At 46.0% G+C, this 110415-nt stretch overlaps 1 protein-coding gene across 6 annotated transcripts; it reads right to left on the bottom strand.

Annotated features, from left to right (window-relative positions):
- Positions 1-5481: 5481 nt before the first annotated feature.
- Positions 5482-97372, bottom strand: SGSM1 (small G protein signaling modulator 1). 6 transcript variants are annotated; one of them, XM_047760514.1, is made up of 26 exons: positions 97279-97372; positions 97137-97180; positions 68571-68646; positions 65612-65774; positions 63378-63530; positions 59888-59955; positions 59463-59617; positions 59217-59348; positions 55811-55935; positions 50636-50703; positions 49107-49270; positions 48791-48923; positions 43102-43266; positions 41079-41217; positions 40383-40447; positions 37858-38003; positions 33961-34089; positions 29417-29599; positions 28257-28325; positions 26108-26698; positions 21355-21479; positions 19245-19327; positions 14681-14790; positions 12824-12920; positions 10121-10288; positions 5482-6765 (listed from the first exon to the last, which is right to left on the bottom strand). In XM_047760514.1, the coding sequence occupies exons 1-26, from the start codon at positions 97295-97297 to the stop codon at positions 6677-6679; spliced, it is 3459 nt and encodes a 1152-aa protein (XP_047616470.1). In that variant the 5' UTR covers positions 97298-97372; the 3' UTR covers positions 5482-6676. The 6 variants fall into 6 exon arrangements, with proteins under 6 accessions (XP_047616470.1, XP_047616471.1, XP_047616472.1 ...); XM_047760515.1 differs by having other exon boundaries at positions 59472-59617; XM_047760516.1 differs by having other exon boundaries at positions 59217-59342; positions 59472-59617.
- Positions 97373-110415: the final 13043 nt, after the last annotated feature.

Genomic DNA, 110415 nt, shown 5'->3' with positions numbered 1-110415 from the left:
ACCATCACTGGACTGACTAACGCTGGCCTTGACAATTCTGAAATGATCTATGGATAAAAAATAGCACAGACACCTTAATCAATAACTCTGTCTTCTGAGCTAAACCTATAAAACCCTTTGCTACTGCCTCTCAGGATAGGACATAGTTTTGAGGCATTAGCCTGCTGTGTCCTCCTTTGCCTGGCAAAAACAATAAAACTGTTCATTCTCTTCCTCAAAATTCTGTCTCCAAGATTTAATTGGTGCCAGTGTACAAAGGCCACATTTTTGGCTACACACCCCAGGCTGGACAAATGAGTCCATCTAGCCAATCAAGCCTGGTCAGAATGATTGGTTCAGAGATGGGCATGGGACCTGTAGGAGCCAGCATGGAGGAGAGTGGAACTATGAGCTGGACAAAGATGGAGCTCTAAGGACTTCATTTGAATACCTAGATCCAGCCATGCCTGCTCCCCTACCTGCAGGAGACATGGTCACAGACAGCTCCAGGCTGCATCCCTCTAGCTTGGCTGCTGCTGAAGAAAGACTGAACCTCTTTATTCCCAGAGAAGGAATCTGATTGGCCAGAATGGGGTCATGTGCCCTGGGGACAAGGGGCATGTCAAGAATCTTGCTAAACAGCATGGTTAGGTTATAATGTAGGAGATACAGTTCCCCAGAAGATGGGAGAAGTTGCTTATCCTAGAATGGAGCAAGGATGCAGGACAAGCAAAAACATGCCCAACTCTTTCTTTAAGGGATGCTTTACTGTCCCCGTTTCACAAAAGTGAAAACTGAAGCTCAGAGAGAGCTTGCCCAAGGTCACACAGCTGGTCAGTGGCAGAGCTGGGATTTGAATCCAGGTCTGTAAGACTCTGATGGAGGTAAAATAACCCCTGGATTTGCTGTCTCTGTCTTGATTCGGCTCCTCAAACTCTGATGGCTTTAGGTGTTCAACTAAGAATATCTGTAAACAATGATACCATATTATTAGAGTGATTCTATTATTTTGAAAACACAGAGACCGCAGAGAATGTAGCTTGCATTCACCTTTCAGAAAAAAAAAAAAAAAACAATAAGGACAATTTGACAGCTTTTTAAAAAAGTAACAGAATAAAGCAATAGAAAACCTAGGAAGCCTCCACATAGTGTCCAAATGACATGACACCAATATGTTTCTAGTGTCATCTGGAGTGCTTTGATATAAGTCAGGATCATGTGGGAAGATTCCAGGAGCCCCAAGAAGCATCCCTGTGCAAAAGTAGCAAGTTACGCCACCAAGAAGAAGCCCAAACAGCCTCAAGTCACCCACCTGCGTCTGGGATGAGCCGCCTTCTCCGTAATAACCTTATAATAGCCCCCAAGTTCCTTATTTTTCTCCTTCGCCAGTTTTAGCAATGCCAAAGGGAGCAATTCTCCAGCCTACAAAGAAGAAGCACTTAGAGAGACTCTGTATCTGACAAGAGACAGAAGGACCTCTGTCTTATTTTCTCTTCATCATCACAAGAGGTATTCTTTGTTTGCAAGGAGCCCCGCACATACCAAGGCTGGAAATCACTGTGCTCACAGGTCTGAATAAAGAAAGCCAGGAAGATGCTGGAGGATCCAGGCGTAACACCCTGATGTAATGGAAAGTCCCCAGGGAAAGGCACAGTTCTGTGGGTCATCTGCATTCTGCTGGGGTTGCCTTAGCAACGACTGGCAAGGAGGCACTTCCAAAAGGATCAAACTGTGCTCCCTCTAGAGTCTATGCCTGTCCTAGGCTCAAGCTCTCAATGTGCCCAGTGGTTTAAAAGCTAACAACACAGGGACCCCAGAACCCTTTCTGGACTCTGCAGAACCTGATGCAAACTGCTAATTCAGCGCGGGTTTTGTCCCTGCTGGGAAATGATGGCCTCACATGCCTCACTCCAAGCTCTGTCACAGCCCAAGAGGGCTCAGAGCTCGCCTCTTTCCTACTTAGCCTCCAGGAGCCCTATTCGCTCAGGTTTCAAAGACCCACTTGAGAACCTCAGCAAGAGCAGTTGATGGGAACTCAGAAACTGAGGGCTCAACCAGGAAACCATCCCTAATGATGCTAGGGGCAAAGAGTCCAAGTGAATGGGGGGACAGAACAGAATTCAGACCCTAAGGAGGCATTATTATCCCCAGTTCACAGAAATGAAAACCAAGACTCAGAGAGGTAAAGTCATTGACCCAAGGCCACGCAGCCAGGAAGCAGCAGATTTGGGAGCCTTGCTCCCCAAATATGTGAACAAAGAGAGAAAACATGATTTCAGCTGGTGCAGTGAGAAAGTCATTGCCATTTCAACGCTCCTTTAAGTCCTCCAAGAAGAAAGGCTCATCTGCTCTAACATGTTTTTAACTTCTCAGACCCTTAACCACATCTCTCTCTCTCTCTCTTTTTTTTTTTTTGGCCACCCTCATGGCATGTAGCAGTTTCTAGGCCAAGCATTGAACCTGAGCCACAGTAGTGACAATGCTGGATCCTTAACCTAGTGACCCACCAGGGAACCCCCTATACCTCCTCTTAGCAGCGAGAGAACAGGCTTAGGAAAGCCTTTAGGGAGAAATAGTATTTTGGGGAGTTCCAGTGTGGCACAATGGGATGGGTGGCATCTTGGGAGGCCTGCACAGTGGTTTAAGGATTCAGCATTGCTGCAGTTGTGGCTTAGGTTGCGACTGTGACTGGATATGATCCCTGGCCCAGAAATTTCAGGTGCCTTGGGGCCACCAAAAAGAAAATAGTATTTTGATAAAATAATATTTTTACAACTCTCTTCTGTTTATGCAAATGATCCTGGCTTACCATACGTTCGAAGTTTAAAAAGTGAGTTGATATAAGTAAAACTTGTAAAGATATAATAGTACAAGGGGTGCTCAGATATGGTCCAAATCATAAAGGTTGTGCAGGTGACTAGAGTTTGGGAGATGCTGTTATAAAACTTGGGGGGAAGATTCATTGATTGATGGGCCTAATGTCTCTCAAACTAGATTATCTGTTGGAAAGAAATCTAAATCACTTCCTCCCACTGCCCTTGACTACACCCTCACCTCTCTTAGCCCCTGGGATGCTGCACCTCAGGCCTGGGAGAGAAGGAAGGAAGAGGAAGAGAGGAAATGAAACGGGATGGCATACATGGTTGCCGGCTGTTCTGAAATGGAGTGGCCGGGCTTCCCCAACTCTCTGCATGAGAAGTGTTGTGAGAAGTGCTTCTTAATTGTCCCACAGCCTCTCCTACAAGCCAAATGGAAATCTGGAGGTGAAAAGAAAACAGAGCATGGTTTAGAAGAGAGATGATAGTACAGCCAGAGGGTCCTTACACAGCAGTGCTCTTCTGATGGGGACAGCATCACTCAGGCAGAACATGTGGACAGACAGTGTCCAAGTGCTTGTGGCTACAAGGAAAGGAGACGGGAGGAGGAGAGAGGAAGGAGAGGAGGGGAATAGGAGGAGTGGGAGAAGGATAAGATGAAGTGGAAGAAAGGAGGGAGGAGGAGAAAGAGGATGCAGAAAAGGTGGGAAGAGGAGTCCATAGTTAACAACTGTGCGTGCCACACACACAGCAACAAAGACCCCTTTCCCATTCCTGAGTTGAGTCATAAAACGTGCCTAGTGGCCCAAGACTCATCTTCTCACATCTTTGCAAAGTGAAAATGTGTGTGTTTAGGAAAGATTTTACAAAAGCAAAAATATTCTCTTAGGATTTTTTTCCCCAAAAAACGTATTGTCCATTACTATAAATCAATAGCGCATGGAATTGCACATTTGGACACACATAACAGGTGCGCTGGTGGTACCCAGGCCTGGCAGGGCCAGGCAGCTGCAAGAATAGTGGGGCCCTCTTGGAGGAGAGCCGCATGCCCAAGCTATGGCTGGAGTTGGAGAAATGAGATTGATGGCTTCGAAAAATGGCTGGAACACTGGGACCAGTTCTTTGCTTTCAGAAGCTTCCTGCAGGAAGAAGACGATTTTCCTACTACAATAGCCCTGTGTGGGCTGGCGAAAGACAGGACCCTACCTGCCCGATGCTGTGTGGCTTTAGACTTACCTCTGCTTGTAATCTTGCAAAAAAAGTGCTGACCAAGCCCATTCAGGCCACCAATGCCACTTGAAACTCCCACAGAAGCATCACAAGCTAAATAAACGGCTGTTTTGAGCCACTAAGATTTGAGGTGGTTTGTTATGCAGCATTATGTGTGGTAACAGCTGACTTATACAGAGGATGAGACATGATTTACAGCCTTGAGTTTTCATGAGAATCTGTCCCTCTCTGGGTCTGGGTCACTGGGGTGGGTGGGGGATGGGGTGCGAGGACATAATCTTCAGAAACAAACATTTTTTTCTTTCAGATAAAAAAAACCCCAAATGCCACAGAAGCAAAAAGATAACCCAGGTTCATACATTTCTATTTATAGATATTTTCTCTATATATAGACACAACTCTTCAGTAAACAGGTACAAGATATGTTGGCAACACTGAGAAAAGGAGGGCACACCATAGATAGAATGACTCCCACATATTCAATTCTGGGACACAAGGACAAATACAACATACAGAGACCCAAAGAAACACAGTAAGCCGAATAGGAGTTATTCTGAATCACAACCACGACACTCTCTGAAACATCATGAGAGAAGGCAGAGAAGAGCTCTTGTGCTATACTTTCAGATTGGTCTGTCAAAAAATAAATAAGAATCAGAAGGTCTAGGACCTTGGTTTTGCTAAAATAACACCCTCTGTAGTGGACAGCTGAGTGTCAAAATAAACTTTTATCTGGAGGGGACTTTTCTCCCATCTTGGGAAGTTGAAGGGCCAGAAGGTACAACACTCACGCACAGAGCTTTCTTCAGAAGCAAGAGCATCTAGTCTCGTCCACCCACTTGGGTGGAAGTTCAGATGCGGCTGAAAGTGCTGGGTCCAAGGGAAGAGCCTTGGCAAGTTCGCCGGGCAGGGATGCCCCCGACCCCGGTTTGCTCAGGACAGGGGACTAAAGCACTTCCTCTGCAAATGCTTCAGTGTGCTTTCTGGGTCTCTTCCCCTCTCTGAAATCCTACCTGCCATTCTTGGGAAGAGCATCCCTCCCTGATTCTGTTTCTCCAGATTCTGGTACATTCTCAGAAGAGAGGAGCTGGCAGGACTGCTCTCCTGGAAGGATAGGTAGGCAGAGAAAACTAGCTCCCTTAGGGTCTGTTTGGGAATGGGTGTGAAGACACAGGCTGAGCTGTAACCCTGGTGCCGGTTCATCAGCTGCTGTTTCTTTTTTCTTTTTCTTTCCTTTTTTTTTCTTGCTTTTTAGGGCTGCACCTGAAGCATATAGAGGTTTCCAGGCTAGGAGTCGAATTGGAGCTACAGCTGCTGGCCCACACACAGCCATAGCAACGTGGGATCTGAGCCACGTCTGTGACTTACACCACAACTCATGGCAAAGCTGGATCCTTAACCCACTGAGCAAAGCCAGGGATGGAACCTGCATCCTCATGGATACTAGTCAGGTTCCTTAACAGCTGAGCCACAAAGGGAACTCCCCAGCTGATGTTTCTTTCCCAAAGAAAACAGCCACTATATCCTACCCTGGCCGACCTCTGTCCTCCTTTCCCCACTTTGTCCTGAGTGAGCAGGGGCACTTAGGGGAAAGCCAGCCTCCCCGAACAAGAGGCTTGCACGAACACACATCCCTCAATCTTCTGGAACAAGAGACTCAATGTGTGCAAGGAGGGGCGCGACCCTCCCTAGGAAGAGAGGAGGGGGGGATGCAGACTCTGCCCTGCTTGGGCCAGGGGTCGGCTGAGCAGGACCCAGAAGAGGCCCATCTCAGGCCTATAATAGTCACTTTTCACAGGCAGATGCCTTTCCTGAAAAGAAAAAAAGTCTCTCCCAGGGCCAGTTGGAGGAGAAAAAAATGATACACTATGTGATACTGGACCCCAGAAGAGGATCCCTGTGTGCCTTTTCTAAACGGGAGGAAGTCTTAGGACACAGGTGGCTCAGGTACAAAGAAAGCGGTGTGTGTGTGGGGGTATATACACTTGTAGCCCCTCCTCCAAGCCAGTGCTTCCCAAATGGAGATCTCTGGCAATGTCTGGAGATGTTCCAGGTTGTCACAAGGGGGTGGGGTGGAGGGTGCTACTGGTATCTAGCAGGTAGAGGCCAGGGATGCTGCTCAACATCCAGCAGTGCACAGGGCATCGTCCCTCAAAAAAGAATCACCCAGCCCCAAAGTCAGCAGCACTTGGCTCCAAGGCAACCTTCCAGCCATGTTCTGGAACATCTCCAAAGGGCCCTTCCAGAGTACAGAGGTAGCCCCACAGACCTCTCCACACCAGTTCCCCAAAAAACTCCCAAGTCTCATCTGACAAGACAGTTTGGAAGGATGGGTGAGAAGAGAGAGGAGACCACACTGGGGACCCCGAAAGATGCTCCCTCCATCCATCTATAACCCCCAACTCCCACCATGGAGAAATCCCAGACTTGGGCGATCTTTGGTCAAACAGGAAAACGTAAGGCTGAACTGAAGGGGCAACCCCTCTACCCCACCCGCCCAGTGGCCAAAGTTGGGGTACTTTCTCTTTGCAAAGAAGTCCACACTTGTGAAAAGACGCCAGGATCTCACTCCCTGGGCGGCCAGGAAGAGAAGCAGGTGGGACAGGCAGGTAGGTGGTGGCTCTGCTGATGCTGCCTGGGTGATGTGGCCCTCACTTGTTCTCAATCAGAGTCTGCACCTTGTACACGAGGTCCCGGGCCAGCTTCAGGACCTGCTTGGTGTTGTGTCGCTCGGCCATTTCTGAAAGAGTGGAAGGCAAAATCTTATGAGCTTCCTTCTGTGTCCATCCTCAGGACACACTTCCAGCACCCTGAGAGGTTGCTGGGGCATCCTCCACCTTCTCCTCATCTGGTACCACCTCCAGAGTGGCTCTGGAAGATGAGATTCTGGGGAAGACCTTAGCTTCCTTATCTGTAAAATGGGAACCATAACAGTACCCACTTTCCAAGGTTACTGAGATCAAAGGAGATCAAGCTGGCTCACAGTGTGTGATTAAAAAAAAAAAAATGTTAGGTTCTCCCGTTCCCCTCCTACAAACACAATGACAGAGAACTGTTTAAGAAAGCAATGACAAGCATGTGGTAGATGTTTAAAAGTAGAGAAGGATGGAAGCAACAGGACAGGGAGGGGTAGGGAAGGAAGCAAAATAACCATTTTGTCATGAGAGATTCAAAACGATGAGATCTTCAAAGCAGAATAATCCCAAACTCAGATTTTTATCATAAAGAAATCATTTAGGAGTTCCTGTTGTGGCAGAGTCGTTAACAAATTCGACTAGGAACCATGAGGTTGCAGGTTCAATCCCTGGCCTCACTCAGTAGGTTAAGGATCTGGCGTTGCTGTGAGCTGTGGTGTAGGTCACAGACACAGCCCGGATCCCATGATGCTGTGGCTGTGGCGTAGGCCAGCGGCTACAGCTCCGACTGGACCCCTAGCCTGGGAACCTCCATATGCTGTGGGAGCGGCCCTAGAAAAGGCAAAAAAGACCAAAAAGAAAAGAAAAGAAATCATTCAGCAGGGAAAAAGGGGCAAAGATCCTGGTTCCCAAACTGGGTGTCGAGGAACCCTAGAGTACCACTGTGAAAAATCCTTCATATCCACATGGAATACACATAAACCACTAGTGCGAGTGAGTTTGCAAACTGCACTATACTCCCATTGATTGCTTTGTAGATTTGCAAAGTTAGGTTTTCAGGAAGTGGTTGCTTGTGATAAAAGCAAGTGCCATGCAAAAATCACTGTGGAACAGAAAATGAAGAGGGTGGGGTCCAAACTGATGCCAAGGTTTGAGAAGTTGTGCAAAGTCCAACAGGTAAATATATCCATTAGTAACTGTTCTTTTTTTGATATTTTAGGGCTGTACCTGTGGCATATGGAGGTTCCCAAGCTAGGGGTCAAATTGGAGCTGTAGCCACCGGCCTATGCCACAGCCACAGCAACACCAGATCCGAGCTGCATCTGCGATCTATACCACAGCTCACGGCAGCACCGGATCCTTAACCCACTGAGTGAGGCCAGGGATCGAAACTGCATCCTCATGGATCCTAGTCGGGTTTGTTAACCATTGAGCCATGATGGGAACTCCAGTAACTGTTCTTATTTAAATAGAAAATAAAAGTATTATTTTCTTTTCTTTTGACTTATATGTTTTTTTTTTTTTTTTCAAATGGCTACTAAGTTGTTAAGATAGCTGTACTTATTAAGTGGTTTGGACCTAACTAGCTATTGAATGGAATTTTTGGTCTGGAAGGCCATGACAATTTTAGAGACATTAGGGGTACTGTGAACTGAGAAAGTCTGAAACCCTCTATGTTAAGAAAGAAACTGCTTCAGGTTCTCCATCACGTCCTCAAACTGGAAACCTAGATGCCCAAGCAGAAGGGATGGTTCATTAAGTTATGAACAGTCACTTAAGGTATACTCCGTTGTCTTAACAAAATGATTATATAGAAGATAGTTTTAAAAATATTAAGGGGAAAAAAACTGGAATCAACTGGATCCTGTGATGCTAACAACATAAAAATATGCGTTACTCTGGGAAAGACTGGATGGAAAAAAATCTCTTTAAAGATGAACCCACTAAGTGCAACATGGTCTCCTGAGTTGGCCCTGTAGCAGAAAAAGGATATTAGTTAAAAACCAGGGGAAATCAGGAGTTCCCGCTGTGGTGCAATGGGATCAGGATCGGCAACGTCTTGGGAGCACTAGGACACAGGTTTGATCCCTGGCCTGGCAGTAGGTTAAGGATCTGATGTTGCTGCAGCTGGGGCTTAGGTCACAAATGCAGTTTGGATCTGATACCTGGCCTGGGAACTCCATTTGCTGTGGGGTGGCCAAAAAAGAAAAAAAGAAAGGGAAATGAAATAAATCTGTAGTTAGTTTAGAAGACAGTAACATATCAATGTTAATTTCTTTGTTGTGACGAATGTACCAGGGTCAGATAACATATTGCCATTAGGGGCAGCTGGATGAAGGGTATTAGGAACTCTGAACTATCTGCAACTTTTCTGTAAATCTAAAATTATTCCAAAATAGGAGTTCCCGTCATGGCACAGTGGAAACGAATCCAACTAGGAATCATGAGGTTGCGGGTTCGATCCCTGGCCTCGCTCAGGGGGTTAAGGATCTGGCATTGCCTTGAGCTGTGGTATAGGTCGCAGATATGGCTTGGATCTGGCGTGGCTGTGGCTGTGGCATAGGTCAGTGGCTACAGGTCCAATTAGACCCCTAGCCTGGGAACCTCCATATGCCATGGGTGCAGCCCTGAAAAGACAGAAAGACAAAAAGAAAAAAAAATAAAAAAGTAAAAAAATAAAAATAAAATAATTCCAAAATAAAAGATTAAAAAAAAAACCTAAAAATGTTTCCAGGGTAAGGTCATCATAGGTGGCTTTTTTCTTCTTTTACTTTTTCCAAAATCTTCTTAAGAAAAAATTTTAATAGTGATAACAGTAGCAACACTATTGGTTATGAGTGTTGGCTCAACCTTCCAGCTATGAGGCCCCACATATGAGCAAGGTACCACTTGATTGATAGGCTTTATATCCATGTGGTCTCATTTCATCCTCCAGATATCTCTATGAGGGAAGTGTTAGTACCATTTTATCCCCAAGGAATATGAAGCCGAGATGTGAAGTCACGTGTCCAAGGTCACACAGCTCCCAAAGGCAAGGCTGGGAGTAGAATCCACATCTGTTTGTTTTCAAAGGCTATGCCTTTTTCATGCCATTTCAACTGCCTTTTTATACTTGGTTTCCTTATACTTGTCAACTCTCTGAAGCAGACAGTTACCCCATTTCACAGTTGAGGACACATATGTTTAGAGAGAGGAGAAGTGTCCACGGCACAGTTGGTTCCTGGCAGAGGCAGGGTTGGCCCCTGAGCCTGATTTCAACCCTAGCTCCCACTCAGGGATCACTCAACATTACAAGACATCAACTCATCCATTTGGAAATAGCCATGAGAAGTGGGCAGAATCCCCTCCAACCCCTTCATCATGCATCAATCTCAGTGACCCTCCATCCCTCCCGAAACCCTGGGAAGGGGCCCTCCAAAAGCCTGCATCCCTCAGATGAGACCCAGGTCATGTGGGTACCATTAAAAAATTTGATGATATCTGTGAAATCCATGTTGTTCTCCAAGATGATGTCACGGTAGACCTCCACCAGCGCCAGAGCGATGAACAGCACATAGTGGGCGGACGAGACGTGTTTGGCTGCCCAAATGGTCTCCCAGACAGAGAAGACATCATCATAGATGAGTTCTGTCAAGACATCAACACACACACACACACACACACACACACACACACACAGGGAGAAAGTCAGTCACAGAGCTCACGGTGCCGCCTTCCCTTGGGAATAATCCAGGGCCAGCCATGCTCTGCCCTTCTGGGGGAGTGGACAGAGCTCAGGCCAGAGGCTGAGACCTGGACACTGTCATTTGACAGAAGCCTCAGTTTTTCCCTTCTGTAGAACAGGCTACGTAAACAAGGTAGGTTGTAAGTTTCCAGCTCTGACATCCTATAAACGGAGGAATGGGGCAGTGTAGATTTGATTTATGCTGACCTGTCCCTGCTCTGCCCCTTGGCCAGTGTCCCCCTCTCTCCCTGCCCCCTCTGTCCCCTTTCACACCCATGCAGGTATTTCCCTTTCGCCTACACAGAGGCCCAGCGGGCTGCTGCCTCTGAGTCTAATAAAGAGACAGAACAGAGCAATGGTGAAAAGTAAGGCTTCCCACGTCCAATAAACTCACTCTGAATCCTGGCTCCATTGCTTACTAGCAAGGTGACCTTGGGCTAGTTATTTCCCCTCCATAAGCCCTTCTTTTTACTCATCTGTAAGTGGGTGATGACACCGGTAACAAGGGACTGAAGATATAATACACAGCAATGGCTCAGCATGGTACCTAGTCCTTGAGAGATACCTCCATACAGGTTAGATATTATTAGCATTACCCACATTTGCATGATAGCAATGCATTGTGTTAGACCTCACTTCTAAGTCATTTGTGAAAGATGCTCCATAGGCATCAGAGTTCTTGGTCTCTGATAAGCAGCTAAATAGAATGGAAGGCAGACAAAGAGAACAGACTTGTGGTTGGGAAGGGGGAGCGGGGGAGGGATGGATTGGGCGTTTGGGATTAGCAGATGCAAACTATTATATAGGGTGGATAAACAACAAGGTCCCACTGTTTGGCAGAGGGAACTATATTCAGTATCCTGTGATAAACCATAATGGAGGATGTCCTCTGTGGCACAGTGGTTAAGGATCTAGTGTTGCTGCAGCTGTGGCACGGGTCACAACTGTGGAAGGGATTTGATCCCTGGACCAAGAACATGTTTGATTTATGCTGACCTGTCCCTGCCCTGGCCCTTGGCCAGTGAACATGCTGTGGGTGCAGCCAAAAAAAACCCCCCAAAAAACCAAAAAACAAAAAAACATAATAATGGAGTTCCTGTTGTGGCTCAGTGGTTTGCAAATCCGACTAGGAACCATGAGGTTGCGGGTTTGATCCCTGGCCTTGCTCAGTGGGTTAAGGATCTGGCGTTGCTGTGAGCTGTGGTGTAGGTTGCAGACACGGCTCGGATCCTGCATTGCTGTGGCTCTGGCATAGGCCGGTGGCCACAGCTCCGATTAGACCCCTAGCCTGGGAACTTCCATATGCCGTGGGAGCGGCCCAAGAAATGGAAAAAAGATAAACAAACAAACAAACAAACAAAAAACCATAATGGAAAAGAATATTATTGAAAAAGAATATGTATATATATGTATATTATATATATACACACACATTAGTTAACTGAATCACTTTGCAGTACAGCAGAAATTAACAAACCATAAATCAAATATACTTCAATAAAAGGTGATTTCATTTAATATGTTAATGATGTAAATATCCCATAGTAATAAAATATGTAGCAATAAGCATTCAAAATATTAGCTCTTTACCATAGAAGCAACCTATCCAATGACAGATAAGCAGATAAAGAAGGTGTGGTATGTGTGTACACACACATACAATAAAATACTACTCAGCCATAAAAAATTATGAAATTATGCCACTTGCAGCAACATGGATGGACTTAGAGGTTATCATATTAAGTGAGGTAGGTCAGACAGAGAAAGACATATACATGATATCACTTATATGTGCAATCTAAAAATATGATACAAATGAACTTATTTACAAAACAGAAACATACGAGCATAGAAAGCAAACTTATGGTTACCACATGGGAAAGGGAAGGGACGGATAAATTAGGGATCTGGGATTAATAGATACACACTAATACATATATAAAATAGATAAACAACAAGGTCTTAATGTGTAGTACAGGGAACTATGTTCTATATCATATAATAAGCTATAATGGAAAAGAATATGAAAAAGAATTCATATATATAACTGAATCACTTTGCTGTAACCTGGAAAGTAACACAACATAAAGCAACTATCCTTCAATAAAAAAATTAAAAATTTTTTAAAAATAGAAAGGAAGGAAACTGGGCTTAGGCACATGGAGAGGGACCTCAAATCCTGGCTCCATCATTCTTAGCTCTGAATTTAGTTCTTCTCAGCCTTGGTTTCCTCATCTGTAAAATGGAAATTGCAACACCTACCACATAATGTCTCTGCAGGATAAGGTAGGTGAACTAATGGTCAGAACTCAACAATGGGCATTATTCTCTTCCACTGGCTCTGTTCCAACACCCCCAGCCTCACCTTCGTGATATCTTTTTCCCTGAGCTTCTGCTACAAAGAGTCTGGGAACAAGGTCCCAGTTTGAAGTCTGTACCTCGTTTGAAATCCAGCAGGAACCAGCGATAGCAGAAGTAAAAGTGAGTGTAGTCCCCATTCTGATGCATCAACTCAAAGAGCTCTGAGTCCAGGATCTGTCAGAGGAAGGAAATTGGAAAAAGGCTGGACCAGAGGGAACAGCTGAATAAACGATGCTATAAGCCCCATACTGGACACCATACAGTCCTTAACAACCAGGTGGAGTTTAAAAATAATGCAAACAGGAAATCAACCTAGCTTAACCTAACCCAGTCATTTCTCTAAAAAAGATATGCAACTAGCCAATAAGCACATGAAAGATGCTTACCATCATTAGTAATTAGGAAAATGCAGATCAAAACCATGATGAAATACCATTTCACATGCACTAGGATGGCTATAATAAAATGACAGACAACAAAATGTTGACGAGGATGTAGAGAAATTGGAACCCTCCTACACTACTGGTGGGAATGTGAACTGGTGCAGCTGTAATTCCATTCCTGGGCATATCCTCAAGAGAAACAAAAACCTAGGTCCAAAAAAAAAAAAAAAACTCGTGCATGAATGTGCACAACAGCTATTATTCATGATAGCCCCAAAGTGGAAATGACCCAAATGTCCATTGAAGGATGAATGAATAAACAAAATGTGGTCTATACACACAATGGAATATTTGGCAATAAAAAGGAATGATGTAGTGATACATGCTACAACATGGATGGGCCTTGAAAACATTATGCTAAAGTGAAAAAAGCCAGACCCAAAAAGCCACGTATTGTGTGACTCCATTTATATGAAATGTCCAATATAGATACATCTACAGAGACAGAAAGTAGGTTAGTGGTTTCAGGAGGGCTGGGGAGAGGGACTGACAAATGGGTATGGATTTTCTTTTGGGGGTTATAAAAATGTTCTGAAATCAAATGGTGGTGATGGTTTCACCACTGTGAATATTCTAAAATCCAGTGAATTGCACATTTTAAAAGGGTGAATTTTATGGTATGTGAATTATATTTCTGTAACACTGTGTGTGTGAAATATACCAAAACATTACAGGCATATCTTGTTTTATTGCACTTTGAAGATACTCAATTTTTTTACAAATTGAAGGTTTGTGGCAACTCTCCGTCAAGCAAGTCTACTACTGACATTTTCCTAACTGCATTTACTCACTTTGTGCCTATGTCATATTTTGGTAATTTTCTCAATATTTCAAAATTTATTATTATTATACTTATTGTGCTGATCTGTGATCACTGATCTTTGATGTCCCTACTACAATTCACTGAAAGCTCAGACAAGGGTTAACATTTTTAGCAATAAAGTATTTTTTAATTAAGACATAACAGATTGTTTTTTAGACATAATGCTATTGCACACTTAAAAAACTACAATTAATGTAAATATAATTTTATATGCACTGGGAAACCTAAGAAATTCCTTTGACTTCCTTTATTGCAATATTTACTTAATTGCAGTGGTCTAGAACCAAAGCCCACAATACTTCCAAGGTCTGTCTGTACTTTGAGGAAAAGAATCAATACAACTCAAACATCTTTTTAAGGGCAAGGACCCTTGTTCATTGTTCATTGTTGTAGCCACAGAGCCTGGACCAAGTAAACGCTCAGTGGGAATGAGTCCAGTGGAGCTGAAATGACTTGTTAAAGTTGAGCTGAATTGAGTTTTCTGTTCAATTTAGAGGTTGAGTTGAATTGAGTTTTTTAGTTTAACTCAACTGGGTTGAGTTGGGTTGAAATGAATTAAGAAGGACTGAATTACTGAATCAACTTAAACTAGGCATGGCTGGTAAACTGACTTTCGGTCCACTGGGTTGAGCTAGAATAAACTGTATTACTGTGAGACCAGGTCATACCTGGATTAGTGACCTCATGTTGGCAAAGTGAGTGTCCATGGCACCTCCATGGGGGAAGTTCTGGTTCATCCTCTTCATGAGCTCTGTGAAGCAGCTGAAGGCGAGGGCCTCTAGGGAAAGAGTACAGGAAAAACAGTCATCTCTGCCACTGCCCAAAGAACTCGAGGTCTCAAACTGATGGTCCGAGGTCCCAAGCTGTTCACAAAGTACACGGGCAAATGAGAAACATAAGACAAATGTGAAACAGCAGAGTATCCATGTATACCATTCCAAGGAATGCTCTCCAATCTTTATCACACACTTTCTTCCTTAGAGATACTGAGATGTCTTCAGCAAATGCTCTGTTTTAAAGATCCCTACTTGCTATAAATAACAAGTTGACAATGTTTGGTCTGAAACTTTAAAAAAACATTCTTATTAAAATATAGTTGATTTATGGAGTTCCCGTCGTGGCTCAGTGGTTAATGAATCCGACTAGGAACCATGAGGTTGTGGGTTCAATCCCTGGCCTTGCTCAGTGGGTTAAGGATCCGGTGTTTCCATGAGCTGTGGTGTAGGTTACAGATGTGGCTTGGATCCCACGTTGCTGTGGCTCTGGCCTAGGCTGGCAGATACAGCTCTGATTAGATCCCTAGCCTGGGAACCTACATATGCCGCGAGAGCGGCCCTAGGAAAGACAAAAAGACAAAAAAAAAAGTTGATTTACAATGTGCACAAAATGACCTAAAACAGAATTTCTATATATAAAAGACTATATATATTTTTTTCACATTATGTATTCTTATTTTTACATTCTCTTTCATTATAGGTTATTATAAGAGTCCTGGTCCCAAGCTTAAAAAAAAAATCTACAGGGTTCATGAAATTCTCAAGTTTGAGAACCACTGTATTAAAATAACAATTGTTAATATCAGAAGCGTATTTGCAGGCCTTATGCAAAGAATGGTCAGATAACATTGGGAAATGCTGCTTAGTGAGCCACTACATATATTAAGAAAGACAACGCTCTGAGAAGTCCTGTAATTAAAAAATCTGTTTTATATTCTTCAACTCAGTGTTTAAAAATATTTATTTGAAAACAGTACCTCTTTTTCTCTTAACACCTAGTAACTTTGGGGAAAGTTATGGAAAGGTCTCTCAAGGCACAGTAGAATTTCATTCATTTTTTCTTAAAGACTTCATTTTCCAGAACTTCAGACTTACGGAAAAATTGAGAAAGTGTGTAGAGAGTTTCCACATATGCCACACCTAGTTTCCCTATTACTATATCTTCTATTATTATGGTACATTTGTTACAATTAATGGTGATACATAACTAACTCAAGTCCATAGGGTTTTTTTTTTTTTAATATTATGTCTTTTTTTTTTTTCCAAGAACTACAGGACACACAGTTGTCAGCTCTCCTCAGGTTTCTCTTGGCTATGGCAGTGTCTCAGCTCTTGCTTGTTTTTGATGAGCTTGACAGTTATGAAAAGCACTTATCAGGTATTCTATGGGATGCCTCTGTATTGGAATTTGTCTGATGTTTTCCTCATGATAAGACTGGGATTAGGTGGTATTGGGTGTAAGACCACACAGGGAGAGTTCCCATTGTGGCTCAGTGGGTTAAGAGCCTGACTAGTATCCATGAGGATGCAGGTTTGATACCTGGCCTCACTCAGTGGGTTAAGGATCTGGCATTGCCATGAGCTGCAGCATGTTACAGATGCAGCTCAGATCTGGTGTTGCTGTGGCTGTGGCTCAGGCTGGCAGCTGCAGCTCTGATTCGACCCTTAGCTTGGGGAGTTCCATATGCCACAGGCGCAGCCCTTAAAAAAAAAAAAAAAAAGACCACCTAGGGAATGTGCCATTTTAATCACACGCTATCAAGGGTCCATATTATCAATGTGATTTAGGGTGGGTGCTGACCTTGATCACCTGATTGAGGCAGTGTTTTCAGGTTTCTCCATTGTATGGTTCCTCTCACCTCTCACCCCCTTCTACACTGAAATTTTTGGAAAGAAGGCACTATGCTCAGCCCTGAGCAGGGCATTATACTCCTCATTTTTAAACAGCCTTATTGAGGTTTATATACCATAACATTCATGCTTTTAAATGTCTAATTCAGTGGTTTGGTTATATTCATGCTTGTGAGCCATCATCTCTAATTTCAGAACATCTTCATCACCCTTGGAAGGGGCCCTATAGACATCAGCAATCATCACCTCTTTCCCTCTCTGTGCACCACCTTGTACACCACCACCAAACCCTTTTCTGTCTCTAGATTTGCCTCTCTGGCAGCAATCTTTTTTTTTTTTTTTCCTTTTGAGGGCCGTACCCATGGCATATGGAAATTCCCAGGCTAGGGGTCGAATCAGAGCTACAGCTGCTAGCCACAAACACACCTACAGTAACGTGGGATCCAAGCTGTGTCTGCAAATCTACACCATAGCTCACAGCGTTGCCAGATCCCTGACCCGCTGAATGAGGCCAGGGATTGAACCCGTGTCCTCATGGGTATTAGTCAGGTTCGTTTCCCCTGAGCCACAGCAGGAACTCCTTCTGGTAGCAATCTTATCTTAATGTTGCTAAAACATACAGCTTCTCAAATGCTCTTGAAGCCAGTTCTCATATCTTACTGGTTTCCTCATTAACAAGCTGAATAAAACCTTTGTCATGTGTTCATGTTATTTGTATGAAAGAGTCTCATAATCTTCTAAAAATTATATCTGATCTGTTCTGAAGGTCATCCACTGAGATGTTTGAGGGGATTAACCCAACAGAGACAAATTAAATCAACCTGCCTGTACATCTTTTCCTGGTTCTGCATATCTTGAATCCTGGGTAGTCAGAACTTTTAACTTCTCTGAACTTCTAGTTCTTTTCTCTTTTTCTGCTGATATTATGTATTTGTTTTTATTTCTGGCATGTACACCTTCAATAAGATAGTCCAAATTGGCAGCAGCAATGACTGGGGATTTGTTCTTTATGGTCTATTTGGCAATCTCAGCTGGATGTATAATGAAGGCCTATTCACTGTTCAGTGAGAGATGACAGAGAATCCAATTTAGTAGTCTTTTTTTTTTTTTTTTTGGTTGTTCTTTTGTTAAATCTGTTGGTCTATCTGCAACCTCAAATCAATTAAGAGTTACATGCACACTGGAAGAAAAATAACTCTAAGTTTTTGTGTATCTCGTTTACTGCTTTTAGCAATGTTTTATAGTTTTGGTGTACAAATCTTGAACTTCTGTTAAACTTATTCTTAAGTATTTTATTCTTTTGGATTCTATTACAAATGGAATTGCTTTCCTAATTTCATTTTTAGATGGTTCATTGCAATTGTATAGAAATATAATTAACTTTTATGTAGGTCCTATATCTTGCAACCTTGCCAAACTTGTTTATTAGTTCTAATAGTTTTTGATTCCTTAAAATTTTCTATATGAAAAATCATGTCATCTGTGAATATAGATGGTTTTACTTCCTTTCCAATCTGGATGCTTTTATTTCTTTTTCTTCCCTAATTGTCCAGCCTAGGACATTTTGTGGCAAAAGTGGACATCCTTGTCTTACTCTTGACCTTAGGTGGGAAGTATTTAGTATTTCATCATTAAGTATGATGTTTGTTGTAGGTTTTTCCTTTTTTATGATTTTTATTTTTTTTCCATTATAGCTGGTTTACAGTGTTCTATCAATTTTCTACTGTACAGCATGGTGACCCAGTTACACCTACATGTATACACTCTTCTTTCTCACATTATCATGCTCCATCATAAGTGACCAGACATAGTTTCCAGTGCTACACAGCAGGATCTCAAGTTGTAGGTTTTTCACAGATGCTTTTTATCACGTTGAGGAAGTTCTCTTTTATTCCTAGCTTGCTGAATGTTTTTGTCATGAAAAGGCTGTTGAATTTCGTCAAATGACATCTCTTTGTCAACTGAAATGATCATGTAATTTTTGTCCTTTATCCTATGAATGTACTGAATTTCATCAGTTGATTTTCATACATTGAACCAGCCCTGCATTCCTGGGATAAACCCCTTTAGGTCATGATATATAATCCTTTTTGTATCCCGATGGACTCAGTTTGCTAGTGTTTTGTTGAGAATTTTTGCCTTTGATTTCATAAAGGATATTGGTCTGCAGTTTTCTTGTGATGTCTTTGTCTGGTATTGGTATCAGGGTACCAATGGGTCCACATAGGATGAGCTAGGAGGTGTTCGTTCCTCTTCTATATATCTTAGAAGAGTTTATGAAGAATTGGTGTTCATTCTTCTTTAACTTTTTGGTAGAATTCACCAGTGAATCCATCTGGGTCTGAGTTTTTTGTTGTTCTCATTCATGTTTATACAACCAGTAAAGTAAAAACCTAGATGGGTGTTGGGCACTTGGCAATAAATGTTGGTCACCATGGAATAAGAGAACTTTTTATTTCACTAGGAAATAAGGTGTTCACTAGACAAGTTTTCTGAGCATCTGTACTGACCCATTTCATGGAGTCACAAAGTGAGGTTAACCCCTCTTCTCTGTAGTGGGAAAAGAACTGCACCCATAGGCCTGAGGCAAGGAAGACACACTCACCATCATCCAGAATGACCAGCAGTGGAGCCAGAAGATCACACATACCCTGGACATAGCCAATCTCAATGTGCTGCCAGATGTAGCTACAAAAGAAACACAAGATGCCCGGTGATGGCCCTCACCATCTGCCTCTCCAACCCACTCCTCCTTTACCTACACCCCGATTTGGTCCCCCATCTTTCATTTGGACCAGTTTCTCAGCCTCCTGCCTGCATCTTCATCCCCGGTCTCACTCTCTTTCAATATCCTATGCTCAGTCACAAGGACACCCTTCCTAAAACTCAGCTCAAGGAGACCACTGCATGCTCAAAAACCTTCACAGCCTCCCCAGTGGATGACAGGACAATGTTCAAACTCCTTTACTGGGGGCGCGTGCTTCCGCCCAATCTGTCTTTACAGTCTCACACATCACTTCCTGGTACTCATTCCGCTCCAGCCACACTGAGGTATTTACCTTTGTACAAATGAATCATGCATTCACGCCTCTTTGCTTTTGTACTAGCAGTTCCCTCTGTCTGGAATTCCCATCTGCCCCTTAATAACAATAACTAACATTTACTGAGCATTTACTATATGCTCAGTCTACTATACATGTATTGCATCATTTAATTCTCAAAATATCATATGATAAAGTTACTATTATTATCCCATTTCACAGATAAAGAGAATGAGGCACAGAGATTTAAGTGACATGGACCAAGTCATTAATCTAATAATACATGGTAGATATAGGATTTGAACACAGATGTCCTCACTCCAGTGTATGTGCTCTTAACTTCAATGCCAAATGATTTCTTCAGTGTTTTCTCATTTTGCCATAATCCATCTTGAAGGTCACTACCTCTGTGAGGCCTTCCATGATTTCTCCTGGTTGCTATAAGTAGACAAAAGTCAGTCTATCCTTCCTTCTCCCCTAGCAATTTTTAATTTTAAGGTAGCATACTATATTAAAGTTAATGAACTTTCTGCAGAAGAATTCATAAATAATACACAAACAAATGGGGATGGCTGATTTGAAAAAATGTTATTTACAAAAGCAAATGGTGGACCAGATTTGGCCCGTGGGCTGAAGTAGTGGTTTGCAAACCCTGAGTTAGAGTAGCATGGAAGGAAGTCCAGGATGTACTGCCAAGTATAAAAATCAAGCTGTAGAAAAACAGTTTATAGCATAATTATACATAGGTAAATTTTTTTAAAAAATTAAAATGTGTGTATTCATACTATATTGTATAATATATTACATAGTATAACTATATTGTATGATATACTCATATACTATATAATTACATAGCATAATACATTAGGCATTAAATAATATTTAAATAAATATTAATATATTAACACACATGGATTCATATTATACTATATGTTATACAGTATAATATTATATGGTGTAATTATATACTATATATTTATATAATTAGGTAATATATGTTATATAGCATGATATTGTATATAACAGAGTATACCATCCATAAAGCATATGGCCTCAGAGAAGAGTCACTAAACCATTAGCAGCAGTTTCTTCTTCTCAGTGAGTGGCACCGATGACTGGATGTAAAAGGACAAGTTTCTCTTTACACTTTATGAACTTCTGATTTCTTTGGTTGATTTAGATTTTAATAAGCATGGGTTACTTTCATATTTTAAGAAATAAAATATTTAACATTTAATGAAAAGTAATAAGTAGCCCCATATCTTTGCTTAAAGAAATAAAGCACAGATTCCAGAGCCTAAGAGAAATAGGCTATGAGTTTCCATTCAGCCACTGCTCACCAGGGGTACCCTGAGCTAGGGATTACCCCTCTGAGCCTCCATTTCCTCACCGATAAAAGGGGAGGACACTTCCCTCACAGACTTGGTGTAAGGACCAAGTGAAATGATGTTAGTAAAGGGCTCAAGATAGTATCTCATATGCAGGAGGTGCTTAATAAATGTTCTCTACTACTATTGTTACTTGATTATTATATTATTGTCAGCATGGGCTGAAATAGGGTTTGAGGTGGGTATGATGCCAGCTGCAGAGAGTGGGATTATACTGGGCTCCCTATAGCCTGCACCTCTGCCATCCCCCACAATTCCCTACAGACCCACCCCGCGTCCCAGCCACCTGCACATGATGTTCCGTAGCTTCTCCAGGTTGGCAGGAGTGAAGTACCAGTAGTTGCGGTCACACCTCTGCACGTCCTTCTCAATGCGGTGCAGGTTCACTGTGTACAGGTCCAGCAGCTCCGGCTATGGACCCCCAGGAGGGGAGGAAAAGAAAAATTACACCCCAGCTTCTCACAGGGGTTGTCTTCCAGTGACTCCTTCTGCTCCTAGCCTTCTCCTGCCATCACTGAAAAAAACTTCCTTTATCTAGACCAGTCAGGTACTTGCCTTTTTGTTGCTATTTCCTGAGAAAGCCTCTTTCACTCTGTACAATGAAAGTTCTCTTCATTTTTTCCTCTATAAAACAAATAATCCTATGAGGTGTACAGAATTATTATCCCCATTTTATAGATGAAGAAACTAAGGGAGAGTTATAACTGTGGCTGGAAATGCATCCTTCCCCAGTGAAAACTGGATAAGAATAGAAGAATTGAACACAAGTCCAGTTCTGACAATCTGCCTTGACCCGACAATCTTGACGAAATGGTTCAATGATATGGCAAGAAAAATAAGAAACCCTGAAAGGCCAAAAATTCATTCAGAAAGGCAAGAAAATACCAAAGCTGGCTTTTGCCTTGAGGAAAGCTGGCAATCAGGGAAAATTTAGGCTTGGGTTTCATGGTTTTATGGCTTCCCTCAAGGTAAGAGATCCAAGACACCTTCTTGCATTAAGGCAGGACTTCCACAAAGCCACACCCCCAGTAAAAGAAAAGTAGGAGGAGTTCCCGTCATGGTGCAGTGGTTAACGAATCCGACTAGGAACCATGAGGTTGCGGGTTCGGTCCCTGCCCTTGCTCAGTGGGTTAACGATCCGGCGTTGCCGTGAGCTGGGGTGTAGGTTGCAGACGCGGCTCGGATCCCGCATTGCTGTGGCTCTGGTGTAGGCCGGGGGCTACAGCTCCAATTCAACCCCTGGCCTGGGAACCTCCATATGCCGCGGGAGCGGCCCAAGAAATAGCAACAACAACAACAACAACAACAATAACAACAACAACAAAAGGACAAAAAAAAAAAAAAAGAAAAGTAGGAAAAAAATGATGCCAACATCCTGGGGTCTCAAGGACAACTGCCTTTCTTAAACATAGGTGCTAAGTTAAGGTAATAAGATAGCTCCCCTGAATAATTAACAGCCTCAAATCAGGCTTATAACTTACACATAACCCAAATTCTTACTACTTTGCTGGTCTGAGAGAACAGAGAATTTAGTTAAATCAACTCAGGTTCCCTGGGGGTACAAGGAAGAAGAAAAAACATTCTCTTGATGAATCTACCTTTCACCTAGGCCTCAAATATTGCAGCAGATAAAGTTCTAATAAATATAAGCTCATGTTCAAAAATCACAAAACACTCAGAGAAAAAAGGCACTGTGAGTGACAGCCAGTATAAACTCCGGAGAGGAGAACCAGATCTGCAAGGGCTTCAGGTATTAGAATGATCAGGAATAGAATGTAAAATAGGTGTGTTTGACCCTTTTAAAGAAAAATTTTAAAAGAGAGTAAAAATGAGTAGAGGAGTTCCCATCGTGGTACAGTGGAAATGAATCTGACTAGGAACCATGAGGTTGTGGGTTCAATCCCTGGCCTTGCTCAGTGGGATCCGGCATTGCCGAGAGCTGTGGTGTAGTTTGCAGACACAGCTCGGATTTGGCATTGCTGTGGCTGTGGTGTAGGCTGGCAGCTGTAGCCCCGATTTGACCCCTAGCCTGGGAACCTCCATATGCTGTGGGTGCGGCCCTAAAAAAGACAAAATAAATAAATAAATAAATAAAATAAAAATGAGTAGAGAGTAAAAGGACTATAAAAATAATCAAGTAAGTCATTTTATGGCAGGTTTGAAAACAAGCTAAATAAAACTAAAAAGCATATTGAAAAGTCACTAGAGACATGTGACAGAAAATTAGACACTACTGAAGAAAGTATTGGTGAGTTGAAAATAGTTCTAAAGAAACTATCCAGGATTCAGCAGAGAAGGATGAAGAGGTAACAAAATGAAAGAGAAGTAATACATATGAAGAACAATATGAGAATGCTGAACAAACATTTAATCAGACCTACAGAAGGAGATGAAATATTGGGAAGTAGCAACAGTCAAATGAACAACAGATGAGAATTTTGCAGTACTAAATACATTAATTTTCAGATGCATAAATCCCCACAAACCGCTAACCTGAAAATAGAAAAAGAAGCACACACCTAGGGAGTTCCCGTTGTGGCTCCGTTGTTAATGAACCCGACTAGTATCCATGGGGATGTGGGTTCGATCCCTAGGCCTTGCTCAACCGGTTAAGGATCCAGCATTGCCATGAGCTGTGGTGCAGGTCACAGACGTGGCTCGGATCCCGTGCTGCTGTGGCTGTTGCTGGCAGCTATAACTCCAATTTGACCTCTAGCCTGGGAATCTCCATATGCCACAAGTGCAGCCCTAAAAAGACAAAACACACACATACACACACACACACACACACACACACACACACACACACACACACACACAAGAAAGGCACTCCTAGACACCTATGACGCATAATACCAAAAAGAGAAACTTAGAATCAGCCAAAGAGAAAAGCAGATTATCTTTAAAGAAATGACAATGAGATAGATGCCTGATTTCTCAACAGCAGCAATGGGATGCAGAAAACAGTAGAATCATATCTTCAAAATACAGTGAGAAAGTAACTGCAATCTAGGGTTGCTTATTTGGTGAAAATATCTTTCAAGAATGAGGGCAAAATGAAGGCCTTTCAAGACAGACACAGAATAGAGGGTCCCTTCATGGCTCAGTGGTTAACGAACCTGACTAGGATCCATGAGGATGTGGGTTCAATCTCTGGCCCCGCTCAGTGGGTCAAGGATCCAGCAATGTCGTCAGCTGTGGTGTAGGTTGAAGAGGTGGCTTGGATCTGGCGTTGCTGTGGCACAGGCTGGCAGCTACAGCTCCAATTCGACCCCTAGCCTGAGAACTTCCATATGCTGTGGGTATTGCCTAAAAAGCAAAAAAAAAAAAAAAAAAAAAAAAATCCCCCCCCCCCCCCGCCGCCAAAAAAAAGACACAAAGCAAGAGAGACATTGCTAAAGGGAACTCTAAAGAATGCAGTTCATACAAAACGACAGCTACCTCAGACTAAAGGCTTGAGATATAGGAAGGAATGAAAAACAAAAAGAGTGAAATCTAATTTAGTATGTGCTCCCCCCCAACAAATGTAAACTAAGAAAGAGAAAGACATGAGATACAGGAAATAGAAGAGAAGCAAATGTAACCTTGAGACAATGATGAAGAAAGACCTAGAATGACAGCTATCCATCAGGTACCATGGACTGGGGAAGGCCAGAGGCTTTTGAAGAGAATTCTTTAGACATACAAAATGAATAGAAAACCTCACGTGTCTGATTGCTTCAGAAAAGATTCAGAAAACTGGCAGAGTTGTGGAGGGCTGAATTAACAATATATATATGTAACAACGTATATGAATAAAAAGAAAACAGACAGAAATGAAAACACATCTGGAAAAACAATTTTTTTTACAGGAAAGAACAAACATATACAGGTTGCTGCATGCCTTATTTTGCTATAATAATGCAAACACCAAACAGTCATTTAACTACAATTATTATAACTATGGTGGATAGTTGGGGATTGGAATGGTTTCACTTGTGTGGTGAGGGTGTGGAGGTGGGGAAAGAATAGGACTAAATCCTCATCCTCCATGTGGGGAGGCAAAAGAGAATGTCTATAACTGGGAAAAAAAAAAAAGCCAAGAAAAGATCAAGAAGTAGCAATATAAGTAGGTTATTTACCGACATGGGAGTAAACATCAAATAATTTGGGCAGAATAGGTAACTACGACTGCTTCTAGGGGAAGCTGTTTAGGAAGAGGTGGGGCAGACAGTTTCTGGTTTTTGGATCCAGCCTTGTCTGTTTGACTCTTTGTGATAGAAATAATAAGTTCTTTAAACGAAAATGGATGTACGGGGCCTGGCTCAGAAAGTCTCCCTTTCAGTTGATGTCCTCTGCTCTGGGCTTTTTGGCAAGAAGGTAAATGCCAATGTTTGAAGGATACTGTACAACAATGGGAGGAAAAAGTATGTATACATGTATGTGTAACTTGGTCCCCGTGCTGTACAGTGGGAAATAACTAAATAAATAATTAAAAAAAAATAAAGATACTGGACCTGAGTTTAAACAAGATGTCACCATCAGGGTTGCTATTGATCACTTTGGGCCAAGCTCAGAGGACTTGACTCGCTAGTTCTGAAAACAACTCAAGGAGGAAACTAAATAGATGGAGAAACTGAGGCTCGAAAAGATAAAGGGATGTGCCTCAGCTGGGATTTGAACCCTGTACTGTTTGACTACAAAGCTTTGGTTTTTTTTCTTTTGTTTGTTTGTCTTGGGTTTTTGTGGCTGTGCCCCCAGCATATGATAGTTCCTTAGCCAGTGATCAAACCAGTGCCAGAGCAGTGACCTTGAGCCACAGCAATGATAACACCAGATCCTTAACCTAATGCACCAAATTCTTATCCAGGGAACTCCAAACCTGTGTTCTTAAGTATTATATTATCTTCTCTCCCAAAAGGGTTTCTACAGTGAACCCTCTGTGATGAGGAACAGGCAATGAACCAGAGGTCCTTCTGGATAACTGAGGCTTGTGGGACACTCCCACCCTCTCCCCGCCACAGCAGAAAATGGAGTGGAGGAGAACTCTGGTGACTTACAGAGTAGGTGACACCACTGGAAGACACAGGGGACGCCTCGTTGTTGGCAGAAGTGGTCACAGCCAGGGAAGCCAGGGCAGGGAAGAGACTTTCCATCTCAGGCTCCTCTGAGAGGTTGTCCTCACTGTCCACCTGGTTATGTTTTTCCACCTCGCTGCCCCTCCAGCCCTCCATCACAGTGCCCTCCTTTTCGGGCAGAGCCACGTCCATGCTGCCAGTGACAGACATGAACTCGTCCATGCTCTCATTGGTCATGAGGTCACTCTCCAGGCTGTCCTGCACGGCCAGCTCCTCACGGGGGACCTCATCCCGGGAAGTGGTGGCCTCACTGCTCTGCCCATCATCCATACTGCTGTCCCTGGGTCGAAGCACCAGGGGGGCATTGCGCTGGGCGTCCATAACACTGTCTTCTGTGCTCAGGCTGGGTTCCGAATGCTCTGAGAGACCCGAGGAGAAGTTGTGGGAGGAAGGATGGCCAGAGTCTGGGGAACAGGTGCCATTCACCACATTCCCATTGGGGATCTTGGGCTGTTTCTCTTCCAACCTGCCTTCTGCCTCTACCTGCTCAACTTCGTCCACAGACTCAAAGACCTGCAGACAAGGTGTACAAAGACAAATGGACCAGGGTGTCTGTTGTGTCTATTTCCAGCAGTAACCTAAATATCCGCCTATAGGGGATGGGCTCAAATATGGAATATGCATGCAGTGGAATACTACACAGTTGGTAAAAAGAGTGAGGCAGAACAAGGTGTAATACATGTCTCCCATTTGCAAAAAATTAAAAAGTGCTCACCAACTATACTTCAATAAAATTTAAAAAATAAAAACATTTTAAATTAAGAAAATTTAAAAGTGTTCTATATGCACACATAGGCACAGAATAATTCAGAAAGAAACAAGAGAGCATTGCAGTTGACCCTGAGGATGGAGTATTAGCGAACTGAAGTGAGAGAAGACTATCTTTCACCATACAAAATTATGTGCATATAATTTTTTAAAGTAAAAAATTAGTTAACAACACAAGAAACAGGCTAAAAAGGCCTCCAAGTGGTTGACTATTATGGACAGACTTTCAAAATTACTTAGATGTGTATGAAATATTATGGAAAAGTCTCCAGGGTACATATACAACATTTATTTGTGGTTCTTTGCGTCTGCAGTCGTATCCTATCAAAGACAGACTGTATGAGATCACATCCCAAGGTCACTTGAAATATTTCTTCTCTGTGGCTATGTCACCAACTAGCTTTACTGTTAATTTCATGTGTTTCAGGCTTTAAAAAATTTATTTTTGATTGAATTGCTTTCAATAATGCAAAAAACTTACCTAACTCTGAAGTCAAAACTAGAAAATGAAATATATTCAGGGAAATGTATTTTCTTTCCTTGTGCCCTTCTCCCCCCACTTAGGTAACCATTTCCCCATTAGTTTATGGGTTATCCTTCCATCATTTTGGAAAATAGATGCAGATATATGCATATTACTGTTTCCTCTGTTTATGCAAAAGGTGCCATGCTATGAACATTTTTCCACTTGGTTTTCTTTAATATTGAGTGAGAATGAGTTAATTTTTTTCATTGAGTGAAATGGAAGATTGGTGAACACCCCCTCTGAGAGCATTTATTTAGAAAATTTAAAAGACTACTAAATATTGCAACATACTATTTACATACCGTCTACATATTCCTATGTACGTAAAGGCATACAGAAGGGTCTGGAAGGATGCACAGGAAACTGATGATAGCAATGTTATTTCTAGCCAGGGCATATGAGGGTTAGTGATGGTCAAAGCCAGATTTAGTTTTCTCTGTCATATTTTATTTTTTAATAGGTAAAAGAGATTCACGTATTATTTATGTAATACATGTAAACATCAACTTTTTTTGGCTACACCCATAGCACATGGAAGTTCCCAGGCCACGGGTGGAACCTGTACAACAGCAGCAACCCAAGCTGCTGCAGTGACAACGGCAGATCTTTAACCCGTTGCACCACAAGAAAACTCCTAAAACTTCAATTTTTAATGCTAGTATAAAAAACTAAAACAAATAAACCACAAGTGACCTGTAGATGAGGGACTTCCAATCCCATTACTCCAGGTTGGAGGGAAGAGGGTTGGGGGAAGGGGTGGGGCCTCCAGAAGGTCACCTGTGTGCTGCTGCTGGAGTCGCTTTGCAGGCGGATGTTCTGGCGGCCTGAACTGCAGCTCTGGGAGGACTGAGAGAAAAAGAGGCAGGAGAGAGTGTGGGTGAGGCTGCAGCCAGGCTCAGAGTACCCGAGCTGAGCTCAGGAGGGACTGCTGGGCTGGGAGTCCTCTCTCAGGGCCTCAGCTTCCTATCTGCTAAATAAAAGTGGTGTCATGGGGCTCAATCCTTGCTCCCTGAAGCCTCCTCAAGGCTATACCAGCCACTGGGCCTCCACATCCCATCCCTGCAACCAGAGAACCCTGTCTTTAACTGCTCTGCACTTGAGGCTTTCAGCTAATATTTTAGTTCAACTCAAAGGACTGGTTGTATGAATGCCTATTTTCTGCTCCCTCCCTGTATACAAGTTTTTTGCCCTATAATTTCTAATTGCTGTCTCACCTACTTTAGCCAATAGGATTTTAGTGAACTCAAAAAGGCAGACACTTAAAAAAATTCCTGTGCATTTCTGCTTTCTTTCTTTAGAAGCTGCTTTCACTACAAGGACATGGCCAGGCTAGCCTGCTGGAGGATGAGGCATGAGGAGCAGGGCTGAGCCACCCCAGACATGAGAGAGACCAACAAAGATCAACAAACCTTTTAGCTGAGGTTTTGGGAATTGATGACATCACTGGTGAAGGGAAATGACTTTTCTCGATTCCTGATTTGGGCTGCTAAACTAGAGATTCTATGAGGACAGTACGTCTGACCTGGTCACTGAACATTCCTGACATTCTGGGACATTCCGGACAGTACCTGGCACAAAGCAGTACTCAACAAGGATGTGTTGAATAAATGAAAGTCTAACACCATGCTAGGCGTTTCACACACCCTATCTCATTGCAGTTGCATACAAATCTTGCCTATACATATGATCATTCCCATTTCATAGATGAAGAAACTGAAGCCCAGAAGTGAAGGTGGCTTGTCTGAGCCCCAGAGCTAAGAAATGAAGGGGCTGGAGTTTGGAGTCAGATCTGACACCAAAGTCACTTTCCTCCCAAAAGCCAGGGCTGAGACTGTCTCAAAGCCCCAGATGCCCAGCCCTCACCACTTCTACAACAGTCCGACGGAGCAGATCCTGGCCTTTGTGGCTCCAGCTCCCCAAGTGGGGCCGCCCATCACCTCATTGCTGATGGTGGAGTCCCGGTGCATCATCCGGTGCAGGTGGCTGTCCAGGCTGGCCCCCGATGAGCATTTGGCCAGGGCAGCCGCGTGGGACTCCCGCTCCCGCTGCCGCACGATTGCCTCGCAGCCCAGCCACTCGGACATGGTCTGTGCATAGCAGGCATGAATCTGCTCATCCACCTGCCAGGGCAGATGCAAGGTCACCTGGAGTTCTGGGGCCCCAGGGGAGAACCAACCCAACCTGTAAAAGGATGGCTCCAACCTGGGACCCTGAGCACTGGGAATGCCCACCCAACATTTATCCACTAGCCTGAGCACCTACCATGTGACTACTAAAACACTTAAGATTCCATGTGTGCTATGGAAGACATTATAGTACTAGCTGAAGGTTAGTAATTATAGTGTAGCATTAGATCAGTGGAACAGAATAAAACATCTAGAAATAGACACCACACTAATATGCCCCACTGATATTTTTCCTTCTTCACTTTTTTTTTTTTTTTTAACAGCTGCACCTATGGCATATGGAAGTTCCCAGGCCAGGGGTCGAATTGGAGCTGCAGCCACGGCAACACCAGATCCAAGCTACATCTGTGACTAATGCCACAGCTTGTGGCAATGCCAGATCCTTAACCCACTGAGCAAAGCAGGGATCAAACCCGAATCCTTGAGTATACTATGTCAGGTTGCTAACCCGCTAAGCCACAACAGGAACTCCTTCTTCACTTTTTTTTTGAGGTAGAGTTGATTCACAAAACTATATAAGTTTCAGGTGTACAACACAGTGGTTCACAATTTTTAAAGGTTATACTCCACTTACAGTTATTATAAAACATTGGCTATATTCTCTGTGCTGTACAATATATCCTTGCAGCTCATTTATTTTACACATAGTAGTTTGTACCTCTTAATCTCCTACCTCTATCTTCCCTCCCCCTTCCCTCTCCCCACTGGTAACTGCCAGTTTGATTTCTGTATCTGTGAGTGTGCTTCTTTTTTGTTATACTCACTAGTTTCTTTTCATTTTTTTTCTTTCTTTTGTTTTTTTTAATGGCCACACCTGCAACATATGGAAGTTCCCAGTTCAGGGGTTCAATCGGAGCTGCAGCTGCAGCTTATGCCACAGCCATGGCAACACTGGATTTGAGCCACATCCAACCTATGCCGCAGCTTGGGGCAATGCCAGATCCTTAATCCACTGAGCAAGGCCAGGAATCAAACCTGCATCCTCACAGAAACAACGCCAGGTCCTTAACCTGCTAAGCCACTGAGGGAACTCCTGCTTTGTTTTAGATTCCACATATAAGTAATATTATACAGTACTGGTCTTTTTCTATCTGACTTATTTCACTAAACATAATACCCTCCAAGTCCAAGTTGCTGCAAATGTGTGCCCAAATGACTTTTGACAAACATGCAGAAGCAATTCAATGGAGGAAGGACAGCCTTTCAACAAATGGAACTGGAACAACTGGACATCTACAGGGAAAAAAACCCCAAACAAACCTTGACTTAAATGACACACCATATCCAAAAATGAACTCAAAATGGATCATGGACATTTTAGGGGATAAAACAGGAGAAAGTCTTCAGGATTTAGGGCTAGGCAAAAAGTTATTAGACTTGACACTAGAAGTACAAACCATCAAAGGCAAAAGTGATACACTGAACCTTGTTTAAAAATTTATTCTGAAAAAAGACCCTGTTAAAAAGACAAAAAGACAAGGTACAGACTGGCAGAAAATATTTACAAATGACATACCTGACAAAGAATATTTAGAGCACAAAAATAACTCCCAAACTCAATAGTCAAACAAATGAAACAATTCAATGAGAAAATGAACAGAAGCCATGATCTGACACTGCTCCAAAGATACACAGATGGCAAGTGAGCACATGAAAAGATGTTCAATATCACTAGTCATTTGGGAAATGTAAATTAAAACAACAGAGAGGTACCATATACACACCCATCTGACTGGCTAACATAAAAAATAGTGACAGGGAGTTCCCGTCGTGGCGCAGTGGTTAACGAATCCGACTAGGAACCATGAGGTTGCGGGTTCGGTCCCTGCCCTTGCTCACTGGGTTAACGATCCGGCGTTGCCGTGAGCTGTGGTGTAGGTTGCAGACGCAGCTCGGATCCCGCGTTGCTGTGGCTCTGGCGTAGGCCGGTGGCTACAGCTCTGATTGGACCCCTAGCCTGGGAACCTCCATATGCCGAGGGAGCGGCCCAAGAAATAGCAAAAATACCAAAAAAAAAAAAAATAGTGACAACACTAAACCCTGGTGAGGATGCAGGTGTGGGTTACTCCTATGATAAAACGGTACAGCCACTAAAGAAGTTTGGTGTTTTCTTATAAAACAGTGTGAATCACCATGGGACCCAGCAACTGCACTTGCACATTTATCCCAGAGAAATGATGTTATGCTCACATGGAAACATATATATGAAAGTTTACTGCAGTTTTATTTGTAATCACCAAAAACCTGGAAACAACCTGCCTATCCATTAATAGGGGGAGAGTTAACTGTGGCGCACCCACACCAAGGAACGTGATTCAGTCATAAAAAGAATCAACTACTGTTAAACACAGCAACTTGGATGAATTGCTAGAGATTTACACTGAGTGGAAAAAGTCAATCCCCCAAAGTTATATATTTTATGATTCCATTTCTACAACATTCTTTTTCATTTTCTTTTTAGGGTCACACCCGCGGCATAAGGAAATGGCTAGGCTAGGGGTCAAGTCAGAGCTGCATCTTCTGGCCTACACCACAGCCACAGCAACACTGGATCTGAGCTGCATCTGTGACCTAGGCCGCAGCTTGTGGCAACTCCAGATTTTTAACCACTGAGCAAGGCCAGGGATCAAATCCACATCTTCATGGACAAAGTTGGGTTCTTAACCCAATGAGCCACAAGGGTAACTCCTCATTTCTACAACATTCTTGAAATGACAAAATTACAGAAATGGAGAAGAGATCAGTGGTTGCCAGGGGTTAGGGATGGGAGTAAGTGGGAAAGAGGTGGGTGTGGCTATAAAAGGACTTGAGGACCTTCATTGCACTGGAAATAGTCACAGTGTTCACTGTGGTGGTGATACACAAACCCACATCTGATAAAATTATGGAGAACTGGCGTTCCTGTCATGGTTCAGTGGTAACAAACCTGACTAGTATCCATGAGAACATGGGTTTGATCCCTGGCCTTGCTCAGTGGGTTAAAGTATCCAGAATTGCCATGAGCTGCGGTGTAGGTCACAGATGTGGCTCAGATCCCACATTGCTGCAGGTGTGGCGTAGGCCAGCAGCTACAGCTCTGACTTGACCCCTAGCCTGGGAACATCCATTTGTTATGAGTATGGCCCTAAAAAGGCAAAAAAAAAAATTTGTGGAGAACTAAACAGGCACATAGGTTAGTACAAATAAAATGGGAAGTCTGATTGATATGTAAGTATTTGTGTGTGTGTACATATATATGAATATATTGTAGAGTACTCAGAATATACTCAATATTTTATAATAACTACAAATGGAAAGTCTATAAAAACTTGAAATCACTATGCTGTACACCTGAAACTAATATAATACTGTAAGTCAACTTTATTTCAATTAAAAATACACACATATTTACTATAAACAAAAAGAAAAAAGAAAGGGAATAAAATATGGACTTTAAAAATAAAGATTGAGGAGTTCCTATTGTGGCTCAGTGGGTTAAGAACCCAACACAGTGTCTATGAGGATGAGGGTTTGATTGCTGGCCTCGCTCTGTGGGTTAAGGATCCAGCACTGCTACAAGCTGTGGTTTAGGTCACAGATGCGGTGGGTTATCTGGCATTGCTGCGGCTGTGACATAGGTCAACGGCTACAGCTCTGATTAGACCCCAAGCCTGGAAACTTCCATATGCTGTGGGTACAGCCATAAAAAAATTTAAAAATAAAAATAAAGATCAATATATTACCAGTATATCCATGTCAATGTCAATACCCTGGTTGTGATGTTATATTACAGTTTTGCATAAGTTACCATTGGGGGAAACTGGGTAAAGGATACATGAGATGTCTCTGCATTATTTCTGAAAAGTACATGGGAATCTATCATTAGCTCAAAATAAAAAGTTCATTAAAAATGACATCTAGGGAGTTCCCGTCATGGCTCAGCAGAAGCAAATCTGACTAGCATCCATGAGGACACAGGTTCTATCCCTGGCCTTGCTCAGTGGGTTAAGGATCCAGCGTTACCATGAGCTGTGGTGTAGGTCGCAGACACGGCTTGGATATAGGCAGTGGCTACAGCTCCGATGCCACCCCTAGCCTGGGAACTTCCATATGCCGAAGGTGCGACCCTAAAAAAGAAAAAAAAAATGACATCTGGCTTGTGTTGTATTGGACAGTGCTTCCCTCGAGCTTTCTGGCTCCTCCATATTTCTCTGACCCTCACCTTGGTCCACCAAGGGATCCGAACACCCCCAGCCCTACAGTACCTGGCTCCTTTTTGTTTCCACAGACCCCACCGCCCATCAGGGGTAACCAACCTCCTTCCTTTCTGTTTCTGTCATCCCAAACTGGTAGTGGCCCAGGAGAAAGGGCCACACGGCTTTGCGGATCTCCGGCTGGATGCCCCCATAGTAGATGAGACGCAGCAGCTCCTGCTCCTCATAACTCTGTGGTTGGTGGAGGAAGCAAAGGGTTTGATCAACAGAAAACCAGGAGATGGGCTCTGTGACCCAGCAAATCCTGCTTCTCAGACCAAGCCCTCAGGGATCACGCTGTAAACAAGCAAGGCCATGGGGACCCGGATATCCACTGTGGCATTGTCTGAAAAAGCAAAACCCCAGGACCCCCCACCTGCTCACCAATGGGGGAGCTCTGTATCCCTACATGGGGATACCACCTGCAGTGTAAAAAGGGTGGGAGGTGCATTTATGAGAAGCTACACAAAAAGATCAATCTGAATTGTTAAGTGGAAAAAAGTAAGATCCAGAATAGGTTGAGGGTGAACCCACCTTTGAAAAAAAAAAAATAAATTCAAAAGGCCAGAATATAATGAATTAACATTTCTACTTAATTTTCTTTTGGCTAGGCCTGCAGCATATAAAAATTTCTGTCCTGGGATTGAACCCAAGCTATAGCAGTGACAATGCCAAGTCCTTGACTACTAGGTCACCAGGGAACTTCCACTTCTACTTAATTTTTAGTCAGTTTTGTATACTGGACTTTTTTGGGAAATATTATCTCAGAGTTATTGATCTTGATGCAGCACTAAGAAAATTGTTATAGGGGAAATTAAACCCAAAAGGAATCATTTTCAGCTGGTACTTCATACACTAATAACTTTGATACATACTAGGATGTCTTCAGCACCTGTATTGTGGAATAGATTTTTTCTCTTTCTTTTTTGAAATTCATTTTTAGGCAAAGGCTTTTCAGACACAATTTGTCAAGCAGTTGAGCTGGGAGACCAGCAGGTCATGTGTGTGTGTGTGTGTGTGTGTGTGTGTGTGTATGCATAGAGTACTCATGACTGCAGGAAGGGTGCTCTGAAGGTCACTAGGGTCCTATTTCCCCTGCCTCTTTACTTCGCATTTGAAAATTAAAAGCATATTTTATATCCTAACACTAGTCTTAAATATACCCAACCACAATGGCAAAACCAGCCATTTTGTTCCTCTTGGGAATTTTAATTTATATGGTATAGAAGGTCTTGTCAACACTGTTTAAAAATCAGAGCACTAGGTATTCCCTTGTAGCACAGTGGGTTAAGGACCCAGAGTGGGCACTGTAGTATCCTGGATCATGGCTGTGGTGTAGGTTTCACCCCTGGCCTGGGAACTCCCACATGCTGCAGGCATAGCCAAGAAAAAAATTAGAGAACTACTTGGTGCTGAGGCTGCGAGCACTTTATCAAAAGTCCATGTCCTTTTCTCCTGGAGTCCACTGCTGGACTCTATCTCCCAGCTTCCCTGGCACATAGGTGTGGCCACATGACTGGGTTCTAGCCAATGGGATGTGAGAGGAAGTGACACAATCCATTTTCAGGCCAGGGCTTTGAAGATGCTGGTGTACTCCCTTCACATTCTCCATTTCCCCTCTGCTGGCTGGAAGCAGATGACCTTGAGGTTCAGGAGGATGGTGGGGCCACAAGACTGAAAGACCCCTGAACCTCTAGAGGGAGGAGAGATGCCCACTCACCAGGAATGCATACCCAGGACTGTTAAGTGAGCAATACACCTCTATGGTGTCCAGCAAGTAAAACAGCAGGGACTATGTGTTACTGCAGCTCAGTGCACCCTGACACAATGATGCAACCAAGCAGGTTGTGAAAGGGTTGCAGGAGCATTAGATGAAAAAGATTCACTTTTGACTATTTCTTGTTTCAACCAATTTGTCCTTGGAGTAGTGCCTCCCAAATCAGAGAGATCACTAGGGGCATTTGGGGAACTTACAGAAATACAAATTCTTGGGCCTCACTCTTAGAGATGCTCAATCAGTAAAGCTGGAGTGAAGTCTGAAAGTCTATAAATCTCCTGATTTCCTCAGGAAATGTGCACTTTTGCAAACTGCTATGGATTATGAACAGTCTAACCTTTTGAGAAAGTAAGCTGGTATATCTATTCAAGTTTAAAATGGACATCAATCAGTTTTATTTCTAGGAATCTACCCTCAAAAGAGAACTAGTACCAAAAGGTATATGCTTATAAAGATATTGACTGTAGTATTGTTTGAGATAATAAAAAAGAAAAAGAGAAAGGAAGAGCCCAGATGTCCATCATTAGGGAAAGATTTGAATAAACTACGATCTACCACCCATGAGGTGCTAAGGTTCTAAAATGTAATATTTTACCTAGAGAGTCAAAAGGCAGCCATGATATAAAAGTAAGTTGGTTACTTAAAATGAAAATATAATGTCACCTCATTAAAAAAAATAATTGTTTCACCTATATCTACATAGATATAACTATAGATTTTTATGAACAGGAAATGTATGGCAGGGTCTACAACAAACTGATAATATTCATTAATTCAGGGGACCAGAACTAAGTGAGGTATAGCAGAGAGAGAAATTATATTAAAAAAAAAACTTTTAAAAAATTCTGGGAGTTCCCGTTGTGGCTCAGCGGTTAATGGACCCAACTAGTATTCATGAGGACCTGGGTTCAACCCCTGGCATTGCTCAGTGGGTAAGGATCCAGCATTGCTATGGCTATGGTGTAGGCCAGCAGCTGCAGCTCCCATTTGACCCCTAGCCTTGGAACTTCCATATGCCCTGGGTATGGCCCTAAAAAGACAAAAAACAAAAAGTAAATAAAAATAAAAATAAAAAAATAAATTCTGTACACCTGCATTCTTTATTCTTTGAATTGTTATAGGAAGTAGACATTCCTCAGGTTGTTTTTGAAGAACAACTCTTTTAGCAAAAAAGTAAAACCACCTTTCTGCTCGGAACCAGTCTGAGTCCTCCGGTGTTCTCAGATTAATTCACAGAATAGCACCTTTTCTCAAAGTGGGGAAGCCAGGCCAACCCAGGGGCTCACCAGCTTGGTCCTCCCTAGGGCCCAGGTGGAAATGCAACTACCTGACTTAGTCACGAGATTCACCCAGCCTGGAGGAAATGGGTATCTCCTCCAAATGCCTGATCTTGGCAGCAAACTAGTATTTCTCAAAGTAGATTTTGTACCCCACCACCTACGGGAGGTGCTTTTCTAACAAAGGTCCTGGTGGTCGCATACACTGGTAGGAATGTTCCATATTCTCTCCCACACTCCCCCAATTTCCTGAGCGTGACAAGCATATCGGCATAGCCAAGGCTCTGACAAGTCCTCCAGGATACAGAACAGCTGTGTGGTCTTGTTTCCCAAATTATTTCACCATGCAACTTTTTTTCACACACAAATATTTTCCTTCCAGGGACATTGTATTCTAAAAAGAAAATCTTAGAAATCTATCTCCAGGTGAAATACTTAATAGTAGCATTCTCAGGTCCTAAGACAAAGATGAGAGAAAAAGAATTTTGAATATAGTGGGGGTTTCTTGGTCCCGTCCAGCTGCCTCCCTCTAACTTACCTACTCTCATCATTCTAAGTAGCCAACTGGACTGTAAATTCTTCCTGGCTAGGGACTTAATAGCACTTCATACAGGACTGAGCATTCAGCTGATGCTTAATAAATGCTTACGGATCAACTCACTCTTTACTCCTTCCAGAGAACATACGTATTTTCCACCCTCCTTGATCCTCATCTCTGGGGGCAGGAGTAGGTGATGGGTGTCAGAACTCTCAAGGAGAGAAGGGGGCCTTCCATTTGTACATGTAGAACCCAAGGATGTCAAAGCATTCATGAATCCCCATAGCAGGTGGGTCTATTCCTCGGATGATAAGACAGCTCCCCCACAGTCTCTGCCCCACTGCAAGCCGAGCCAGACCAAGCCTTACTGTGCTGTCCTGAAGGTACTGCTCCCAGATCCCAGCTGTCAAGCCGTGTCCAGCATCGCAGGGCAAGTCCGGAGACACTATCATGTGATTGACGAGGGCTGACAGGTGGGTCCTCACGGTGGACAGGTGTCTGCAGTAGGCAAGCCCTGCCAGGGGAGGGAGGGAAAGTGTCACAGTTCACCACCCTCACCTTGTCTCAGAAAGTCTCCAAAGTGCTGTCCTACTCACAGTCTTACTGAACCCTCGTGACCAGCAATTGTCATCATCCCCCTTTTCCAGATAAGAAAGGTGAGCCTTCGAGGGGGCAAAGTCACTTGCTGGCTTAACTACTTAATAGCCCTAGGATCCTGGGGAAGTCATGTCACCTTTCTCAGCCTCAGTCAGGATGATACCACCTCCTCTACTGGAAACCAAGGCATTTAACTCACAGGTAGGAAAGGGCCAGTGACTCTGTGCCTTGGGATGCCTCCAATCCACACCAAGAGAAAGGGATGGGAGAGAAGTGCAACTCTTGTTCAAACTGCAGCTGGATAAAGAAGGCCCTGGCAAGTCAGGAGCTGGGGATATGCTGAGGGCACCTGCTTTGTTTTCAAAGATGGCCCTGCCACCCTTTACCTGCTCCACCTTGGGCACCTGGACGGTACAATCCTGGCACTTAGAAAGCACTCAGCAATACTGGCCTGTATTTGTGCTTACCCAGCTGCTTCCATCTGGCTCCCTGATTCCACCTTCTCATCCTCAAGTCCCAGAGAAGACCCTGGACCTCTGGAGCCCAATCACTCACCTCAATCAACAACACGGATAATCGTGACAATTATGATGATGATGATAAAATAGCTGACACCTATATAGCACATATGCTGCTCCCAAGGAGCTGTTTCCAGCGCTTACACACTCTTAGACAACTTAGCTGGTTCTCACTACAACCCTATGAAGCAGGTACTTTTTTTTTTTTTTTTTTTGCTTTTTAGGGACACACCTGTGGCATATGAAAGTTCCCAGGCTAGGGGTCGAATTGGAGCTAAAGCTGCCAGCCTATACCACAGCCTGAGCAACACCAGATCCTTAACCCACTGAGTGAGAACAGGGATCGAACCTGCATTCTTATGGATACCAGTTGGGTTCATAACATGCTGAGCCACAAAAAGAACTCCATGAAGCAGGCACCCTTACCAGGCCCATTTTATACGTGGGAAAACCAAGGCATAGTCCATGTGCATCAGTTGCCCAGGTCATGTTGCTAGGTGTGGAGTTGGGATCTAAATGCAGGCTGTCTGGCTCTAGAACCTAGGCTCTCAACCACCAGCAGGGAGGGGCCGCGTCTGACAACATCAAGCCCATCTCGACCCTCATCCTTTCTTCCTGGAAGCTCTTCCATTGTGGTTTCATAAATACTCGCCCAGTGCCTCCTCCGTGCCAAGCCCTGCATTAGGCGCTGGGGATGGGTAATAACAGAACAGACAAAACCTCCATACTGGGGAGTTCACACTTTCCCTGTCTCTCCACGCAGATACAACCTGCACTATTATTTTGCAGGCCTAGGCAGGATGAAGCAACACTTTTCTAGAATTCCTGAAAATATACACGTTTTATCTTCTCCATCTAACTTGTGAGGTGGGAGAAATAAAACCTGCTAAGAATCAACATTGCAGAGGGGAAAAACAGTCTTTGCCATCAGGCAGGGCTGGGTTTGAGTCTCAGCTCTACTGCTTATTAGCTGTGTGACCTAGGGCAATTCACTTTGCCTTTCTGTGCCTCAGTTTCCTCATCTGTTAATTGGAAATAATCACAGTACCTGTATTATGAATTTAGTTTTTGAATTCTTGGGAAGGGATCGGGCCACCTTACTTACTCTTCTACTTCTGCCTATAGGAGAAAGGAACTAATATTTACTGAGCATTGACTGCATGCAATGCTAGGTGTTAGGGTTTTACACGCGCCTCCCTTCCAATCCTGAAAACAAACCTTCTAAAGTGGGTACTGGAGGAGTTCCTGTTGTGGCACAGTGGTTAACAAATCCGACTAGGAACCAGGAGGTTGCGGGTTCGATCCCTGCCCTTGCTCATTGAGTTAAGGATCCAGCGTTGCCGTGAGCTGTGGGGTAGGTCGCAAAAGTGTCTCGGATCCGGTGTTGCTGTGGCTGGGGCGAAGGCCAGCAGCAACAGCTCCAATTAGACTCCTAGCCTGGGAATCTCCATATGCCACGGGAGCAGCCCTAGAAAAGGCAAAAAAACAAAAAAGAAAAAAAAAAAGGGTACTGGAGATGCAATGTTGATGAAACCAAACACCTTCCAGCAAGGAGACCCATTGTTTACTGCTCTCTTTTAGGACCAAGGGAGAAAATTTACCTCCAATCTGTAAATGAGGTAATTGAAGCTCAGAAAGGTTAACCTAGCTTCACCAAAACTAGATATCTAGGAAACAGAGATGCAGAGCCAGGCTCCTTCCCCTGATATTGCTGGCATGCAGTAGGCACTGAATAAATGCTCCCTGGAAAGCACATGGCAAATAAGGCCAATACGCACATCCATAGAAGGCTCTGGAAAGTATCTGGTACTTCATATTGTCACAGAGAAGCTTCAAGGGAGCCCTGAAAGTAAAGAAAAAGAAAGATACAGTATAGAGCCACACACAACCCAGGTTTTCTGGAGAGGAGCATAACTTGTTATCTCTAGGGAGCAGATTAAAACCAGCCAGTCAGGTGGACTATGGGGTTACTACTGTTTCTACCTACATAGCATTTCTGTCCCTTCTTCTGTTTTTCACTTGGGAGTTACTTCCTCTGCAGCTCTGTCCCTATGGTCTTGGTGGAGGTGATTCCACCAGTACACAGCCAGAGCTATCTTTCCCATGGTGACTATGATTTGTAATATTCAAGACAGTGGTGGCTCCATCTGCCAGGCTCTTTAATGGGGAGAAAGCAGAGCCCCCAGCTGACCTATGATAGACACAAAGATGCAGGATACACAATCCCTTGTTGTAATAAACCACTTAGATTTTAGGATTGTTTGTTACAGTGACATAACCTTGTTTATTCTGACCGATACACAAAAGGAAGTTCCAACAGCTAGGACTTTACAAGGCTAGGATTTAACCTAGACATGGATAATTCCATAGCCTATGTTCACCCCTCTGAATTCAGTGCAGGGAAAGAAATGGGCATCTGCAAATCTCTGGTAAATCCTTCCATTCCCTTCCTCTACAGCTCAAGCCCCTCCTACCTCTCATGGTTGCAGCTATTTGTCGAGCCACCATCAGCAGAGCCACTCTGTGAGCAGGATGAGCAGGAGGATTTCCGGGGGCTGGGTTGCCATAGGGATGGCAGGTTGCTCACAGAGACATCCATCAGGTCCTGGGGGACTGTGGTGGGTACAAGGGACAGAGGAAGAGCCGTGGTTAAGCCTATGCGGGTCATGGAAACTTCATCCCAAAGCAAGCAGCTCACCCCCAGACCAGCACAAGGATAGGGAAAGACCCTGAATGTCACAGAAGGAAACAGCGACCCCAATCAGTCTCTGACCCAGGTCCTTGCGCCCATCCAAGCCAATAAAAGCCACCACCAAGATTTTGGACCCCCAGCAGATGGACAGAGCTGATGACAGCTGAAGAGACAGGAAGAGATCAGAGAGTAAGAGACCAGAGCCAAGTAAACAAGCCCAATCCCAGAGCAGGAGGCCAAGCCTCACCATGTTGTCATTCAGCTGTCCTCAAAGGAGGCTGGCAGGAAGGAAGGGGGGCCTGCTGGGGACTTCTGGGCAAGGCTGATGGCCTCAAGTCCCCAGAGGCAGGTCTCATTGGGAGCTCCTGGTGGTGAGATGGAAGGGAGCCTGACTCAACAGGTGAGGCAGGGCACCCAGCGGCCGGGGACCCAGTGGAGTCTCCATTGACAAGCGAGCCTGCGCTGTCCATGGTCCTGAGCCTATAGCTGCTCCAGCAAGAGGCTCAAATACGTTGGCGACCCCACAGAATCATGTGAGGGGCTTGTTAAAAAGCACTATGCCTATACCCCACCCTGACCTACTGGATTACAGCCTCCTGGAGATATAGCCCTTGACCATGAGTTTCAAAAACAGTTTTGAGGGAGCAGACACATTTAAGAACCAAAAAGACACAAATGATCTCCTAACTCTTGGGCACTGGTGGTTCTTGATCAATTGCTCCCAAGAATATAGCACTTATAGTTTCTCTTACTGTTTTCTTTCCCAGCTCCATGAAAATCACAGTATCTGCAAGGCTTCAGAACAAATATACTGGTGACCCAGGCATTAAAATTTCTACAGGTAATTTCCTGGATTCTTGGTGCAAAAAAAGATTTTTTTTTTTTCTCTAGGACAGTGTTCATAAATATTTTCTGTAAAGGGCCAAGTAGAAAAATGTTTTAGAGTTTGCAAGCCATCTGGTTGCTATCATAACCATTCAACTCTGCTGTCCTAGTTCAAAAGTAGCCATAAGAGAAATGCAAGCAAATGAGCATGGGTATGTTCTAATAAAACTCCATTTATGGACACCATAATGTGAATTTCAAATTGTATTCATGTGTCACAAAGTATTACCCTTTTGATTTTTTACAATTATCTAAACATGTAAACACCATTCTCAGTTCATGGGCTGTACAGAATGAGGGTGGATCTGGCTTGCGGACCATAGTTTGCCAAGCCCCGTTTTAGGAAATTAAGGCAGGTACACATTTGTCCCATGAGCCATGCCACCTCAAGGATTACTGGCAACACCTGGCCTGTTCCTTTGGGCACTAAGGGAGGGAGAGCTACGGACCTGGCCCTACTAGTCGTCACAGCTCCATAGCTGACAACAATCAATAAGAGAATAAAAAGCTGCTTACAGAATGAGGTTCCTGAGGTCACCAAAAATGGCTTGTTAACCTCATCCTCACGTAGACTCACCAATGAGCTGGTCAAGAAAGACCAGTAAGCCCCTGTAAAATGTTCTAGGAAAACATCCCAGTTCTCAGCCAATCACAGGGAAAGTACTGATCAGTTTCACCCAGGTATGGCAAGCATACCTCTCACCTCCAGCCCCTCACATCCTTGCAGGCATCACCCATGGGTCCCTCTGCTACTGAACACACAACACTTTAACCTGTGTCCTGCAGTGTGGAGGCAGGACAGCGTGGAGAAATCAATTTTTCTCCTGCCTCCATCTCCTCCAGGACTAAGACTCAAATGACAACATGGCAGAGGTGGCCAGCACCCAGCCCCAGGGATTTGGGGTTAGCCCAGACATTACTGGGGGGCTGCTGTTTCAGGATCGATGTGGGGAGGGTGGTGTCCCATCTGGTTTGTGCCCACCGACTCCCCCTGGCCACCACTAACACGGACCGGCCCACAGGAACCACCATCCAAGCAGTGCCCACGGAGACAGGGGAAGTGCTGCCCAAGGGGTCAGAAGCAACTTAAGAGACAAAATAAAAAGCAATGGTGAATGGAAGGTCTGTGATGGGTGGAACATTGAAAAAGAGGGAAGAACCAACTCCCTAGGGCTTGAACCTTTCCCCTACCCTGTTCCACACAGTTCCCATGGATTGTGCTTGATTAGAGGAAGAAAGAATGCTGACATTTATAAAGTGCCTATTATGTGCCAAGTGCCATGCTCTGCAAGGACTGCCTTATCCCTAATGACCCTGCAAAGAATGCATTTCTTTTCATATTTTTGCAGAAGAGAAAACTGAGGCTCAGAATGATGACACACTTACCCAAAGCCTCATAAGGTAGTCACTGGCATAGGTGGTCTTTTTTTTTTTTTTTTCTTTTGTCCTTTTTTTAGGGCCGCACTTGAGGCATATAGAGGTTCCCAGGCTAGGGGTCTAATCGGAGCCGCATGCCACAGCCACAGCAACGCCAGATCTGAGCCTTGTCTGCAACCTACACTACAGCTCATGGCAATGCTGGATCCTTAACCCACTGAGCAAGGCCAGGGATTGAATCCGCAACCTCATGGTTCCTAGTCGGATTCGTTAACCACTGCGCCACGATGGGAACTCCCATAGCTGATCTTTTTGACTAAAGTCCTCCCTTCTCTTCCCACCAACAATAGCTGTCACTTACTGAGCTCAAGTCCTATCACTATCCCCTTTTACAGACTGGAAGACTGAGGCACAGAGATTTCAAGCAGCATGTCCAAGACCATCCAACTAATAAGTGGTAGAGTGGGGCTTCCAGCCCAGAGGATCAGACCCTGTGATCCTGTTCATACTCTCCAGCTGTTTTCCCATTGGCTGTTGTCTTCCCAAACCATCTTCGCCCTAGATCAGCGATTCTTAACTGGGGTAATTTTAGCCTCCCAAGGGACTCTTGGTGATGTCTGGAGATGTTTTTGGTTGTCAAAACTTGAGAATTAACTCTATTTGTAACTAACATCTACTGTTAGAAGGCAGGGATGCTGCTCAACATCTTACATTGTACAAGACCCTGTCCCCTTCCACACACAAACAATGAATTATTCAGCCCCAAATGTGAACAGTGCCGAGTCTCAGAAACCCTGCACTGGCCAGTACAAATCCAATGTGAGCCAAATGCATAATTTAAAATTTCCTAGTAGTCACACTAAAAGGGTAAGAAGAAACAGGTGAAATCAATCTCAACACTATACCCCAAATGTTATCATTCTAATATCAAATCGATGTAAAATTATTAATGAGATATTCTGCATTCTTTCTCTTGGTACAAAGTCTTCAAAATCCAGTGTGCATCATATGCTTACAACACATCTTTTTTTCTGTGTGTGTGTGTGCTTTTTTAGGGCCGCATCCATGGCATATGGAGGTTCCCAGACTAGGGGTCTAACCGGAGCTACAGCTGCCAGCCACAGCAACATGGGATCCAAGCCGCATCTGTAACCTACACCACAGCTCTCAGCAATGCCAGATTCTAAATTGAGGCCAGGGATCGAACCTTCAACCTCACGGTTCCTAGTCTGATTCATTTCTGTTGCGCCATGACAAGAACTCCAAAGACTTGGATTTTTTTTTTTTTTTGTCTTTTTAGGGCCACACCCATAGCATATGGAGGTTCCCAGGCTAGGGGTCTAATTGGAGCTACAGCTGCCAGCCTACACCACAGCCACAGCAACGCCAGATCTGAGCCACCTCTGCAACCTACACCACAGCTCACGGCAATGCCAGATCCTTAACCCACTGAGTGAGGCCTGGGATCAAACCTTCAAACTCATAGGTACTAGTCAGATTTGTTTCCACTGAGCCATGACAAGAACTCCTACCACACACCTCAATTTGGATGAACCCCATTTCAAGTGCTCGGGATCAGATGTGGCTCTTGCCTCCCATACCAGATGGTGCAGAGACAGTTTTTGAGACAGAAGGGTCTGGATACGCCCTTCTGGAAATGTCAGTTTATGAGCCTGCCTAAATGCTTTAGAACTTGTCTTTGCCTCCGCTGTGTACAAGGTGCAGGCACAGAAACAGGTGGTGGAGACAGGGATGAGAAGACACAGAAAGGGGTTTTGAAATATCTGTGGCCACATCTTCCCTCCCACAGGGAGAAACTCTTCTCTCTTATTATTTAAGGCAGGCATCTACAAACTTTTTCTGCAAAAGGCCAGACAATAAATGTTTTTGGCCTTGTGGGCCATGCAGTCTCCCTCCCAGCTATTCAACTCTGCAGTGATGGCTGAAAAGCAACCAGTGGATGGACTGGGTCATGTTCTAATAAAACTTTACTTACAAAAACAACCAGAGGGCAGAATTTGGCCCATAGGAAGGGGTTTTGCTGATTTCTGATTTAGGTACTTCTTCAGAAAGGACTTTATAGGCCTCACAGATGAAAACTATAATGTGATTGTTTTATTAACTGTGTAGGGCCCAGAGTCCTAAGAAAATCAACCAAATATGGGGGTCACCATTTCCACCAGTCTGAGTCTGCCCCTGAGGATGAAAGGAGTGAAACCACAATGCCCTACCCAACCTCCCAACAAAATAATCTGCATGGACTGGTTGTAAGAGGCACAAACTCTGGAGTTAGACCACCTGGGTTCAAATGCCAGCCACGTCAAGCATTAGCTGTGCAACCCTTGACCAGTTTCTTAACCTTTCTGAGCCTCCGTTTTCCTCCTCTGAAGAATGAGGGGTGGTAATGACAATGGTACCTGCCTGGGAGGGCTGTGCTGAGGATTAAGTGAATCAAGACATGGAGAGAGGCCAGAAGTGGGCTTGGCATACAGTGGCACTTAGTACGTGAGACCTACCACTGCTCCCTGGGCATTTGTAAAGTGTGAGATTAGGCATCCGATGTTTCATTGAACTCACTTCTAAGAATATGATCCTGGGTGGGTCATGCTATTATCCCTATTTTCTAGACAAGGAAATGAGGCCCAGAGAAGGCCAGACACTTGGCCACCCTGCAGTGGCAGACTTGAAAGCAGTGAGGTGCTCTTTTCCCCAGAGGACACTTGGCAATGTATGGAGACATTTCTGTTTGTCACAACTTGGCGTTGGTGGCGGGGGCAGATTTGCTTCTTGGCAGCTAGTGAGTGGATACCAGGGATGCTGCTTAACATCCCACAGTGACCAGGACTGCCCTTAACCATAAAGAAGTAGTCCGTCTGGGAGTTCCCACAGTGCCTCAGCGGAAATGAACCTGACTAGGATCCATGAGGACAAAGGTTCCATCCTTGGCCTCGTTCAGTGGATTAAGGATCCGGCGTTGCCATGAGCTGTGGTGTAGGTCACAGATGCGGCTCGGATCTGATGTTGGTGTGGCTGTGGTGTAGGCCGGCAGCTGTAGCTCTGATTCAACTCCTAGCCTGGGAACTTCCATATGCTGCAGGGGTGGCCCTAAAATGACAAAAAAAAAAAAAAAAAAGAAAGAAAGAAAGAAAAAGAGAAAAGAAAAGAGAGAGACCCTGTTCTAACACTAAGTTAGTTGGGGTTTCCTCAAAGGCAGATAAGGATTCCAGTGCAAGTTGGGAGATGCTCCCAAGAAGCACAGGTAGGGTAGAGGTGAAGGGAGTAACAGACTGGTTGCCATGTAGGCTACCACTACGGGCAACTAGTGCTTGATCTCGTGGGGGGACCTTTAGGACATGTGCAAGACACACATTTCACTGTGTTTTCACCCAGGGGTGAAGGAGTTGAGGTGTTTATACCCAACTCCTGCTGGTCACTGGCTAAGGGCTGCTCCAGGTAGGCACCGATTATAACCCATCCCGCCTGCGTGCAGAAGGGAGCTTGGTGGCTGGAGACACCCTCAGACAAAAGGGCAGGAAGGCTGGCAGCTGGCTGCGTACACTGAGGGTATGGGCGGGTGCAGTTAGCATCAGCTCTGCAGACACAGGCAGGGCCACGGCAGGCTAACATGGGTGATCCCCAAATAAGTAAGACATTCACCAGCCTGGATCCCAGCAAGAGCTTACAATTACTTGTTGGATCAGGCCCCATGGAGCAAGCTGCCTGGGAAGGCAGCCACAAGGCATCTGGCCCCTCTGATGAACCAGCTCTCTGGGGGGCTGTGTGAGCCGTGGTACCACGGAGAGGCTGGGACGACTCCAGACCCTGATTGTGGCCAGAAACAGGCATGGTGATAAACACTTTAGGACACTCTATGGCTCTTAAGGCCACAGGGACATGAGGCTTTGCTCCTAACCGGCCACGAAGGAATACACGGATGAAAACACAGGCTAACCCAAGACCTTACCCACATCCCAGCTCCGACAGCAATGGATGTGAGCCAAAGCATTAAGTGGCCTGGCACAACTAGTCCAACCTCACCAGGGAGAATGACTGCTTTCAAAAGAGCCTCTCACTGCCCGCTGTGGTCACAAAGGGAGTCTCAGAGCCATTATCCATCAAATGGGAACAACAGGGTCACAGAGGGCTAAATAAAAGGAGGTTTATAGAAAGAACCTCTAACTTAACGTGAATTTGTTTAACAGACATCCATACAGTGCTTAATAAAACGCAAGGCCTGGGAGTTCCCTTCGTGGATCAGTGGTTAACAAACTGGACTAGGATCCATTAGGATGCGAGTTCGATCCCTGGCCCTGCTCAGTGGGTTAAGGATCCAGCATTGCCTTGAGCTGTGGTGTAGGCTGCAGACACAGCTTGGATCCTGCATTGCTGGGGCTGTGGCCTAGGCCGGCAGCTGTATTTCTCCAATTTGACCCCAGCCTGGGAACCTCCATGTGCTGTGGGTATGGCCCTAAAAAGCAAAAAACAAACAAACAGAAATGCCAGGACTTCTTCTGAGAACTTTTCAAAAAATGAACTCCTTTCATCATCACCACAGCCCTCTGGTTAAGGATGATCTTGACCAGACAGTTTCCACTCACTAAGCACTTACTTCACGGCAGTCACCATGGGAACTGTTGGACGTATACTATGATCTGGTGCACTAGCACCTCATGCTTCCCCTCCCCTCTGCTGTCTGGACGGCCATGTATTGCAGGCCTACTGTGTGCAAGGCCTCATTCGATGGGCTTCACATTGACCGGCTTATTATTTCACTGAATCCTTACAACAAAACACTGAGGTAAAACAATAATAACAACCACAACACAGTAGCTGCTGACATTTGAATTTCTCTCTGTGCCAAGTGCTTTATCTCACTTGATCCTCGCGAGAGTCCCATGGAAAAGGTGCCATATGGAAATCCCCATTTTACATATGAGGAAACCGAGGCACGGGGGTGTGAAGTGACTTGCTGAAGTTCAACCATGATTCCAGAGACTATGTCACTGCCGCTACCCCATGCCACCTTGCGCCCAGGGACATCTTAGCTAAGTAGAGAGATTATTTGCTTTCATTCGTGGGGGGCAGGGAAACAAGGTCTCAATCTCCTGAATTCAGGTCCCCCTTGCTAGCCCCAGAATCCACATCTCTTGTGGGCTGTTTCCATGTAGCTGAAGTCAATCTCAAGACCAACTAATGGGTGGGCCCCTGGGGCCCAGGACTAGGAAAGCTCACCGAATTCTGACTGCATGCCGGGGTAGATGATCCGGAACACGTAATCCGTGGCCTCGTCATCTTCCTTGTCTGAAGACGTGGATTCGGACGAACCCTGAGGGCTTCGCTTGCGCAGTTTAGGAAATACCTTGCCCTGGAAGAGCACATCCCAATGCGTGGTCCCTGGGACACACCTGTCCCCTCAGCCTGCACAGCTGGAGGGTCTCCTTGGGGCATGCATGAACCCATGCGGCCACATAGGGGGCTGTGAGCAGGAACGGTCACTCCCAATGGCTGATCCCCACTCCAGGCTCCATGGGCCCCCACAGTCACTCACCTTCCCCCGCTGAGACCAGAGTGGCGGGTCCAGCTGCCCGTGAGGGAGCAGCCCATTCTCCAGGCAGGAGAGGAACTGCAGGAGGTGCCCTCCCTTGGGAAAGCGGAAGGGCGGCCTCTGGATCCCGTCCTGGCTGACCAACACCACTGTCCCGCCGCTGTCCACTGCCACCATGAGCCGGCCAGAGGAGACCCAGCAGGAAGTCACTATGAGGCATGGTGATAGGCGCCCCCAGGCACACCCAGCCAGACCCAGGGCTCTTGCTCTAAGGCTCTGGGAAAGGCCTGGGCAGAAGGTCAGGGGCAATTCTCACCTCCTCTGAGTTCCCTACATTCCACCAACCATGGTCATTGACTGGGGAACTACAGGAAAAGGTCAAGAATGTGGCTGGCCTCCCTCCTGTCACCCACCAAAGGAAAAAGATACCCCCAAACACCCTATGTCCTTCAAGTACCCTCTACAAATTGACCAGATCTATTTTTGTATGGAGGTTTTCAGATCCACCCAGGGCAGTAGCTGACTTTCCCTAGCATGTATTAAGCACCAAACTACATATGCACAGCATGTTAAAGGTGTTGCTTTATTATAATACTCAAAAGAGCCCTATGAAGCATACTATTATTGCCTACTTTCAAATGATAAAACTAAGGCTCAGACAGGTTATGTAACTTGCCCAAGGTCACACAGCTGGTGAGTGGCAGAGCCTGGATCTGAACCCAGGTTTGTCTCATTAAATAAGCTTAAAACACTGTGTTTCCTGCCTTGGTGAGGAGGCACAGATTCCTTGCTTTCTAAAGCAAGATGGCCCTCTGCTTGTTCAGAATATACCTTCCTAGGAGTTCCCTTCATGGCTCAGTAGTTAATGAACCTGTCTAGGAACCATGAGAATGCAGGTTCGATCCCTGGCCTTACTCAGTGGGGTAAGGATCTGGTGTTGCCGTGAGCTGTGGTGGAGGTCTCAGACGAGGCTGGGATCTGGAGTTGCTGTGGCTGTGGTGTAGGCAGGCAGCTGTAGCTCCAGTTTGACCCCTTGCCTGGGAACCTCCACATGCTGTGAGTGCAGCCGTAAAAAGCAAACAAAACAAAAATTCTTCCTTGAGCTATAAAGGAGCAGTCTAATTATTAATCCTTGATCTTCAGAGCACTGAACTTGGAATGACAAAGACCTGGATTTGAGACCAGATTGTGGAGCTTAGGAAGTGTATCTTTTGCATCCTGATTCCTCACTTCTAAAATGGGAATGATGGCGCCCCACCACAGGGGTGTTGTGACGATTAAGTAACGGGCATGTCAGTAGTGAGAACCATGCCTGATACATGGGTTTGGTGCTGAGCCTTTAACAAACACTCGCTGATCCTCACAAGAATCCCACGAGTAGGTGCTCTATTATGACCCCTATTTTACAGTGGGGAAACTGAGGTTCAGAGAGGTAAAGTCACTTGTCTGAGGCTGCAAAGGTAATTAGGGGGTGGGGGAGGCAGGTGATCCAGGAAGAACACCCTGCCTCATGCTCTCCCTGAAGTCCCTACCTTGCTGGTGGCAATGCAGGTAGACAATCTCCTCCAGGCGGATGGTCATGGCGTAGTCCCAGTAGACGCTGGAAGTGGAGGGAGGGTTAGGCTTGCAGGATGTCTGCCCAATTCATCATGGGGAAGCCCACACCCATGGGCTCCTCAACCTCCTCACCAGGATCATCTATCCCCAATATCCATGTCCCAGTCTTCGCAGACTATAGCTCTACTTCTTCTGGTCCCAGTATCCCAATTTTCCAAGGAACCCCCCTTCTCCACCCCCAGTCCATGTGGCTAAGGTTGACCTCTCCCAACCTCCACCCCAGGACTCCAGGAATGGGTAATCACCATATGACACTATGTTGTCAGTGTGATTGGTTCACTGCCCACTGTGATTGGTTTAGTGATGGCCCCATGACCTAAGCAGAAGCATTAAGACTCAATAATTGGATTTATGTTAGAAATCTCTGGGAAAGAGATGCAACTTCCTGCTAGGAAAGTAGTGATAAGGAGGACAGAAGTTTAGAAATTTAGGGGACCATGGCAAGAAAAAGCTTGCCTAGGAATGAAGTCAATAGTCAGGAAAGTAGAGCCAAGAGATGGAAAGAGTTTAGGTCCTCATCATTTGAGTTCCTGGACCCAGCCACACCTGGAGCCATCACCCTGGAATTTTCAGTTATGTGAACCAGTGCTTAAGGCAGGTTGAGTCTGGCTTCCTGTCACCAGTGTCTAAGAGTCTTGACTAACTCCAGGCTACCATGTGTCCAGGTGGTTAGAGCAGCCACTCAACAGGGCTGCTGTGTGACTTGAAGGCTTCCATGACCCCCAATTTCTTCTTCTATAAAATGAGGGTAATAATAATATCCACTGCATAGTGTTGCTGTGAGAATTAAATGGAACCACATATTTGAAGGGGTTCAAAACCGTGCTAATACATGAAAAAGTACTTGGTGAATGGTCCCTGTGATTATTTACTTAACGTTTCCCATTTCCAGCTCAACAGCTCAACTGTCTCAAAACAGATTGCCTTTTCCCTTAGAACACAGTGGGCAGTGAGGGCCACAGGAACTTGGGCTTTGTGGCAACCACAGGACTACACTGCTCAGATTTCCTTCAGATCTTGCTGTGGGGAGTGGAGCTGGCCAAAAGCTTCAGAGGCCACCCCTGTGGCTCCACCACCATGTCTGTGCCAAGGTCATGCTTCCCTTGGGCTGCTGTCAGGACTAAGCATGTGGAGGTGCCAGTGTAGGTCTGCTGTTATAGGACAGGGATGCCTCCAATGGTCCATTTTACCCCAGGGATTCCCACCTTATCTGGCCAAGTGCTGTTAGAACTTCAGTACTGGAGATTCTTCTTAGCCAGCCCTCCTTCCTTTCCCCACTCCTTCAGAGGGGTCAGACCAGCTTCATGGTCTAAAGGCTCTGATTGCCTCCTCCCGCTCCTCACTTTTATCCTTCCCAAGTGTCTCTCCCATTACATCTCTCCTGCACGTCTAATCCTATCTAACGTCTGCTTCTCGGAGGACAAAATGAACACAAGCTTCAAGGTCAGACAGAGTTCAAATCCCACCTCTGCCCCCTAAATTCAACCAGTCCCTCCTCCTCTCTGGGCCTCAGTTTCGCTGGATGTGAAATGAGGAAGTTGGAATATAAGCTCTCCAAGGGCCCTTCCTGCACTGGTCTATACCAGAATCAAGCTCATCAGGATCCGTGGAGTGAATGTCCATGGAAGATGGTCAAGTATACAAGCGTTTTCTGAGTAGCAGCCTCTGCAGGGCCCCTCACAAGCCACCACCTCTTAGCCAGGAGATCTCTTCCTGGCTCCCACACCATGCCCATCACATAGGGTTGCAATTGCCTGTTTTCTCCTCTATCTCTTCAAGGGGTGCTGAACTCCTGGAAAGGGACTCGATTTTTGTTCACTTCTACAAGATGCTTAAGAATGCTCAGAATTAACAGTGAATGCTGGATCTTGGGACACTCAGGAAATGAAGCAAGTTTCCAACTATCTCCAGACACCAGCAAGGAGGAGCTCTGTGGTCACAGTCCCTCTGGATTCATCGAAATAACACCGTAGCCCCATGACCTGGATGTCTCTCCAGCTGCCAGCTTCCTACTAAAGCCTTTACATGAATTTTCTTATTGATTCTTCCTGTGGGTGCATATTCAGAGAATCCATTACCACAGCCCCATTTTACAGATGAACAAACTGAGGCTCAGGGAGGTGAAGTTGATTGCCCAAGGTCACTCAGCTGGAAAGGAACAAGAGTTGAGTTTCTGTTTTTATTTTACAGGTTTCAACAGTTTCAAGAGTGGAATTGCTGGGTCATATGGCAAGGGTATAAGAAAATTCCAAACTGGAGTTCCCTGGGGGCCAGCAGGTAAAGGATCTGGTGCTGTCACTGGTATGGCGCAGATTCAATCCCTGGCCTGGGACCTTCCACATGCCGCAGGTGCAGCCCCCCCTTATCCCATCAAAAAAGAAACTTCCAAACTTCCAAAGCAGGTGGATCAGCAGTGATTGGACCCTCACGAGGGTTCCAGTTGCTCCACATGGCAAGGCTGAAACTTGACTCCAGTCTAGTCTAGACTTGACTCCTTTCTAGTGATATTTTCTCTCAAACCTCAGGAAGCCCAGATGGGCAGTTATGATCCTGGTTGTGCAAGAGGGAAGGCTGGCTGGGAAAAGCAGAAAGAGGTTCTGAACCTCCTCAGACAAGAACCCTTATCTTCCTTGTCCCTTGGTCCCCAAAGGGATGCTGGAGCCCCTGGGCACCCCTCTTTTTGCTGACACCCATGCTTCTGACACCTGGCTATTTCTGTTCCACTGAGCTTCAGTCCCAGGCAAAGACAACAAGGACAGATAGGGGTTCAGAGCCCAGAGATGGGGAAGTCCCCAGCCCCATTAGCAGTGACCTTCCAAGTGTGGATTCAGCCTGAACTAAACAGTGAAGCATGAATGATGTACTTCTTCACAAACAGAGGAAAAGATGATGCAGAGAGTCCCGGATGATCTGAGCTGGAGGGAAGATGCTTAGTAACCAATGAGCCCAATGCCTTTCCCAAAAACATTAGCATCAAAAGGCTCCTGCCCACACAAGCCTGGGCTTAGGTCCAACCAACAAACCGGGTGCTTGTGTTGTCAAAAGCTTTGATGTTTGGCAGAAAACATGTCAATGTCTGGGGAGCCTTGGCAGACCCTTGGTGAACCCTTTGCATTTTGGGGACATCATCCTATCCAATCTCTTCATTTGATAGGAAGGGGGAAACTGAGGTGTCCAGGGGGAGAGGAGGAGTGAGGTACCCTGGGTAACCCAGCAAGGTGAGGGCTGAGCAAAGACTTGGTCCCATCACATGTATTTATTCATTTACTTGCGTATTCATTGTCTCTGTCAGTAAAATGTAAACACAGTGCAAACTCTGAAAAGATAGATTTCCCTCTCCTTTTATGTATTTGCTATCTCTCCTGGACCTAGCACAGTATCTAGCACATAATAGGTGCTCAGTTAACATTTGATAAAGGAATCCAGGTCCCCTGACTTCCTTGCTTCGTTTCACAAAGATTATCTGAGCACCTATTTATTATGTGCTATAGTCTGTGCCAGATGCCGGGGAGAAGACGTGAGCAAAACAGCTTGCTTGCCTTCATGGGCCTGAGGTCTAAAGGGCGAGACAGTTGGAACACAAACAGACACAGAGTTATTATGATTTTGTAAATGCTACGAAGGAGATCCGGGGCTCCGTGTGATTCGACCTCAGCGGGGTGGTCAGGGAAGGGGCCATCTTGAGGTTTCAGATGAATAAGCTTCAAGGCCAAGAGCATTTACTCAGCCCCCATACTTTCACTCCCTGAGGGTTTCTCCATCAGAAACTCACAAGTCTGGCTGGAGCTGAAATTATCTGGCTTAGCCAAGGACTGACCGCACCTCCCAGTGACCCTCTCTGAGGACAGATGGTAACTTCTTCCCAGGAAGGGAATGGCTTAGAGAATGGCATTAAAGCCTGGCATTAATCACACTGAGGCCAAACATTGAATAGAACATGGGGTAGGGGTTGGGGGAGTGTAGGGAAGGGATGGACTTGGAAGTTTGGGATTAGCGGATGCAAACTATTACATAGAGAATGGCTAAACAACAAGGTCCTGCTGCGTAGCACAGGGAACTATATTCAATGTGTGGAGATAAACCATAATGGAAAAGACTATAAAAAAGAATGTATATACATGTAACTGAATCACTTTGCTGCACAGCAGAAATCAATACAACACTGTAAACCAACTGTATTTCAATTTAAAAAAAAAAGGAATACCTGTCTTTAATTTGAAAAAAAATATTAAACAGAATGCAATAATGCTATTCTGGTTACATCCCTTGGAAGAGTCCTTAATACCTACATACATACATCTCCTATAATCCCATGATGTCTGCAGCTGTAGGATTTATGCAGGGGAGAGGGGATGCAGGGATGGCTGTTAGGGCTGTGTGATAGATACTTGAGTTCTGTCTATTTTTATGCTAGAAATTCCTTATAATCAAAATTTTAAAGAAATCAAGAAAATGTACTATAAAAATAGGACCTGATGTGGACTGAGAGCAGCAAAACCCATTGCTGCTCTTTCCCACCAGCAGCCAAGACTCGTCCAGCTGAAAGCATTGGGCTGGCTGCATCTCTGCACGGTGGTTTCCCTGTGTTTTTCTTAAGCTTCCCCTAGTCATGCTGGAATACAGGGGAGCTCAGGCAGGGAATCCCTGGCCCTCAGGTTTCTTTGGAGCATGACTTCAAGGGCTTTGCTGGTCTTACAACTTGCAGGGCATCACAAGAGATGCAGTCCAGGACCAAACATTCACACCCACCACCTCTGCCCCCCTTCTGCACTGAGTGATGGAGAAGGTGGCAGGAGACTGGGGACTATTGGCCATTTGTGAGCTTAGGAGATCTTTGTTACCACTTCTCTCCCCGGGTGGCGTTTTGCTCAGTTTGCCTGACTCATACCCTAAGCTTCCAGTCAGTTCCCAGATCCTCTTGAGTTACCCATGAGGCCACAGCTGCTGGGAGGCTGGGACAAGCGGTCATAACAACCAGACAGACAGAGCAGGGGCAGGGGCCCAGCACAGAGGACAGGGCACACACTTTGCTGTGTCAAGGGGAGAGACCAGGAGGATGCACAGTGGAAGAGAAGTGGTAAGTGCCTTACCTCTTCTCATAGTCCAGGTCCCCCATAGACCCGTTCATCAGCTGGTTGGGCGTCCACTTCAAAGTCATGACGTCAGCTGTCTGGTGCAGGGACAGGTACCCTGGGACAGCCTCCATGTCGTCCCTCTGCAGGGAAGGGAGGACCCAGGCCTGGTTTTAGTGCCGGCCTCACAGTGGATGTGGGCCCTGGCCTAGGTGACTACAGGAGACACAACCAGAACTAAGAAGCTGGCTCTTTCCTTCCAAGGCCTCCAGGTGGCCATGCTAAGCAAAGCTGTTTTCAGCCAACCACCAGGATGGGTTTGGTCCTAGAGTCTAGCTGTGAGGCCACCTACCCAACACTTTCATGTGGTCCAATGGCCCCAGTGCAAGGCTGGGGCCAGGGCAGGGGGATCTTAAGCACCAGGAAGGGGCTCTGTCCTTTCCACGACACCCTTTCCAAAACAGAAGGCATATATCTGTTGTTACTTTGGCCAGGCTTAAGTGAGAAAGAGATAGCAGCCGGGTTCTATGTCCCATCCCACCAATATTATCCAGAAACCCCCTCCCCCAATACCCCCACCACACTCCCCACCCAGCAGCTCTATCCTCTGCCTTCCCAATTTGCCTGCAGGGCTTCTTACCTGCTCTGTTTTATTCCAAGTGAGGTGTGGTGGAGGAGGCTGTCTCCGGGCCTCACACATAAGAAGCAGCCCTCCTCCCCTCCCCTCAATTCATCTCCACAACACACGAAGAGAGACAACCAACATTTACTGAGCACCTAGGGTGTACAACCAACATTTACCGAGCACCTAGGGTGTACAGAGCATGTCATCTCAATTTTACCACCCCCACCTGCAACCCCAGGAGGAAGCATCCTTACTGTATTTCATCAATTCTAAGATGCACAATTGTCTTTCACATGTCCATGCACCTGCAGTGGGGGTGCCTCTTATAATCAGTGGCATCTTACCACTGTGACATAGTTGTCTTTGCCTGATCTCATACAAACTCAGTTACAGCTATCTGTACTGCTGTCACTTCAATTAAGTTTTGTGCAGCGGTTGGTACTTCACATGTGGTGGACAGGTGTTTAAAGATCTTGAAAAAGATTAGACTGAGATCTGAATAGAAAAGTGATTATGTACATGGGAAGGCTAGGTACAGAGCAGTGGAGGACTAATATTTTATCTGTTAAGCTGCCACATCAGTCACCACCACAAGGATGCCCACTACTCTAGGTTTTCTTGTATAGCAACAATCAAGAGGAAAGGCTGCACCTCCGGTCCTCTTGATCAGAGGTCTACAAGCTTTTTCTGTAAAGGGTCTAATAGGGAATAATTTTGGCTTCGTGAGCTATACAGGTTCTGCTGCAGCCACTCAATTCTGCCATTATAGTGTGAAAGCAGCCATATGCAATACATAAACTAATAGGCATGGCTGTGTGCCAATAAAACTTATTAACAAAAACAAGTGGAGGGCGACATTTGGCCCACAGGCTATAATTTGCTGACGCTTTCTCTTGATGGGACAGAAAACTATATTAGATAGAAAAATAAAGACTGTGATGACTCGGAGTCAAAAAGTGATACAAAAGATTGGAATCCTGGAATGTGAAGAAGTTTTGAGACTTTCTTAACTAATGTACTTCAATTCTATTTTCCCTTATGTGCACTTAGAAGCATAATGCATGCTTTAAAAAAATAATTTCTTTTCTTTTCTTTTTTTTTTTTGGTCTTTTGTATTTCTAGAGCCACACCCGTGGCATGTGGAGGTTTCCAGGCTAGGGGTTGAATCAGAGCTATAGCCACCAGCCTATGCCACAGCCACAGCAATGACAGATCAGAGCTGCACGTCTGAGGTCTACACCACAGCTCACGGCAATGCTGGATCCTTAACCCACTTTGCGAGGCCAGGAATCGAACCTGTATCCTCATGGATGCTACTCAGATTCATTTCCACCGAGCCAAGACAGGAACTCCAAAAAAAAAAAAAAGATTTCTAAATAAGTCTAAAAGACCTCTTCCAAAAAGCATAAAATAAAATTTCAGGAGTTCCTTTCATGGCTCAGTGGTTAATGAACCCATCTAGGAACCATGAGGTTGTGAGTTTGATCCCTGGTCTCGCTCAGTGGGTTAAGGATCCGGTGTTGCTGTGAGCTGTGGTGTAGGTCGCAGACGCAGCTCAGGTCCAGCATTGCTGTGGCTGCAGCTGTGGCTGGTGCCTACAGCTCCGATTACACCACTAGCTTGGGAACCTCCATATGCTGCGGGCACAGCCCTAGGAAAGACAAAAAAATCCAAGTAGTGAGAAAACACTGTATATAGTTTCATAGCATTTTAAATTTCCTGTAGCTTGTGTTAAAAAAAAATTATGCATCATAAATTCATGGTTTTTAGGTTTGAGGAAATAGGATCTCATGCCACTGAGATGCAAATACTGAGACTCTGAGGGAGAAGTAACTTGCTCAGGGTCACCTGGTGATGGCAACTGTGAGGGCAGAGCTGGAGTGGCTGACAGCTCTCCCACTGCCTCCTCCCAGCTGAGCTCAAATATGCTGATCCCAACAGTCCAGAGAGGGGACAGCAAAGGAGGTATCACGTGGGGGGTAAGGCCTGCACACCCCTTGCTCATCACCTACCCCTGGGGCCTCACCCAGTGTTGGGGCATAGAGGGTGATTGGTAAGTGTATAGATTCTGGCATTTGCTGGCCTGAATTCAAATTGTAACCCTGCCCCTTACTTCCCCTGATATGGGCTTCAGTGTTATCATCTATGCCAATACTACTTAGAATGGTTATTGTAAGATTTAAGTGAGTTAATACACTTAAAAACACTTAGCACAGAGCCTGATACATAGAAAGCACTCCATAAATATTAGCTGTAAAGATGTTCATTTTGATACCCTATACATCCAGAGCATAGCAGGTTCAGTATAAATGTTTGCTGAGTGAGCAATAAGAGAGAATAATGGATAGATGGCTGGCTAGACAAGTGGATGAATAGATGGACTAGAAAACAAATGGACAAATGGATGATAGATATGAAGATGGATGGATAAGGATAGATGGTTATAATGATGGGTAGATGGATGGATGGATGGGTGGTAGGGTGGATATAAATACAGGCAGATGAATAAAAGGATGGTGGGTAGATGCATGGATAGGGCAATGAGTGAATACAGAGACTGGCAGAGAGTTGACTGGCTGGCTGGGTAAAGACACTGACAGATGGACAGATGAATGGATAGAAGGAAATGTCCTATGATAAAAAGGTAGAGAGATGGAGATATTGACAGATGGACGACTAGAAGGATGAGAAGATGGAGGGATGGATAAATGGATAAACAACCTGGCACCAGAGGGAACTCCTCTGTAACCTGGAGTCACACCTCCCAGTGGAAGAACCAGGCCCAAGATGAACTCTCACCGGCTGGACCAGAACATTGTTCTTGCCATAGAGCAGGGTGGCCCGGGAGTTCTGGTGCAGGGACTCTACATAGTCACGGGCAGAGAGGGACGGCCGGTCATCCATGCTGCTACTCGAATGCCTCTTCTGGATCTGGCAACATGAGAGGATGTGGCAGATGAGGTCTGGATAGACCCCACCCCACTGCCCACCTCCACGCCAAGTCCAGAACACAGCCAGACTCCCTCCTAGGGCCCCACCACCCACCCGACTCACGCAGAGGGCAGGACGCTTAGTGGGTGAGTCCTGCCGCAGGTGCGAGCTGTGGATACGGTGCCTCTGGACCAGCTCGTCGGCAGAGGGATCCGTCCAGAAGTGATCAGAGGTCTTCATCTTGGTGTACTCCAGGGCGCAGGGCCCCACTACGGGGCAGACGGGGCTGGGATCCCATCACCCCGGAAAGTCCGCCTTCCCTTATACCATCAGATGGACCACTTAATTCACCACCCCTCCCCTCCAGGCCGCTAGCATGCCCAGGGTCCTGCTAAAGAGACCAGAACATGACCCTGAAAGCAAGAGGCAGGGAGCAATTTTGAAGGGGGAGGCTGGAGGGAGGCGAGAGGCCCTTGGGAGGTGCCCCTGCTAGGCAAGACCACAGATCCAGATGAGGCTCAGGGCACTGGACCACTTACCTAACAAAGAAGCAAGGATGGGGCCGTCCACGGGGTCCATCAGGAGAGCTTCCTTCTCGTAATACTTACTAGTGAGAGGAAAGGACATGCAGGTTGGGATGGCGACCAGCAGAGGGCGCACAACTGACTACAGCCTGGTGGTTAAAAGCAGACAGACTGGATTCAAGGCCCCTTTGATCACTCAGCTCTGTGAGCCTCAGCTGCCCCATCTGTAAAATGGGGATAATAATAATATCTCATAAGGCTATCAAAGAAAGTCAGAGACGGACAACCGATGCAAGGCACTTAGCACAGTGTTTGGCTTGTAACTGCTTAATCTGTGGCTGTGAAAAAGCCCTATGAGAGTCATGAATAATCATTAGAAGGCCCGGCTGGTCTGTCAGCCTCTACTGCATCTTCCATTTCAGATGAGAAGTTGCTTAGAGGCTCAGATGATGTCAGACCTTCTAAGTTTTTTTTTTTTTTTGTCTTCATTTTTGGCAGCCCTGCGACATATGGAGCTCCTGGGCCAGGGATCAGATCTGAACTTCAGTAGCCACCTAAGCCATGGCTATGGCAACACTGGATCTTTAAGACACTGTGCCAGGATGGGAATCAAACCCGCGTCCCAGCGCTCCCAAAACACTGCCAATCCTGTTGTGTCACAGCAGGAGCTCCCAGACATTCTAAGATTACTGACGCAGTAAAATGCTTTTTAGCTGTGGTGTGCCTTCAAAAGCTATACTAACAGGGCTTACCATTTAGATAACTAATGCAGACAACATTGGCCTGACATGTTCAAACACAACCCCCTGCCTCTCTCTGACTCTTCCAAATAACCTGCGATGCCATCAATACAATGTTTGTGGTGAGTGGCTTTGGTTTCTTGTTCACTGGGGTTGTTGGGTACTGGTTTCTAAATCTTTGCAAACTCATACAGTCTAGGAACTAACAGAATTTCAGAATTGGAAAGGACCTTTTTCTGACCTCCTGAGGTATCTCAGGCCCAGAGAGGGTAAATGACTTGCTGGAGGCCACACAGCAGGTGGATGTGAGCTACAGTCAGCCAGCTTGGCTCTTCTTCCCATCCTGTGGCAGAGGATGAAGAACACAGGCCCTGAGTAGGAGCCCAGCTTGGCTACTCTCACTCTCACTGTGTGTCCCTGGGCAGGTGACTACCTATCTGAGCTTCAATGTCCTCAGCTATAAAAAGTGAAGGATGACAGAACTCACTTGGGTTGTTGGGAGAAGTAAGCATCCAACTTGGTAACAACATGATTGTAAATTTATCCCAAAGAAATCTTCAATCAGCCAGAATATTAGCTGAGGCAGAATCTATATGCCCTGGACATGCTCAATATCAAGTTTATCGATTGTGGTATTAGATCTAAAGATAATACTTCAAGATATGTTCCGGTCTACCAGTAGGTTTTTTATTCCAAAAAATCAGAAGTTGTATGATCATAATTTGAAAATAGTGCCTTAAAAATAGCAGGTAGGGTTAGGAGTAAGATTTGACTACAAAGAGTAGCCCGAGGGAATTTCTTTGGGGTGACGGGTTTCTTTAGAACAGTTCTGTATTTTGAGTGTGGTACTGGTTATATAAAAGTATGCATGTGATAAAATTTCAAAGAAATATACAGCAAAAAAAAAAAAAAGACTGTAGTGTAGTCAACAGTGTCGTGTCAATGGCAATTTCCTGGTTTTGAGACTTGCACTGCACTTACACAGGATGTTAGCGCTGAGGGTAGGTGAGAACACTGTACTGTTGGAACTTCTATGTGAATCTAAAATCCAAAATGAGGGGTTCCCTAGTGGGTCAGCATGTAAGGACTCAGCATTATCACTGCTATGGTTCTGGTTACTGCTGTGGTGCATTTTTGATCCCTGACCCAGGAACTCCTGCATGCCTTGGATGCAGCCAAACAAACAAGCAAAAAATCCAAAACAAAATGTTTAATGAAGGAGTTCCCATTGTGGCGCAGCAGAAACTAATCTGACTAGTAACCATAAAGTACGATCTCTGGCCTTGCTTAGGGGGTTAAGGATCCAGTGTGGCTGTGAGCTGTGGTGTAGGTCACAGACATGGCACAGATCCTGTGTTGCTGTGGCTGTGGCATAGGCCAGAAGCTGTAGCTCCCACTTGACCTCTAGCCTGGGAATTTCCATATGCCGCAAGTATGGCCCTAAAAAGCATTAAAAAAAAAAGTTTAATGAAGACATATTAGGTTGGTACTGCTGTTCAAATAAATCACTAAATAAATATGACCAACTTTTTCAGCAGGAAAACACAAGATCATATGCCAAAGGCAATAACTACAGAGACCCTGGCCCCATAACAAGGCAGGGAACACAGGACAATTCACCAGAAGGTGAAGAGGTTAACGGGAGCTGCAGGGCCTGGACTTCCTTCAGTTCTTCTCCTGCCTCCAGACTTTGCACCTGTTGTTCCCTCTGATGGGGACACTCTTTCCCACCCCCTTCAGCTGGTTAATTGCCTACATGTCCCTCAAATTGAAGCTTAGCTGTCCCATCTTCCAGGACACTTCCCCTGACCAACCAGAGGAGAGTAAACCTATCTTGGCACACTTATCACATATTATCACAATTACTATTTGCCTGTTTTCTTTGCTACAACGTGAGCTTCATGATGGGGACTTTGCTCTGTACTTTCATTCATATTTTCCTAGCAAACGGGCAAAAAATAGAAGATGACAATGACACGAATGGTGTGTGAGGATTTGATTAAACAGGCATTTTCACATGCTGAAAGATGGAAAGATTCTCAGATACATTTCTCTCTCTCTTTTTCTTCCTCTTTCTGGAGAGGCGTACTGGCCAGGAGGAGTTTCAGATTATAGATTCTTCAGTAGCTCCCCACTGTTCCTTTCATATATCCAAGCTCTTTAACATAACAGGCAAGACCAATGTATCTCCAACATCTAGGTTAGGACCTGGCACATAGTAGATGCTCATTAAACATTTACTGCATGGATGAATGCCTGCCAAGAGGATTCATACTACTAAACCTTTATTCCAGGTCAATCTGAGTTGGAGAGAAAATGTAAAAAGCCACTATGCATTTTCAAGATGCTCTGTATTAATTCCTTTTCTTGTTTCTTCTCCAGAGTGGCAGCAATTCCCATCCTCTTCCATGCACCAAAAGAGACAACAGAGGCATAAGAGAAGCTAAGTGACTCCCCAGGGACCATACAATGAATAGACTGTGGGCTTAATTCATGGGAAAAGAAGCATCTCTAAGATTGAAAGATTATTATAGTCCACCCCAATTCCCAAGACCCCGCATTTCTATTAAGCACCTGAATCTTCTTAAGGTTCAAAGCTAGGCTAGTTTAGCATCAAACATTCAGAAGACCCTTATTTAATCACTTTCAAATCAAGTGTATATCAAGGGGAAAAAGAGAAAGCAGCTTTGTGCAAGAGGATGCAATTTCCAACATGGCCAGCAGGTGGAGGCAGAGCGCACCCAGGTGTCTCATTTTCCCCTCACCTGCTGTTTTCCACAAGGTAATGCACAATTTTGTCTAGGACCTTCTCAAACAAGGCTGTACGGATCCACAGGTGCTTGATGGCGAGTGGGGACAGGTTGGGCAGTTTCGGCAGCTTCCGTACATTCTCCTGGAGGCCCTGGATCTGGTTTCGCCTTTAAGACCAGTAACGGGAGAGAATAGATACTCACAAAAAAGGAAATCCAATAGGATGAATACATAAATGGAAGTGTCCAATTTCTTTAAAAAAGGAAGGAATGGCAACTAGAACAATAACAACAGCCCACATTGCTCCTGGAAAAGGGGGAAAGTTTTGAAAAAATAATAATACAGTGAGCGTGGAGATGTGGTAAAACTGACACTTTCATATACTGTTGATGGGCGAGCTAGATTCTCATACTGAAATTTCTATCTTTTTTTCTCTCTCTGCTGAGGAGTGCTGGCTGAGGAGTGCTGGATGAGAAGAATCTGGGGTTACAGGTCTTTTGGTAGCTCCCCACTGTTCTGGAGAAGCAAGCTTTTTTAATATGACAGGCAGGGTGCTCCATGACCTTGCCCCTGTTCACCTCTCCAGCCACCTCCTTACCACTCCCTGCCTCTGATCCCATGATGCAGCCAGAAAGAAATATCTGCAGATCCCTGAGGCTGCCATCTCTCATCTTAGGACTTTTGCAGGCTGTTGCTTCTTTGTGGCTTCCTTTCCCACCCTATTCACTTGCTGACCCCTTCTCACTCTTGAGGTCTCAGCAGGGGGAGCCCCTCCTATAGGAAACCCTCCTGCACCAGCCAAAGCTGGGGAGGAGCCCCTCCTCTGTGCTCCCTCAGTCTCTGCAGCTTAACTTCCCATTCACTCTTCTGTCTTCCCCTCCACACCACGACCTCGAGGGCATAGACTATGCAATTCAACTGCTTTTTCAATAAAATGCTTACTGGGAGTCTACCCTGTGGCAAGCCTTGGCCCTATTCACGCCTGTATCCAGGGCACAGCGCAGTGCCTGGCATAAAGGAGGGGCTCAGTAAATACGGTCGAGAATGAGTGACTGCACAAGTGAACACATGGGAACCTGGAATGGACATCTCTCATTCCATTAGAAAGTCGCTCCCAATATAGTAGAAGGTCCATGGAAATCCAACCCCTTAAGAAGTTATCAGCAAACACCTGGGAACTTAGCAGGTGGACTGGAAGGCACCTAAAGACCAAGTGACTGGGGATTCAGATTCCAAACGGGAGCTGGCAATGCCAAAACCCATCATGCAGTTCTGGCCAGCAACCTGGGGCCTGGAAGGGCCTGAAGGGCAAGAAAAGGGCCACTTCTCACCCAGTGAAGTGGAATAATCACCCATGGCAGAGAGGGCAAACATTCGGCATGCGTGCCTCTCCCTCCCTTCTCTTGCCTGTAAGAGACATGACTAATCAATCCATGAACTCTTTCCTATGAAGCCCACTCCAGAATCTTTCACAACACAGTTCTCCGGGCAGCCACTAGCACCAACCGGGGTTGCAACCTATTTGCCATCCCTGACCAGGCTCCAAGTCGGGGGCCTGGCTGTGCAGTCAGGATGCTGGGGGTGGCTCCAGTGAAAGGCACTCAGGTATACACTCTCAGGCCATGAGCATTCCCCCAGTACACAAAATCAGCTGTGAAGGCAACATCCCCTTCAATGGCTGCTGGGAGCATCTGGTCCAAGCAGAGACCATATCGGTTTTATTAAACTCTGGTCTTCCTGCATTTGGAACAGGTGTGGCTCACAGTAGGCATTTATTCACTCAACAATTGTTTCTTGGGCATTTCCCAGGTGCTGAGCACTGTCACAGATGTTGGGGACCCAGTGGGGAATAATATGGATACAGCTGCCTGCCTTTGTGGGGTCCAGAGTTAAGTGGGGGAGATGCATAACGACTGAGTAAACAGAAAACAAGTGAATAAATAGATGGCAATAATTGGGAAGAAAACAGAGTGATATAAAAGAGAGATGGGGTGAGGGCTGGAATTTACCCTTCCCTAGAGTAAGGTCTGAGTGATGACAAGAAACCAGCCAGGGAAGATGAAGGGTGTTAACTGGGTGGAGGGCACAGCATGTGCAAAGGCCCTGGGGTGGGAAAGAGTCTTGGGTTTGAGGAGCAGAATGGAGAGTAGAGAGAGTGCCAGGAGGTGCAGGCTCTCCCAGAGCCCAGGGAGGAGCATGGGTTGTCCTCTGGGGGCGCCCCAGCTCATACCCCGTGCTCAGCACTCACGTGCTCTCAATCAGCTGTTCCAGGTCCTGGACCTTGCGGCTCAGCTCCTCAGCCGGTGGGAAGCTCTTGCCCACTTTCATGAAGAGAGCTGCAATCTTGTTGCTGCGCAGGAAGCCAGCCGCCCGCCTCCGCAGTCCATGCAGGACACAGGCCTCCACAGCCGCTGTGGGGACACAACCGTCAGTGGGCCTGTCCATGTTCCCCAGCGCCCAACCTGGCTCAGAGCTTCAGTCACACACAGGTTTCTTAAATAGCTGGGGCCTCCAGAATTACAAATTCCATGACAGCATCTGGGGAAAAGGCAGTATGCCTCTCCATCATCAGGTGCCGCGAAGCAAGAGAGCTTATTGTTGAATCCACAGTTGCTGTCCCAGGTCACACCATCTTGTTCACATCCTCTCCCAGCCACTAACCAGCTGTGTGATGGCAGGGAGCAGGGGGGATTAATTCCCCTCCTCGGGCCTCAGTTTCCTCATCTATAAGACAGGGATGGTATGAACATTAACCTTGTAAGATCACTGTTAGAATGAGCTGGAAAAAAAAATGCATGGAAAGCACTTCATACATAGCCTGGCACATAGAGTGTGTTTTATGAACATTACCTATTACTCCTGTGCCTGAGGGAGGGGAGCCTGGACCATGTGACTGCTGAGCTTCATCTGCCTTAAAGAATCACAATGTTGTCGTAGCTGCTATGACTCCAGTAACAGCTAATATGATGAATCTCATTCAGTCTCTGCCACAGCCAGGCAGAAAGGAAAACTATTCCCATTTTTCAAATGTGAAACTAAGCCTTCCAGGGGGGAACCAAATTGCCCAGAGCCACCCAGCAAATAAGTGATGGAGCTGGGATTCAAACACCAGTCTGGGCCCAAGTTGTGCCCACAACACTTGTGCCTCCATCCATGAAGGGCCTCTGAAGAGAGGATTCAATCATAGTCTTCCCATTTCTGTTTCCCCTGGATGCCCTGACCATCCCTCCTCAAATAGGAGACCTGGGGTGTAGCCTGGGCTCTACCACTGACTTGCTGTGTGACCTCAGGTAAATCACTTTCCCTCTCTGGGCTTCGGTGTTCCTTTCTAAGAACCATACCCTGTGCAGGTCATTCTCATGGCCCCTATCTTATATCTGGTGTCTTCACACCCTTCAATTAAGTATCTCCTTACTTTCTGTCTTACACACAGCACTGGGAGCTAGCTCACTCTGTTGTGTACTAGGAGCATAATCAACGTTTATGAGAAAGTGTGAGTTTATTAGAAGAGCTACTTCTTATTGGGCACCTGCTGGGTATCAGACCAATGTTAAGGCTTACCTCCCCTGATCCCTGTGGCAAAACCCATGAAGTGAGTGTTCTAGTTACCATCATTACATAGGAGAGGATGCCAGCATGGCCAGGGTTAAGAGCCTGGCCAGGGCCATACCATGTGCAAGAAGAAATGTTCAGAAATTTCAGTCTGTTTGTCTTCTGCCTCCTTTTTGTTGTTGTTAGCCATGACTTGGCTTTGAAGGATTGTCAGCATACTGCTGAATCTGCCTGTGGATTTAAAATCCTCCAGGTGAAGACCTCTAAAATATCTTCATTCTTGCTTACATACCTGGACTTCTCATTTGTGTCTACTGAATAAGTTCCTGATGCATCCCAGTCTGTAGACCTTATTCTACTCTTCCTGACAATGGCTCATAAAGAACAATGGACAAAGGAAACCTCAAGGACATCCTTAGGGCTTCATTTAGTGCCAGCAGATTACTGTCCCTGAGAAACTTTGATCAGGGAATTATGATTTTTATCACCCTCTATTAAGCCTTTAATTGGTAGGTATGCTTGCAAGTCTAGAAATAGACAAGCATAATATGCTTTTTTAGCAAATAAAAATGTCCAGTAGAAAAAAAAGCCAGAGATCTATATATTTATATAGATATATATTCTCAGACACATATGTATGTATAAAAATATATGTGTGCATGCATTATCTTTTTATATACATAAAATATTTCTAGATACGAGTGTATGTATGTGTGTGTGAATATATATATACACATATGAATGTATCTACCTAAAAAAATAAGATCTTGCCCAACACGGTCTCCTGCACAGCTCCCACCTCCATTCAAATCCCACCTCTGCCACTTCTTGGGGGCTTAGGTGACATCAGTGATTTCCCAGGTCACGATGTGCACTTGGCCAGTTGCAGGCCCACGGATGGTGTCCCCAGCCATCTGGACAGAAGCCGATGGGCCCCTCCATACGAACAAGACTCTGAGAGGGGCATTACAGCATGCCCTTCATTATGATACACTCCAATCACAAAATGAAAAGGTTTTCGGGGAAAAAGAAGAAACACTTGCACGTATTCGTACACACTGCTTATATGCTGAATCCTGCCTGACTTCAGGGACACACAAGCCACGTGCCTCTGGCCACTGGGAAAGTACAGTAAGAAGCTGGCAGTGAGGTTACTTCTGGAACCCTGTGGGCCTCACAGGTTCAAGGGGAGAAGTCTGAGTCATGCTCTGCGCCCCGGGGCCTGCCTCTTTGCTGAGCCAGCTGTACGCGATCCCTCAGGATGTCTGTGGCTCTTTCCTTACTTTTTTTTTGTTTAAAGCCCCCATCCATCCTCTCTCTTTACCTGGATGGAAAGGGACTCGGAGACCATCCCTCAGATGCGAGACCCCCCGTTTGCAGGGTTGGGTCGGCGTGAATGGAGCCCACAGGAGGGCAGGCATCCCTCCGAGTCAACTATGGATTATCTCTTCCCAGGGCATGGATGTCATCCTTAAATTCTTCTCTAAACCTTTCTCTATTTCCAAATTCCCTAATGGAGTCCCTTGGGAATCTGAAAATAACTCTGCAGTTGCAAAGCAAAAGAATGACTGAGAACCTTTGCTCAAAGACACCATATCTCCAAGACAGCCCACAAAGAAAGAAGCTGCTTTTCAAGGCCCTGGCCACTGACTCACCGCAGAAGGAGATGATGTGGCTGCTGTCTTCATGGACAAACTTGCGCGTGACGGCCTCCTCCATGATCTGTTTCACCTGGAGGACAGAGGCACCGGAGGGGGAGACCCATGACCACTCGGGGTGCAGACGCCCACCAGGGCTTTAGCGCCCACCCCCACCACAGCCTTCTCAGCTGTTTGGGATGTTTTGGTAACTGCTTTTTCCTTCTGCACTTTTCCTGCTGTGTTTTCTGTAGGGCTGAGGCCTGCCACACTTCACGCTGAATTGTTTTTTCAGGATCTTTGTATGATGGGCTTTTTTGGGGGTGTCATACGAAATGCCACCTCCTTCCCTGACTACATCATCCAAGGCAACCCACCTCCAACTCCACCCATCCGCTACTGGGGTTCCTTCAGAGTACTTCCTGTCCTATTTGTTTGTTTACTGTCTGTCCTCATCTTCTAGAGCATAAGTTACCTGAGGGCAGGGCCTTGTCTGCCTTTGTCCATGGAGCCCAGAACACTGCCTGGTGCATAGTCGGTCTCCATAAATATTTTCTAAGTGAGTGGATGGATGGATGAATGAAACAGATATATAAAAAAATCAGGGAGTTCTGGCTATAGTGCAACAGGGTTTGCAACATCTCTGCAGTACCAGGATGCAGGTTCCATCCCCAGCCTGGCACAGTGGGTTAAAAGGATCCAGCATTGCTGCAGCTGCAACACAGGTCATGACTGTGACTCCAATCTAATCCCTGGCCCAGGAACTCCATATGTCATGGGGCAGCCAAAAAAAGAAAGAAAAAAAAATCAGGAGGGTGTCGTTTGAAAAATCAGCCCTGGAATCCAGTAAGCCTGGGTTCAAATCCTTGCTCAGGCACATCCGAGCTGGATTTGTGATCTTATTTTGGGAAACAGAGGCTCAGCAACATGTAGAAATTCATCCAGAAAGGTAGAGCCGGCCCAGAATAGAGACAGAATCCAAGCCGGGTCTGACTCCCCAGGCTGTGTGCTTTTCATACTTCACTCACTCAGTCAACTGTATTTATTGAGTACCTATGACGTGCCAGGCACAAGGGACTCAGCGCTAAAAGGACAGCCCTGCCTCTGCTAACGGAGGTGACACTCTGGTGGCCTAAATGCCCTTTTGCTTTGTTGGATTCTGGGTTCCACTGTGCCTGCCTAGGTCACCATAGTACTTTAGCAAAGTGTTTCTCCCCTCTCATGCCTCAGTCTGTTCATCTTGAGGTTGAGCAGGTCAGAAGATGACCTCAAGTTCCAGTCCCAACTCTCCACTACCAGGGCTCTGACATGGGGGTCCTGAATCTATCCACCTTGATAGATTGGATATCTACTCCCTTTCTGGCTGCCCTGTGGCCCACCCAGACCCAGCTGGGCCAGCACATCCATGCACCCATCTGAAAGCAGTCTAGGGCTCTCGATGCCTCTCTCCCCCTTCTTATTGGTTGCCTCCTGGAGGGGAAGATAGAATCCAAGGCATCCTCGGCCATGTTCTCCAGAAAAACACATGGCGGTGCCCACTCCAGAGCTGGCACCCCGCCCCCACCCCACACAACCAAGTCAGCACCTGCCCCATGAACAGCTCCCAACCTCTGAGCCCAGCAAGCTCCAAACTGGGCTTTGCCAGCAGCATTTCTGAGTATGAAAACTAACCAATATCACCTCACACCAGTCAGAATGGCCATCATTAATAAATCCACAAATAACAAGTGCTGGAGGGGATGTGGAGAAAAGGGAACCCTCCTACACTGTTGGTGGGAATGGAAACTGGTACAGCCACTATGGAGAACAGTTTGGAGATACCTTAGAAATCTATACACAGAACTTCCATATGACCCCACAATCCCACTCTTGGGCATCTATCCGGACAAAACTCTACTTAAAAGAGACACGTGCACCCGCATGTTCATTGCAGCACTATTCACAATAGCCAGGACATGGAAACAACCCAAATGTCCATCGACAGATGATTGGATTCGGAAGAGGTGGTATATGTACACAATGGAATACTACTCAGCCATCAAAAAGAATGACATAATGCCATTTGCAGCAACATGGATGGAGCTAGAGAACCTCATACTGAGTGAAATGAGCCAGAAAGACAAAGACAAATACCATATGATATCACTTATAACTGCAATCTAATATCCAGCACAAATGAACATCTCAGAAAAGAAAATCATGGACTTGGAGAAAAGACTTGTGGCTGCCTGATGGGAGGGGGAGGGAGTGGGAGGGATCGGGAGCTTGGGCTTATCAGACACAACTTAGAATAGATTTACAAGGAGATCCTGCTGAATAGCATTGAGAACTATGTCTAGATACTCATGTTGCAACAGAAGAAAGGCTGGGGGAAAAATGTAATGTATACATGTAAGGATAACCTGACCCCCTTGCTGTACAGTGGGAAAAAAAATAATAATAATAAATAATTAAAAAAAAAAAACTAACCAAACTTGTAGAACTGACCCTCTTTACAAATGGGGGAATTAAGGCTCAGGAAGATGAATTAGCCCACCCAAGAACACCCAGAAAGGAAGCAACAGAGCTGGAATTCACAACTTTTAACAGGGTTTCCCATTCTGGCTGCAGCTGCAATATCCTGGCTCCTCTAGCTCCTAGTTGTACTTCCCCTCCCCTGCCCCCGCACAGGCCATTATGTCACCTCTCTGAACCTTAGTTTCCTCACTGGACAAAGGGCTTGTAGGACAGCACCTACAAGGGGCAATGGGAGGCCGGACCAGGCTAATGCACATCATGTGCTGAGCACAAAGCCTGGAGCACAGTGTGCCTGCAATAGATATAACCTGCCTGCGGTCATTACCCCGCCTAGAGCTTCACATCTGGTCTCCTTTACTGTCATTCTGGTCCTCGCTGAAACATCACCTATTCAGATTAAATTCCCCTGTTTGGGTTCCCACAGTGAGTGGCTGCTTTAGTAACATCCATCAGATTTCTGATGATTTTGCCAGCACCTGTCACCCCTGCCAAACTGTGGACCCCATGAGGGCAAGCACTCTGTGTCTCCCTGCTTTATGCCTATGGTTCCAGCACACATTAGATACCCAATAAAGTTGTTTGAGGAATGAATGGCTTGAAGGATCATGATTGACTTCTGCTCTGATAGAATATTTTAGCTGAAAAGATGCTTTCTTGTCACTATAATCATGGGTAAACAGAGCACAGCATAAAGATCCCTGGAACAAACAAAGGCACAGAGAGGTGGCATGACTTGCCCCGCGTCACAAAGCAGGTGAGGAGTGGAGTGAGGGCTTAGACTCAGGTTTATCTGACTCCAGAGGTTGAGCTCCTTCTACAACATGCTGATAACCACACATGGTCTCAAGAGCATTTGCTCAACTCTCCACTCTCCTCAGGTAACTGCCTTCTTTCCTTCGCTCCCAGCACCCAAACTTGGATATCCTTTGGGAATAGAGGCAGAGGAAGTGATTTCAAGGTAAACAGTGGTTGACAGTAGACTGTCAGGGAGGCTTGGGGGTGGCTGTCCAGGCAGATGGTTCAGGAGTACTTTCAGAGAAGCACAGTGGGTAATCAAGAGCTAAAAGAACTGGGGGTCAGACAGACCTGGGTTCAAATCCTGGCTCAGTCATTTACTAGCTATAAGGCCTTGGGCAAATTTCTTTTCCTAGTTCCAACTTCTAAAAAGTCATTTTACTGACTCTTTTGGCTCTGCCATCAAAATATGCCCATAGTCCAACCATTTCTCATGCCCTCCACCAGCACTGTCCAGTCCGACTGATCCTGATCCAACTCACATCTCTCCTGGATTGACACTGTAACCTCCCACTGGTCTCCCTGCCTCTACTTCCTAGAGGCCATCTTATCACGTCCAGAAGGATCTTGTTAAAAGGTAAACCAATAGAATAACCAGACAGAAAATCAATAAGGAAATAGAGGACTTGAACAACATTATAGACCAGCTGGACTTAACAAACATATAGAACACCCAGAATGCACATTTTCCTCAAGTATACACAGAACATTCTTCACGTAGAGCATATATTAGGACACAAAACAAATCAATACATTTTTTTAATTTTATGGCCACACCCACAGCATATAGAAGTTCCCAGGCCAGGGACTGAATCTGAGCCACAGCTGTGACCTGCACTGGATCCTCTAACCCACTGCACTGGGCTGGGGGAGCAAACCCACACCTCTGCAGTGATATACGCTGCTGCAATTGGATTCTTAACACACTGCACCATGGCAGGAACTCCTAAGTCAATACATTTCAAAAGACTGAAATCAAACAAAAAGTATCTTTCCCAATCACAATGGAATAAAACTAGAAATCAATAGCAGAAGGAAAACTAGGAAATCCAGAAATAAATGGAAATTTATTTTTTTTCTTACTTTTTATTTTTAGGCCTGCAGGTGCAGCATATGGAAGTTCCCAGGCTAGGGGTTGAATTGGAGCTACAGCTACCAGCCTACCCCACAGCCATACCAGCACAGGATCTGAGCCACATCTGGTGCATACACACAGCTTGAGACAATGTTGGATCCTTAACCCACTGAGTGGGACCAAGGATTGAACCCGCATCCTCATGGATACTAGTTGGGTTCATTTCCACTGAGCCCCAAGGGGAACCAATAAATGAAAATTTAAACACTCTTTGACAACCAATGAATCAAAGGAAAAAAAAAACACAAGAAAAGTCAGCAGATATCTCAAGACAAAAGAACATGATGCAAACATACAAAAAAATTATTGATGCAGTGGAAGCATTGCTAAGAGAGAAATTTATAATTGGAAATGCTTATGTTAAGAGAAGAAAAATCCCAAATCTACAATCTAATTTTGTACCTTAAGGATCTATAAGAGAAGAACAAACTAAACCCAAAGGAACTCAAGATTGGAGAAAAACAATATAGAGAACAGAAAAGCAATAGAAAAATTAACAAAAGTAAGAGTTGGTTCAAATAATCAGCAGAACTGACAAACCTTTAAGTTGGACTGCCTAAGGAAAAAAGGAGAGAAGACCCACATAATTGAAATTAGAATTTAAAAGGGGGACATTACAACCAATGAGATAGAAAAAAAAAGATCATAAGAGAATACTATGAAGAACTGTACACCAACAGATCGGCTAACCTAAAGTAAATGGATAAATTCCTAAAACACAACCCACCAAAACCTGAATAGACTTGTAAGTAGCAAGGAGATGGAATCAGTAATCTAAAACTGCCCAAGAAAGAAAAATCAAAACTAGGTGGTTACAAGTGTGAATTTTATCAAACATTTAGAGAAAAATTAACACCAATCTTCCTAAAACTCCTCTCAAAAAAATTAAAGAGGAGAGAACACTTTCAAACTCATTCTATGAGGTACGCACTACCTTGAAACCAAAGGCAGAAAAGGCCCTACACACTAACATCTCCAACGAATACAGATGCAAACATCCTCCACAAAGTACTAGCAAACAGAATTCAGCAGCATCTTAAAAGCACTGTATACCAGGACTAAGTGGAATTTATTGCTGGAAAGCAAAGATGATTCAACATACAAAAATCAATCAATGTAACACCACATTAACATAAAAAAAACCACCATATGATCATCTTAGTTGATACAAAAAAAGCATTTGACAAAATTCAGCACTGTTTCATGATAAAAAAAAATTCAACAAACTATGGGGTGGGGTTGAAGGGAAACTGGGGTGTTAGTGCTTAATGAGTATAGTTTCAGTTTTCAGATAAAGAGTTCTGGACATTTGCTATATACAACAATATGAATATACTTTACACTATTGAACTTATAAATGGTAAAGGAGGTATATTTTCTGTTCTGTGTATTTTGCCACAATTTTTAAGAAGCATGTATGTGTTAATGTAGGATAAATAAATGAATTTATTTTTCAGTTAGAAAAAACAGAGTATGGAGCTCCTGTCATGGCTCAGTGGAAACGAATCTGACTAGCATCCATGAGGACTCAGGTTCAATCCCTGGCCTCGCTCAGTGGGTTAAGGATCCAGCATTGCTGTGAGCTGTGGTGTAGGTCACAGACGAGGCTCAGATCCCATGTTGCTGCCGGCCTCAGCTGGCAGCTGTAGCTCCAATTCAACCCCTAGCTTGGGAATAGCCATATGCTACAGGTGCAGCCCTAAAAAGAAAAAAAGGAAAGAAAAAACAGAGTATATCTTTATTCCCCATCCCTCCCATGTTCAGAATCCTCCCATGGCTCCCATCTCATAGCCCAAGACCTCACTATGGCCCACAAGGCCCCACGTTACCTGAATCCATCTCAGTCCTCCCAACCTCCTCCATGCATCTTGTCACTCACTCCACAAAACACTCTTTGCTGTTTGCCCAGCTCAGAGGTCACAGGCCCACCTCACTGCCTTTGCACTTGGTCTTCTCTTTACCAGAACACCCTTTCCCTAGAAATCCACACTGTTCAACTCTAGGAAGACTTGGTAAAACAAGCAGCACAGTGCCTGATATGCAGTAGGTGCTCAATAAGTGCATTTTAGTAATGATGCTACCCCTTTGCCGCCTGGGAACAAGTCAGATCTGGTCCCTGTATCCCACGCCCCTGCTTGTCAAACACGTGTATGCAGGTAAAACCAAGCTAAAAAGAAACACAAAAATTAACCCTTCAGGGGAAACATGGCCACCAAGGGCAGCCTTCGGGGGGTGTAGAAGGGATTTTAAGCAGGTGGGATGGAGTGAGAGGAACTACTAAGTCCTGAGTGTGTCAGTTTGTAAAGCTCTCTCCTTCTTGCTTCATCTCACTGGATCATCACAAGAACTTCACAGTAATACTCTCTCCAATTACAGAGGAGGAAACCAAGACAGAGGAGGGAGGATGCCCCTAGCCATGGGCTCTTTAGGTTCCTCCAAAATTCATACATTGAAATCCTAACTTGCTCCATGATGGTATCAGAAGGTGGAACCCCTGACTCACAGCCGGTCTGTCAGAAGTGCAAGTAACAACCTGAGATTTGCAACTGGCACCTGAGGTTGGGGGGGTGGGGGGGCGGAGAGTCAGTCTTGCAGAGCCAAGCCCTTCACCTCCAGATAGTGTTAGGAATGAGTTAATTGTACGACACTTGGCTGGCATCACGGCATTGTTGTTGTGCGGAAAACCCACACGTCTGGTGTCAAAGGTATTGTGTGGGGACAGATGACACAGCAAAGGAGATATACACTGGAGGGGTGTGTTTCTGCAGCTCGCCGACCCAGCACAAGAACGTTTGGCTCTGCTGGGCTGGTCTACTCTGCAGCAGTAGCTGAGGGAACTGGTCTTTTTCCACAGCCTGAGACACAATCTGAGGACAGCACTTGGGGGGAAATGGGATGCCAAAGTGTGACTACCCCATGCCCAGGGCAGGCCTCAGCTCCTTCTGGTGGCCAGCCTTCTCTTAAGGAGATCGCAGCCCTCCTGCCAACGTCCTCCTGTTCCTTGGAGGCAGCCATCTGCCTGTTACCCACGCTGGGGCGCTGCATCCTGTCCGCCTCCTCCCCTATGGTGATCACAGAGACCGCCAGGCCCCAGTGGCTCCCTCCACAAAAGGAGGCCACGAGCTTCCTTAGGACACATGACAAATCCTTCAGCTTTAAATTCTGGCTCTGCTACCAACTAGTAGGAGCCCTCAGGGTCGTGGTTTACCACTCTGGCCTCAAAGACCAGTCCAGGATGCCTACTCTCTTTCCATTCCTTTTCCTTGTCACCTTCTTTCCAACCCTGTAACTGTCACCCTCCCCACTGTTATGAGGTCAACTGCGTTCCCCCCTCATCACCAAATTCATATACTGAAATCCTAACCTTTAGTACTCAGAATGTGATGTATTTGGAAATGAAATCTTTACAGAGTGATTAAGGTAAGATCAGGACATTAGTATGAGCCCTAATCTAATAATCATCTGATAACCTTATAAGAGGAGGACATTTGAACATAGACAGTTATAGAGAGGAAACCACATGAGGACACAGGGAGGAGACGGCCATGAACAGCCAAGGAGAGAGACCCCAAAGAGGCCCTCCCCTTCAGGCTCTCAGAAGGTACCAATCCTGCTGACACCTTGATCTTGGACTTCCAGACTCCAGAACTGTGAGAAAATAAACTTCCGTTGTTTAAGCCTTGTGTGTGGTGCCTTGTTGTGGCAGTCAGAGCAGATGACTCCATCTGCCATCCTCCTCTCTCTTTCTCTCCAGAAGGCCTGGGGCATCCTAACCATCATAGGTGGAAGGTAACACTGATGCATTTATTCCACATCTCAGCACAAGCAGGATGGGGTCTGGGGAGCTTTTACTGCTTTGTGTTACAGGACAGCCTGGCCAAGAAAAATTCAGAGTCAGAGGCCAGCTGGTGGCAAAACCATGGGGCAGGTGTGTTTTTTTTGTTTGTTTGTTTTGTTTTTTTGGCCGCCCTATGGCACATGGAGTTCCTGGGCCAGGGATCAGATCCGAGCAGCAATTGCAACCTACGCCACAGGTGAGGTAATGTCAGGTCCTTAACCCACTGTGCTGGGTCTGGGGATCGAATTTACGTCCCAGCACTGCAGAAATGCCGCTAATCTCCTTGAGCCAGAGCGGGAACTCTTTTTTTTTCTTCCTTTTTTTTTTTTTTGTCTTTTTGCTATTTCTTGGGCCGCTCCCACGGCATATGGAGGTTCCCAGGCTAGGGGTCTAATCAGAGCTGTAGCCACCAGCCTACACCAGAGCCACAGCAACGCTGGATCCGAGCCGCGTCTGCAACCTACACCACAGCTCACGGCAATGCTGGATCGTTAACCCACTGAGCAAGGGCAGGGACCGAACCCCAACCTCATGGTTCCTAGTCGGATTCGTTAACCACTGCGCCATGAGGGGAACTCCCTTTTTTTTTTTTTTTAATGGCTGCACTTGCAGCATAAGAAAGTTTCCTGGCCAGGGACTGACTCTGAGGCACAGCTGCAACCTATGCTGGATCATTTAACCCACTGTGCCAGACCAGGAATCCAACCTGTACCTCTGCAGCAACCCAAGCTGCTGCAGTCATATTCTTAACCCCTGCACCACAGTGGGAACTCCCAAGTGTTTTGACTGGGGAGTGTTCTATGTGCTTGAGTGGTAGCCAAAGCACTTAGTGGTTTGGGACTAGAGAGGAAGGAAGAGTGTGGGGTAGAGGAGCCATGGAACTCAGGGATAGGGAGGGGCAGGCAGTAGGGGCCATGAGAAGGTTCTGACAATGTGGCAGATGATGCAATACACCACTCAGATCCCATGCAGGCTGGAGGCTGCCAAATGCTGGGGGAGCTGCTGTCCCTTTGGAAAGAAGGTCACTTCAGCTACAGAGAGAGCCTCCTCCAAAGTCTCACTCCTTTGCCAGGGGGCCCATCCAATGACTGATGCACATGGGGTGTGAAGATCTGGCACCCTCGTCTCCACAAGCGACAGGGCTGGCTGACGCTTCCACAGAGGCCACATCATGGCCCAATTTCTCTTTCTTGTCCATTCCTGCTTCTCCATCTCACCTCCCCTGGTGTTGACCCTGAGAGAGTGCCCCCCAAAACCTGCAACCTGACCTCCATCTCGGTGTGACCTCCAGCCAACACGTCTGGACAGCAATCTACAGAGACAAGTTGCAAATGATACAAACACAGGTGAATTCATCTAGGCAGGAAGTGGGAGGCAGGAGAATCAGCCCTTGGATACTGAGTTCAAGGTGCAGAGAGCTTCAGGGATGGAGTCAGACTGCCCTGCCCTGGAGGGGCTCTAAGTCCAAAGAGCCACAGCTAAGACAAGTACAAGGTAAGTGCGACATGGATCAGCAGAGCTGCTCCAAGCAGGGCCCAGCAGTACCAGCAGCAGCTGGGAACTGTTCAGAGATGCAAATGCTTGGCCTCAACTCTTATCTACTGAATCTGAAACTCTGAGGTGGTTATTAAGCTCCCAGGTGGTCCCATGATGCTCAGACTACTGTCAAGGATTTAAGAGGCTGGACAAGGACAGGGGGAGAGGGTGGGGAAAGGTGTGGAAGGATATGAAACAAAGAGCTGCCCCCAAATCCTTAAGGGAAAGACAGAGCAGTCACAGCTGGGACACTCCCCATATAGCCACCCCTTCTGGTCAGGCTGAGGGCAGGAGCAGTTCCTGGTTCCCCACTGTTAATACCATGGGGTGCTGCACCCTTCCCCAAGGTCTCCCAGCATGCTTTCCTCACCTCAGTCAACAGCCCTTTATTAAATTCACTTTAATGTACTTCGTTTGGGGGAACCATCTGCTTCCTATTGGCACCCTGACTGCACTCACGCATTGTCTCAAGTCCAAGCTCTGCAGAGCCGGGAAGGCTGTCTGCTTACAGCTGTGGATCCTGAAACTCAGAAAGGGTAACCCCACTCTCAAGGTCACAGGGCTGGGAAGAGGCTGCAGTGGGAGGCCATGGCTGTCCAGCTCCAGGCTTCTAGTCCTGGGGACAGATCTGGGGCTGGGTGGGCGGTGGAGGGGGGACTGTAGCACTGAGAGTCTTCTCAGCCTGCAGGAGAGGTTCTGGCAAGTGAGGACTCCTCCCCACTTCTGCTGGCTCCCAGCTGTGGGCCAGGAGTCTCCCCAGAACAACAGCCCAAGGCCAGAGGAGGAAATTAAAAGACAATGCCATGGGTGCCTCCCCGAGAAGGTCACAGAAGACGCAAGAGTCTTGTAGAAGAGGCAAGAGTCTTGTAGAAGAGGCAAGGTCTTGCTGGGGGAAGAAAGAGGCTGCTGCCCACTCCTGCGAGGTGGGTGCCCGTGGTGGGGCGGGGCAGGGATGGGGAGGAGGGCCAGGCAGCTGCAGGTTTCTGAAATTCAGCTCAACCACCTTCCCCTTCTCAGGCCCCTAGACATGGGCTTGAACTTGGTCTACTTTGGAGGCAGACATATTTGAAGGACCACAGGGTAGTTTGGAGACAATGGCGCTGGCAGTAGCCTCCTGGTTTCTTGTGGCCTATGTGATTTTCTAAGCTTTGGCCCAGGAATCATGCCCTATTTAGGCAGCACAGAGGCAGTGACTGCGGTTGGACTCAATCTGGAGTCATGCAGACCTACATTCCCACTCCAGATTGGCCACTCACGTCCTGCATGAGCTTGGTCAAGTCATGCCCCTGCTGGCACCCTGGTTTCCTCATCTATAAAGTGGAACCTATCACTCTGCAGGGCTGTGCTGAGGATTAAATGTGATGTTACTGCTGAAAGGGTAGGCCAAGCCAGCATACAGTAGGGGCTTTATGATGCTAAAGCTCACTGCTCACTTTTTTGAACACCAATTAGGCTCCAGGGACTGTTTGTAAGCACAACAACCTTAATAAGGTCATTTGCCCAGTTATTCTCATTTTACAGATGGTGAAACTGACACAGATACACAAAGATTAGCTAATCTGCCCCACATCATGCAGAAGGGTGGGATTCAGATCCAGGGCCTAGTAAATACTTTGTCTTTCACTGCAGAGGCCACATGCCATTGTGAACCGAATGCTTTCCTTATTCTCCTTTTGTTTTGTCATTCTGCTTTTATTCTTAGGGTAAAAGAAAATATTTACTAAGAGCACCTACTAAGTGCCAGGTATCAGTCCAAAATGCCTTATTTAAATCCTCACCAAAGGGAGTTCCCTTTGTGGCTTAGTGGTTAACAAACCCCAACTAAGATCCATGAGGATGCAGGTTCAATCCCTGGCCTCTCTCAGTGGGTTAAGGATCTGGCATTGCCGTGAGCTGTGGTATAGGCCAGCACCTGTACCTTCGATTTGACCCCTAGCTTGGGAATTTCCATATGCCATGGATGTGGCTGCAAAAACAAACAAACAAACCAAAAAAAAAACAGACCTCACAAAAGAATTATTATCCTAATTCTAAAAATGAATAAATAGTGAGGCCCAGAAAGTTTATACAACTATACTGAAGGTCACACAGCCAGGACTTGAACCCAGGTCTGTCCGACAGCCTGACCTGGCCCTCAGCCTCCACCTCTGTCCAGGCACAGGTCGGGCCCTCTGCAATCCCAAGATGCAGAGAAACCTGTGAGAGGGGACTACTCAGCCTCTCTCAACTTGGGGAAGGAGAAGCACTGAACTAGGGGTCAGGAGACCCAGGTTGCCTGGACGTGACTGCCAACCACATCCCACTCTTGGGATCTGCAGGGGCAGAGGGACCTCAAAGATCACAGTGGTCAGGAAGCTTTGATCCCTTTTCAGCTCCACTCTTAAGGACTCCTCCAACATCTGCCTGCATTCCTCTAATGATGGGGAGCTCCTTCCTTCTGGAACCAGCTTATCAGCTCTAAGGACAGTATGTGGGGAGGTGGCTGAGAGACTAAGGGCTGGGGAGGTGGAGTCACTGACCTGGGGTCAAATCCTTAGCTACTCACTATCCACATGATGCTGGACGAGCTTTTCCATCTGTAAAATGGGGTGGATGGTCATAGCCCCCCCCCCCATCTCACAGGGGTAATGTGAAGCTTGAATAAATGTCTCTATGTGGAGACAGCACATGGCACATAGTAGGGACTCTACAAGCACTAGCGACTCTCAAGATGACAGTGACTGTCGGGTTTACTGCTTGGCCCACAGTGGACTTTGATGAAGGCTAGTTAGGTGAAGGGCAGTTGCTAAGGGGCCCTCCCACTCAATTTGCCAACCCCAACTTCCTCTGTCTGTGGCCTGGCCCCACCCCTCCATGCCATGCCTCCCAGCACCTGCTCACCCCACCTCCACCCCCACCCTGTAACCACTCAGAAACATGTCCTGCCCTCCAGCCGGCCCTCCCGCCCGCCCTCCACCTGCAAATATTTAAACAGCATAAAAGGAGGATTAATCTCAGGAGGGAGGCAGGGAGATCTGGGTCAACCTTTTTAAAAAGCCAGAAGGGGGCCTCCAAGGCGCTCCCGGGCCTGCTGTGACTCTCACCATCTCACACCTGCCACCTGCCCACACCCGGATACCCTCCTGTTGCCCACCTTGAATGCTGCCAGGTTCCAAATCAACTCGAGACCTCCCCCTACCTCTCTCTACACTGTGCTGTGTTCACCCCCTCTAAGCCTCGATAGGAATCACATGGCCGGTACGCAGGGCTTACGGAAAATAGGATTGTGGAAAATACAGGTAGGGGCCTCAAATGGGTCCCAGCACACAGTTGGCACCATATAAAGGGAGGCACTTTAGTGACGTGAGTAACATGGGCTTGGGAGCCACTAGGCCCGGGTCAAAGTCCAGCTCTGCCATTAGCAGGGGGATCTTGAGCCTCAGTTTCCTCACCTGTGAAATGGGGATCACTGTACCACCTCACGGGGCTGCTACGTGAGGATTCCATAGACAAAGCATGCATGGCACTCAGAACCACCCTGCCTAAAACAGAGCCTTATGCATGTCCCTTAGAATTTATCATGGCCTGATCGTCACTACGTGTCTATGGGCTTATTTATCCCTTTATTGTTGCTCTCTCCGAAGTAAACCTTAACTTGCTAGAACAGTGTCTGGACAAGCAGTAGGTGTCCAATACACATTTGGTAATCACTCTGATTATATTAATAACACTAATATCAATAGCCAAGGCTTATTGAGCTGGGTTCCAGGCAGTGTCCTAAGCTCGTCTGATGCCTGCTCTCATTTGCTCAGTGGGTAAGGCTGGGGTTGGCAAACATCTTCCGTAATGAGTCAGACAGCAAATATTTCCGCTTTGGGATGGGGCTGCCAGGTAAAATACAGGATGCCCAGGAAAATCTAAATTTCAGATAAATAAGAAAAAAATATTTTTAGTATGTCCCATATAGGGCATGATGCATACTTTTACTAAAACATTACTGTTTCCCTGAAATTCAAATTTAATTGGGCATTCTGAATTTTTATTTGCTAAATCTGGCAAACCCATTTTCAAGCCACCTACAGTCTAACTCATAGAGTTTCTTTTGTTTTTACAACCCTTCATAATGTAAAAGGCAAACACAAACCGATGACATTGGCCTCTGGGGACCCCTGGTTTAAAGCACCCAGCACAGTGCCTGTGGCACACAGGAGCCCTAAATAAACATCACCCTCAGAGGCCTACGAGCATCCCCACTCCAGCTGGGGTCTCAAAAGGTAGGTGCCTGGAGGTGCAGGTGGGTGAATAATGATGAGGCAGCATCCGCTTCTGAGATGGAGACCCCCAGGCAGCTTTACACATGCAAGAAACTCATGATTAAATTAGGATTCCTGGAGGGCCTTCGAGGTGACTTCATAAATACTGCTCAGCATGTGGGGAAAGTGGGGAGAAAAGGGGGGTGACTAAAAGGCCCCCTTGACAATGACTGGGGCAAGGGGGATGAGCAGAGAACAGGCTGGGCTGCTCTGCAGGCATCCCCTGGCCCCAAATGCTAAGAACAAGATGCAGATGCTTTAGAAGGCCAGTATTACCACAGCCCTGCCTCGGACCACTGACCCTTGGATGCAGGTCCTCAAAGGCCACATGATGGGCTTACCTGGAGCCTTTGCCCACATGATGCTTTCTGCCAGGAGCCCTTGCACGCATGCTCTAGCTGGCTACCTGCAAATCAGGTTTCACCCAGGTGTCACCTTCTCCTAGGAGCTTTCCTGGACTCTCTATACTCCAAGTGGGAATAAGTGTGCCTCTTTCACGTTCCACTGACACCTGCCTTCCCAGCACATATCACATGAACTGAAACTGTTGCTCATTCACTCAGCATTCATAGAGCGCTTCCTATGTGTCCAGCACCAGGTGGCAAGGAGATAGAGTCCCTGTCCTCATGGAGGTCACAGTCCAGTGAGATGGAAAGACATTAAATCGCACAACGGGTAGATGATGACAAACAGATCAATTCTCCACAGCGAAAGAAACTGGTTCTAAGTGAACAAATACCAAGGAAACAGGGTGGCCGGGGAGGTCAGGGAGGGCTTCCTGGAGGAGGTGATGTTCAAGTTCTGAAGCACAACTACTCTGGGCTTTGGATTCTCCAACACCAAAGCAGAGGGGAAAAGTGTCCTCCTGTAACTGCTCCTACAGAGGTGACTTGGAGCTCAAAGGAGGAACAGATTACAGACAGTGTGGCAGGGAAAAGCACTACATGAAACTAGCCAGCAGTTTTGTATTTTTTAATTTGTTCTAGGAGGAGGTAAGAGTTGGGAGGGGCTGGAACTGGGCTGATGGGCAGGGGAGGAGGAGGGGACAGGAATCTGGGGGGGAAGTTCCAAAGCACAGACACAAGCAGACATAGGGGCTGGATGGTACCGCCCCACAAGCTGTGACTGTTCCCATGAGGTGGCCCCACTTTCCTTTCCTGTTCAAATCCTGTCCCTTCTCAGTGCGTTCCTTTTGTATGGCCCCGTGACTCCCACCACCTGACCTTCACTGCTGCAGTCCCCTACACCTGACATCCCCACCCACTCCTACCTCCATCTCCAGCTCTGGAAAAACCACGCAATGCTCCAGAGTCAGGGAACATGACCTCCTCACTCCTTCCTGAGACCCTCTCAAAGTTGACATGATCCCCCCTTCTCCCAGCTCCTAGAGTAACGCCCATTATACAGCCATGAGCACTGGGCTCTGGAATCAGATTTCCAGAATTCAGAACCCAGCTTGTGCACGCAGGATCTAGTGCAAATCGTGTCCCTTCTGAGCCTCAGCAATCCCATTCATAAAATGGGTGATATTTGTATTAGTATTATATTAGTATTTGCATTAGACATAACTGTTGCCTCACAGGCACAAGATAATACATGTCATAGTAATATTTTTTGGATCTGTCTCCTAAGGCAAAAGAAATAAAAGCAAAAATAAACCAATGGGACCTAATTAAAGGCTCTTGACAGGAAGGGAAACCATCAACAAAATGAAAAGACAACCTATGGAATAATAGAAAGTATTTTTGAGTGATATGACTGATAAAGGGTTGACGTCCAAAACATATATAAATGGCTCCGACAACCCAATATAAAGCAATTGAACAGCAGCCACATAGTAAGTGCTTTACATGTTTGTTTTATGTAAGAATAACTAGCATTTATTTACAAAGTGCTCACTGTGTTTAGGGTGCTTATCTCATTCAATGTTCGTGGTAATTTGGAGAAATGGGTACAATTACCCTCCCCCTTTTGTAGTTGAGAAAACTGAGTCTCAATTAGATTAAATGACTTCCCAAGCGCACAAGGTTTTCAAATAGAAGGGCAGGGATTCAAACCCCTGTCTGTCCTGCACCAAGCCTGGTACATACTAGGTACATTCATTCATTTGACAGACACCTAAGGATGTTTCTCACAAGCTCGATAAGTGCTGAGCCCAAAGATGAGCAATGATACAGGTATCATCACTATTACTCCCATTTTTCTAATGAAACAGAGGAGCTGGGAGGACAAAATTACCTGGCCTGTAAAGAGGCTGGGATCTGAATCAAGGGCTCCTGCTCCGGCGTCCCATGTCACTCATGGTGGGGACCCCAGCAGCCAGGTAGCCAACACATCTGGTCCCTCAGTCCAGGGCAGCCCAATGGCATGGTCATAGCCTGGGTCCAGCAGCACCTGCCAGCTTCACCTCTGCCCAAGCCACCATCTTTCATCACACACCTCTCCCAGCTTGCCCAGTGCCTCCTAGCTCCCTCTTTGTGCCACATATTGGTTCCTGAAGGAGACTCATAGTCCCCCAAAGAAATGCCCAAGCTGAAACGCTTATACTAAATGAAAGAAGCCAATCTGAAACAGCTACATACTGTACAACTCCAACTGTAAGACATTTTGGAAAAAGCAAAACTACAGAGACAGTAAAAAGATTGGTGGTTGCCAGGGGTTGGGGGGAGGGAGGGGTGAAGAGGCAGAGCTCAGAGGAATTTTAGGGCAGTGAACTATTCTGTGTGATACTCTAATGGTGGATGCATATCCTTAAGCATTTGTCCAAACCCACAGAACGTGAACCCTAATGTAAACTAGGGACTTTGGTAGATAATGATGTGACAATGTAGGTTCATCTACTGTAACACTCTGGTTGGGGGGGTTCCATAGTGGGGAAGACTATGCATGTGTGGCGGTGGGGTGTGAAAGGTAAATCTCTGTACTTTCTACTTAATTTTTACTGTGAACCTAAAACTGCTCTAGAAAATAAAGCCTAATTTTTTTTTAATGTCCTTTCCTCACTCTGCTACTCATAGAGGATGTTGGCAGGGGTCCTAGCTCTTGGGTAAATAGGCTAAGGGTCTCTGCCAAAGGCACTCCCTGGCCTTCAGCCCGTTTGGCCTGCAGGGGCTTCAGGGCCTCACAGAGCAGGGGTCTGAAGATGTCCGGCACTAGAGGTCCTCAGCAATCACCGGGAATGGATCAAAGCTCCCTTTTCTGGACTCCTCTCACCTGCAGTTCCAAGACTGACCAGCCCTCACCCCCTTGCCCACATCCTTCCATCTTGCCCTCCACGTCCACCCATGTAAGGAAGGCAAAGGCACCGGGGTGCCTTTGGAAGTGAGGGGATAAAAAATAAGTAAGGCAGTGGCATGTGGATCTTCAGGATGTTAGAAAATCCCTCCCTCAGCTTCCTCTCTCTTAACCACCCTAAACCTAGCTGTGGCGCTTGCAGAAGCAACTGCCTCTTGCGGGCTGCTGCCAGCCCAGCCCCAGTTAATAGTTTACTGAGGTGCTATAAATAGGCACCAGGCATTGTTTCCTAAGAGCAGGAGGACTGGCCAGACTGCTAAGGCCTGGAAGGAAAGGTGTTCTGCGGCCGAAAACGGGGTTCTTACCAAGAAGCCCATCCTTACCGCCCTGCACAGGTACCCCAGACACCCCTTGACAAGGAGCCTCTCCCGTGCCTGATTCCAGAGCATTCACTAGGGACATCTTGGCGAAAAGGCTCCTCTGGCCAACACTGCCACACACAGCCACTGATGGAGACAGTAGAGCAGAGAAGGCAGTCCCCCGGCCAGCCCCCATGCCCAGAGAGAAGGGCCTGCGTGTGTTACATTCCCAGTCCACACCCCAGACACCCTCCAGCTTTCTCCCAGTGCTCTGCCCACCACGGGTGGTGGCTCCCCTGGCAACATGCCTAGTCTCCACAGACCCACAGGCCTCACAGGTGAGGAAGGCACATGCGGCCTCTGAAGGGTGCCGAGAGTCTCTGGAAGGTTGCCCAAATTTCAGGGGTCTGGGTGGCTGCAGGAAAGTAGGAAACAGAATTCCCAGATGGTTGCTTAAAACACGCACAGGCTGAACCATAAAAGGACTAACCACCTCCAGCTAACCTGAGAAGGAAAAGCAGGATACTGTGTTGAAGGGCTGGGTTAAAATCTTAATTCTTACCAGCTCTGTGACCTTGGGCAAGTCACTTCACTTCTGCTATGCCTCGGTTTACCCATCTGTAAAGTGGGATAATAAACAAGACCTTCCCCACACGCACACACCTCTGAGGTCTTTCTTTTTTATTTTCATTATTTATTTATTTATTTTGCTTTTTAGGGCCACACCTGCAGCATATAGAGGTTCCCAGGCTAGGGGTATAATCAGAGCTACAGCTGCCGGCCTACGTCACAGCCATAGCAACGCAGGATCCGAGTGGAGTCTGCGACCTACACCACAGCTCACGGCAATGCTGGATCCTTAAACCGCTGAACGCAGCCAGGGATCAAACCTGTGTCCTCCCGGATATGCCAGTCAGGTTCATTAACTGCTGAGCCATGAAGGGAACTCCGAAGGTCTTTCTTTCTTTTTTTTTTTTTGTCTTTTTGCTATTTCTTGGGCCGCTCCTGCGGCATATGGAGGTTCCCAGGCTAGGAGTCTAATCAGAGCTGTAGCCACCAGCCTACGCCAGAGCTACAGCAACGCGGGATCCGAGCCACGTCTGCAACCTACACCGCAGCTCACGGCAACGCCGGATCGTTAACTCACTAAGCAAGGGCAGGGATGGAACCCACAACCTCATGCTTCCTAGTCGGATTCGTTAACCACTGCGCCCGACGGGAACTCCAGGTCTTTCTTTTTTTTAAATTAAATATGTTGATGGATATAAAGCACTTAGCATGTTTAGAACATGATAGAACTTCCTGGAAATGCTCTATTCTTGCATTGTCCAATATGGTATCACTAGTAACATGGGGCTACTGAGCACTTGAAACGTGTATTGTAGTTGAGGAACAGTATTTTAAATTTAATTTAATTTCATTTAAATGTCAATATAAACACATGACTAGCAGTTCACATTGGACAGTACAGGAATGAAATACAGTAGGTGCCCAAAGACACTAATTATGATTAGAAGTTGTCACTATTGTTATTAGAGGGCTCACTGGGTTAGAAAGCAGGAGGCACCACTTCATTTCTGAGCATGTGGAGGTTGGGAAACTGTACTATATTCATCTTTATACCCCAGCATCTGACAGGGTGGTTCTGAACCATATTCGGGTATCTTGGAGGTATATCCCTTCCAGATCCTGAGGATAACAGAATACTCTCTTCGCAGCTGTATGTACAAAGTGTGCAAAATACAAAGTGTCTGCACAATTCAGAGTTTTGCACATTGACATCCCTCATCCAGCAGACATGGGGCACACAGGCAGCACTTGGGATCACAGCTGGGCAGAGAGCTCCAGAATAGCCACCTAGGGGCTGAGCTCCAAATGCAGCACCCTCAGGCTGTCAAGGTGGACATCTGTGACCTGGTTTCCTTCTCCATCTGGTCATTTCACCTCGACTCTCCTCTGGGTCACCTCCCTTACTCTCACAGGGCTGACTCCATACTTTGCTCTTCCAGGCTTGACCAATCAGAGAAATCTGTCTCACAGCCAATGGTGCAAAAGGAGCATGTGACCCAGGCTAGAAGCATGGGGAAGGGGAAACTCTGTTTCTGTTGATGCCAAGCTGGCAGACTGTGTCCTGAAGAGTGGCTGGGCAATTAATTCTCTACCTCCCCATAAAGAGAGACAGAAAGAGACAGGATCCTGATGATATCATTGGAAGCCCTGGATACAGCTGTACCTGAAGGTGGTCATTCCAAGCTTCCCAAACCTTTGAACCAATAGATTCCTTCCTTCCTTCCTTCCTCCCTCCCTTCCTTCCTTCCTCCCTCCCTCCCTTCCTATCCTCTTTTGGCCACAGCCATGGCACATGAAAACTCCTAGGCCAGAGACCAAACCCATGCCACAGCAGTGACCTAAGCCACCACAGTGACAATGCCAGATCCTTAACCCACTGTATCACAAAAGAAGGCCTCAACAGACTCATTTCTTACTTAGCCTCTCCTTTTCTACTTTATACTTATATATTACTTATTATTTTTAACTAGTTTTGCTAGCAAGTTATACCCAACTTGAAATGGATGGAGCTGGCTAAAATATCCTGCCCTGCTGCTTCTCAGCTGTGTGATCTTAGTGTGGTTTCTTAACTTCCCTGAGCTTCAATTTCCTCATTAGTAAAGAGGAATTGTTATCTTCACCTACTCTGTAGGAAGATTGCTTTGTGGATTAAATGAGACAGAGTAAAGCAGTTAGAGTAGTATTTAATAAATGGTAGTGGTAGAGTTCCCATCGTGGTGCAGTGGAAACGAATCCAACTAGTATCCATGAGGATTTGGGTTCAATCCCTGGCCTTGCTCAGTGGGTAGAGGGGATCCGGCATTGCTGTGAGCTGTGGTGTAGTTCGCAGATGCAGCTCAGATCCCGTGTTGCTGGGCTGTGGTATAGGCCAATAGCTGTAGCTCTGATTCGACCCCTAGCCTGGGAACCTCCATATGCCGCAGGTGCAGTCCTAAAAAGCAAAAAATAATAACAAATGGTAGTGGTAAAGATGTCTTTATTTCCTAAAAGAACAAAATAACAACAAAAAAAGAAATGACAGTTGCTCTAATTCTAACTTTCTATTTCAACCTATTTCACTAAATAACAATAATTAGAGGAAAAGTCATTCAATCCCCCAGGTATCACCAAGGCCCTTGATCTCTTGGGGCTTTAGTTATCTGATTTTTGGACAGGGTCTACTGTAACAGAACATGTTACTGTCCTTTACAGAACCCAGAATTTGAATTTCTTCAAGATTTTGTGAAGAAAAAGCACAAAGGTCTATCCATCTCCTATCTTCCTATACTACTAAAAGAAAGAAAATTTCACCCCCCATTGGAGTTCAGCCCTCCTGGCCACCTCACCCAGAGGCTCACAGCAGCTAAGTGGCAGGGTCAGCAGGCTTATGAGGGTTTCTGCCTTCCTGAAGCTCTGGGATTATCTCCACAGGGGTTGATGAGCAGCCAGACCCAGAGCGAAGCTCCAGCTGCTCACCCCTGTGTGGTGCTGCAGTCAGTCAAGACTCAGCCTTCCCGACTCCCCCCGCAGGGGCTCAGTCCCTCTGGAGCCTCCAACACACCTCTTCCCAGACTATGCTCTGCTCCTGTGGCCCTGGCACCCACAGCTGGGCTTACCCAGGGAGAGCAAGATCCCATGTTGAGGGCATCTGCAAATTCAGTGTGACCAGAGGGGGCAGCAAAATGTCCTTCTGTGAATGAGTTCCATCTTGCTCTTACTGGAGAAGCCAAGTACTGTGCCTGGCCCTTCCACAAATACTGTCCTGCGTGATAACAGCACTGCTGGACTGTAGATTACAGATGCCCTGGTGTCTGATTCATGAGGAAACTCAAGCCAGAGAGGTTCCTACAGCTCTTAAACGTCAGGGCTATGACCTGAACTCAAGGCTGTCTGGTTCTAAAGCTTGGCCTTTCCCCCAACTCCACGCTCTCATAAGCACATGTGAGTCATTGGTTTTGGCTCCAGAGCAGGATTCTGGAACCAGGCCCCCAAGCTGTACCACTGACAATCTCCGTGACCATAAGCGAGTTATCTGCCAACTCTGTGCCTCAGTATCCTTCTCTGCAATGGAGAACGTTGTATCCACTTGTGGGGGACTGAGATAATTAAATGAGGTCAGCCAAATAAAATGCCCAAGAAACGTTGTTTAAAAAAAAAAAAAAAAAAAAACCCTATCCCATTCTAATGGCTTTCATTGAGACTTTGTTTTCCTTGTGTGAAGGCTCCTCAAAAGGCTTATCAGCTGAGTTTTAATAAGTCTCAAATACAGACTTGGCAAAGTCAGAGCAGAGAAAATACGGGGGAAGCCTTGGCTTTGGGAAAGTGATGCCAGCCAAGTGAGATGGTTTGAGGTTCTTAGAATCCTTGTCCACTTAGAAAGCAGGAGAACAAGACAGGAGAAAGGACCCCCAGCCAGGAGGCCACAGGTTGTTAGGGGCAGTGTTGGGACAGGGACTCGAGTATCCTCACTTCCTATCCTGGGGTCTTCAGCCAACAACTGTGGGCCCAGTGGGGTGACAGAAATGCCCTGCCCCACCTGCCAACCAGCAGCAAATGCTACCACCCTCTCCCAGGGACCCTCAGAAGGTTACTGCAAGGGGGGATCCAGCAGACTGCACAGGACAAAGCTAAGCAAAGAAAGCCAGGTCCCTCCCGCCACCCGCCTCACATCAAACCCGAGCCCATCACTATCAAAAGCTCCTGGAAGTCCTGTCGCCAGAGATCTGAAAAAAGCATCAAAATGGATTGTGTGCGGGCGGATATGGCTGCATTATTCATGAGAATTCCTGCCATCTTAAGCCCTAAAACACGACACACACAAACTGATTTGAGTCAACCCTGTGAGCATCAGAGGGCCCAAAAATATCCCACCCAGTAGTCCTGCTTCCGTTCATTCGATCAGCACACATTTTTGGAACCTCTACTTGGCCCAGCAGGGGAATGTGGGGCTGTGATTTCCAGCCCAAGAATGGAAAGCTCAGAAGGAACAAGACAGGAGTTTTAGCCCTTGCCTAAGGACTTCGTATCCTCATTTGTCCCCTTCATGCACTGCCCGCCCTGCATCCACAACAGAGGTGAATGCATTTCTGTCCCTCCCCCGCCCCATTCCCGATTTCACTCAGAGTAAAGGCCAAGGGGGGGGGGCATAGGCCCTGCATCATCAGCCTCCTGCTCTTTCTATAACCTCGTCTCCTCTTCCCTCTGCTCCAACATCACTGGCCTCCTCGATAACCAGCTTCCCACTCAAGGCCTTTGCATATGCTGTTCCCTCTGTCAGGAACACCCTTTCTGCAGATGTCTGCCAGGCGGGACCCTCTGTTCAACATCACCTTGTCAGAGAGGTGATCCCTGAGCATCCGCTCTGGAGGGCCCTTCCTACCCTCTCCACCACCTTTCCAGCTTTATTTCTTTACAGCACCTGTCGCTTCTAATACATGTTTATTATTTATCCATCTATCCCCCAACTACACTACAGGCTTCACAAGAGCACGTGAGCAGGGTGCTGCTTTGCTCACTTCTCAATCTGAAGTTCCTAAAACAGTGCCTAACACCTAGTAGATGCTCAATAAATATCTGTGGAAGGAAGGAAAGAAGGAAGGATGTTTTCCTCTAAAAAAACTGTCAAAAAGGGTCCATCCTGGCCCCTGCAGTCAGCTGAAACTTCCTGAACTCCAACTCCAAGCAAGACCCTCCCCTGCTTCGAAATGTTCTAGAGCGCTCCACCATCTGATGGAGCAAGGGCTGCAGTCTGGCCTCCACAGCCCTGCACCAGCTGGGACTAATGGCTGTTGCCTGCCTTGTCTCCTTCCCCTACACATATCTGACCCCAAGTCTGCTTCCAGAAACTCTGCTGAAGCTTGCAGCTCTGTACCTCTGCCCTCAGTGAATCAGGGGTGTGCAGAAACGGGGCTATCATGAGGTGAAGGAGGCAGCATTTGGGGAACATGCAGTGCAGCAGTGCTATTCTGTGTGCGATCCTTGCTTGTGGTGGGGGCTGTCCTGTGCTCTGAAGGACTCTGGGCAGCATCCCTGGTCCCTTCCCACTAGATGCTAGCAGCACCACCAGCTATGACAACCAAAAAGTCTCGAGGAGTTCCCTTTGTGGCTCAGGAGTTAACGAACCAGAATGGTACCCATGAAAATGCGGATTTGATCCCTAGCCTTGCTCAGTGAGTTAAGGATCTGGCGTGCTGTGAGCTGTGGTATAGGTCACAGATGTGGCTTGGATCCTGCATTGCTGTGGCTATGGCGTAGGCCAACGGGCTGTAGCTCTGATTCAACCCCTAGCCTGGGAACTTCCATATGTTGCGGGTGGGGCCCAAAAAAGCAAACAAACAAACAAAAAATGTCTCCAGACGTTGCCAAATGTCCCCTGGGGTAGAGTTGCCAGATTTTGCAATATATACTTACAATTATTCACTGTTTATATGAAATTTGAATTCTACTGTGTGACCTGTATGTTATCTGGCAATCCCACCTGGGAGGCAAAATTGTTTCCCCTCCTTTATTAAGAGCCACTGGGTTAGAGTGACAACACCATGGAGGCCAGTAGTGACATCAGCTGTCTCCCTCTGTTTCCTCCAACTTTCTCAGCACAAGCCATCCACATCCCCTGTCTAGGTCTTCCACTGTGGGGGAGGGCAGAGGTGGGGGAGGCTTGCTCCCCAGACAAGCCCAGCTCAGTTGCTGTGACGGAGGGTCCCCAGGACAGCCCTCACACCAGCTCTGGTGTGAGAGCTAAACGCAGTTCCTCTCCAGCACCCACTGCATCCCCTGCCTCCTTCCTGGGGTCTCTATTCCCACCCACAAGCCCCCTGCCTTCCTCCCCCAATTAAGAGGCCTCCCAGGCCCAACCCCAGGCAGGAAAACAAGGCAGTTAGTCACTTTGCTTCTGTTATCAACTCAGTCACATGGCTGGCTCCTTTAAAGGCAGTCGTCATGGCAACGAGAAGCCAGTCCCCGCTGCTCTGGGAACCAAAACAAAATTATGGGGTGGAGGCAGGGAGGGAAAAGGAGGAAAGGGTGAAGGAAGCCAAGATAGAGTCATTTGGATTTAACTGGATGCAATTATACTGAGGCCACACTGTCCCCAGCTTTCCCTGGGTGGCACTGGGGAGAGAGACAAAAATAAGATTCCTGCCCTGGAGAAACTTAGGCTAAGGTGGTGGGTGTTTTCACATGGCTTATCCTGACAGGTGAGTAATTTTCACCCTCATTATGAATAAACTGAAACCCAGCCACTTGTGAAGGTAAAGACAGATGCTTGTCCAAGATTGTGCAATTGACAATCAGTTTCAGCTTCACCCTCTTCTTTCCATATTCCTCATGTCCTCCCCACTCCTTTCCTCTTACTTTTAGGATAGGACCACCTGTTCTGCCCCCTTCTGCATATGGAACCATTCTCTGTCTGTTTTCCAGCCATTTCTGAGTCCTCTCATTCCTCAAATTCATGGTGCCCCCTCCAGCTACAAAGTCTTTGCATATGCAGTTCCCTCCACCAGTGCGGTTTTCTTCTGTCTCTACCTACCTCATACCTGCATCTAAAAAGCCTACTTATCCTCCACACATCTTCTTAAATGTCACTTCCTCCAGGAAGCCCTCCTGAGCCACCTGCATTCAGTTACATCTCCCTTTTCTATGTCCTTGTGATGCCACGTCCCTCTCCTTCAGACCTCAGTTCGCAGCCTGCAATTAGGCCTTTAATTACACTCGGGATGTCTGTCAGGGTCCGGCCACTGGAATGTTAGCACCCAGAGGGCAGGGCTGATCTTGTTCACTGTGGTATCCAAAGAGCCTAACACACAGATGCTCCACAATAAATAAGTGCACTGGGATTTGAACCCAGCTCTGGCTGAGCCCAAAGCTCCTTCCTGACCCGCTACAGGGAGCTAGCTCATAATGGCTCCCCAAGGGATGGCCCTTCCAGTCCCACAACCTCTGCTGGCCTTCGTGGCTTCAGTGGCTCAGGCAAAGCTTGCAGACTTGCCTGGCTAATCTACAGAGACCAATTGTTAAGCCATCCCTTCCAGAAAGAAGGAAGGGAGGTGCCTCTGGGTGAGGCTCTGATAGCTAGGGATGTGGCTCTGAACCCAGAGGGTGAAGAGAAGGAACACCTGACTTGACTGCCAGCTTTCTTCAGGCACAGAGCTCTCCTAACCCCTGCACTGGAGATGCTCCCCAAAAAGGTGGGCAGAGGAAGGGAAGGAGAGAGGAGGTCTGCTTTGAGGGGGCATGGATTTGTGACCATGCCCGGGTGGGGGTGGGGGGCACACTGAACAAGAGGCTCACAGAAAGAAGACTATTCTCCTTCACTGGTTCTGTGCCCTTGAAACATCATTTACTTTCTCCAAGCCAGTTTTTTCACCTATACAATGGAAATTATACCACCCACACATGCTGAGACTGTGGTGGTGTGCAGATGTGGATTGGCATGCTTGTGATTCAGGGGGTATGAGCCTGGCTCTGATGTCAGACAGGCCTAGAGGGTAAGTCTCTACTGAGTTGTGTGCTATTGAGGAACTCATTCCTCCTCTCTGAGCCTCAGTTTCCTTGCCTCTAAAACGAAGACAACCTCACCTCATAAAATTACTGTGCACACAGGACATGGCACAGCATATTCTCCGATAATTGGAAGCACTAACTACTAAAACAATGTGCCCCAAGCAATGCAAAATTCAGAAACAGCCATCAATTTGCATGGTAAGTCCTGTCTTCTGGTTGCAGGTCGAGGTAAATGGGCACTTGAGGCTCTTTGCCCAAACTTGCAAGGTTCTTCCCTTCCCCACCCTCAGGCACCAAGCAGGATGCCAAGAGACCAGGAGATGGCCTCCACCTTGAGCCAGGCAGAAAGTTCATCCCAGACCCTAACCCAGTTGCTCCCAGGAGACTGGATACAGTTCCATAGCTGGGCCAATAATCCAAACTAGACTGTCACAGACAGGACCTCCCAGGACACTGGACCAATGCTTCCTCCTCCGGATATGGAAACCGAGTTCCTGAGAGGGGAAGGAACTTGTCCAGGGCATGAAGGGAGCGGATGTCAGAGCTGGGACCAGGACCCAGCCAGAGCCCTGCCCAGAGCCAGGAAGCACTCCCTCTAGGGTGCCTGGCTCACATGCTCTTCTGCCTGTAGCCTCCCAACAGCTGAATCAGCCAACCATTTCCTCAAAACAGCCATTCCAGGTGAAAACATTTGGGGAGCAGATATTACAGGTTTGATTAAACAATGAATAAAAAGACTGCAAGCTTTTAACCTGAAGGTTTTTTGGGGGTTGGAGGGTCTATACATACCCTCTCCTGAAAGAGTCATCAGAAAACTGTAGTCAGTGGGTTTTGACAGAAAAAAGGTCTACACAGATCTTTCTTCAGGTCCCCACAGGGGTCTCTACGAGGCCAGAGCTGAAAAATTCTGGGCCTTTCTGAGAGATTCCATGTATTCTGTATGTCTCCTTAATCAGAAATGCTAGAATGTGCAACCTGCCTGGAGCTGTTTAAATAACAATAGGAAGTGCCCCCCCCCCACACCCATTCTGCCTGAGGGGGAGGGGCAGCAACAGGTGTCAGCCTTGAGGCTGCCCTGGGTAGCTATCTGCCACCATGCAGGGAGGGGCTTCTTGGTGGTCAGCACTGTTGCCAGATGCTGACATCCCCGACATACACAGAGGCACAAGATCAGGCCAGCCCCCAAGGTCTGCGGCCATTCTGGTCCAGAACTGAGCACTCAGGATGCAGAGCTGATACAGGGTCAATAGTGATGGGGTCCAAGGTGGAAAGATACAGGGTAAGCAGGGTGACAGGAGGATGATGCACACATGCAGACACACACAGTCATGGCCTCACTGTTTCACAGAGGGACTCACACATCCCATGTCACATACTCAGAGATATACACACATGCGCACATACACACACATAGTCACAGCCTTATTCATTCACAGTTCCTGCATCACACAGATACACATCATAAACACAAAAACAGATAAAAACACAGATACATGTACATACAGAGATATATTTCGATATCTCTAGGCAGATGCACAGGCATTCTCAGGTACACGCACTTACAGCTACGTGTCCTCACCCACACAGGCATGTGCATGTGTACATGTATATACACACACAAACACACACACAGTCCAAGCATCTAAATGCTTCCCCAGGCACCCGTCACTATAGATTCTCCCGCTCTGTGGGAAATCGTGATATTAACTCTGAAGGCTAGACTGGGCTCCCATCTAATCCCAGGGAGAATGAAGGCACTGAGGGGCAGCTGAACCCCGAATGAATATCACCCTCCTGGGGGCGTGAGATGGGGGTTCAGGGGACCCTGCCTGCCAGGAGAGCATGGGAAGATGCCCACAAATGGAGTAACCCACGGACCTGGGGACTCTCCCTCTCTGGGGGTGGCCCCAAGGGCTGAGAATTTAGGGGAAGGGTGAGTGGGAGGCCTTATTTTCCCAAAGTGAATTTTTCCCCTCTCCTAAAGTCTGGTCCTCCCGCTGCCCCATCCAGGCCTCCAGATGCTTTTCTCACCCTGGTGAGACCCACTCACATACTCTGCTGCAAAAGGGGGTCCTACCCAGACACATTCAGCTGTGCCCCTCACCTGGAAGGCCCTCACGCTGCAGAAGCCCGTGTACACAGCATAAAAACATCCAGATCCCCCTCCCAGGCTCCCATCCCCATACTCACCTGCCTCCAGCCTGCAGGAAGTAAGCACCCACCCAGGTGAGCCCTACCACCAAGGTGGCCACCTCTCCATTGGAGATGCTTTCCCAGGTGAGTGCGTCGGCCCCCCGCCTTGGGTCAAGCCCCCCACCCAGCACCTACCTCCTTCTTGACAGTGCGCAGCAGCCTCTGTCGGGTCTCCGCCTCTGTGGGGCGACACAAGAGAGTGGCCGGTCAGCCGGGTGCTGGAGGCCGGGGGTCTGGGGCGGCTCTCTTGCAGCCCTCCCGCCCCGCGCCCCCTTACCCGCCGGCCCCGAAGCCATGACTGCGCGCGCGATCCGAGTCCCGGGGAGGAGGGGGGGGCGGGGGAGGCGGCGGCGGCGGCGGCGGCAGCAGCGACTCCCGGGCGCTCGAGGCGGGCTCAGCTGCAGCAGCCGCGGCTGGGCGGGGCAAGCGCCGAGTGACGGCCTAGGCGCCCTACGTCAGCCCCGCCAAAGCCGCCCCACCCTCCGAAGAGCCGCGCTGGCGGCTTAGGTCCGTGAGGGAGGCTCCTCCCCGCCGGACACACATCCTCTTCTCCCGTGCCTCCCGCGCTAGGTCCGCCTCCCTGAGGGACCACCCATGCACCATGCCCACTAGCCTTCTAAGGGGCTGGGAAAGACAGCACCGTTTATTCAGTGTTTGCTGTTGCCAGGCTCGGAAGAGGTGGGAGATGGTGACGCGCTCCTAGCCTCAGTTTTCTCGTCTTTCAAGTGGGTATAATATGATCACCTCATTGGAATGACATGAGACTTAAATGAAGTAGTGAATGTAAAGTGCTTAACACACACCTAGGGAAAAAAAGGCTAGCTACTAAAGATAACTGTACTATTACTACCACTACTACTACTGTAAATATTATTATTATTATTATTGTATAATATCTCACTTTATTGTGATACTATATCATCTTGAAAACATCTTGCTGATAGTTATTCTATGTAATGTTTCCATGAACATGAATGGAAAAGAAAACCCTGCTTTTTCACTTAAAACGTGAACATCTCTCTATGTCAATAAATAGAGATCTAAATCATTCCCAGCACATGGAAGAGCAGGTGCAAAGGCCCTGGGGTGAGAATGAGCATGCTTAGACAAAGAAGAGAATGAAGTAGGGACTGTAACACAGTGAGTGCTTAAGGCTCCTCCAGTCCGTAACTCCCTTAAAAAATGCAATAGAATCTTAGCTTCCTCTTATCCCACATTCTATCCATGAGCAAGCCTTTAAAATTTACTGTGGTAGGAGTTCCCGTCATGGCACAGTGGTTAACGAATCCGACTAGGAACCATGAGGTTGCGGGTTCGGTCCCTGCCCTTGCTCAGTGGGTTAACGATCCGGCGTTGCAGTGAGCTGTGGTGTAGGTTGCAGACGCGGCTCGGATCCCGCGTTGCTGTGGCCCTGGTGTAGGCTGGCGGCTACAGCTCCCATTAGACCCCTAGCCTGGGAATCTCCATATGCCGCGGGAGCGGCCCAAGAAATGACAAAAAATAAATAAATAAATAAAAATAAAATAAAATTTACTGTGGTAAAATTCACATAACATTCAATATTCTAACCATTTTAAAGTGTTCAATTCAGGGAGTTCCCATTGTGGTGCAGCAGAAACGAATCCAACTAATATCCATAAGGATGCAGGTTTGATCCCTGGCCTCGCTCAGTGGGTCAGGGATCCATCCATGCTGTGAGCTGTGGTGTAGGTCGCAGATGAGGCTTGGATCCCCGGTTGCTGTGGCATAGGCCGGCACCTAGAGCTCCGATTTGACCCTGAGCTTGGTAACTTCCATAAGCCGCAGGTGTGGCCTTAAAAGGCAATAAAATAAAATAAAGTGGTCAATTCAGTGGCATCAGTAGTTACTAAGAAAATGCAAATCAAAACCACAATGATACACCACTTCTCACACTTACTACATGGTATTATAATAATAATAGTAGGAAAATAAGTGTTAAGATGTGGAGAAATTGGAACTCTTCTATGTTGCTGCTGGGAATTTGAAATGGAGCAGGCGCTGGGGCAGGTGCTGTGGAAATAGTTTGGTGATTTCTCAAAAGTCAACTATAGAATTAACATATTATCCAGCACTTCCATGCCTAGATATACACCCCAAAGAACTGAAATCAGGGACTCAAACAAACATGTGTATTCCAATGTTCATAGCAGCTTTACTCGAAATAGCGAAAAGGTAGACAATCCAATTCCTAGATGAATGTCTAAATAAAATGTGCATAATACAATGTATATCATTCAGCTTAAAGAAAAAGAATGAAATTCTGATACATGCTACCACATGATGAACTTCAAAAATGTTATGCTAAGTGAAATAAACCAGACACAAAAGGAAACACCGTAGGGTTCCACTTATATAAAATTTTCTAGAATAGGCAAATTCATAGAGATATAAAGTAGATTACAATTTACCAGAGTGTGTGGGGAGAGAGGAATGAGGAGTCTTTGCTTAATGAAGGGACAATTTCTATTTGGGCTGATGAAAGGATTTTGGAAATAGAACTCAATGATGTTGTACAATATTGTGAATAAAATTAATACCATAGATTGTTCTCTTAAAATTATTAAAATGGGAATTTTTGCATTATATGTATTTTACTATAACTAAGGTGGCGGGGGGAGGGGAAGAACTGCTAAACATCCATTAGCCCTTGCACCTTTAATTATCCTCAAGGAACCCAGTTCTAGGTAGGAAGGAGTCCTGCTCCATCCTCCTGGTCATGGGACCCTCTTCTCCTCCATCTCTCTTTCCATCACATTGCCTACTAGTCTTAAATCTCAAAGATCAAGAGAGATATCTTGAGTAGGCACAGATGAGCACCAGTTCTAATGATCATAACTGGAGTCTGGGACTCGGGCAGTGGCCGTTCCTCAAAGCACTGCTCTCTACTTGCTTTCCAGCCATCTACAAGGTCACATTTCCTAGTCAGTCATTTGGGGCTGGGAGCGGGGCTGAGCTCATTTGTGGTTATGGGGCTGAATGATCCTTGACTATTTCTCAAATACAGCACTAGGAAGGCAGTATCTGATTAGACACCTCAATAAAAATCCACTTCAAGTTTGCTATTGATCATGCTTATCTACTTTAATCCCAATGGCCAGATCATTACCCCATCTCCATTTCCCTTCTGTTAATGAAGCACTGACTGAGCACCACTGCATACCCAACCAAGTGTTGCCATGGTACGGGTTCCCCTGATGCAACAAGACGCCGGGAGGAAGCCAAACATCAAATCCCATTGCACATCAGAACTTGTCATCATTCTCGGCATTTCCTTTATTCACTGAGACACACACAGAGGAAATATATTTCCAGGAAACTCTCACCCACTCGCCAGCCACCAGGCCACATCTTGACCAGCTGGGAAGAAGCCTCCAACAGTGTCCTGGTTGGTCCTCAGCATCACCTAGGCAGAAGGCAAAAATATGTGAGGGTCAAACCACAGGAGGTGCACACAATGTTCTGGGTGCTCTGGTCAGGATGCTGACAGAGAAAACTTTTTCATTCTTCCTGCAGAGAGTAATGTTTTCCTAGAAACTATGATATGGCATCTTTTTTAAAAAATGGAGTTCCCGTCATGGCTCAGGGGTTAATGAACCTGACTAATATCCATGAGTTTCGATCCCTGGCCTTGCTCGGTGGGTTAAGGATCTAGTGTTGCTGTGAGCTGTGGTGTAGGCCACAGATACGGCTCAAATCTGGCGTTGCTGTGGCTGTGGCTTAGGCTGGTAGCTGTAGCTCTGATTTGACCCCTAGCTGGAAACTTCCATGTGCCACAGGCAACACCCTAAAAAGACAAAAGACAAAAAAAAAAAAAGACTTCAGGAGTTCCGGCTGTGGCACAGTGTGATCAGCAGTGTCTCCGCAGTGGTGATCCCTGGCCTGATATAGTGGGTTAAAGGATCCAGTGATGCCACAACTGCATAGGTCACAACTGTGGCTTGGATCTGATCCCTGGTCTGGGATCTCCATATGCCACAGGGCAGCCAAAAAACAAAACAAAAAAATAATTTTTTTAAAAAAAAGACTTCAAAAATCATAGTTTCATTTTTTGAAAATAGGAGCTGGAAGGACCTTGAGAAATCATATTCCTCAATTCTGTCCTAATTGCTCTCTTTATTGTAATTTACTTGAATTATGTGAGGTATAGACAAAGCTGTGTGTAGAAAATTTATAGACCCAAACATGTTACAAAAAAGAAATAAATATAAATGGATTAAGTGTCCAACTCACTAAGACAGAAAGTCTTAATAAATGACAAAGGAACTGTAAAAGACATGAAATAATAAAACTCAAGTCTTTATTCATTCATGCCAGGTGCTGGAGGTACCAAGCAGAGTGAGCCTGAAGTTCCCTGCTGGCTTTGTGCACCCGATAAGGTTGTTAGGGGAATAAGTTAAACTGACATAAGCATTATCTGTGTCAAGAAAACGATTCTGACAAAAAGAATTAATTTTGTGAAAGTTGTCACGTTTTCTCAGATTTGTCATGACACACTTCTCCCTCCCTAAGATGCTTTCCCCCAAGCCATTTGCCCACCCAAGTACAAGGAGTTCCTGTTGTGGCTCAGTGGAAACGAACCTGACTAGTATCCATAAGGACGCAGGTTCGATGCCTGGCCTTGCTCAGTAGATTAAGGATCCAGCGTTGCAATGAGCTGTGGTGTAGGTCGCAGACACAGCTTGGATCTGGCGTTGCTGTAGCTGTGGTGTAGGCCAGTGGCTATATCTCCGATTTGACCCCTAGCCTGGGAACTTCCATCTGCCATGGGTGCAGCCCTAAAAAGACAAAAAAGAAAGAAGAAAAAAGAAAACCCACATAACCACAGTCCGACAACCATTACCATCATGAAAGAGATGATGATGACAGAGATGTTGGTTGCATTTCCGATGCTTTCTGACATGGCAGGTGGCCGCGGAATCAGTCACGGTGCTAGGGCTCTAGGTGGCGCAGACCCAGGGATGGCGCTGTCTTTACATAAACTCTGGGTTAATGATCATCTCAGACAGGTGGGTCATGATTCTGACAGTAAAGACTTTTAAACCCCTCCTCTGGATTCAGGCTTTGAGAACCTGGTCTTCCAGTAATCAGTGTTGGCTTAAATAGAATGTGAAATGAGAAAAAGTGTGAAATGAGTTCTGAGAGGCCAAAAAATCAGAGGTAGAGAGTGGAGGGTTCACTGAGTAAAAAGACAGGGTCTTTAAGACTAGACCAGGTTGAATGAGGGTTAGAGAGAGATGAAGTGGACACAGAGGAGATGGACAGAGATGAAAGGGCCAGGAAAGATTCAGAAGGACCTGGGGATGAGGGTCCCTCATGAAACAGATAAGATTCCTGACCAAGGAACTGTATCTGTTGGGTGTTGCAGGATTCTCATACAGAAGGATGGGATAACGAGGCTTTTTGGCAGAAAGCAGCATTTATTCATGCCGGCACTGGCTCAGCAGATTCACATCCAAAGGCTGAGCCCCATATGCAGTGGGGCGCTATCTTATATACCCTCTGTTATTTTCCCTTTTACATTTTGGTCCCTTTGTCCCCCTTATAACATACATTCTGCAAATTCTGGTTGAATGGTCTATGTTACAAAGTTGTACATGGATACTGATTATGTCTTGCTGCCACAGAGTTTTGCATGTGCACACAGATGCTGGTTATGCCATGTTGCCTTCCCTTTGTTCCGGGAGGGCCCTTACCACAAAAGTGGAGTTAATTATGCATTTCATGATTTCTAAAGCTGCATGTTTCTCTGTAAGAGGTAACCAGAAATGCGCTTCATATTAGGACTGTGGTGGCCCATGTAAGAAAGGCAAGTGACTTTACACTCAGAACTGGATCAGAGATGGGTTTGTTTGTTTGTTTTTGCCCCCCACCCCCTGACCCCACCACACCTACAGCATATGGAAGTTCCTGGGCCAGGTATCGAATCCGAGCTGCAGCTGCAGCTGAGACCTATGACACAGCTACGGCCAGATCCTTTAACCCACTGCACTGGGCTAGTGAACTCTCACCTCCGTGCAACCTGAGCCACTGCAATTGGATTCTTAACCCAGTGGGCCACAGTGGGAACTCCTGGATCAGAGATTTTTTTGTTTTTGTTTTTGTTTTTTTGTCTTTTTGCTATTTCTTTGGGCCGCTCCCGCGGCATATGGAGATTTCCAGGCTAGGGGTCTAATGGGAGCTGTAGCCACCGGCCTACGCCAGAGCCACAGCAACGCAGGATCCGAGCCGCATCTGCAACCTACACCACAGCTCACGGCAACACCGGATCGTTAACCCACTGAGCAAGGGCAGGGACCGAACCCGCAACCTCATGGTTCCTAGTCGGATTCGTTAACCACTGCGCCACGACGGGAACTCCTGGATCAGAGGTTTTGAATCAACCTAGAAGTGTATGATGGTGATTCTCATGACTCAGAGTCCATGACCTCTGGACCACAGGTAGAGGTAAATCCCTAGCACTTTTACTTGCATTTGTGCCCAATCTGAATCATCTGGTGTTTATGTTGACCATTTGGCCTTTGAGAATGCCCAGGGATCCAGGATCATTCTGTAGGGTTCTTCCTCCCGAGGCTACACCAGAATCAAGATGCATTATTATACCCAAGCAGGACCCAAGGGGCCTTCTCAGGACAGATCCCTCCCCTATATCCTTCCCCTAGCTCCTCTCTGAGGTTCCTATCTAGATAATAGTATCTGATGCACAATTCCTGAGTTTTTCAGATGCTAAAACCATCACCAAATGGAAGAAATTAACTACTTAATGATCAGGAGGTCCTTGACCCCCAGGCCTTCTGGAGTCTAAGGATTGATCGCTATCAACCAATCAGGGAACGAGGCACAAGAGGGTCACAGACCTTGAGACACCCCTCCCTCACCTGGCCTTAAAAATGCTTTGCTAAAACCCTTCGGGGTGTTTGGAGTTTTAGAGCATCACCTGCTTTTATAATAAATGCTGCATTCTATTCACCATAACCGGGTATCAGTAGATTGGCTTTCTATATAAAGGTGAGCAGACCCAAGTTTGGTTTGGTGACATCATTACGTGCTTGGAGTCCTCAAATAGCCTACTGGGAAGAGGAGAAACATTTATGGCAGTCAAGAGTCCTGTTATCCATTCTATCACAAAAAAGAACCAATTTGGACTTCAAATAAGGAGTACACTGTAGCGCAGAACTTGCCCAAAGCAAGGCTGTTCTCTCTCCCTGAATCCCACATTTTTCATTTTCAATGGTGATAATAAGGCACTCTCACATGGATGTGACAACCCACTCTTTATGACAACCTTATCTTTATGACTCGATGATCATCAATCAAGAGGCGTAAAAACTTAAGGACTGTGATCACAGGATCTCATGGAGAGGTGGATCTCCGGCTAATTCTTACCATGTTTATTTGAGTGCTGCTGATCGGAGAGGAAGGCCACTGCCACCCCCTAGGAAACACACTGTTCTCCCCCCATGACACATAATCAAATTCTGAGGCTGTGGGTGAAGGTCAACAGTGTGAGCAAGGGTGGCCTGGACAGGTATATTCCAATTTGGTTTTGTTCCATGAGCCTTGGGGTAGCTTCTGCAGCTACACCATGGAAGCCCGAATTCAAATGGGAGGAATAAAATGCTAAGAAAGGGACACACATAGGGGAGAAGAGAAGGTAAGTGTGAACTAATTAACCATCTATATTAAGTATAGTTTATAAAAAAATGGAACCTATAGTTTCATCTTTCATTCAGTCAGCGGGCACCTAGGTCCCTCCTGTTGACTGAAAAAAAATGCACAACCTAAAAGTCAAGAATTATGTTTTATTGGGTGGACTTACTGAAGATCTAAGCTTGGGATACCGCCGTTCAGCCGCTCCAAAGAGGTAAGGGAGGAGCCAGGATATATAGGAGTTTTTGCCCCCCAAAAAACAAAAAACACACAGGTAAACATCAAATATTACTGCTAATCACAAGAGCAGATATTTCAAATTAATTATCTTAGTGCTTTTTGATGTATGGGAAGAGGCAAATCTTACTGAAATTATCCCTAGGATGTGCATCTTATCTAGGTCCAGTATTCTGTTTTCCTCCATCCTGATATCCCCTCAGGGTGCATCGTTGGGTCACCTGCAGTGACTGATGGCTTTATGGCTGCAAGGTCCTTTGTCTACTGAAATGGCAGATAATATTTTTTGTGCAAACTCCCTTTGGGGTAAGTATTCCTAACCTCTGGTTTCTACTTCAAAGGGCAAAAGTCCAAGGGTCATGGGCCCAGAGAATCACCATCACACACTTTTAGGTTGATTCACTGGTTATCAAAACCTCTCACCAGTCCCTCCAGCCCTAGCCCTGCTTATAAAGCCAAAGAAGACGACATACAAACAGACAACAAGCATCTGTAAAGATGGCTAACACAGCCAATAATTAAGGGAAATGCAAATCACAATGAACTATCACCTCATAACCATTAGGATATCTGCACCGTATGTATGTATCATATTAAAAAAAAAAAAACTACTCATCTATTGATTGAGATTTAGGTTGCTTTTGCCTCCTGACTATTACAAACAATGCTGCTATGACTACAGCTTTGCAAGTATCTCTTTGAGGTTTTTGTTAGTTTGTTTTGGTTTTTTTTGTTTGTTTGTTTTTTGCTTTTTTTTTTTGGTCTTTTCAGGGCTGCACCTGTGGCATATGGAGGCTCCCAGGCTAGGGCTCGAATCAGAGCTGTAGCCACTGGCCTATACCACAGCTCACTGCAGTGCCAGATCCTTAACCCACTGAGCAAGGCCTGGGATCAAACAGGCATCCTCATGGATGCTAGTCAGATTTGTTTCTGCTGAGCCACGATGAGAACTCCTGAGATTTTGATTTTAATTCTTTTGGATATATACCCAAGACTGGGATTGCCAGGTCATACGGCAATTTTATTTGTAATTTCTTGAGGAACTGCCATACTGTTTCCCATAGTGGCTGGACCATTTCACCCCCACCAACAGCACATATTTTATGTATACCAGTACTTATTTTCTGGTTTTCAGGGTAGAACCCTTCCACCTTGGAGCCTTCATGACTTGGAGCCTACTCTGCCTACTCACCTCAGGTATCTAAGTGGCCACTTCCAGGAGCTACGCAAAGGCAACCACCTCTGCATCCCAGGCTCTGACAGTTAAATTATTTTGGTGGGTGATTATATAGCTCACATTCATTGTCCTTCAGAATTTTCATGGGGCCACTCATCATTGAATTCCCAGCACCACACCAGGCTATTCTCAATTGTACCCTTGGAAAGATCCCATTATTGTTACTGAACCAAACTGGTCGGCTCACTTGAGCACAGTAAAGCCAATCTACTGACAGTATGTTGCAGTGAAGGAAACTGCAGCATTTATTGCAGGGCACTGGGCAAGGAGTCCAAGGCAGCTAGTGCTCAAAATACCCACGCTCCCCATAGGTTTCAGCAAAGCATTTTTAAGGGCAAGGTGAGGGAGGGGCTTTCCAGGGTATGTGATTAGCTCAAGCTGATTGGTTGATGGTGAGGTAATGTCACCAGAGCTGCTTTAAGTGTTTCCTCAAAACCCTCTGACCTCTACCTTTAGTGGAATTTTCCTTGCTTAAAACCCTCCAACTCCCCTACCTTTACCAGGAGTTAATATAAATCTTTAAGTTAAAGGGTCCAGAGATAAGAAAGGAAGCTAAAGCAAAAAACCCCAGATGGAACCAGCTGGAGCCAAGATGACAATGAATCTGAATTCCAACAGACCCTGAGTCTCAGTACAGGCTGAAGTTACTACATTAGCATATTAAATAAGAAGCCTACTACTGTCAGGACTAGACCTTAAAGGATCAAAAAAGGATGAAAGGGAGTAGCATCCCACTCCCTCTAAAAAGCCCTGTCCCTTCCCCATAAATAAATGCCTATGCTTCTCCATCATTAGCTTTGATCTCGGAGAGACAAAGCAAAGATCTTAATTCTCTGCTCAGGAATTGAACCTGGGCAACCTGGATGAAAACCAGGAGTCCTAGCCATTAGATTATCTAGAGGCTGAAAGCAAAATTGCCGATTTTTACCCCCTGTTGAAAGCAAAAATGTTTCAAGGAGGCAAAGACTGTGAAAGCAGGCAGAACTTTTATTATTAGAAACATAGTACAACATGTGGGAGAGCACAGAGAAGTAGTCTATCTATGGCAGAAGCAAAGAAGTAATACATACCCTAAAGGGGGTGCAGGTGCGGGCGTCCTCCTCAATGAGAAGTGCACCAGAGAGGTGATTTAAATTGCTTACATAGGACAGTTCTTCAGGGTCTTTGTTCTCCTTTGACTAATTATCTTGTTTTATTTCTTACACCTGACCGGACCAGGGCCCTCCCCAATATGTATGCTTACCTTTTGGCAAAAATGGATTCTAGAGCAAAGGGTTCTGGGACGGTGTCAGAACTTATGGCCTAGCGCCCCCTCCCTTTTTGACCCCTAGAAGTCTTCCTGCACGTGTGTAATTGGGAAGGTCTCCTTGACCCCAGAAGTGACTGAAGTGGTTACCCTATCTTTCTACTCCAGCAGAGCACCTGCCATTAACTTTCTCCTTGAAGTGCCAAAGTGAAGGTCCGATTTACTCAGCCTAACAAGTCCCAGCTGTTCTCAGCCCTGGGGCCCCTCTACCTCCTACCTCAGCCTCACTCCTCCTCCCTTTGTCTTTACTCATTAAAATTAAATCACTCTGCCCAGGTGGGTGTGAAGTTGATCTATGAATTTAGCTCCCAATTCTCCATTCCTTGGCCACAAAATAGAGTTTGTGCTGTGTCAATCTCAGCTTCAGTTTTGGTTTTCTTATTCCCCTTGTGGATGAAAATGTTCCCTGCCCTACCAGTAAATAAAGGATGTTGCAGCCGTCAAGCCACTACAGCTGCCGATACCCACTGTGAGCCCTGAGGGAACTCAGGGTGAGACTCACCCTCAGGACACTCAGGATGGGAAAGAACAGGATACTGGCCCTAGACAGCTAAGATGCACAGCAAAGGAATGATTTCAATGAGCCCAGACTCTTACGTCTTCCTATACATAGAAAAGCACTGCATTCATGAACTTGAGATGCCTGGTTTCCTTTACTTAAATAGTAATCTTTTTATATTCTGCTGCCTGGTTTTTGATGCAAAATTCCCACATATCCTGGCTCTTCCTTCACCTCTTCAGAGCAGTCCATCAGAGCTATCTGAGGGGCTGTCTCCCGGGCTTAAAGTCCTCAGGAAGGCCACCAAATAAAACATAATTCTCAACTTTTAGGTTATTCTTTCTTTTTTTTTTTTTTTTTTTTCAGTCTACAGCCTACTCGAGCCCTCCCCCACAAAGGCAGCATCCTTAGGAACAGGATCATAGGACTTAATTTGGTAACAATAACAGGGCAGTGTCACAAAGGTTAACACTATCAATCCTCAGGCTCTGGTAGGCCTGGGTGCTACATGCTCATGGTCATCAAATGGTTAAATTTCCTCCATTTGGTGGGGGTGTAAGCATCTGTAAAACAGCAAAGGAAATGTGCATCAGGTATCATTATCTCGGTACTTCAGAAAAGAGCTAAAGCACATAGGGGAGAGGTCTGTCCTAGGAAGGCCCCATAGGGTCCTGCTCAGTTATAGGTACAGCCATCAGTTATGAGTCCCAAGTACTGATGCCAGAAAGATGTTACGGGAATCTGGGTTCTTGTTCACAGTCAAAGAATGAACTCCGTGAACATATAGGCAGCAAGCAAGCAAAGTCTTTATTACAGGAAAGCAAATAGCTCCCAAGGCTGCTGGGAGTGGGGAGAAAAGCCCCTGCTCTCTATTGTCCTATAGGGGTTTTTATCCCTTAAAGATGGGGGGATAGCAACGTGGAGTCCAGAAAGTTGTGGTTTCCTCCCATTGGCCTTGTCTGGTTACCTGTATCAGTCCTGTTCAATAGGAGTTTTAGGGATGGAAATGTCCTTTAAGTTTTATGGTTTCTTTGTCCTTCTCTTCCCTTAGACTGAATCACCATTTCTCTCCTTCCTTTTCTGTCAATTGAGGAGTGGGTTAGAGATTAAGGTGCATGTGGGAGTAGGTACACTTCCTATAGTAAACAAGGCCTATGGGGAATATTACTCTCTGGAGCCCTTAAACCACAAATGTTAATCAATAGCCACACCAAAGAATGCAACGAAGCCCATGCTCCTACGCTGACTTAGTATTCTGCCCTCGTACCATGACGAGGTGGTGGTGAGTAATGCAGGTTTAGGAAATATTTTCCAAGAACCTTTTACACCTGAATATTAGATTGGACTTGAGGCAGAACACTGAGTCCACAAATACTGTCCAGAAGGGTCTCATCCAATCCAACATTCCAGAGTTTTTTTTCCCTTTCATGTCATCTCTTCTCTCTGTATCCTCTCCTGGTCACCCTCCACCAGACAAACCAGAATCTTAAGCAAACCAGAATGCACAATAGGCATGCCTACTACCCAGAAGGTACCCAGGGCCAGATGCTATGAAAGTAATCTGAACACCCACAAGGATTTTCCAGGGAAATCTCAGTGAAACTGAGGGAACTAAGTCAATGTCTAAATTCAGTGCATCTTCAAATTAACAGGACAACTAGAACTCAGTGCAATGATTCTAGACTGATATGTTAGAATCCTTCTATACATCTATCTGTACAGAATAGATACATAGATATTTTATGTATCTATTCTATACATAAAGAATTGAATTCCTTATGTCTATACATAAAGAATTGAATTCTTTGTGTATTAAAGAATACATTTAAAGGAACAGCCAGGAATTTTTGAGCACTTAGCACATTTAGGCTTTTTCAGTCTTTAGGATCATTTGAAGATATAGCCAACAAAACATTGTGTTACTGGAGCATCAGGACAGAGCAGAATAGAGTTCAGGTTTAGAGCTGGGCAAACACACAGGTTACCATAGGATAAAAATGGAATTTCAGGATTTCCCTTGTGGTGTAATGGGTTAAAGATCTGGTGTTGTCACTGCAGGGGCTGGGGTCCTGCTGTGGCACAGGTTCCATTCCTGTCCTGGGACCTTCCACATGCCATAGGTATGGCCAGAAAAAAAGGGGTGGGGATTTCGAAGCAGTGGATAAGGTAAGGATTATTCAAGAAAAAAGGTCACATAATTATCTTTCTCATAATTAAAACGGGTATTCAGTATGCACCTCAGGGGTTTAAATGCAAAACAATGCAACTATAAAAATACTAAAAGAAAAATTAGTGATTTAAAAAAATTTAAGTGGCAAAGGCAAAGAATGACAGAAACCTGGAAGCAATTAACAAAAAGACCAATAACAGCAAACATCATTTACAAAAACAACCTCCAATACTTAGTTTACAAATCACTACAAATCCACTTGTAGGGATCTGTGCCAAAGAGATGATTATGGATGAG

Source organism: Phacochoerus africanus, chromosome 15, assembly GCF_016906955.1.
Source record: "Phacochoerus africanus isolate WHEZ1 chromosome 15, ROS_Pafr_v1, whole genome shotgun sequence".
NCBI classification, from domain to species: domain Eukaryota; kingdom Metazoa; phylum Chordata; class Mammalia; order Artiodactyla; family Suidae; genus Phacochoerus; species Phacochoerus africanus.
This window is presented reverse-complemented; position numbering and strand designations above follow the sequence as displayed.

Bases quoted from the DNA above. Each gene is read 5' to 3' on its own strand.
- SGSM1 (XM_047760514.1), bottom strand. The intron at 40,448-41,078 runs GTAGGAGGGGCT...CTTTACTTTCAG, and splicing joins AATAGCTGCAACCATGAGAG to GGCTCCCTTGAAGCTTCTCT. The intron at 38,004-40,382 runs GTGCGTATTGGC...CTCCCCTGGCAG, and splicing joins TTCCAGAGCCTTCTATGGAT to GGCTTGCCTACTGCAGACAC.